This window comes from Dendrobates tinctorius, unplaced genomic scaffold (genome assembly GCF_039654945.1).
Source record: "Dendrobates tinctorius isolate UK_male_01 unplaced genomic scaffold, ASM3965494v1 ptg000265l, whole genome shotgun sequence".
Lineage (NCBI taxonomy): Eukaryota > Metazoa > Chordata > Amphibia > Anura > Dendrobatidae > Dendrobates > Dendrobates tinctorius.
Window position 1 is genome coordinate 12,265,001 of NW_027361932.1, and position 106,768 is coordinate 12,371,768.

The 106,768-nt window shown below is 45.7% G+C and overlaps 1 protein-coding gene across 9 annotated transcripts; it reads right to left on the minus strand.

Moving 5' to 3' along the window:
* Positions 1–31,513: 31,513 nt before the first annotated feature.
* Positions 31,514–105,864, minus strand: PPM1F (protein phosphatase, Mg2+/Mn2+ dependent 1F). 9 transcript variants are annotated; one of them, XM_073559114.1, is made up of 8 exons: positions 104,346–104,700; positions 87,775–87,870; positions 85,591–85,727; positions 83,874–84,073; positions 75,268–75,456; positions 53,482–53,625; positions 53,305–53,398; positions 31,514–33,342 (listed from the first exon to the last, which is right to left on the minus strand). In XM_073559114.1, exons 1-8 carry the CDS (start codon positions 104,573–104,575, stop codon positions 32,975–32,977), a joined length of 1,458 nt encoding a protein of 485 aa, XP_073415215.1. In that variant the 5' UTR covers positions 104,576–104,700; the 3' UTR covers positions 31,514–32,974. The 9 variants fall into 9 exon arrangements, with proteins under 9 accessions (XP_073415215.1, XP_073415217.1, XP_073415222.1 ...); XM_073559116.1 differs by lacking the exons at positions 87,775–87,870; positions 104,346–104,700 and adding an exon at positions 105,770–105,864; XM_073559121.1 differs by lacking the exons at positions 87,775–87,870; positions 104,346–104,700 and adding an exon at positions 105,781–105,850.
* Between the last annotated feature and the right edge of the window lie 904 nt (positions 105,865–106,768).

A 106,768-nucleotide genomic window follows, 5' to 3' on the forward strand; every position in this document is an offset into this window, starting at 1 on the left:
TTATTTACCGGTAATGTGTTTTTTTTGTAACCCATGACGGCATCACAAGAGAGGGGATCCGCCATTCAAGGACAGGAAACCTTCAAGATAAAAAGGGCGGCTCCTCTCTCTGCATAAGTTGGTGTACAGGGCATGACAGGAAACTTTCAGGTTACTGCACACACATAAATCGTATACCAATATCCTTATTGATCCTTAACCACAAACACCAAAAGGGGTGTATGAACAAAACCACGATCCACCGATCAAAAGAGTGATTAAACAGTGAGGGAATATAAGGGTGCCATCATGGGTTGTGAAAAAACACATTACCGCTAATATCCATGTTTTTCAGTCACACGTAATGGCACCACGAGAAAATTTCAGAGACTTAATATCTTAGGGACTGGCCACAGCTTATAGAACCCTTCTCCTGAATGTGAGGTCAGAGGAAGCAGAAAGATTCAGTCTACATTGTCTATAGACAACTGATGGAGAGGACCATGTGGCCACCTTACAAATATGGTCGATGGAGACATCCGAGATGCTGCCACGGCTCTTGTAGAATGGAGCTTCAGGAATGGCCCTGCCTGGACTGACATAAGCTAACTTGATAGCCTCCCTGACCCATCTTGCTAAGGTTCGTTTAGATACCTTAAGGCCTTTCCTACACCCCTGGAAGGATACAAGCAGGGCCCTCAGTAAGCACCTTCTAACTAGAGATGAGCGAATTTGTTCGGATTTTGGCCCCGAATACGATTTTGACATAGTCGGGCCATATCCGAACACTATCCGAGCCAAATGTATGTTTTATGTTCGGTTCTGAACATATTCGGTAATTTCTACTCCTATTGACTAATGACGTTCGGCTGTGGTCGACGAATATTGCAAAAACATTATTCGATTCCAATCATATTCGGAAGCAAATCCGAACAAATTCGCTCATCTCTACTTCTAACATCTAGGGTGTGCAATTTCTCCTCCTTTTGGTTGCTGGGGTTGGAACAAAAAGATGGTAATATTTCCTGTGCCCTGTGAAATTTTGTAACCACCTTAGGGAGATATGCCTGATCTAATCTTAAAGCCACCCTATCATCCAGGACCTGAGTGTAAGGGGGGGGGGTGTCTGCTGATTCAGCCTGTAGGTCGCTCATCCTGCGGGCTGATGCAAGTGACACGAGCAGGGAAGGTTTTAGTGAGATTATTTTTTCCGAGGCTGAATGGTAAGGTTCTAAGGGGCTCTCGGTCAACAATTTCATCAGCTGACATGTGACCCTAAACAGCTGTAGCTGTTAGCATGTTAAAGGCCATTGTCAATCTCTGACAGCAGCATTTAACATGATCGCACTAGAAGCGCGTCACAAACCACGCCCATCGGTGACTACGTCACATGACCGCGGGACACTGATGGGTTGGCATAACTCAGGGTCTGTTTGAGACCCCCTGTGGCTGTCTTCGCCAAACTGCTATGACTGCCACTCCATGGCCAGCGTCCATAGAAGATGATCATTTTAGCTGCAGCCCAGGCGACTGGATAATCGTAGCTTTTAGTCTCCCATGAAGACTATAAAAGTTAAAAAAAAAAAAAAAAAAAAAAAAAAAAAAAAGTTTAAAAATATTAAAATAAAAAGTTTAAATTTCCCCTCCCATTCAAAATAAAAAAAAAACTTAAATAAAATACACATTTGGTAGCGAAGCATTCATAATTGCGCAAAATATTAAAGAAAAATCTGATCAGTAAACTGCATAAGAGAAAAAATAAAAATCAAAGAGCCAGAATTACGTTTTTTTTTTTTGGTCGCCACAGCATTGCATTAAAATGCAATAACAGGTGAGCAAAAGATAATATCTACACCCAAATGCCATCAATAAAAACGTAAGCTTTCATGCAAAAAATACGCCCTCACCTAGCCCCAGATCCCAAAAAATGAAGATGCGAGGGGTCTCGGGAAAATGGCATTTTTTTTTTTTAACACAACTTTAAATAAATAACCTATACGTTTGGTATCTATGAACTTGTTTTTTTATTTCCAATTTCACCGCTTTGATTTTTTTCCCCATCCATTTGCAAGTACACTATAATGGTAAAACCAATGGTGTTGTTCAAAAGTAAAACTTGTCCCGAAAAAAATAAGTCCTCACATGGCCATATTGACGAAATTTTTTAAAAAAAAGTTATGGCTCTGCAAAGAAGGGGACCGAAACGCAAAAACCCAAAAGGTGGTAAAGGGGTTAAAAACAGGACTTGCGCACTTGACTCTGGACATATAGTATGTTTCCACCCTCGACCTCTCCACTATTAAAAAGGGACAAATCAGCACAGAATGACTGTGCAAACCAAATACAGACTCTCAGTGTAGCCTTGCAGTGGCCAATCATTTAATGAAGCACTTCCATCAAAGTTTTTATCCTCTTAATATATTGCATTTATATAGCACTGTGTACTTACAATTGCTCATTTTGCATTTTTATCCAGTTAATTCTTCTGTTCTCTCTGCTATGTAGATAAAGGAAGTCTCGTCTTCCTGCATTTATCATTCCCCTCTTCAACTCCTGACCCAGTTGCTCCCCCATTCTTCATCCAGACTTTTGCAGTGACTCATGACTGGTGCAGAGAAAATTGACCTCCTGTTTCTATTGAGTTTAGAAGGATTCAGTTTAGTTTTTATTCACATGATGTAATCGACCTAGTTGAAAGTTTTGGGGTCCATTTTCTGTTTCCAATGTGAAAACACAAAAGTTTAGGGCTAAAAAAAACAAACAACATTTCGTGGGAAAATGATTTTTTATTTTCACACCTCAAAGCTAGAGACTTCTGTGAAGCACTTAGGAGTTTCAAGGTGCTCAATACACATCTAGATAAAAAAGTTTCTTGAGCGGTCTAGTTTTCAAAATGGTGTCATTGTGGGAGGGGGGCTTCCACTGTTTAGGCACATCAGGGGCTCTGAAAATGGGACATGGCATCCTCTAATTATTCCAGCTAATTTTGCATTCAAAAAGTCAAATGGCGCACCTTCCCTTCCAAGCCCTGCCATGCACCCAAACAGTAGTTTTCCTCCACATATTGAATATCTGCTTACAGCGAGAAATTGCACAATAAATCGTTTGGTCCATTTTCTCCTTTTACACTTGTGAAAGAAAAAAAAAAAAAAATTGTGTCTAAAGGAAAAATTGGGAAAAAAAGTTGAGTTTATTTTTTCCTTCAACATTCCATTAATTTCTGTTAAGCACCTGAAGGGATAATACTTTTCTTGAATGTGGTTTTGAGCACCTTGAGGGGTGCAGTTTAGAATGGTTAACAGTCACACCCACAACATATGCAAGGAAGGCATGTACATGACTAAAGGCGATACATAATTTGCATGCTGTTCTTTACTATTCCAGAAAATGCAGTGAGTGGTGACATTAGTGAGGTGACCAGAATTCATCGGCTACAAACTACAGTCACCTTACTGACATCAGCGCTCGTCAGTACTGAAGCTGCGTTCTTCACGCACAGCTCAGTGTCTCCTGAATGCTGGGCTGATATGTGACCGCTCAGCAAAACATTCAGACGTAGCCGAGTTGGGTTTGTCGGGGGACAAATGGATTATAGGCGGATAGGTGGATTTTTTTTCTCTTTGAACATTAATAAGTGGGTGAAAGATGGTCAGGGAGTTTTAATTTCAAATAAGGACAAACAGAGTAAAGTCCTTTATTACATTTGACTATGGGGTTAGTAATGGGGGTGTCAGACGCCTCTCCATTACTAACCCCTGGGCTTGATCAAAGCTGACAACCACAATACTATTATCCTAATTGCCACCACACCAGGGCAAGTGGGAAGAGGGGAAACCAAGTACCAGAATTGGCGCATTTAATGGATGCAAAATATCTGGGGACGCTGAGGGATGATGTTCTAAGTCTGGGAGAGGGACAATATCTATGGCCCCCTCCTAGGCTATTAGTATCAGCCCGCAGCCATCTGCCTAGCCTTTGCTGGCTATTAAAAATAAGGGAACCCCCATGTAATTTTTTGGGGGGGCATGAAGGTCACCCATTTATAATAAACTACAGACGGGCGAACCCCTGGATGTTTGGGTCTGGCCGATCAGTTTAAAAAAAAGTTGGGGGTACCAGAACAGTAACCGGACAACATTCACTTGAATGACAGTGTGGCAAACACCGCTTCTGATCGACGGTAATATCATTACTGCTGGTCAGTGTGAGCCCGTAGCTGTGATCTGAGGTAAAAAGTTTACCTCCGGTCACTAGCGTCAAGCTGATGGGACTACTGCTCCCGTCAGCCGACATCCGCTGCTAATGACAGTGAGAGCAGGCAGTGGCTGATGGGAATATTCATCAGCTGGCGCTCTAAATATATTATATATATACACAACAAAAAAAAAAAAGAAAAAAAAAAAAAGAGCTAGAGTGGGTTCCCCTGTATTTTTGATAACAAGCCATGCAAAAAAGACAGCTGGGGACTACAATCCTCAGCTGTCAGCTTTAGCAAGGTTGGTTATTTTTGTCAACCAGCCTGCTAATGCAGACAGCTGAGGGCTGATATTCCCAGGCTGGTAGAGTGCCATGGATATTGTCCCGACCCCGAGCATAAAAATAGCCCGCAGCCACCCAGAAACGGCATATTTATTAGATGACAAACACCCGGTGTTCTAGGAGCCAAACCTGAACAGTAATACGGACTTCCTGGTGAAATCCGTGCCCGAACAGTAAGTGTTCGGTACGGCGCCAAACTTTACTGTTCGGGTTTGCCCATCTCTATTAATAACCAGTAAAAGCCAAATAGCTGTGAGCATACTATAAACAACAGCCCTCAGCTGTCTGCTTTCCCTCTGATGGCTAAGAACATTATGGGGTATTCCATGCCAGTTTCCTTTATTCTATCTATACATCTCTTCTATTGTATTCTGACGATTCATGCTGTGAATTTACTGTGCTCAGCTGATGAAATGTTGGGTTTCCTGAGATGGGTGCATAAAAAACCCCCCACAAAACCACACCCTCAAGACACACGCATGGTCTGTGTGCCGCTCTATTTTTTTTCTAGCACCCATTGACTTTCATTGGCGAATCTCGGCTGTTTCACGTGGCCATACGCAGCATGCTGCAAATTTTTTCTCACCCCAGTTCCAAATAAAAAATTTGCAGACGAGCACTGCCTCATTGACTAACATTGTAGCGAGTGCAATGCGAGTTTTTTTTTCACATTGCATTGCAGAGTCTAAACGCAGATGTGCGTGCACTCTTACATTGAGAAGTGTCTTCTGGTCCACACAAACTGTTCTGAGCAGACAGGTCACAATTGCTATCACATGATGCAGGAGCAGATTGGAGCAGTGTTGGAAACCGAAGATAGCACCATTAAGTACTTTAATGCACATGATGAAAATCCCTTACGGATAGGTTGAAAAAAGTGTAATTACACACGGTCATAATTGTAGGTACCCCTTGCTTAATGACAGAAAAACCCACAATGGTCACAGAAATAGCTTGAATCTAACAAAAGTAATAAAAAATCTATGAAAATGAATAAATGAAAGTCAGACATTACTTTTCAACCATGCTTTCACAGATTCAAAAAAAAAAAAAAAAAAAAAAAACAACAACTCATGAAATAGGCCTGGACAGAAATGTTTTTACCCTTAACTTAATATTTTGTTGCACAACCTTTTGAGGCAATCACTGAAATTAAACGATTCCTGTAACAGACTATGAGACTTCTGCACCTCTCGGTAATCTGGCCCACTCCTCAAGAGCAAACTGCTCCAGTTGTCTCGTGTTTGAAGGTTGCATTTTCCAGACGGCATGTTTCAGCTCTTTCCAAAGATGCTCAATAGGATTTAGGTCAGGACTCATAGAAGGCCACGTCAGAATAGGTCAATGTTTTACTCTTAGCCATTCTTGGGTGTTTTTAGCTGTGTTTTGGGTCAAAATCCTGTGGCAAGACCCATGACCTGCGACTGAGACCAAGCTTTGACACTGGGCAGCACATTTCTCTAGAATCCCTTGATAGACTTGAGATTTCATTGTACCCTGCACAGATTCTAGACACTCTGTGCTAGATGCAGAAAAGCAGCCCCAGAACATAACACAGCCTCCTCCATGTAGGGACAGTGTTCTTTTCTTGATATGCTTCATTTTTCCATCTGTGAACATAGAGCTGATGTGTCTTGACAAAACGTTCAATTTTTGCCTCATCTGTCCATAGGACCATTCTCCCAGAAGCTTTGTGGCTTGTCAACATGTAGTTTTGCAAATTCCAGTCTGTTTTTTTATGATTTTTTTTTCAACAATGGTGTCCTCCTTGGTTGTCTCCCATGAAGTCCACTTTGGCTCATACAACAACGGATGGTACGATCTGACACTAATGTTCCTTGAGCTTGAAGTTCACCTTTAATCTGTTTAGAAGTTTTTCTGGGCTCTTTTGTTACCATTTGTATTATCCGTCTCTGATTTGTCATCGATTTTCCTCCTGCGGCCACGTTCAGGGAGGTTGGCTACAGTCCTATGGAGCTTAAATTTCTGAATATGTGCAACTGTAGTTAAAGGAACATCAAGCTGCTTGGAGTTGGTCTTATAACTTTTACCTTTAATATGTTTGTCTATTACACTGGTCTACAAAAAAAAAAAAAAAAAAAAATAATTTTCTGGCATGGACTTTAAGAACAGTTTTATACTAATTTGAGGGTGCTGAATTCAAATCTGATCTTATAATTTCTATATCACATCACATTTTTGCGCTATAGGTATATAGCCCATTTTCATGAATTCCATGAAAAATATAAGTAGTGTATGAAAAGTGTCAGTTTATACGGTTCACTAAGGTAAATTTCGTTTTAATTTAGTCTCCAAATAAATGTGAGAATATCTTTGTTTTCTTTGAACATGCATAATTCCCATTTGTTATGATAAGTAAACAGTTTTCAACGTACACAACAGTCGTATGCAGGTACTGTTTTATTTATTGAAATTTTCATATTTATTGTTTTTATCCTGTTGTTTTTCTGTTTTGTTTGTGAATCAATACCTAAGGTGTGAGGTGGGGGGGGGGGGGGGGGGGGGAACAGAAATTCAATGAACAACTCAGGTAGCTAACAGCTTTTATCTTGTATTTCTCTGCAGGATGTTTTGCTGATCTAACAATGGCCTCTACATCTCGCAGAAGGCTGCTCAAATGATCCAAATATTTTTTGTTACATCTGTGGAAACTTTACTGTGAAGACTCAGACGTGCAACATTACTGACTTTGTTAAGAGGGTGCATTTTGTGTACTTCAAAGTAAAACTTGGAGACCAAGACAAGCATTGGGCTCCTCACAAAGTGTGCAAAACCTGTATTGAGAGCTTGAGATCATGGTCTCAATGAAAGAATGCTAAACTTCAGTTTGGAGTTCCTATGGTTTGGAGAGACCCAAGCAATCATTTAGAAGACTGCCATTTCTGCCTTGTCGATGTAAAAGGTTTCAATAAGAAAAACAAGCAATATTTGCAATACCTGAGTATCCCTTCAGCTACTCGACCAGTTGCCCATAGTGAAGACATACCTGTTCCAAAATTTACTGAGCATCCAGAAAACATTCGATAGGGGAAATTTTCATCAAAAATTGAAAATATCTCGAAATCCTGATGTGATAGCCAAAAACGGAGTTCATATTCGTAATTAGCAGCCAAAATTGACTTAAAATATGTTTTAAAACCTTTTGCCAGAAAAATTGCGTTGACCAGTGTTATCTTTCTAATCTGAGACAACTCTTTCCTTTGCTTCCTTTGGTCCAGGTTGAGTGTGATGCACACTATGTCACCAAACAGCACAGTGAGTATCTGTAGCCCTCTATATAGACCCACTCACCGATTCTAAGATTGTAGACACCTGTGATGCTAATTAGTGGACACACCTTGATTTAACATGTCCTTTTGTCATATTTTCAAGGGTACCATCATTTCTGTCCAGGCCTATTTCAGGAGTTATTTTTTTTTTAAATTCTGTGGAAGCATGGTTGAAATGCAATGTCTGAGTTTCATTTGTTCATTTTCATAGATTTTGATTATTACTTTTGTCAGATTCAAGTTATTTCTGTCACCATTGTGGGTTTTTCTGTCATTAAACGAGGGATACCAACAATTTTGACTGTGTGTGTGTACACACACAAAGCTCTGGCAAAAATGAAGAGACCACTTCAAAATGCTCAGTTTGTCCGATTTTTCTCTTTATAGGTATATTTTTGAGTAAAATGTAAATTGTTCTTTTAGTCTACAAACGTCTGACATGTCTCCGAATTTCCAAGCAATACATTTTGTATGTTTTTTCTGAAAAGGAGAAATGGTCAAAAAATCAAGACAACCCAGTGCTTTCAGACCTCAAATAATGGAAAGAAAACACATTCATAATCATTTAGAAACAACAATACTAATGTTTTAACTCAGTAAGAGTTCAGAAATCAATATTTTGTGGAATAACCATGATTTTTAATCACAGCTTTCATGCATCTTGGCATGCTCGCCACCAGTCTTTCACACTGCTTCTGGCGCAAAAATGTTAGCAGTTCTTCTCTGTTTGATGGCTTGTGACTATCCATCATCCTCTTTATTATGTTCCAGAGATTTTCAATGGGGTCCAGGTCTGGAGAATGGGCTGCCCATGACAGGGTTTTGATGTGGTAGTCTCTTAATTTTTGCCAGAGCTGTATATACACGCGCGCGCTGGAGTGGGACATTAAGTTTTTATTTTCTCCATTGAGGGCCTATCAACAGTTTTAGCATGTTAAACTGGCCAATATTGAATAGTGATTGGAGTTTATATATTATATACACATATACAGTGTGTTTGTGCGCGCATAATAGAATTAGTCTTACCGGTAATTCGGTTTCTAGGAACCTTCCACGACAGCCATACCGGAGGATGTCTCCCCGCCCTAATGGGGGACAGGAAATGCACAAGAGGTTAAATAACCCTCCCCTTCCTGCTATATCCAGTGTTTTTTCTGGACACACTAGCATGTATAGTTACCACCAAGGTGTAGGAATCATCCAATAAGAGTATCAGATAGTGAGGGAAATTAGTGCTGTTGTGGAAGGTTCCTAGAAACCGAAATACTGGTAAGACTAATTCTATTTTCTCTAGTCACCTTCCACGACAGCCATATCGGAGAAATACCAACAACTAAATTTCTTAGGGAGGGACAACAGCCTGCAGAACATATCTGCCAAACGTTAAATCCCTGTTGAAATTTAGTGTATAGTGTCTGGTGAATGTATGTACAGACGACCAGGTGGCGGCTCTGCATATCTGCTCAGAAGATGCGTTCTCTCTTCCTGCCCATGATGTTGATACTGACGAGTGGGCTTTCAGAGATGTAGGAGGAGGAACGTTCTGTGACGAGTAGGTGAGGCTGATAGCTTGCCTGAACCAATTCGTGATTGTAATTTTTGCCGCCTTTTTGCCTTTATTTCGACCGGAAATTTGAATAAATAATATCTGGTCAATCCTCCAACTCTCCGTCTGCTGGAGGTAGAAGAGAACTACTCTACAGATGTCGAGGGTGTGAAAGGCTTCTTCTTTCGTGTTGGAGGGGTCTGTACAGAAGGAAGGTAATACAATGTCCTGGAACCTATGAAAGTTTGAGACTACCTTAGGCATAAAGGAGGGATTTAACCTTAGGAAGATGCGATCTTCCGTGATGGTCAAGTATGGCTCCTGTATTAAAAGGGCCTGTAATTCTCCTATGCGCCTTGTGGTAGTAACTGCTACCAAAAACACAGTTTTTAGTGTTAAGTTTTCTAGAGCCTTGGAAGACAGTGGCTCAACGGTTCCCTGGTCAAGCCTTCGAGAACTAGGTTCAAGTCCCATAGAGAAACTGATTACGGAGTCTGGGACAGATTCTAGTTGCTGGGGTTATGAATCGCTTGATCCAGCGATGGCTTGCCAGATCTTGATTGTAAAATGAATTAAGAGCTGAAACCTGTACCTTTAGTGTACTAGGAGTGAGCCCTAGAACTAAGCAGTCTTGAAGAAATTCTAAGATCTGTGTGATATTAGGATGGAAGGGGTCCAGGGCACTTAGGGAACACCAAGTTGAGAACATCTTCCAAATCTTCCCATAAATGGCGTTAGCCATGCTCTGCCTAGAATGGCCGGTGGTCCTGTAGAGTTTGGATCACTTCCTCGGACAGGCTTTAAGCCATTAGAATTCCGGCTTCAGTAGTCAGGCCGCAAGGTTCATTCTGTGCGGGTCTGGGTGCAGTAGAGCAGGGGTCCCCAACCGCCGGTCCGCGGCCCAGCACCGGGCCGCTGCAGTGCCCTTGCCGGTCCGCGGACACAAGGTGAGCCAGGGGCGGTCAGTGGCATAGCGGGGGCTGGGGCGGCGCGCAGCAGCTCTTAGCGGCGGGCAGGGAGCGATCAAGCAGCTCCGCTGCCTGCAAGAGGGAATAGCAGGAGCGGAGCTGCAAGGACCCGTCCAGCTTCCTGCCCGCCGCCCGCGCTTCCTGTCTCTGACACAGAGAGGAGCGCGGCCGCTGCTGTGTCAGTGCGAGGAAGCGCGGGCGGCGGGCAGGTGAGAGGAGAGAGGTGGTGTCTGTGTGTATGTGTATGTCTGTCTGTGTGTGTGTGTATAATGTGTGTACATGTATGTCTGTGTGTGTTGGTCTGTGTTTGTGTAGCCTGGCCCTGGAGGAGATGGGGACATGAGAAGGCCATGAGGGGAGTGATGGGGTGAAGGCAATGATGGGGAGAAGGGAGTGATGGGGTGAAGGCAATGATGGGGAGAGGGGAGTGATGGGGTGAAGGCAATGATGGGGAGAGGGGAGTGATGGGGTGAAGGCAATGATGGAGAGATGGCAGTGATGGGGTGAAGGCAATGATGGGGAGAAGGGAGTGATGGGGTGAGGGGAGTGATGGGGAGAAGGGAATGATGGGGTGAAGGCAATGATGGGGAGAAGGGAGTGATGGGGTGAAGGCAATGATGGGGAGAGGGGAGTGATGGGGTGAAGGCAATGATGGAGAGATGGCAGTGATGGGGTGAAGGCAATGATGGGGAGAAGGGAGTGATGGGGTGAAAGCAATGATGGGGTGAAGGCAATGATGGAGAGACGGCAGTGATGGGGTGAAGGCAATGATGGGGAGAAGGGAGTGATGGGGTGAAAGCAATGATGGGGAGAAGGGAGTGATGGGGTGAAGGCAATGATGGGGAGAAGGGAGTGATGGGGTGAAGGCAATGATGGAGAGACGGCAGTGATGGGGTGAATGCAATGATGGGGAGATGGCAGTGATGGGGTGAAGGCAATGATGGGGAGACAGCAGTGATGGGGTGAAGGCAATGATGGGGAGACAGCAGTGATGGGGTGAAGGCAATGATGGAGAGACGGCAGTGATGGGGTGAAGGCAATGATGGAGAGATGGCAGTGATGGGGTGAAGGCAATGATGGGGTGAAGGCAATGATGGGGAGACAGCAGTGATGGGGAGAAGGCAATGATGGGGAGAAGGGAGTGATGGGGTGAAGGCAATGATGGGGAGAAGGGGGTGATGGAGCACTTATTCAAAACCTATGGTGAGTTGTGTCACATTATAAATGTTATTTAATTATAAGTATGCACTGCTACACTACAACCGTGTCCATAGCCCCGCCCCCTTATGACCAAAGCCCCGCCCCTGCCACACCTCCATCCCCGCCCTGCCGGGCCATGGAAGAATGGTCTTGCTTGAAACCGGTCCCCGGTGCAAAAAAGGTTGGGGACCACTGCAGTAGAGGGTCTTAGTAAAGGAGACTGGCCCTCTAGGGGCAGAAGTATTGGGCCTTCCTGAGCCATGTTCCGTAGAGCTCCATACCAGCTTTTCCCTGGCCACAAGGGAGCCAGTAGGACTGTTGCGACTTGTTCTGCCCGTATCTTCTGCAGTGTTCTCGCTACCAAGGGAATCGGAGGGAAGGTGTAACCCAGATTGAACTGCCACAGATGGGAGAAGGCATCTACTCCCCACGCTCCGTCGGTGGGACTGAGAGAAAAAACGTTTTCACCTTTGCGTTTTGACCGCTGGCAAAAAGGGGCCACATCGGGGATTTCCCCACCTTGACACCAGAGGCAAAAATACTGTTTGGTCTAGGCTCCATTCCCCGGAATGAACATCCTTCCTGCTGAGGAGGTTCACCTGCTGATATGGACAACAGACGTTTCTCTGCCCAAGAAAAATTTCTTGCAGCTACCAATTTTTTGGTTGAAGAATTTCGTGCCTCCTTGGTGTCCAATGTAGGACACTGTAGTCGCATTGTCTGGGCAGACACGTACATGATGATTTGGACAAGGGTTGATTCTGCTTTAAACGCTTCCTTCAGTTTTCAGTTCTCTCACATTTGAGGAGCTGGCTCTGACGTCTGGGGGCTATACCCCCTGGAAGTGTGATTTCTCCACTATAGCACCCCAGACTCTCTGACTGGCGTCTGTGGTGACAATTTCTAGGGAGAGTTGATCCCAGATGACGCCCCGCTGGAGGTTCTGGTAGTCCAGCCACCATAGGAGAGACGCCTTCACATGACCAAGAAGAGGGGTTCTCTTGGTCAGAGTATTCCGATACTTCTTCAAACACCGGAGTACATAGGACCGAAGGAACAGAGTATGGGCTTGAGAGTCTAGGAAAGTTTGGACGCACGCTGTAAGCGAACCTAGGAAGGACAAAGATTCTCAGGGTTGGTGCTCTCTGGTCTCCGAACCTGGAGGACCTCTGAACAAGGTCGAGTTGTTGTTCCCTGGGTAAGAAAGATGTTCACCTTCCTGAGTCCAGGAGTATCCCTAAGAACTACTTCCCTGACGAAGGAAGGTCTGATTTCACCAGGTTGGGGATCCAACCCAAGGACTGTAAAATCTCCAGGAACTTTCCTACATCCTGGTTCAGGCGAGACATGGATGGAGCCCTTATTTGAAGGTAGTCTAGGTATGGGACAATGCAAATCCCCTGCAGGCAAAATGAAGATCATTGCCTCTGCCATTATCTTGGTAAACACTCGCTGATGACACCTCAAACGGCAGGACATTGAACTGGTAGTGGTTGACCCCGGGGACCCTGGAAAACCGCAAACCTGAGGAATTCCCTGTGGTCTGGATGAATCGGGACACAATCGTAAGCATCCCTCAGGTCTATTGTGATCAACACCCAATTTGTCCTATGAGGGGGATTGCCGACTTAACCGACTCCATCCTGAATCATTTGTACTTTACCATTTGGTTCAAGGGTTTTAAGTTTATTATAACCCTGCTTTCCTGAGGGTTTTACAATTATGAAGAGGCGAGAGTAGTGGCCTCTGCCTATTTCCTGTCGATTTGCCCGCTGGTCTCCTACTCTGGTCCCGGACATGCTCCAAGTCGCCCAGCAATCGACACCCGATGGGAGCAGTCACGCACAGCGTGGAACTGGGGCGATTGCCTTACAGAAGTGTCTATGTCTGACAGCAAGGATATTTGGAGGTACACCTGCAAGGACGTCACTCTTAGGCATTGAGGGGGAGGACTTTCGAACCTCAATCTCAGTCCATCGTGAAAGGTGCAAAAAACCCAATGGTTTGAGGTTATGGATTGCAACAATCTATGAAATTCAAGGGTTTGGCCCCCGACCGGATTACCGTGAATTCTGGGAGGACTGGTTACAGGGAGGGAGACGAAAAAATAGTTTCCTAGGTTCCGGAAGAGACTTTTTATCAGTTGCTTTCTCTAGGATATCATCCAGAGCTGGGCCACATACTTTCCCTGAAAGGGAAACGTATAGACGTTTGACAGTCTCCTCCCCCAGCTTTCAGACACAGAGTTCCCTTGGCTGAGTTGGAGAGGTAAATGCATGACCCGTGACCTGCGATTGTAGGCTGGTCTCCCATTCGGGTCCCGGCCCAGGCTCAAGCTGCTTACCCGGACGGACTTAGCGGAAGCATCCGCTAGGAACCCTGTCGCTTTTGTAATAGGGAGTCAAGGGTTTCTTCCCTGGAGGTCCCGAGTGAGGTGATCCTCCGGCGTACGCCACCAGCAGACAGGGACCCGGCTACACATGTAGAGGCTATATTGGCCTTAAGCAGGATTGTGGAGGTGTCCAGGATTTCCTGAGCAAGCTTGTCATTGAGAGTTGCCCTTAAATGTAAGAGCAGCTCTCCTGCACGTCCACTTTAGGGACTTCCCATAAGGAGCCATCTCCGTCCAAGGGAAAACGGATTCCTCAATTCTGAGGTGACACCAAGTCTCTCTCGGGAGGGGCCCATTACCAGCCGTGAAGGCTTCAGCCCCTCCAAACATCTCATCTTATATAGAGAATTCCACTGCCTCCTCCCTTACTAACTAATCTGGTCTCTCATTCCCGTCCCGGCCCAGCCTCAAGCTGCTTAGCGGCTGTGACGAATACAGTCACGCTCAGCCTACAATGGCCAGAAGCACCTTCGGAAGAGAGATAGTATTCCCAGATCTGAGGGTGGAAGTGGAACCCTCATTTTCCCAAGCATCTTCTGAGTTAGAGGTATCAAATTCACCCGAGTCAATCAGATTACACAGGTGCCGATTTCCTCCTAGCAGGATGGGGCTGTGGCTGGGAAAACGTCGTCATAGAAGATTGGACTTCTTGTCCGATGAGTTTTTATACTGTCCAGTAGGGAGGGCTGCTCTGTATGTAATACATCGTCCGTGCAGGGATGACAAAGCTACCCCTATATGAAGAGGAAGGCCTGGAACCACACCTGGTTTATTCTTTTTAGGGTCAGGGGTCTTGTCTCCCTACAAGAGAGAGAGAAGGCATACTAAGCCACCTCCGAGACTAGTCTGGACAGAAAAGGGGGGACCCACCCCGCTACTTACAGTAGGAGGGTGACGCTGTGCCCACAGTAGCCGGCAGTAAGTTTTTGTCACCGTCCATGGTCAGTCTGCCAGTCACTGTACAGATAATGGCCTTACCTGGACGCACCCAGACCAGGATTAGAATAACCGAGGTCCATTCAGCGTGTTATGTGCTCCTCCTCCCCTCGGTCCACGGGTGAGGGTCATTTCAATCACCTCTCCCCACAGCTGAATTCCCCAGCTGCTCAGCAGCTGCCCCTGCACACTCGGCGGTGCTCCATCCTCTGACGAGAGCAGCCACGCTCAGCCCAGAAGGGCCGGTGGCTGGGGCCCCGGACCGTGCCCACAGTCCGGAAGCTGCAGGCCGCGCGTGCGTTCCCAGATCGCATACCGCATGGGGAGGACGACGCCGGGAGCTCTAGGAGGACCCCGGCCGCACAGCACCTTCCCGCTTTAATCTGTTGAGGGGGCGCAGGAGGGGCGAGCAAGGGTCCCGAGTACCACCAAAGTGGAGACAGGAGCAGCCTTCCTACGGAGGAGAGCAGAGCCCCCGACCGTTGACTGCCCGGCGTTACAGGTATCTGATGTTGTAGTGTCTCTGGTCGCCGGCCACGGCAGCACTATCAGGACCTCTTCATGCCCCATAGGGGACAGGAAAAACACTTGGTATAGCAGGAAGGGGAGGGTTTTAACCTCTTGTGCCGTTCCTCTCCCCCATTAGGGCGGGGAGACATCCTCCGATATGGCTGTCGTGGAAGGTGACTAGAGATAAATATATATATATATATAAAACAAAACACATTTCAAAGGTCAGAAGAACATGCCTTCCATTGTGAGACATGTAATAGACAGCCCTGAGCTCTGTACCTACTGCGTAGCATACAGCGGAGGCGAGTGTGACTAGAAACCTCTCCAGCCATCATTTCACTGTAGCAGAAGGGAAATACAGCCGAGCTGACAGCTCTGCGAGACGAGAGCTGCAGAGGCCTTTGTAATCACTCTCAGTTCTTATTCGCTCTGTATCCCCCCCCCCATAAGATGAAAGCTGGGGAGGTTTCCAAGTTACCCTCAGCTCTGCTGTCTCACAGGAAATCCATGTTCTTTCCCCCCCTACACCTTTCCCATGATATCCTCATTGGTCAACATCATGCAGCGGAAAAAGTACATGACACCAGAAACGAAAAACTATAGTAATGCCCCATTAGGCTCATAAATTATAACGTAATCTGTACAAACCGTGTTTTTAATTTCTCATCTGGATTGTGAAGATATTAAAGTTTTACTCAAACTGGTGTATATATATATATATATATATATTTATTTGTCTATGCAGAGCTAACATGCAAAACCTGGTGAAATATCCTCTTTAGGCTGAGTTCACATGTAGCGTTGTTTTCGCGGCAGTTTTAAACGTGTGATTTTGCAGCGAAAATGCGAAAAATAAGCATCCCATGCATTCCTATGGGATTCCGCAATGCTGTGCTAATGCTGCGGTTTTTTCTGCGGCGGAATCGCTTCGCGGTAAAAAATGCAGCATGCTCATTAATTTAGCGGAATCGCGGCGATCCCGCACCCATAGGAATGCATTGTTCTGCTTACTTTCCGCATGTGGCTGTGCACACCATGCGAAAAGTAAGCAGAAAATTTGCGGATGGTACCCACGGTCCGGAGGAGAGAAGACTGTCCTCTGGGCTCTGGGCACCATATCCCTGTAAAAAATAGAATTTAAAACAATATTGTTATTCTTACCTTCCGGCGTCCCGCGCGGCTTTTCCGCCTCTCTCCACGCTCCCGGTAATCCTTTGCGCGGGACGCCGGAAGGTAAGAATAACAATATTTTTTTTTTTTTTTTTATTATTTTTTACATCCTATCTTTTACTACTGAGGCTGCATAGGCAGCCTCAGTAGTAAAAAGTTGGTCACACTCGTCAAACACTATGTTTGACGAGTGTGACCAACCTGTCAATCAGTTCTCCAAGCGCTGCTCCAGATCGCTTGGAAAAGTCGTAGTTACTCACCGGTTAACGATATTTTTCGGAGTCCATGACAGCACCACCTGAAAGAGGGGATCCGCCCTCCAGGAACAGGAAATCCTACAGATACATAAGGGCGGCACCTCTCCCACGCATCAGTTGGTTTACAGAGCACAACAGGACCACAAAGGTTAATAGCATAATTTATATACAATACTCTTACACGACTATTAATTACCCGTGTACATATAAGAGGAAGAAGTGCACACTTAAATTAAACTAAAGGGAGGGAATATACGAGTGCTGTCATGGACTCCGAAAAATACCGTTAACCAGTGAGTAACTACGACTTTATTCGGTCGTCCATGACAGCACCACCTGAGAGAATTAGAGAGTAATAATTACTTTAGGGAGGGACTACAGTCTGCCACCAAAGGAGAGGTCTGAGGAAGCACCCAGGTCTAGTCTACAATGGTTGCAGAAGGTGCTCGGAGAGGACCAAATAGCTGCCTTACATATCTGGTCGATCGAGACCTCCGATCTCTCTGCCCAAGTGGTTGCCATGGCCCTGGTGGAATGCGCCCTCAGCTTGCCAGGGGCCGGTTTGCCTTTTGAGGTGTATGCCAATGAAATGGCCTCCCTAATCCATCTCGCTAGCGAGCTTTTTGAAGCCCTAAGGCCCTTTCTAGTGCCCTGATAGGAAATAAACAAGGCATTATCTTTTTTCCAGGGGTCGATAACTGCCAGGTACTCTAGGAGACATCTCCTAACGTCTAGCGTGTGCAATTTCCTTTCCTTATCGTTCGTGGGATTAGGGAGGAAGGATGGAAGAGCCATCTCCTGAGTTCTATGGAAACTGGAGGCTACTTTAGGCAGGTATGCTTGATCAGGTGTAAGAATTACCCTGTCGTCCCTGAATTGTATGTAAGGAGGAAGTCTAGACAGCGCCTGGATGTCACTAACTCTCCGGGCTGATGTCAACGCTACCAGGAAAGCCACTTTAAAGGGACAGGTTTTTTGTGGAAGCTGATTAAATAGGCTCAAACGGGGCCTCTGTCATGGCCGTAAGGACTAGGTTTAGATCCCATGGCATCAATTTCTCACTACCGGTCTGGACCTGCCTGTTGCTTTAATAAACATATTGATCCAATAGTTACTGGCGATGTTGCAGCTGAAAAGCGTCCCTAGAGCAGACACCTGTACCTTAAGGGTGCTGGTGGAAAGTCCCATGTCCAGACCTCTTTGTAAGAACTCTAAGATGTGTGCTATGGGAGTGGACTGCCCAGCTACTACCCCTGAACACTGAAGGAATCTTTTCTAGATCCTAACGTAGATTTTGGTTGTAATCTGTTTTCTGCTTTTGAGCAGGGTGCTAATTAGGGCCGGGGAGAAACCTTTCTCCTTTAGTAGTGCCCGTTCAAAATCCACGCCGTCAGATGTAGGCCAGCTACCTGAGGATGGTAAACTGGGCCCTGGGATAGGAGGTCTGGGATGTTTGGTAGGACCTAAGGGTCGGACACCCACATGGTCCTGAGGCATGAGAACCATGCCCTCCTGGGCCAAAACGGGGCGATCACTATAATCCTTGCTTTGTCCTTCCTGACCTTCCTCATCACCAGGGGTAGTAGAGCCAGGGGAGGGAAGGTGTATGCTAGCCCGAAGTCCCATTTGACCAGAAGAGCATCTACTGCCAGAGGATTCTCCCTGGGATTTAGAGAGCAGAACTGAGGCACCTTCCTGCTCTCTCTGGTGGCGAAGAGGTCCACTTCTGGCAGCCCCCATTTTTGTACGATTCAGTCGAAGATGGACGTTTTTAAGGACCATTCCCCCTGCTTTAGAAGGTTGCGGCTTAGGAAGTCTGCTGTGGTGTTTTCTTTTCCTTTTATGTGCAGAGCTGTTAAAGACAGGAGATGTTGCTCTGTCCATTGGAACAGCCGTTCTGCTGCCTCCATCAGGGGCCTGGAACGAGTCCCACCTTGGTGGTTGATGTAAGCCACGGTGACCTGATTGTCGGAGAATATTCGAACATGGTGACCCTGTAGATACGCAAAAAGGTTTTTGACTGCCTGCTCTACGGCTGTTAGCTCTTTCAGGTTGGAGGACATTCCCAACTGATGGCATTCCCACAGGTCCTGGATCAAGATTTCCCCCATGTGGGCCCCCCAACCCATTGGGCTTGCATCTGTGGTGACTACCCGGGTTACGTTATATTCCCAGGGCACCTCTTTGGCTAGATTGTTCTCGTATAGCCACCACTCAAGGGATCTCAAGGTATGTTGAGAGAGTCAACTGGCCTTCTAGATAACCGCCCAGGATCTTTTGATGGTGTAAAACCTCGTCCTGTAGTACCCTTGTATGGAACTGGGCCCATCGGACCGCGGGGATGCAGGATGAGAGAGAACCCAGGAGGGACATTGCTTTTCTGAGAGACATGGTAAGGCTATTGGAGGCGTTCAAGACCTGCTGACGTAGGCAAACTAATTTTTCGGGTGGAAGACTACACTCCTGATTCTGCGAGTCTAGGGTTAAGCCCAAGAACTGCTGGACTTTCATGGGCTGTAGGCGGGACTTCTTAATATTTAATAGCCACCCTAACCGCTCCAGAGCTGATTTTGCTTTTTGCAATTGATCCAGACAATGGACTGCTGTTTTGCCTACAATAAGGAAGTCATCCAGGTAAGGGATTACTAGGATGTTTGCTTCCCGCAGATGGGCTATAACCTCCGCTATAACTTTAGTGAACACCCGGGGGGCGACTGCTATACTAAAGGGAAGTGCGACATATTGAAAATGCTGTAACGACCCCTGTAAATGAACAGCCACTCTAAGGAAACGCTGATGAGACGCATAGATGGGTATATGGTAATAAGCGTCTTTTACATCCAACACCACCATAAAACAATTTTCAAACAATTTTATTGTGTAACTGATAGTTTCCATTTTGAAAGGTCGAATGACCAGGTATCTGTTGAGTGCCTTCAGATTGATTATGGTCCTGTAAGAATTATCTGGTTTACGGACCAAAAATAGGGTGGAGTAGAAGCCTTCACTCTTCTCCGCCTCTGGTACCTTTATCAGTACTCCTTTCTGACATAGGTCAACAACTTCAGTCTCTAGGGCAGTCTGTTCCGCCAGGGAAGACTTGAGCGGGGTGACCCTAAAACTGTTCTGGGGGACACAGGCAAAGTCTAGCTTTAGGCCTGAGGCTATCAACCCCAGGATCCAGTTACTGTTTGAGATCCGTGACCTGGCTTGGCAGAAGGCCGATAGTCTACCTCCCACTGGGGCCTCTAGTCATTGGGGAGGTTTCTTTGTCTCACGGGATGCTTCCTGGCGTCCCCCTCCAAACATAAACCCGGTACCTTTTTTCTTTTTATCTTTCCATCTGCCCCGGTCCCTGGATGACCTCCTCCGAAAAAAATATCTTCCTAGCAAAGGGACGACTATAGGAAGGGGTGTGAAAAATGAGGATGAATAAACTCATGGAGATCAACATCCAACACTGCGGAGACACCATCACGTTTCTCAACGCAGTGATTCTAGAGCAAAGCCCCCATCCCTTATGGGAAATATGTAAAAATATGAAAAACACAAGCCGCGGAGACACCATCACATGTTTCTCAACGCAAGCAATGACTAGCCAGGTCTTTCCCCGGGAAGGAACAACCACCGGAAGGGCAGTCTCCGATGAAGGAAACCACCTATGCCAAAACATGGTATCCATCCACAGACAGCTGTTTCAGGGTATTGCCCCTCATCAGTGTGGAGTAGGAAACTGGCCAGTAGGAGCAATGCCTAGTAGAAGACTGTGAAAAATGATGAATGAACTCATGGAGATCAACAGCCAACACTGCGGAGACACCATCACGTTTCTCAACGCAGTGATTCTAGAGCAAAGCCCCCATCCCTTATGGGAAATATGTAAATGTGATGCTGTCTCCGCGGCTTGTGTTTTGCATATTTTTACATATTTCCCATAAGGGATGGGGGCTTTGCTCTAGAATCACTGCGTTGAGAAACATGTGATGGTGTCTCCGCAGTGTTGGATGTTGATCTCTATGAGTTCATTCATCCTCATTTTTCACAGTCGTCTACTAGGCATTGCTCCTACTGGCCAGTTTCCTACTCCACACTGATGAGGGGCAATACCCCGAAACAGCTGTCTGGATGGATACCATGTTTTGGCATAGGTGGTTTCCTTCATTGGAGACTGCCCTTCCCGTGGTTGTTCCTTCCCGGGGAAAGACCTGGCTAGTCATTGCTTGCGTTGAGAAACATGTGATGGTGTCTCCGCGGCTTGTGTTTTGCATATAGGAAGGGGTGGGCAGGGAAGGGAATTTCTTTTTATCGTCGTCAGCCTTCTCCAGGAGTTCATCTAGGACTGGTCCGAATAGATATTCCCCCTCACACAGGTTGGAGCAAAGCCGGGATCTGGCCTGGATATCCCCGGGCCAGCATTTCAGCCATATAGCCGGTCAGGCTGCATTTGATAGCCCTGCAGCTTGGCCGCCATTCTTGCAGAATTTGCCGAAGCGTCAGCTAAAAAGGCTGCCGCATCCTGGATGGTAGGTAGGGTTTTCAAGATAGATTCCCTCGAGGCTCTGTCCTCTAACTGCGTTTCCAGCTGGTCCAACCAGACCATCATAGATCTGGCTGTGCAGGTAGCTGCTACTGCCTGTCTCAGGGCGCCAGATGACATTTCCCATGTGCCTTCCAAGTAGGAGTCCACCTTTTTATCCAGCGGATCCTTTAAAGAGACCATGTCATCAAATGGGATAGCGGATTTTTTGGACACCTTAGCCACTGCTGCATCCAATTTCGGGGCTGTGTCTCATTTATTTACCACGAGGTCCTCAAAGGGATACCGCCGTTTAAAAGCTGGTTGTAGGGAGCCTTTCCTTTCTGGTTTCGTCCATTCCCTATCAAATTTTGGACCTTGTCGTTTAACGGTAACGACTTATGCTTCCTGGGGTCTAAACGCTCGAACATTAGGTCCTGCGCTGACCGTTCTGGTTTTGTGTCCATTACCCCCCATGGTAGCCCTGACTGCCTTGACTAGTTTGTCCACTTGTTCCAGACCTATGCAGAAACGACTGGCGTCTTCTTCTGAAGAGGACGCGGAAGTGGAGGGCTCTGAGGAGTCTTCATTTCATCTAGGGTAAGCTGAAGAGCCTGACCCTGAGAAACTTGCTCTCTTTCTCTTCCTAGACGACTCCCCCTGGGGTACGGATTTTAGGGCTTTATCCTCCATCCTGATAATTTCCCTTAGACTTGTAGCAAAGTCAGGGGTTTCTTCCGCCACCTACAAGAGGGGGGACAGAGTAAGGAAGTATGCCTGGTAATTTTTTGGGACTACGCCCCCCTTTTTTTTTTTTTTTACCGTCTGCATGACTGGCACAGCCTTTTAGGGTCCTTTTAGGGTAGGCATCTGGCAAGGGGCATTTGCAAAGGGCACATTCCCTGTTTTTTGCATTGTCAGCGCATTTCTTCCCCTATAAGAGGAAAACATAAGGGGAACACTGCATCAGGGCACATTCACGAAGATCTCTTACCCTGAGCAGACGGCGTAGGTACCGGATCACGGGGGGGGGGGGGGGGGGCGAGGCGAGCTGGATCCTTCGACCTGGAGGAACTTCTATGGCTGGATTGTCCAGTTCGTTTTTTCTTTTGCTGGGAGTTGGTTTGGGACTCTCTGAGGTACGTTCCTGCTCTCGGTCCAGCTGGGCCACGGGAGCCTCCGGCTCGTCCATTCCTGAACCTGAGCTGAAGCCGCTCTGCAGTGCTTCTGTGCCCTTTTCTTCCCCCCGGCAATCCGGGTTCACAGGTGTCATGGCTAGGGGCTGATTCTCGCCCCCCCCCCTTTCCCTCTGACATCCATGGGTACTTCCCCCGTGCGCTGCTCCCCCTGCCCGTCGGCGCCCGAGCCGCTGCGCCCGGCGACGCACGGGGAGAAAAAAACGGCCGGCATCCAACTTCCTGTCCGGCGCTACCGGCCCCGCGTCACTTCCGGTCTGAGGGGACGCGCAGGCCACCAGCGCCACGGCGGCGCCCGACCCCGCACAGCACTCCCCGCACGCCACCGAGGCACAGCCGCACGCCCCCGACCCGGACGAAGGGAGACCGCACCAGCAGGACCAAAGACTGGGGTCCGGGGGGAGGATCCATCCTGGACGAAGGGAGACCGCACCAGCAGGACCAAGGACTGGGATCCGGGGGGAGGATCCATACTTACCCACCGGCGCTGGCCCAGGAGACGGGCATCCTCCGGACCCCGCTCCCACCTGCCCCGCACACTGACGTGGAACCCTACCCGGGCCACCGTGGCGCTTCCAGGGGACTCCGCACTGCCCGAGGTAGGAGAACCTCCCGCTACCCGAGTCGGACAGCCGGCCTGGGGATTCCTTCATCCATGATGGCATGATCTGTAGGGAATCCTGTCCTTCAGGAACAGGAAACCAACTGATGCGTGGGAGAGGTGCCGCCCTTATGTATCTGTAGAATTTCCTGTTCCTGGAGGGCGGATCCCCTCTCTCAGGTGGTGCTGTCATGGACGACCGAATAAACGCTAGCATTCTGCAAGCTAATTAAGTTTGCAAAACGCTAGTTTTTCCGCGGGAAAATCGCGGGAATTTAAAATGCGATTTTCACACGGAATGGAATCCGGAGTTCTCTCTGTAATTTCCGCGAGAGTTCCGCTACGTGTGAACCTAGCCTTTAAGTCAGTCACGACTTCACAAATGATGATAGCAAGTTTTTTTTCCTGAATAATGCTATATTTTAACTGCAGTATGATAGTGGGGAGAATATAAATTAAGGAATTTTATACAATTTTCTAAATTTATTTTATATTTAAAATGCCAGTTAGCAGGCATATAAAACAATAAATCGTCCTGGAACCCAGTTAACCAAAGTAAAGTACGCAGCACCAAAAGATTATGAAAGACCAAATATGACACATGTATGCACACATTTATTTCTACAATACTTATGAGTGTACAGAGGATATATAAACAGTTGCTTTTCTTTGGATTGTTTACCACAATACTGAACAGAATATTTAGCTTCATTGCCTGACCTTTGTAGTATACAAGAAATTAGTGAATCCCACAACAGAAAAATGTCAGAGGCCAACCACAGAAAGAAAATCTAACAAAACATAAAATTAGTCACTTGTATAAAACCATAACACTGTAAATGATAAAAAAAAAAAAAAAAAAAAACACTTTAAAAAAGGCACACAAACACCATTAGATGCACAATATTAAAATAGTGTATGTATAATAAGCAGTAGGCACTCGTATGTTTAATATAAAAAACACAATGGCATTCTAGAATGAAGAGCTTTGGCTCAAAATATGAGATATAGCTCAGAATACTGTAAAAAAGCATACCACATTTAGTCAAAATAAGTTAGTTTAGACCCTTCATTGAACAAACGTTCCCCAATGACAGCAAATATGGGCACTTAATGAGAAATCTTAAAGACTGCTTTTAAGCATGTAGAAACGACCATATCTATAATATGCCCCCAAAAAAGACACATAAGTAACCTTAGTTTGTCTGCTAAAATGAAGTTCCATCCCAGCAGATTAACAATGATACAGTACTAAATTTGCATTAACCTTACATGATTAACCCCTTCACCCCCAAGGGTGGTTTGCACGTTCATGAACGGGCCAATTTTTACAATTCTGACCACTGTCCCTTTATGAGGTAATAACTCAAACGTTTCCATGGATCCCGGTGATTCTGACACTGTTTTCTCGTGACATATTGTACTTCATGTTAGTGGTAAAATTTCATTCAAATAACTTGAGTTTATTTGTGAAAAAAATGGAAAGTTGGCGAAAATTTCGCAATTTTCCAACTTTGAAATTTTATGCCCTTAAATCACAGAGATACGGCACACAAAAAACTTAAGTAACATTCCACACGTTTACGTTACATCAGCACAATTTTGGAACTAAAATTTTTTTTGTTAGGAAGTTATAAGGGTTAAAATTTGACCAGCGATTTCTCATTTTTGCACCATTTTTACGGACCACATCACATTTGAAGCCACTTTGAGGGGTCTATATGATAGAAAATACCCAAAAGTGACACCATTCTAAAAACTGCACCCCTTAAGGTGCTCAAAACCACATTCAAGAAGTTTATTAACCCTTCAGGTGCTTCACAGGAATTTTTTGAATATTTAAAAAAAAAAAAATGAACATTTAACTTTTTTTCACAAAAAATACTTCAGGTTCAATTTTTTTTATTTTACCAAGGGTAACAGGAGAAATTGGACTGCAAAAGTTATTGTGCAATTTGTCCTGAGTACGCTGATACCTGATATGTGGGGGGGAACCACTGTTTCGGTGCATGGCAGAGCTCAGAAGGGAAGGAGCGCCGTTTGACTTTTTCAATGCAAAATTGGCTGGAATTCAGATCGGACGCCATGTCACGTTTGGAGAGCCCCTGATGTACCTAAACAGTGGAAACCCCCCACAAGTGACCCCATTTTGGAAACTAGACCCCACAAGGAACTTATCTAGTTATGTGGTGAGAACTTTGAACCCACAAGGTTTTCACAGAAGTTTATAACGTACAGCGATACAATTAAAAATCATTTTTTCCAAAAAAAGGTTTTTTTCACTCCCAATTTTTATTTTCCCAAGGGTAACAGGACCCTAAAAATTATTGTGCAATTTGTCCTGAGTACGCTGATACCCCATATGTGGGTGTAAACGACTATTTGGGCGCATGGCAGAGCTCAGAAGGGAAGCAGCGCCATTTGACTTTTTTGGCTGGAATTGAGATCGGACACCATGTCGCGTTTGGAAAACCCCTGATGTACTAAAACAGTGGAAACCCCCCACAAATGACACCATTTTGGAAACTAGACCCCCCCAAGGAACTTATCTAGATGTGTGGTGAGCACTTTGAACCCCCCAGTGCTTCACAGAAGTTTATAACGCCCGGGCGTGAAAATAAAAAACTCGTATTTTTTCCACAAACATGATCTTTTAGTCACCAATTTTTTTATTTTCCCAAAGGTACCAGGAGAAATTGGAACCCAAAAGTTGTTGTCCAATATGTCCTGAGTATGCTGATACCCCATATGTGGGAGAAAACTACTGTATGGGCACACGTCAGTGCTCGGAAGGGAAGTAGTGACGTTTTGGAATGCAGACTTTGATGGAATGGTCTGCGGGTGTCATGTTGCTTTTGGAGAGCCCCTGATGTACCTAAACAGTGACAACCCCCCACAAGTGACCCCATTTTGGAAACTAGACCCCCTAAGGAACTTATCTAGATGTGTGGTGAGCACTTTGAACCCCCAAGTGCTTCACAGAAGTTTATAACGCCTGGGCGTGAAAATAAAAAAATAACTTTTTTCCACAAAAATGATATTTTTGCCCCCAATTTTTTATTTTCCCCAAAAGTTGTTTTGCAATTTGTCCCGAGTAGGCCGATACCCTATATGTGGGGGTAAAACACTGTTTGGGCGCATGGCAGAGCTTGGAAGGGAAGGAGCACCATTTGACTTTTTCAACGCAGAATTGGCTGGAATTGAGATCAGACGCCATGTTGCATTTGGAGAGCACCTGATGTGCCCAAACAGTGGAAACCCCCCAATTCTAGCTCCAACCCTAACCTCAACACACCCCTAACCCTAATCTCAGCCTTAACTCTAGCCCTAATGGGAAAATGGAAATAAATACATTTTCTTTTAATTTTATTATTTTTCCCTAACTAAGGGGGTGATAACGGGGTGTTTGATTTACTATTTATGGCGGTTTTTATGTTTGGCAGCTGTCATACGCTAAAAGACGCTTTTTATTGTAAAAATAGTTTTTGCATCACCACATATTGAGAGCTATAATTTTTCCATATTTTGACCCACCGAGTCACGTGAGGTCTTATTTTTTGCGGGACGAGTTGGCGTTTTTATTGGTATCATTTTCGTGCATGTGACATCTTTTGATCGCTTTTTATTCCGATTTTCGGGGCGCAGAATGAACAAAAACCAGCGCTTCATGAATTTCTTTTGGGGGCTGCGTTTACACCGTTCCGCGTGCGGTGAAATTGATAAGACTGTTTTATTCTTTGGGTCGGTACGGTTACAGCAATACCTCATTTAGGTCTTTATGTTTTGGCGCTTATATGCAATGAAAACAATTTTATATAAAATAATTATTTTTGCATCGCTTTATTCTGCGAGCTATAACTCTTATTTTTTTCTCTGATGATGCTGTGTGGCGGCTCGTTTTTTGTGGGACAAGATGACTTTTTCAGCGGTACCATGGATATTTGTATGCGTCTTTTTGATCGCGCGTTATTGCACTTTTTGTTCGGCGGTATGATAATAAATTATTATTTTTTGCTTCGTTATTTTTATTTTTTAAGGGGTTCGCTAAAGGGGTTAACTAATGGGACAGTTTTATAGGGCGGGTCGTTACGGACGCGGCAATACCAAATGTGTGTACTTTTATAGTTTTTTTTTTTATTTCCAAAAAATGAAATTAGGGAATATTCTTTTTTTTTTAAATTTATTTAGCAATTTTTTTAAAATTACATTTACACTTTTTTTTTTCTTTTTTTTAACTTTATTACATTGCTACAGGGTGGACATAACTGTCATGTGACAGATCGCTGATCTGTCACATCACAGGTCACTAGGACAGATCAGCGATCTGTCACAGGTCACAGGCACTGCACTTGGCTTCCTCTTGCCTGCGCTTTGCAGGCACCGAGGAAGCCAGCTCCCTGCAGGCCCCCGTCGCCATCTTGGATTCGGGGACCTGCAGGGATGGAGCCCCCCGCAGCAGCGCTGCACATTGCGCTGCTGTGGGGGGCTCAGGGAAGCACGGAGGGAGCCCCCTCCCTGCCGATGCTTCCCTTTAACCCCCGGTACACCCGATCGTGTTTGATCGCAGTGTGCAAGGGGTTAACGTGTCGGGGGGCGGTCCGTGACTGCCCCTGACACATTGTGCCGGGTTTCAGCTGTGATAATCAGCTGACACCTGATCGCGCTAGACGTACTATCCCGTCCATGGGCATAGGGGCCCGGGTCCCATGGACGGGATAGTACGTCTGATGTCAGAAAGGGGTTAAACCACCACACCAGGGATTTTTGTTTCTATTTCCTGTTTTGTTAACATTCACGTGTGTATGTGGAATGAGTGCAGTGACACTCACCAGTGCCTGTTTTCTGCTGTTTTCAGTGTCTCTCTGGTCCACTACGGTGTCACGTCACGTGACCGATTGCGGTGTGTTACAGAGATGTTTCTCAATGTAAGTCTATGAAACCGAGAATGAGGCTAGAGAACCTCAGTCTTGGACTTGCATAGAGAAAATTCAAAAGGTGACCTCAGGTCCACCCAGACGACACTGACTCGGCGGTCACAAATTTGAGCTGCTCGGAATGCGCTTTACTGCACTCAGTACATGCACATGATTTTTAACAAGGAAAAAAAAAATTAATGAAGTGGTCCTTTGAAAGCAAGACACTGCTGCATGAAAATATTAAATGTCTCCTAATCAGCATATAAAGTCTTGATTATACCATAAGACTTACAGTACATGCATTGGACAATTATAATATTTTTATGTACCATTATCCTAATGAAATGAAGCACTGCTGGAAAAATAGGAGGAACACTCAATTTTTAGGTTATTTTCATCTTAACCCCTTCACGACCAATGACGCCACATAGGCGTCATGAAAACTGGTACCAATCTGACCAGTGACACCTATGTGGCGTTATGACTTTAAAGCCCCCCCTGCGGGTCGGGTGACCTAGGTCACTGAAGGATCACCCGACCCGCAGATACAGGGGGCTTTGTACTTCACCACGGGGGGCGTGGCTTCGCCCCCACGTGGCTATGATCGCTCTGATTGGCTGTTTCACTTTTAACAGCCAATCAGAGCGATAGTAATATTTCATCAAAGAAAATTGATGAAATATTACAATCCAGCCATGTCCGACGCTGCTGTAGCATTGGACATGGCTGGTGACACCGATCTGACCCCCCCCCCACCAGCGATTCCCCCCCCCCCCCCCATGTGCCGCCGCTGTCATCATCTGCCCCCCCGCCTTCCGATCACCCCCCGGCACTCACCGAGTGCCGCTATGGCTCCCGATGTCCCGTGGTCCCGGACCATGGGCGACGCCATATTGGAAAATGGCGGGCGCATGCAATTTCCTTTCATTCATTTTGATCACTGTGATAAACTCTCACAGTGATCAAAATAGAATGAAAAGTAAACAAACCCCCCGTTTATCACCCCCATAGGCAGGAACAAACAATAAAATAAATTATTTTTATTTATTTTCTTCTATTAGGGTTAGGGTTGGAATCAGGGTTAGGGGTGCGTTGGTGTTTGGGTTATAGTTAGGGTTGGGATTAGAGTTGAAGTTAGAATTGAGGGGTTTCCACTGTTTAGGCACATCAGGGGGTCTCCAAATGCGACATGGTGCAACCATTGATTCCAGCCAATTTTGCGTTCAAAAAGTCAAACTGTGCTCCCTCCATTCCAAGCCCCGACGTGTGCCCAAACAGTGGTTTACCCCAACATATGGGGCGTATCAGCGTACTCAGGAAAAACTGCACAACTTTGGGGGTCTAATTTCTCCTGGTACCCTTGGGAAAATAAAAAATTGGGGGCTAAAATATTTTTGTGGAAATTTTTTTTTATTTTCACGTCTCTGCGTTATAAACTTCTGTGAAGCACTTGGGGGTTCAAAGTGCTCACCAGACATCTAGATAAGTTCCTTGGGGGGGTCTAGTTTCCAAAATAGGGTCACTTGTGGGGGGCTCTATTGTTTAGGCACATCAGGGGCTCTGCAAACTAACGACGACCTCAGACCATTCCATCAAATTCTGCATTTCAAAACGTCACTACTTCCATTCCGAGCCCAAACAATGGTTTCCCCCATATATGGGGTACCAGCATACTCGGGATAAACTGGACAACAACTTTTAGGGTCCAATTTATCCTGCTACTCTTGTGAAAATGAAAAATTGCGCACTAAAAAATAATTTTTTGAGGAAAAAAATTTTTTTATTTTCACGGCTCTGCGTTATAAATTTTTGTGAAGCACTTGATGGTTCAAAGTGCTCACTATGCATCTAGATAAGTTCCTTAGGGGATCTAGTTTCCAAAATGGGGTCAATTGTGGGGGAGCTCCAAAGTTTAGGTACACAGGGGCTCTCCAAACACAACATGGTGTCCGCTAACGATTAGAAGTAATTTGCATTTCAAAAAGTCAAATGACGCTCCTTCCCTTCTGAGCCCTGCCGTGCGCCCAAACAGTGGTTCCCCCCCACATATGGGGTACCAGCGTACTCAGGACAAACTGGACAACAACTTTTGGGGTCCAATTTCTCCTGTTAGCCTTGTGAAAATTAAAAATAGCGTGCTAAAATATCATTTTTGAGGAAAAAAAATATTTTTTATTTTCACTGCTCTGTTATAAACTTTTAAACTTTTGTGAAGCACTTGGGGGTTCAAAGTGCTCACTACACATCTAGATAAGTTCCATAAGAGGTCTAGTTTCCAAAATGAGGTCACTTGTGGGGGAGCTCCAATTTTTAGGTGCACAGGGGTTCTCCAAACGCGACATGGTGTCAGTTAACGATTGGAGCTAATTTTCCATTCAAAAAGTCAAATGGTGCTCCTTCCCTTCCGGACCCTGCCATGCGCCCAAACAGTGGTTTATGACCACATATGTGGTATCGGTGTACTTAGGAGAAATTGCCCAACAAATTTTAGGATCCACTTTATCCTGTTGCCCATGTGAAAATGAAAAAACTGAGGCTAAAAGAAAATTTTTGTTGGAAAAATTAAAATGTCCATTTTTTCTTTCCATGTTGCTTTAGTTCTTGTGAAACACCTGACGGGTTAATAATCTTCTTGAATGTAGTTTTGAGTAGCTTGAGAGGTGCAGTTTTTAGAATGGTGTCACTTTTGGGTATTTTCTGCCATATAGACCCCTCAAAGTGACTTCAAATGTGAGGTGGTCTCTCAAAAAATGGTTTTGTAAATTTTGTTGTAAAAATGAGAAATCGCTGGTCAACTTTTAACCCTTATAACTTCCTAACAAAAAAATATTTTGTTTCCAAAATTGTGCTGATGTAAAGTAGACATGTGGGAATGTTATTTAGTAACTATTTTGTGTCACATAACTCTCTGGTTTAACAGAATAAAAATTCAAAATTTGAAAATTGCGAAATTTTCTAAGTTTTTGCCAAATTTCTGATTTTTTCACAAATAAGCGCAAAAATTATCGACCTAAATTTACCACTCCCACTCACATGAAGCCCAATATGTCACGAAAAAACAATTTCAGAATCGCTTGGATCCATTGAAGCGTTCCTGAGTTATTACCTCATAAAGGGACACTGGTCAGAATTGCAAAAAATGGCCTGGTCATTAATTTCAAAATAGGCTTGGTCATGAAGGGGTTAAAAGCAAAAACACAAGTATCTTCCATTCAAAAAAGAACCTGTCAGAATGATTTACTAGAGAAAACCAAAAGCAAAACACAAAACAAATATCCTGGAATAAAAAAGTAAAAAAATATATTGCAAAGAATGATTTACTAGTTAAATTGTGGTACTGCAAAAATTGTAGTAATCTAATGTGCCAGTGCTGGGAAATCAAGCTTTAAGGCCACACACATGTGTGGGTGTGTGTGTTTGTAGGGAATGGGGTGTCAAGAGACAATCCTCCAAAGCCCATACAGGCTTAGTTTCAAAGCTTTTTTTCCTGTCTGCCACAACGGACATAGGCCGGGGTCACACATATAACATTGCATAGCATTCGGCCCAGTGGTGTGTGTGTGCATATCGCATTGGATGCTATGCTAGTGTGATCCCGGCCTAATACAATCACTTTTTTTTTTGTTGTACTAGGACCTTCACAGCCATACCGCTAGAGGTAAAATCATCACGATAGGCTCCCTTAAGGCTATGTTCACTTGGCAATTCCCTCACATCAGTGGCCCTTTTGGTGTTTACGTCTGAGGTCTTGGAAAACTAAATTTGGGAGTATGGTATGTGATAATCATAGGTAGATGATTGACCCAGCTTAGGGGAAGGAATTTTTTTCCCTATGGAGAAGATTGGCTTCTACTCTGTTTTTTGCCTTCCCCAGGATCAACAATGCAGAACAGCTGCACTAAAAATAGGCTGAACTAGATGGACATAAGGTCTTCCTTCAGCCTTCAAAACTATGTTCAAAACCATGTTCAAACTGGGGTTGACTGTAATGATGCAGACTGTCACGTTGTCAGATATACATTTTGAACCTTAGCCACCTATTTGAGGCAGGCTGGAAGACTCAGTTGACCACATCTTGGACATAGTTTTCTGCCCATTTGAGGCAGGCTCCAACAGTCTACATTATTAAAGTCAATGACTCGTTCAAAATCCTGGATCCAGTGTTCCAGGGTTGAAGATGTAAGCCACGATGAAGCCACTGACACGAAGGTAAAACGCAATGTGAACCCAGCCTTTAAGGTGAATATAAAAGCTGTGCAATTGTGACCCTTTACAGTAAAAGTGTGGAATTCATTACAATTACGGCACAGTATAAGAGCTGCTGAGATATACAAAGCCTTTCATTGGCACTAAATATACATCTTATGAACAGTTATACTATGGCTGAATGTAGAAGCAGTTAATGAGAACAAAACTGAATATCTAAACGATCTTACCATACAACTCATTTTCATTATTAAAGCACTTGCTAATATAAATTCCTTTATAAACAGGTATAATAGCACAGCTGAGAATGTAGAGTAGGTGTCCCCCCCCTCCACTGAAAGCAGATTATTTTTACCTACAGCACTGACTACAATAGTGATGAAACACTTGCAGTGTGGGAGGAGAGAGACTGCACTTATATGTTGGCCATTGCAACAAAATACTGAGGCAAACTGTAGGAAATAAACAGCTCTTTCATGTCGCCATACTGAGTAGCTTGGGCATGCTGGGCTGCAACCTGCATCACTAAGATACAGAATAGTAAATACAGATTTTTTTGAATAACTGTCCCTTTAAAGTTCATCAATACCACAAGGAAAAATCACTTGTTGAGAACAGATCTCTGCAATTATTTATACATTTAGGCTACCTGAACATGAATTCCTGGCATATAAAGTGTAGATGGGCTCAACAGTCTAATACCCTTCCTTAGAAAAGTGTCCTGAGAGTGTTAGGTCAGTAAAAATATCTCAACCTGCATGGTCTGATGCAACCTCTACTCCTCCATCTCCAAAATCAAACATAGGCTCGCCTTCACCACTTCCATGTGCTAAATAATCTTCCAAAACTTTAGCAGGGTCCCGAAGAAAGATAACCAAAACAGTAATATTGTCATTTGAGCCTGCTTCTTTGGCTGCTGACACCAGCCTTGCAGCAACATGTTGTCCATCTCCACCATTCTCCTGAAGGTAACCTAAAACAAGGCCAGGAACCTCCGATGAAGACACTGCATCATAAAAACCATCACAGGCCAAAACAAGGAAGTCATCTGAGCCACTAAGGGTATGCGAGGACACATCACCTTCTCCAGACACATAGGGTTTTTGGTCAATATCACCTGGAAAGAGAAGAAAATATTACACAAATATAGTTAGTAATTTCAATAAACCAGACATAAATTGATAAAAATGATAAATTGATTTTTTTTTTTTTTGGTAAGCTAAAAAAAAAAAAATCAATGTGAGCGGAGGACCTCCTATTTCCACATGATTGGATCATCACATTGCTGAAAGCAATTTTCATCCATAGAAAAGTAGTGTGCTGCAAGATTTACATCACTGTTATGGTGAACATTTTAGCAAGTAGTTGAATAGCTTAGTTACTCACCGATAACAGTGTTTCTCAGAACCCATGACAGCACCACGGAGAGAGGGGATCCGCCCATCCTGGACAGGAACCTACAGATAAAAAGGGCGGTACCTCCCTTCCACCTTCAGTTGGTTACAGAGCATCAGAGGGTCTCCAGATTAGTTAAACAGAAGTATATACAACATTATAATATTGCTTATTATCAGGAAGCACCGTGCCTAAACGGAAACACTCCACGGACAGTAAAAACGTGCTCACCACACTCGTGAAGGGAGGGAATAAGCGGGTGCTGTCATGGGTTCTGAGAAACACCGTTATTGGTGAGTAACTAAGTTATTCTCTCTCACCCATGACAGCACCACGGAGAGAATTACAGAGATTGGTAGCTTAGGGGGGACCACCGCCTGAAGGACCCTTCTCCCGAAGGTCAGGTCAGACATGGAGGCTAGCTCTAAATGATAGTGTCTGAAAAGAGGTAGAAGGTGTCGGCCGGGTGGCCACCTTACAGATCTGTTCTATCGATACCTCGGATCTTTCAGTCCCCGAGGTCGCTACTGCTCCTGTGGGATGAGCTCTCAACCCCTCCGGAATGGTATTCCCACTGGATGTATATGCCAATCGCATCCCTTATCCATCTTGCCAGGGTACTGTTAGATGCTTCAGTACCCTCCGAGGTCCCTGGAAACACACAAAGAGAGAGAGCCTTCCTTCCTACATCCTTTGGTGGCCTCTAGATACTGAACTAGGCACCTCTTCACATCTAGGGTGTGAAATCTTTCTTCTCCCCTATTCCTGGGATTTGAGTAGAAGGAAGGAAGGACTATCTCTTGGGACCTATGAAAAATGTGATGGCACTATAGGTAGATATGCCTGGTCAGTTTTCGAGATGACTATCTTCTAGAATTTTGGTCAACGGTGGTGCTGTTGATAGAGCCTGAATATCGCTTACCCTGTGAGACGATGCTAGCGCCGCTAGAAGCACAGTTTTAATGATAAGATATTAAGGGGAGCTGACTGGATAGGTTCAAATGGGGGACCTGTTAGTGCGAGATTCGGGTCCCATGATGGTAATTTCAGGCTAACTATTGGCCTAGACCTGGTTGCGGCCCTGATAAACCGTGCTACCCAGGGAATTGCCTGCCACATCCTGGTTATAAAAGGCACCTAAGGCCGCTATCTGTACTTTCAGTGTGTTAACCACCAGTCCCTGCTCTAAGCCCCTCTGCAGAAATTCAAGAATTTTGTCAATCTGGATTCCATCCTGGACCCTGGAGGTGGACAGAAACTTCCTTCAAGTTCTCCCATAGGTTCTTGTTGTGACCGGTTCCTACTCTTGTAGTGTAGAAACTAGGCTTTCAGAGAAAACCCCTTTCCCTCAGCAGTGCCCTTTCAAATTCCATGTGTTAAATGGAGGTTCACTGCCCGAGAGTGTAACACTGGTCTCTGAGACAATAGGTCTGAGAGATCTGGTAGGACCCAAGGCTCGGTTATTGAGAGCATTCTCGGCCAGGAGAACCAAGTTCTTTTTGGCCAGAAGGGAGCCATTAGTATCATTCTCGCTCCATCCTCTCTGACTTTCCTTATGACTGCCGGAATGAGAATGATCGGGGGAAAGGCATACATCAGGCTCTGTGTCCACGGGAGCATAAGAGCGTCCAGAGCCCGAGGATCCCCCCTGGGGACTAGGGAACGAAAAAAGGTTTCACTTTTTGTTTTTGTAGTTGGCATACAGATCTATGTCTGGGGTTCCCCACATTTCTACAATCTGCAGAAAAAAGGACCGTTTTAGGTCCCATTCTCCCTGGCGTAATATGGTGCGACTCACAAGGTCTGCTCTCCAGTTCTCTGTTCCCCGTATGTGCAGTGCCGAGAGAGATACTCGGATAGGGTGAGGATTTTGTAAGACTTGTTCATTAGGGCTCGGGACCTGGTTCCTCCCTGATGATTTATATAAGCCACCATCACCTGATTGTCTAAAAATATGCGGACATGATGACCTCACAGCATGGGTAGGAAGTGTGTTAAGGCATAGCCTACTGCCCGAGTTCCTTTTGGCTCGAGGAGGCTTCTAATTCCTGGCCACCCCCTTCCCTCTGGGCCACCCTGCTGTTCATGTATGCTTCCCATCCTGTGGGACTGGCATCCGGGGTAATTATATGTGTGATTTTTATTTTTTACCCAAGGAATCCCTTTGGATAGGTTGTCTTTGTTTCCACGCCAGGCTAGGAAATGAATAGTTTTAGAATCTAGGGTAATACGGCCCCCTAAGTGACCTTGTAATGCTAACTGGCTGGCTAATACATCCCATTGGAGATGTCTCGTATGTAGCTGTGCCCATTGGACCGCCCGTTGGCAGGCAGAGACACCCTAGTAATGACATTGCTTTTCTTAGTGTCATGGAAGGGTTCTGAATCGCTCTTGCTACCATTTGAGCGACGCTCTCTTTTTTGCGGTCCGGGAGGTATTGCTCTTGGGTGTTTGAATCCAGTGTTAGTTCTAGGAACTCTCGAACGTGTTGGCTCCAACCTCAATTCTCTCGGTTCAGAAGCTAGCCGAGGTTCTGTAGAGTGTTCATCACTCTGTCCCTCTGTTCCTTGCATTTTAGGGGCGAGCCGCTATTTAAAGTCGTCCAATATGGGATTATTAATTTGTCCTGCTCCATTAGGCGGGCCATCATTTCTGCTACTAGTTTTGTGAATACTCGTGGGGCTATAGATATTCCAAACGGCAAGGTCCCGTATTGGACCCCTTTTATCTCGCCCTCTATAGCGACCGCCAGTCTGAGGTATTTTCTGGAGTCTTTGTGGATGGAGACGTGATAGTACGCGTCGCTGAGATCTAATACTGTCCTAAAGCAGTGTGGGAACAGGATTTTGGTGGTTAATTTGATTGACTCCATTTTGAATTTTTGTTTTTTGACAAACGCTTAGACTTTTCAAACTTATAATTATCCGGAAGGTGCCGTCCGGTTTGATCACCAGAAAAAGAGGGGAATAGAAGCCTCTGCCCCTCTCCTGCAGGGAAACCTCATGGAGGACTCCTTTCTTTACTAAGCTTAGGACCTCGTTTTCGAGAGCTTTTGTTCTCGTATAGAGGATCTTAGTGGAGTTACTACGTATTTTTGAGGTGGGAGAGAGTAAGTCTATCCTTAGGCCCGAGGCGATCAGAATTAATAACCAAGGGCTGTCCGAGATTTCCTTCCACAAACTGTCAGAAGGTTTCTTGTCTCGGGATAAATTACCGAAGAGGACCTCTATCTCCTCTTCTCTCATCCCATTCCTGTTCCCTCGGTGACCTCCTCTGAAAGAACTTTGTTATGAAAGGACCTTTTAAAAGCTATAGTCCCCAGGTTTGGGCATCCCTTCATTTTATCCCCTGCCTTTGGAGGATGTGATCCAACGTCTCCCTGAATAGTAACTTCGTTTCGCAGGGGATCGAGCATAGCTTCATTTAAGCTTGTAAATCCCCATGCTAACATTTGAGCCACAACTTCCTTCGGGCTGCGTTTCGACCGGGCTGCCGCTTTGGATGATAATCTTACTGAGTTGGCTGATAAGTCCGCCTGCTCCCCTTATTCTTGGAATAGATGCCCGAATCTTTTCCCCTGGGTGTACCTTCTCTCAACTATTCATCTAGTTGATCCACCCATACCACAAAGCTCTGGAGGTTCATGTTGCCGCTATAGCTGGCCTATTGCTTCCCAAGCACCCTTGAGGAAGGTATCTGCCTTTTTATCTAATGGGTGATTCAGAGTACCCATGTCGTCAAAGGGGAGTGCAAACTTTTTTTTTTTTTTGAGGCCTTGGTGACAGCTACTTCAGATTTCAAGGCCTTGTCCCAAGATGTGGATGCCCCTTTGTCAAAGTCCTCTTAAGGGAAGGGGCTGCCTATCCGGCTTTTCCCCTTTTTTTCTGTACATTCTCGTTTAGCAGGAACACCCTGCGTTTCTTTTGGCCCAGTCCCCCAACATTATGTCCTGGACGGGCCTATCAGGGCTAGGGTCTGCCACCCCCATGGTAGATCTTACTGCCTTTACCAGTGTGTCTACCTCCTCTAGGGGAAAACAATGACGGCCTCCCATTTGCTCGTCTGAGGATGATGAGCCGGTGTCCGAGGTATGTGAGGTAATCTCCTCTGACGTCGAGCCATGTGACTGGGAACCCGCTATGGCGTCCCCCCCTTTAACTCCCCCCCCCCCCCCCCCCCATGTCAGGAATGAAAAGGGGGGTCCTCTGAACAGATTACAGCTCTTAGGTCCACGGGGTTCACGGAGCCTCTTATCTCATGAGATTGGTAGGGCTCTGCTACCAGTGGGGCATACCCCGTTCATTGTTTTCCCCCTTCTTTTTTCCCTGATAAGGGAAAAGAAGTCTGTTACAATGGTGAACATTCTCGAAGGTCACTCACCAGGTATGCGCGGTTGCAGGTACCAGTTCGGGAGGTGGATTCAGGTCCCGTACGGGCTGATCCAAGGATGGTGACTGCTCCTTGCAGCCGATCTGCTGCGCTGCGTGGAGTGGCTACTAGACCGGTCACCACGCCTGTCCGCTCTTTTTTGCCGGAGATGGTGGTGTCGCTGCTGCCTGGCTCCTGCTGTTGCCCTGTCCCCCACACTTCCGGGACGCTTCCAGCCAGGAGCACTTTCAGCGCTTTCATTTTCGAATCTCCCGGCGTGTGACATCACCTCCTCCCCCAGGCTGCATCGCTCTCTGTCTGAGGAGTGCGCCGTGCGCGGGGACCCGGAAGTCGTTTGTTCATTTCCGGGGCAGCGCCATATTGGTACACCTCTGTACCATAGCGCGGCCTGCGCGTGCTCTGGGTCCCCACCAGCCCCAGCCTCCTTTCCGAAGCGGCGGCGGCTCGGCCCCCCCCCCCCCCGTCCACTGCAGCGGTGGCGGCTTCAGGAACCGACCCTGCTGTGACAGGGGCCTCCCCGCTGTCAACCCTCGGACGGGACAGCCCTGGATCTCCTCTTTGGTAAGCTGCTGTTTCTGCTGGTTCTGTAGGTCACCCATCAAGGACAAGAACCAAACTGAATGCGGAGGGGAGGTACCGCCATTTTTATCTGTAGGTTCCTGTCCAGGATGGGCGGATCCCCTCTCTCCGTGGTGCTGTCATGGGTGAGAGACATGATCTCTAAAAGGCCTAAAGTTAATCCCCTAAAGTCTGTTTTCACCTTCATGACCAGGCCAAATTTTACAATTCTGACCATTGTCATTATATGAGGTAATTAACGCTTTAATGGATCCCACTGATTCTGACTTATTGTAGTTACTGACTTATTGTCCTTCATGATAGTGGTAATATTTCTTCGCTAGGACTTGCATTTTGTGAAGAAAAAAAGAAAATTTGGCGAAAATTTCATAATTTTCAAACTTTCAATTTTTATGCTTTTAAATCAGAGAATCAGGTCATGCAAAATAATTTTTTCTTGTTAGGAAGTTAAGGGTTAAAAATTGACCAACGATTTCTCATTTTTACAAAACCTTTTTTTTTCTTAAGGACCACCTCACATTTGAAGTGACTTTGAGGATAGATATGACAGAAAATACCCAAAAGCGACATCATTCTAAAAACTGCACCCCTCAAGGTGTTGAATACCACATTCAACAAGTTTATTAACCTTTCACGTGCTTCATAGGAATTAATGGCAAAAAATGACCGCTTAACTTTTTCATCAATTTTACTTTAGACCCAATTTTTTTTTTTTTTTTTTTTTATTGTCACAAGGATAACAGGAGAAAATGGACACCAAAATATGTTGTGCAATTTCTCCTGAGTACGCCAATACCCCATATGTGGGGAAAAACACTGTTTGGGTGCACGGAAGGAGCGCCATTTCACTTTTTGAATGTAAAATTTGCTGGTATAATTAGCGGACGCAATATCACGTTTGGAGAGCCCCTGCTGTGCCTAAACAGTAGACCCCCCTCAAATGACACCACTTTGAAAACTAGACCCCTGAACGAATTTATCTACAAGTGTAGCGAGAACCTTGAATGCACAGGTGCTTCACAGAATTTTACAAAGTTGAGCTGAGTTAAAATGAAAAAGTTATATATATATATATATATATATATATATATATATATATATATATATATATATATATATATATATATATATATATATATATATATATATATACACACACACACACACACACACATTTTTCGTATTATAAAACGCACTTTTTACCCCCAAAATTTGAGGGAAAAATGGGGGTGCGCCTTATAATGCATATAAACCTTATCGCCGCGCCGCTGCAGGTGTCCGATGCTGCCCTGCGTCTGGCAGTGTTGCGGGGGGCTCTGCCGACATTTTGTGAAAGGCCAGAGCCCCCGGCAGCTCCATGGTTTCCTCCTGTGCGGTGGACTCTGGGAAAATGGCCGCAGGGTGGCGGTGCATGCGCAGATGGAGATCTCGGCACCAAGATTTCGGGAGATGAGATTTCAGCGCAGATCTAATATATAAAGCTCAAAGTGTGTGTGTGTGTGTGTGTGTCTCCGGGATAGGCATCCGCACCATCACAGCTACAGCCACAAAATTTGGCACAGTCACACGTCTGGACCCCGAGAGCGTCCTAAGCTATGTTGTGAGGCGAAATTTTAACCCCGCGCGTTCCAATTCACGAAACAATTTTGCCCCTATCAACATACTGGGGGAAAAAAAAGAGTGTGCGCATCAAGCCCCGCCCCTCATTATGATGTCATAATGTCCCTATTTGCATACTGGGGAAACAGTGTGCGCGTATCAAGCCCCGCCCCTCATTATGTCACAATGGTTGCCATGGCGACGCTGATGTCATCATAGGTTGCAAGCCCCGCCGCCGCTCATTATGATATCATAATGGTTGACTATGGGATGGAGGATGTGTGATGGGTATATGGGCACTGGACTATGGGATGGAGGATATGTATATGGGCACGGGACTATGGGATGGAGGATATGTATGACGGGTATATGGGCACGGGACTATGGGATGGCGGATATGTATGATTGGCTTAACTCCTTAGTGACAGAGCCAATTTGATACTTTGGCCCGGTCATTAAGTTCAATTTTTACAATTCTAACAACTGTCACTTTATGAGGTTATAGCTCTGTAACACTTCAAGGCATCACACCGATTCTGAGACTGTTTGTTCGTGACGTATTGTACTTCATGTTATTGGTAAAATTTCTTCTATATGACTTGAGTTTATGAAAAAATGGAAATGGAAAAAATAACAGAAAATACCCCAAAGTGAAACCATTCTAAAAGCTGCAACCCCAAGGTGCGCAAAACCACATTCAATAAGAAGTTTATCAACCCTTCAGGTGCTTCACGTGAACTAAAGCAATGTGGAAGGAAAAAAATAAACATTTAACTTTGTTCACAAAAAAAAAAAAATTACTTTGGAACCAAACTTATTTTCACAAGGGTATCAGGAGAAAATGGACCACAAGATTTGTTATGCAATTTCTCCCGAGTACGCCAATACCCCGTATGTGGGGGAAAGCCACTGTTTGGGCGCACGGCAGGGCTCAGAAAGCAGGGAGCACAGTTTGACTTTTTAAATGCAAAATTGGCTGGAATCAATGGTGGCGCCATGTCGCGTTTAGAGACACCCTAATATACCTAAACAGTGGAAACCCCCCAATTCTAACCCCATCCCTAATGGAAATACATTTTTTATTTTTACCTAACTAAGGGGGTGATAAAGGAGGATTTGATTTACTATTTTTTTATTTTGATCACTGTGATAGGGTCTATCACAGTGATCAAAATGAACCAATAGGAAAAATTTCCTATTGTTGCCGGCCGATCTCGGCAGGCGCACTGCACATGCGCGCACCATTTTCTTCCCGTAAGTCGCTGACGGCCAGGGGACATCACTGAGGGATGCAGGAGGGTCCAGGGACACTGGTGGTACCGGGGGGACCCCATTTCTCTGTCCTCTGATGTGCTAGATCACATCAGAGGAGAAATTAAATGGGAAATCAGACTTTTTTTCTTTTTTGCAGTCGTCATTCCGTGAATAACGGTGATCACAACACTGGGGTCGGTCCCCCCTGGTAGCCAAGATCCTGGAGAATTTCTGACACTGGGGGGCATTACACACTTATTTCTTAGTGCTGTTAAAAAGTGGCGCTGAGGAACAAGTACCCTTAACTGCCGCCATTAAAAGGTGTATCAGCGGTCGTTAAGGAGTTAAAACTCGACATAAGGGCCTTCCTGACCACAACACATTCTAATAAGTTGGAGGCTTTGAATATAAATCTTGCTTTGAAATTTGTTTCCTCATTACAGAATTCATTTAAATTTTGTTGGTCATCTCAGTCCCTGAAGTTTTTAGGCATTCCCCTCTCCCTTGACATTAATTTCATCTTCAAACTTTATTTTTTATCATTGCTCCAGAACATTAAAGTTGATTGGTCTAAACTTTATTTTAAATTGGTTTGAAAAATGTTAAATTCTTAAGAAGAACGTTCTCCCTCACATATATCTTTTTCAAACTTTCTGCATTAAACCAGCTAGACTCCAGCGATGCCTCCTATGTAGGCCAAAAAGTCAAGTTGGATTGGGCCTTCTGGATATAAAAATGTATTTTCTGTCTGCTTATATTGTCTAGAGCTATAGATTGGTACAGGCACGCTTTGGTGAAGCCATGGGTACAAATAGAACAAAGCTTTTCAGAGGCCACAATAGCTGCTCTCCCCTGGTTACCTTCCATGTCCCAAATTTCAATGACATCTCATCCTACAATTAGGGTACTGTCACACTTAGCGATATACCAGCGATCCCGACCAGCGATATGACGCGGTCAGGATCGCTGGTGCATCGCTGGTGCTTCGCTAAGTGGTCGCTAGTGAGCTGCCACACAGGCAGATCTCACTAGCGACATCGCTGGGGATAGGGGTCGCTACTTACCTGTCACACCAGGCGATCCTGCGTCCTCCCGCCCGGCTCCACGCGTCGCTCGTCGTCACAGCAGGAAGCGCTGCAGGAAGCTGACGACGACAGTCCTGGACGTTCTCGCGCGATCAGCGATAACCAGCGGGGGAGCCGGTCGTAGGTAAGTATCAGACACAGCGATATCGCTAGCAATATCGCTATAACGTCACAAGTTATAGCGATATTGCTAGCGATAACTTAGTGTGACAGGCCCTTTAGAACTATACTCTATTGCTTCTCCAGACCAGAGATATGCAAACTTCTCCTTCCCATTCCATCTCCTTTATCGCCTGTTATTGTCTCTCCGAAATTCTCCCATGGTCTGTCAGACGCTGTTCTCAGACTTTGGATCTCTCAGGGATTGGCGTAGATAATAGTTGACCTTCATTAGAGGCACGTCAAGCTTTTGTAAACAGGTTGGCCAGCTCACCTGCTCCCCCCAAAAAAAACAAAAAAAACAAAAAAAAAACAAAAAAACCCAAAACACAAAAACCCTCCCCCTCTCCATGGATAACTGATCCTGATAAAGGTTAAAGGTGAACCTGCTGTGGAAAAACGTCTGTTACATTGGTGAGATCAAATCAATTTTTATTAGGGAAATGGTATGCACGTGCACCTTGTACATCTGGTTCGTTTTACGTTTTTTGTCCTTAATTATCTGGCTAAAGGTTATGTTTTAATATTAAGGGAGATTCTCCAAGCTATACTCCATTGGCATTCCTGAGGTACTATAATAGTGCAATACCTTACACACTATAGCAGGTGGGAGTGGTTACCAACCAACATCAGCTGACCAGTCTAAAAGAAGCTGCCAGCAAGAGATTGACATTAGCTTTTGCTGGATCAAAAGAAAAATAACACTACATATAAATTTCGGCAGACCCAGAGCTGCCACGAATCCCTTCATGATTCGTGACATGAGCCTTTTAGAGGCAACTAGCTGAAGAGCCCGGCGCTGCCGGGGCATAGTAACTAACTGTGGTTATAGCAAATTATAATTATCCTCCATCCCATAGTCCCGTGCCCATATACCCATCATACATATCCACGATCCCATAGGCCCATGCCCATCATACATATCCTCCATCCCATAGTCGAGTGCCCATATACCCATCACACATCCTCCATCCCATAGTCCCATGCCCATATACCCATCATACATATTCGCCATCCCATAGTCGAGTGCCCATATACCCACACATCCTTCATCTCATAGTACCGTGCCCATATACCCACACATCCTTCATCTCATAGTACCATGCCCATATACCCATCATACATATCTTGCATCCCATAGTCCCGTGCCCATATACCCATCATACATATCCGCCATCCCATAGTCCTGTGCCCATATACCAGTCATACATATCCTCCATCCCCATAGTCCAGTGCCCATATACCCATCCTCCATCCCATAGTCCCGTGCCCATATACTCGTCATACATATCCTCCATCCCATAGTCCAGTGCCCATATACCCATCACACATCCTCCATCCCATAGTCAACCATTATGACATCATAATGAGCGGCGGCAGGGCTTGCAACCTATGACATCAGCGTCGCCATGGCAACCATTATGACATCATAATGAGGGGCGGGGCTTGACACACTTTTCCCCCCATTATGTAGATCGGGGCAAATTTTTTTGGTGAATTGGAACGCGCGGGGTTAAAATTTCGCCTCACAACATAGCTTAGGACGCTCTCGGGGTCCAGCTGTGTGACTGTGCCAAATTTTGTGGCTGTAGCTGCGACGGTGCGGATGTCAATCCCGGACACACACACTTGAGCTTTATATATTAGATTTCATCTTCAACTTGCTTAACTAGTCACAATAACAGTAATTTTCACTATGGGTGCCCAAACTTTTACATGCATGCCAGAAATAATCCAGAAATAATCTATAAGCATGTAATCAAATACAAACTTGGGGTTTACATTGTTATGTATATCCAAGTCCATGCAATGCAAGCCCGAGATGTTTTTTGTTTTAAGAGAACAACGTTGCCACATAAAATACACTGTGTTCCAAATTATTATGCAAAAAATATTTCCTATTTTCTCTAAATTACCTATATGAATTGCAGTCATTGTTATTTTCCAGTCATCTAATATTCTAGTATAATTGCAATGTTTTGAAACAAACTTCCTATGAAAACAGTATATTTTTAAAAATAAAACTCAAAATGCATGTTCCAAATTATTATGTACAGCAGAGTTTTCAACCTATTTTGAACAAAAAAATGGTCAGTTGTGAAATTATAAGCATTATCAGCTTATTACAAAAAGAAATCAAACAGTTTTCAAGTCAAAACTTTATTCTAGGTGATGTTACATTTGCACATAGGACCCCTTGTTCGAAAGAAGCTTCAGAACTCTCTCGTCCATTGAATTTGTCAGTTTTTGGATGGTTTGTGCTTCAATTGTTTTGCATGTGGACAGAATACCCTCCCAGAGCTGTTGCTTAGATGTGAACTGCCTTCCGCCATCATAGACACTCCTTTCGATGATGCTCCAGAGGTTCTCAATGGGGTTGAGGTCAGGGGAAGATGGTGGCCACACCATAAGTTTGTCCTCTTTTATGCCCATAGCAGCCAGAGATGCAGATGTGTTATTTGCAGCATGAGACGGTGCATTATCATGCATGAAAATGATCTTGCTGCGGAAAGCACAGTTCTTCCTCTTGAACCATGGCAGGAAGTGCTGTTTTAGAAACTCCACATAGATTATGGAGTTCATCTTTACCCCTTCAGGGATCCTAAAGGGGCCGACAATCTCTCTCCCCATGATTCCAGCCCAAAACATTACTCCACCTCCTCCTTGTTGGCGCCTTAGCCGTGTTTTCATGGGGTGTCCATCAACCAGCCATCCTCCACTCCATCCATCTGGACCATCGAGCGTTGCATGGCACTCATCGGTGAACAAAACAGTTTGGAAGTCAGTCTTCATGTATCGTTTGGCCCACTGGAGCCGTTTCTACTTGTGTGCAGTGGATAGAGGTGGTCGACAGGATGGCTTACGCACAGCTGCAAACCTCTGAAGGACCCTGCATCTTGTTGTTCGGGGGGACGGGAGGCACCAGCAGCTTCAAAAACTTATTAAACCAAAAAACTATTCCACATAGTCAGGTGGAGGAGCCTCTAGACCAATTAATTATACCAAGAAAAACCAAAACAATTCAGAAAAAATGTCAAAAAAGTATTAACTGAGCATGCTCACATGTTAGTCATATATATTAATATGGTTAAATGCTCAAAATGTAATCATAAACATCAAGAAAATAGAAGCTCAAAATGATTTCAAGAATAATACAAAATTTATTTAAGCATAAACAATGTGACAAAAAGAGTGTCTGGGTACGCACACATGGAGGTAGGAGAAGGGAAAAAAGGGGAGAGAGATTGTCCGGAGTCGAGTGATGAAGATAAGCATGTTCACAATAATCATTTATGCATTATGTGACCCAATAAATTGTAAACACACCCCAGACAAAAAAAGAGGGGGGGGCGAAAGCACTCCTCTGAATCTGCCAAACAGGGCACCGAGATTAAATCAATAATAAAAATACCAGTCTGATAGAAGTAAGGGCCTGTCAGGGTTAAATTAACCAAATCTGAATAGGATGTATAATGACTAAGTTCTAAACTACACTATTCAGAACAAGGTACTGACATAAATATCGCACTCATTACAAATAGAGTGCATTACCTTCAGACATGGTGCGGTGTGACCGTGGAGCAGGGAACAGGTGGCGCTTCCGAAGGCCTCGATGCGCGTTTCACCACCCTTGTGGTTTCATCAGGAGGCATGATTTTAGTATCGGCGTCAGGGGTTTAAATTACAGCAGCTGCAGCTGCCCATATTCTCGATGATGGGGTTGAAGGTAATATTTCTAAAAAGATGAAGGAGGGTTTGCTGCCAGACTTCCCTATAGTCCCCACTTTTTATCTGCTTCCCAAAGTTCACAAGGACCCCCTTTGCCCCCCAGGGAGACCCATAGTCTCAGGACTGGGGGGTCTTTGTGAACTGGCCTGTAGATTCATTGACTTCCATCTTAAGAAATGTGTAGAGACACTCCCTTCTTTTGTACGGGATACTACAGATGTCCTCAGAAGATTGGACGGCCTTCTTTTGGAGGGGGACATGTGGCTTGTTACTTGCGACGTGGAGTCCCTGTACACATCGATATATCACAGTCACGGGATACGGGCTAGTAAATTTTTTCTTCAAATGACTAATTTGGAGTCGAATCTAATACAATTTATATTGGATTTATTACTCTTTATTTTGACTCATAATTTTTTCGTGTTCAAGGACCACCCCTTCCTACAGCTCCAGGGAACCGCTATGGGGGCTGCTTGTGCACCCTCGTATGCGAATTTGTTCCTGGGGCTCTGGGAGAGAGATACGGTCCTTGACACGCCTGGCCATAACAATGTTGTCTCGTGGCTGAGATATTTCGATGATATTTTGTTTATTTGGCAGGGCTCCACGTCGCAATTGGAGACCTTTCTGGGCCTTCTTAATAATAACGACTACAATATTAGATTGACGTGGAAATACAGTCAACAAAATATTGACTTTTTGGATCTTTTGATCTTAAAAGGCCCTGATGGGACACTCCGTACGGACATCTTTCGAAAAAGCACTGCTACGAATGCTTTGTTGCATTACACATCTTCTCATCCCCCAAAATTAAAAAATTCCATCCCAATTGGCCAATTTTTGAGGGCACGCCGCATTTGCTCTGATGAAGCCACTTTTCGACATCAAGCAGGCGAATTATCACGCCGCTTTAAAGATAGGGGTTATAACATCAGAGATATTCATAAGGGCTTCTCTCGAGCATTATACGCTGAGAGAGATACGCTCCTACATAAACCTACCAAAAGAGTGAAAGACGGCAATGATCATACATCACGTTTTATTACTAAATTCAACTCAAATTGGAAGGATATCAATGATATCCTTAGGAGACTATATTATTGACCAATAGAGATTTACGACAACACTTGACTCCATATCCATCTGTCACATGGCGGAAGTCTCCTTCTCTGGGCGATATTCTCTGTCGCAGTCATTATATTCCACCTATAAAGAACCCCTTCCTGAGTTCCAGTAAGGGACCACCTTGGGGATGCTTTCCATGTGGCCAATGCTCAGCTTGTTCTAATATTCTACGAATCAAAAGATTTCTCGAACTCCTCAAAACTGAAAAAATTTAAGATTGTCCACCACATTACCTGTAACACAGAGGCGGTGGTATACTATGCCAGCTGCCCCTGTGAGCTTATATATATAGGCATGACGACGAGAGCATTAAAGAAACGCGTGCAGGAACATATCAGGGACATCAAAAACGCGTCAGATTGTCCCGAACCTCATCTTTTTAAAACAATCCCTAAACATTTTTTTGACAAACATAATTGTGATCCTAGGGGTTTTCTAGTTCGGGGCATAGATCATGTTTATATGGGAATTCGTGGTGGTAACTTGAAACAGAGACTACTTCAAAAAGAAACCAGATGGATGACAATCCTCGATACACTCACTCCTAGAGGTCTCAATGAGGCCATCAGCTTCAAGTCTTTTCTTTAGTTTTTTAATTCTGTTTTTGTTTTAATCTTCACTTAAATGTCAGGGTATTTTTATTGGGTTTTAATTTCTCTCACCTTTTTCCTACTGTACCCCTGCTTTTGCTGCTGACTGACAATTTGCCTTTGAATGGATTCTTCGTTGTAACCAGTTGGAACTATTCGTCATTATGGACATTTCATATCCCTGAGCACCTTGATGAAGGACATCTTGCGTCCGCTAATCAATACTTCATATAATCTTTGTATATTATGGTTTTTATGCTCTATAATGGCCATGATAATAGCCTGTTTCCATCTATATGTACTGCTCATATTCTAATATAGTAAGACGTTAATATATAACGTTAGACATTATAAGTAGGATTTTTCATGGTTTTGTATTTCTGATATGGATAGGTATCTGATTTAGTTAGAATCCATTTCTGTCTAGAATCCCTTCATTATTCTTAGCCCCGATATAGTCATATATACATTATGTCCCCTTTTTGGGTTGGTAGGCGCAGTGCTTGGTTAATGAGTGGGAGCGATTTCCCTGTTCCAGCTATGGGAGCGTGTCGGTCCCCTTCCCTCTATTCACGGGCATTTATAGCGCGCCTATTTACTTCCAATTTATTATTTTCATTTTTACTTTTGTTCTAATGGCACAGACGCACTCCACGCATGCGCTGTTTGCCCGCCGTGGTATCGGGGCGACGCGCACGACGCCTGGACGATAGGTGACGATGATCGGCAGATCCTCCTCCCTATCGCTGAGGGCGCGTATGTGTCTTCCCCGCCCATGGGCGGTGCACAACATGCTGTATGTGCGCCGATTTGTCAAGTCGCTGCAGCTGCTGTAATTTAAACCCCTGACGCCGATACTAAAATCACGCCTCCTGATGAAACCACAAGGGTGGTGAAACGCGAGTCGAGGCCTTCGGAAGCGCCACCTGTTCCCTGCTCCACGGTCACACCGCACCATGTCTGAAGGTAATGCACTCTATTTGTAATGGGTGCGATATTTATGTCAGTACCTTGTTCTGAATAGTGTAGTTTAGAACTTAGTCATTATACATCCTATTCAGATTTGGTTAATTTAACCCTGACAGGCCCTTACTTCTATCAGACTGGTATTTTTATTATTGATTTAATCTCGGTGCCCTGTTTGGCAGATTCAGAGGAGTGCTTTCGCCCCCCCCCTCTTTTTTTGTCTGGGGTGTGTTTACAATTTATTGGGTCACATAATGCATAAATGATTATTGTGAACATGCTTATCTTCATCACTCGACTCCGGACAATCTCTCTCCCCTTTTTTCCCTTCTCCTACCTCCATGTGTGCGTACCCAGACACTCTTTTTGTCACATTGTTTATGCTTAATTTTGTATTATCCTTGAAATCATTTTGAGCTTCTATTTTCTTGATGTTTATGATTACATTTTGAGCATTTAACCATATTAATATATATGACTAACATGTGAGCATGCTCAGCTAATACTTTTTTGACATTTTTTCTGAAAGCTTCAAAAACTTGTCTGCTGCTATGACAAGGCATTTTTGCAGCTGCTCTTTAAACCTGACGCAATTGCCTGTTGGAAAGAGTCCTCAATTTTTCCTTATCAGCACGCACACGTGTGTGCTGGGAATCAGCTACATACTTCTTGATTGTGCGATGATCACGATGAAGTGTCTTGGCAATGTTGATTGTAGTCATGCCTTGACCTAAATACTCCATAATTTGTTGCTTCTCAGCAGCCGACACATCCTTTTTCTTTCCCATTTTGGCAAAAAATGTAGGCTGCTTAATAATGTGGAACAGCCTTCCTAAGTAGTCTTGCCTTTATTTGGACACACCTGCCAAACTAATTTGCACAGGTATCTGCAATTGCTTTCAGTGATAAAAAGAGCCCTGACACACATCACCATCAATGAGTTTAAATGACAAACAAAAAAATTCTAACCTTATCACTCCTAAAACTCTTTTTGCATAATAATTTGGAACACAGTTTAGTCTGGGGGGAGGGTGGTAGGATTTCGCTTTGGGAATGTGTATATGGCTTTTTTATGCCGATGCACCAACTAGGTTATTTTAAAGACAGAGCAGCTCAAGAAAAAACGCAGGACGTTTTATTCCTGACGCAGGCACTCACACCTGTTCAAAGCAGTTAAAACTGGTTTGAATCACTGACTGGTAACCAACTTTCAAGTTTACTTAAAAAAATGCTTTGTCCCAATTAGTTTGCACAGCACTGTACTTCAACATGGTTTTCCATCTTTTTGCACTAGTAAAATCATAATGTCTAACGACATATTTGTATGTTCACAATAAAATTCCAGGCAGAATGTTCCATGCCAGGCCATTATATAACTCAGCTCAATGTTACCTTATCTTGTCTAGGCTGGTTTCTGTTCAACTGCTGCCAACCATTCATTTTAGGCCTTGTATGTTTGTTGTGTGCTGAGGTTTCCACACTGCCTATGATTAACCGTACCCTGTGGGAATGTCAGCAAGTACCTGAGACAGAGTTCTGCAAGGAATACGTGGATTTTGTCCGCGCTGCCCAAATTATTAACCTTCTGGAATTTCATCAAGTTTGAAAGTGGTTTATTCTACGTGTTTCAAGGTTTTTTGCAACCTCTTCTTCAGGAAATACCACATGAAGCATACATAGGTGGTGCATTAAGTACACACAGATTTAAAAAAAAATGAGCTCCAAACAGTCAGATGACAGATGTCAAAGTTTATAGTTAGCAGACAGTATAAAAATTCATAATAGTTAGAAGCTGTTCCTATATTGACATGTCTATTTTAATTTCACAGGTTGTTGAACAAAAGGAAAAAAAAAAAATATATAAGGAAAATTAAAAAACACATATATACTGAGCAAGAAAAGCAAATCTCGGACACGAACTTCTAGACATATGCCTCAGCTTCCTCCAGATCTGCTGCCTGACAATTAGACCACTCGGCTATGCTAACAGGTTCCTGCAAGTGTATCCAATGTGGAAGAGACGTATGTTGAAATTAACCATTAGTTAAAAATTAAATTGTAAGGATCTAAATTTTAATCAATTAAAAATAAATGTTTTATTAATAAAAAATATAGAATATTTTTTTTTTTAAAAAGTTATGTTTGGCTTATTATTCCTATTTAATGATGAATTAGAATAAAGGGAAAAGGAAAAAAAAAAAAAAAAAAAAAAAAAAAAAGGGGAATCAGTCATCTGCCAAAGCTCAGTGGCAGAGTTGGAAGGACAATGTGCTCCACACCTGCAACATTGCATACACCTTCAGGATCGTACCAAAGGAGGAGCACACAGCGCTTCTCCAAATACCACATGGCTGTTAAAAACTCCAGCACAGACTCAAATTATACAGCGACCAGTGCTAGTATAAGTCACATACCAAAGTTTAAAAAAAAAAAAAAAAAATCACTCCTTCAGCAGCGTTATTAACACCACCTGAGGATAGCAAATCATGTCAGAGGATGATTTCTTTAGGACAAAGGAATGATTGGTTATATACAATTATTTCTGAGGAATATTATTAACAAACTTAAAAAAAAAAAAATTAAAATAAATATACCAGTATTTATTTTAGTGGGGCCAAAGACAAGTCCAGAAAGAGGAGAGGAGTTAATGCTCTGTAGAACTACTATTTCTCTGAGTGGAGATAGAATAGAAAAAATTGAAAGAAAAAATAACAAAAAAAACCACAGGGTCTAGGTTACTCACCTAATTTTCTAACCGCAGCACTATATATATATATATATATATATATATATATATATATATATATATATATATATATATATATATATATATATATATATATATATTTTTTTTTTTTTCCTTTTCCCTTTATTCTAATTCATCATTAAATAGGAATAATAAGCCGAACCTAAGTTTTTAAAAAAATGTATTCTATATTTTTTTTATTAATAAAACATTTATTTTTAATTAAAATTTAGATCTTTACAATTTAATTTTTAACTAATGGTTTATTTCAACATATGTCTCTTCCACATTGGATACACTTGCAGGAACCTGTTAGCATAGCCGAGCGGTCTAATTGTCAGGCAGCAGATCTGGAGGCATATCTCTAGGAGTTCGTATCCAAGATTTGCTTTTCTTGCTCAGTATATATCTGATATATATATATATATATATATATATATATATATATATATATATATATATATATATATATATATATATATATATATATATATATATATATAAAAAATTTTCCCCCCTTTCCTTTTGTTCAACAACCTGTGAAATTAAAATAGACATGTCAATATAAGAACAGCTTCTAACTATTATTATGAATTTTTATACTGTCTGCTAACTATGAACTTTGACATGTGTCATCTGATTGTTTGGAGCTCATTTTTTTTAAATCTGTGTGTACTTAATGCACCACCTATGTATGCTTCATGTGGTATTTCCTGTAGAAGAGGTTGCAAAAAACCTTGAAACGTGTAGAATAAACCACTGTCAAACTTTATTAACCTTCTGGAATGTCATCATTTGGGCAGCGCAGACAAAATCCACGTATTCCTTTGCAGAGCTCTGTTTCAGATAGTCGGTGACCGACTTGTGGATCTGCAGCAGCCCTTAACTATACATGCTTTGAATACCTACTACCAGGTGAGCAGTTTTTTGTCAAACCGCTTACTTTATTTGTGGGATAAGACCCTATATTGCGCTTGTGTCTCCCTCTTTCCTCACAATACTAGCAAGTACCTGAACACATAGGTCACGTAGCTCCCCACTGTGAGTATGGCAGTAAGGGTTGTGCTTCAAGCTTAGCTCATGTTCAAGCAACGGGACCATCTAGTAAATCTGAATGCGTGCCCATTATAAAAATTGCTTATGTTAAGTATTTATAAAAAAAAAACATACAAACACAACCTTCTGAAAAAAATATATACTAACATAATGTCATCATAATAGATTTTAAAGTTGTTGGGAACAACTTAATTTACTTAAGTTATCACCTATAAATGATAGGTAAAAGCTTGCGATTGTCAGGTGTCCCACTGATCCAGAACACCAGGCCCTGAAATGCTCTGTTGGAATTATGCATTGGCCAAACCACCACCTTTCCACAAGATAACCAGTATGTGGAGACAGATATGTTCAAATGTTGGAGAAAAAAAAAAACAAAAAAAAAACAACTTTAAAAACATACTCACCAATTGCCCTGGACACAGCGAGAGTCCCATTAACTCGCCAACACCCAATAAAAGTGACACAGCCACCCAGGGATTCTATTCTCTCACGTTCATCCTGTAAAAGATGTGCCTGAAGTCAGTTTTTTTCTCAAGTCAACATGAAACACTAATCTGTTATGATTTACAGAGACAACTCACCTCTCTCTCTGGCTTGTGGGGATCCATAAGAGTCACTGGATTCCCTTGTCGTACAAGAAGAGCTTGAGAGTCACCCAACCATGCCACATGTAACCGTTCTCCTTCTAACAGTGCACACACTCCAGTGGTACCACTGCGCAGTCTCTATACAAACATTACAGATAAAACACCAAACCTGAGAAGTGGAATAATACTATTTAACATTACTAATGTGTACTAAAATCATAACTTATGTAGACAAAAGACAACCAAACTATCCAACTCCTCACCTCAAAGCAAAAAAAAAAAAAAAGAAAAACACCAACAAAAACATTATAAATATTCTGTCCCCGATTCATTTAAACTGCTGCATTTACAGGAATAATAAGGGCGCTTTCGCATTGCATGTAGGCACCTGTTCGGTGGGTCCCGTCGGTGCTAACATTTGAACACCCTGCAGGAACAGTATTCTAACGTATGCGCCGATGTGGTGCAGACAGTGCGAATGTGCCCTCTGCCATGAATCATTTTTGGGCGTACCCCTACTGGAGAACACATGTAGTAGACTCCATTTGGGTGTGCGCCTCCAGTAGCATATAAGACAAAATGCAATGGGAAAGCACCCCTAGTGATTGACTCACCAAAACATATCCTTGATAACTACTTATTCTCCTTGGGGGGGGGGGGGGGGGGGGGGGGGGGGGCGCAACAATTCATATAAGATTGGAAAAAAAGCTCATCAGAACTAGCACATTTTATGTATGGAAGTAATTGTATGGCTGTACAGGCTCTGGACTCCCAATAAAAGTTTCCGTATTTTTCAGACTATAAGATGCACCAGACCATAAGATGCACCTAAGTTTTAGGGGTGGAAATTAAGAAAAAAAAAAAAAAAAATTGAAGCAAAAAATGTCGTAAATTCTGTACTTAATATCCCCCTATCCTGCTATGCTTGGCCCCCCTCATCCCTATCCTGGAATGCTTGGCCCCCCTCACCCCTACCCTGGTATGTATGGCCCCCTCATCTCCATCCTGGTCGGAATGGTCCCCCTCATCCTTACCCTGGTATGCAGGGTCCCCATCAGAAAAGATTTAAAAAAAAAAAACAAAAAACAAAAAAAAACACAACAACAACAACACACTTAACATTTACCTTCCCAGCGCTCACTCGCAGCATCTTGTTCCAATGCAAGCAGCTGCTTAAAGGGAAGGTGCCACAATTTTTTTTTGTATTAAAAATGATTTATATAAACAATTATTTTTAATACAAAATTAAATTTTTGAACTTTAATTTTTTTTTTTTATTATTTTTGCAGCCACTGGGTGCTGCCATTTTACTCTGCAGGAGTGTAAGAGACACTTAAACTCGGCAAATATGGCTGCCCTGGGCATAGGAGACAGCAGTCGGCTGCCGACCCTATACCTAGCATTGAGATGCTCCCTGCTGTGATCTGGGCATGCCCCCTGGGTTGTCCAGATCACAGAGAAGGTAGGAGATCGGCGCCATTTATAGGAGAAGACCGAGTACAGGAGAGAAAAAAGAGCAGTGCAGTGAGGTAATTATCGTGAAGGGGTGAAGAGCCAGTAGCAGCTGACCTGTGAACGCTCCTCTCACTCACACACAAACAGCAGTGAGTTGTCTCAACTCCTGCAGCGCTGTGTGTGTGTGTGTGTGTGTGTGTGTGTGTGTGTGTGTGTGTGTGTGTGTGTGTGTGTGTGTGTGTGTGTGTGTGTGTGGGGGGGGGGTTCAGGAGTCTGCACAGCTCAGTTCTATTGTCTGGGATTGTCTGTGTATCTAATCCCATCCTCTGTGATACTGTCTGTTGAGCTGTGTATCTAATCCTCCCATGTGTGATACATGTGATACTGAATGATGAGCCATGTATGAAATCCTATTAAGAAAAAAAAAAAAAAAAAGGTTGTTCAAGCTCCTTTGAAAAAGATCTGTATAAGATCGAAACACGTCGTTTGTACCATTGCATGCACACTGCTTATGGAATTTTTACAGCACTGAAATACTTTTGGTAAAGCACTAATAAAATTTCAAGAATTTTTTAAAGGAGCTGGAACCACCTTTTTTTTTTTCCTTCTCTATTGGAAGCATGGCATCTAGTCAAGATGGAGTTCCGTGCACCTGCAGGTTGAGTTGGTGAGCTGGCTGAGGTCTTGTACCTTATTTTCTCTATGTATCTAATCCTATCCTGTGTGATACTGACTGCTGAGCCGTGTATCTAATCCTATTCTGTGTGATACTGACTGCTGAGTCAAGTATCTAATCCTATCCTGTGTGATACTGTATGCAAAGAAGTTTATCTAATCCTATCCAGCGATACTGTATGCTGAGCCGTGTATCTAATCCCATCCTGTGTGATACTGTGCGCAGAGCCGTGTAGGTATGGACCCTGTAAAAGCTGGCGAACGTGTGGATGGAAGACCAGATTATCGCCTTGCAGAGTTGCAGGGCGGATGCACTATGGTGTTCCGCCCAGGAGGCGCCCAATGCCTGGGTAGAGTGTGCCTTAATCCCAGGAGGAAGCGCTCTGTTAAACCGGTATGCCTCCAAATTGAAGAGCCGCAGAAAACTACTGTGCATGCCCAAGATTCCCAGCCCCGCAGTGTGAATAAATCATAAGCGACTGCGGGGCGGGATCTGTGGCCACGCAATATTAAGGCCAGGATCTGATCTGAGAGCACGGGCACGTCGGGCAGCGCTAACTGTGTATGCCCATGAAACTATAGTACAGCGCAGGCGCCAGCATATCAAAAGAACACTGAGGAGGCGGCGCCGCCAAATACGAAATGACTGATGGATGCGAGACGTCTGTCAGAGGGGGAAAGAAAGACCTGCCCCCCTGTCAAAATTCAGGTATTTTTGAACAATTTTATTATTATTTCTGCGGTGGAAGGGATGCTAAGTAAAAGAGCCACCTTGACAGAACGCAGCATTAGTGCTGCACAAGGTAGCTCTTTTACTTAAAAACGCCTGGGGGGGGGGGGGGGGGGGGGTGACAGGTTCCCTTTAATATGAAGATATAAAGTTGGAACAAGATTTGACTGACAGATTATTACACGATAATTTGGTTTGGCTTACAATAAGGAGACTTCAGATATGTAGCTCTTTAACTGAGACTTATATTAACGTATTGTTGTTATCTTCCTTTGTACTAATGTGACAATTTTGGGAGCGGCACTATATATGTAATCAGCCATAACATTTTACCATTAAAATATTGTTTGCATTGGGGTTGTAAACTGGGGTGAAGGGGAAAGCAGGGTTAGAGGTGTATGTACCTCTATTGCGGGTTATTGTTTTCCCTTTTTGCATTGAAAATTTCAATAAAAATTACTTTAAAAAAAACAAACAAAACTAGCGACCGAGAATTTTAGTGGCAGATCGGTCCTTGGGACAGAGGATCCGGTGTGTCTGGAAACCTCCAGGGGGTGTCCGTGAGAAGATTAAGGATCTCTGAGAACCAAGACCTCCTGGGCCAATCTGGTACAATCAGAATGACTGGCACCCATTCCTCCTTGATCTTCTTCAACAACCTTGGAAGAAGGGGGAGTGAATTAAACAGATAGGGAAGTGCAGACTGTGACCAGGGTATTGCCAGAGCGTCTACACCCACCGCAAGAGGATCGCGGGACCTGGAAACTAACCGAGGAACCTTCCTGTTCAGCCGGGACGTCATGAGGTCCACATTCGGAGTACCCCATCGAAGGCAAAGTTGATGGAAGACTTCCTGATGCAGACCACTCTACCACCGCGAGACTCTCGCGGCGGTTAAAGTCGGCTGCCCAATTGTCCACGCTGGGGATATGTACAGTGGCAATCGCTGGAACCATCGCCTCTGCCCAGAGGAGAATCTTGGATACCTCAACCAACGCCAAGGAACTCAGTTTCTCCTTGGTGATTGACATATGCCACCGCCGTGGCATTTTCCGTTTGAACTCGGATTGGCAGATCCCTGAATAGTCTCTCCCAGTGGCACAAGGACAGAAGAATGGCCCGTATCTCAAGGACGATGATCGGCAGAGAAGATTCCTCTGCCGACCAACAGCCCTGGACAGTCAGTTGGCTAAATATTGCACCGCAGCCGAGAGCGCTGGCATCTGTCGTCACCATCTGCCAGTGAAGGGGAAGAAAGGACCGACCCTGATAGATGAGAGGGAATGACAGCCACCAATTGAGAGATCGTTTGACTCGGGAAGGGAGCCGAACCGGACGATCCAGCGAGAGAACAGACTTGTTCAACTGAGATAGGATGGCCTGCTGAAGTGGTCTTGAATGGAATTGCGCAAAAGGAAATTGCTTCCGACGCTGCCACCATCCTTCCCAGGACCGCCATGGCCGTAAGGAAGGAAGGAAACAGAGGACCCTGCAGAGAGCAAACCCCCTGCTGGAGGATTGCTCTCCTCCTTGGGAAGAAAAACCCTTGTCTGGACAGTGTCGAACAGCATGCCTAGAAAAATGAGGTGCTGAGTCAGGACAAGGCAAGACTTTGCCCTGTTGATTAGCCATCCGAATCGGAACAGGGTATCTAGAACGATGGAAGGTTCGAATAAAACCCTGTGAAACGGTCCTTGGTTAGGACGGGAACAATGACACCTAAGCTCAGAAGGGAGGCAATGGACGCAAAGAACCCCGGAACCAGAGAAGCATCTCTTGGAGGACGAGATTCGAAGAAACTATCTCGGGGCCGCAAAACTAAATCTATTTTGTATCCTGAGGATACAACCTCCCCTGAAAAACCAGAGACGTCCGCCCAGCCTGGGAGATTCCCTGGAATCTGGAGATGAGCCATGCAGAGGAAGATCTGCCAGGTTTAGGCCTGGCGGATCTATCCTGCACGTCATAGGGATCACAGGAGGGGTTGGGTTTAAAGGAAGCCCTTTTCCTATCCTGGAGAGCCTGTGGCCTCTCTTGGCAGGAAAAATCCTCAGATGCAGAGAAACGACGAAAGGGCTGAAACCTACACCTTCAGAGGATGCCAGCGAGGTCTGGACTGAGCAAGGAGGGAACTCGTCCCTCTCGTGGCCTCCTTTATAATTTGGTCCGACTTAAAGCCAAAAAGACAGGAACCCTGGAAAGGCAAGCTGGTAAAGAGACTTTTTTGAAGATAAGTCTGCCTGCCATGCCTTAAGCCAAATAGTCCGTTCGATAGCAACAATATGCGGGACTCAGGCGTCCAGCAATGAAGCAGGGTCCAGACAGGCAGATACCATGTACTTCCCTGCATGAGAAATTTGGTCCGCGAGGTCAGCCAATTCTACTGGACGGGCTCCATTAAGAAAGCCCTGACAGAGTTGCTTAGCTTATGCTGCTATGGACTTTGACACCCAGGTGGTGGCAAAGGCAGGGCACAATGTAGAAGCGGCCGCTTCAAAGGCAGACTTAGCAAAAGACTCTATGATACTTTCATTGGAGTCCTTGAGGGATGCTCCATTCGCGAGTGAGAGTACAGTGTTGGTGGATAATCTGGAAACTGGAGGGTCCACATTTGGAGAAGCGGTCCAGTTCGCCGTGAGCTCTGGGATATAGTATGCCAAGGAGATTCCATCTTTAGAAGCGTCTCGTCGGCTTTTACCTCCGGAAAGTACCTCCTCAAATTCTCTGTGTGTGGCAAAGACCTTGAGAGCTGGTCTCGACCGTCTAAACAAAACCGCCTGTTCTGCGCGTTTCATAGCGGTATCCGTAATGTTAAAGGTCTGATTGACCGCCACAATGAGGCTATGGACCATATCTCTCATATTAGAAGCCTGGTCAGCATCCAGGACCAAATCATCCGATACAGCATTGCCTGACTCCGGAGAAGATAATCAGGACGAGGCAGACCCCCCGGGAGAGAGACATAGCGGGAAGAGGACCTAGAATGATGCTCCTGGCTGGATCTCTTACGGCCCATGTTGGTAGGCACAGCCGGAGGGTTCTGTAATCCGCTAGAAATGCCGGAGGCAGGAAGGGACCACCTATCAAGACCGGACACCAGGGTCTGCCAAACCTTGATGAGGTCCACCACAGATTGTGAAAGAGAGGTAGCCCACACTAGGATAAGGGCACCGCTCTCTACTGCAGTAAGGGACTCCTGGGTAGCAGAAGAGGAGGAAGCAGGAGGGCGAGAGTGCTCTCCTTTAGGATTAGGAATTATAAGAAGCAGACCCACTAATGCCAGAAGCTTAGGGGACAGAAAGATATATGCTCAGAGTGTCAGTCTGCAGATCAGAGCTACTCACAAGAAGATGCAGGTCCTGTCTGGTTCCAGGCTGTAGGAGGAGCTCCAGGACAGTTGCAAGCGTAAATGCAGAACTTCCTGCAGCAAAAAACCACCTTCCGGGTTCCAATGCCAGCAAATGGTGACCGCAGGGAGGAAGAGGAGGGCCTGCAGTCAAAAACGAGGGGAGATTCCGTGCCAATGGAAGAAAGGGGGATGCGTACAAAAGAGCTTACACAATGAGGCTGGAAAAAGGGGGCGTGTCTATAACGGGTGGGAAAAAAGCCCGCCCAATGATGCAGGGAAGAGAGAGCTAGCTGCCGAGGCTAGGCCGTGCTGAAGCAAGGGACTAAAGAGGAAAACACTCACTGATGAAGCAGGGAAGGGAGGCGCAGAGGCCTCAAAAGTTAACAGTATCGTAACCCTGCACCCCCCCCCATCCCTGCTGCGCTGCTCATCCCCAGTGCCTGCCCTAATAAAAACAAGGGAAAGCTAAATCTTCCCCATCTTCATTCTTTCCTTCATCTTTACCTGAACCTTCTCCTCAACACCTCTGGACAGGTACATGAAAGAGAGAGAAACAGAGATGTACCTCTCCATAGTAGACCATCGATAGACATCCGAGCCTCTTAGATTGAGGGACGTCCATGCCTCCTGAAACCAACAGGCTCTGGTGAGAGAGTGGGTAGGAGACAAGGGCCAGGATCAAAGTTAGGAGTCAACTAAACACTCTTCTGTGTTAGGGGTTGGGGTCCTGCCGACTAGACATGCGGATATGGGGTGGCAGTACACGCCTTACTCCTAGTCTCTATGTGGGAGTACAGTTGTGACTGTTGATACTGTATCCCTCCAGAGGTAGGAGAAGATCCATCTGAAAACCGTAGTTACCGTAAACGGTATTTCTCTGAGCCCATGACGGCACCATGGAGAGAGGGGATCCGCCCCACGGGGACAGAAAACCTACAGATAAAAAAGCGGTACCTCTCTCCCGCATCAGTTGTTTTACAGAGCATTAACGGAACTTCAGGCTAATACTAACACAACACTAAGAAAAAACAAATTTCTATAATTATTAAATTGCATAGAGGAGACACAACGTGACTTTTTGGCTAAACTGTATTTACAATAAGTGCGCACCCCACGCGTGTAGGGAGGGAATGTACGGGAGCTGTCATGGGCTCAGAGAAATACTGTTAACGGTAAGTAACTACGATTTTCTCTTTCCCCCATGACGGCACCACGGAGAGAATTGCAGAGACTAATCAATTAGGGGGGACCACTGCCTCCAGCACCCTTCTACCAAAGGTTAGATCTGAGGAGGTGGCTAGGTCCAGCCGATAGTGGTTAAAGAAAGTTGAAGGATAGGACCAAGTGGCGGCTCCACATATTTGTTCAATGGAGACGCCCGCTCTCTCTGCCCAGGAAGTTGACACCGCTCTTGTGGAATGGGCTGTTATTCTGCCTAGAATGTCCGCACCCCGTGACGAGTACGACAAGGTGATGGCGTCTCTTATCCACCTGGCCAGCATGCTCTTTGATGCCTTTCGCCCTTTCTTTGGCCCCTGGAAGCAGACAAAAAAAGACCTATCCTTCCTACACTCCCTGGTGGCCGCTAGGTATCCAATTAGGCATCCCCTGAATCTAATGTGTGTAGGGCCTCTTCTCCCTTGTTTTTGGGATTGGGGCAAAAGGAGGGAAGGGAGATTTCTTGCGTTCTGTGGAATTGGGACGCTACCTTTGGCAGATACGCTGGGTCTGTCCTAAGTACCACCCTGTCCTCCAGGATCTGTGTAAATGGAGGGAAGGCTGATAGGGCCTGTATATCACGGATTCTACGGGCCGATGTCAGGGCTACCAGGAGGGAGGTCTTGAGTGATGTTAGTTTTAGTGGGGCCTCTTGTAATGGTTCAAAGGGAGGTTTGGACAGGGCTAAGAGGACCAAGTTTAGATCCAAGGGAGGCGTGTTTAGGGAAGATATAGGTCTGGATCTACTGGCTGCCTTAATGAACCTGGCCACCCAACGGTTCCCTGCCAAGTCATAGTTGTATAGAGCCCCTAGGGCTGCCACCTGAACTTTCAATGTGTTGTTAGCTAAACCTTGCTCTAACCCCTTCTGCAGGAACTCTAGGATCTTTGATAGCGGTACCTCCCCGCTTGCACTGATATTTGATACTGAGAGGAACTTCCTCCAGATCCTCCCGTACAGTTTAGTGGTTACCGGTTTTCTACTCTGTAGCAGGGTGGACACTAAATTTTGGGAAAAGCCTCTGTTGCTTAATAGAGCCCTTTCAAATTCCTGGCCGTCATATGTAGGTTCTCCACCTGAGAGTGCAGTACTGGGCCCTGCGAGAGTAGGTTTGGGATATCCGGGAGGACCCAAGGGTCAGAGATGGACATTCTCCTCAACTAAGAGAACCATGTCCTTCTCGGCCAGAAGGGGGCTATTAATATTACCCTTGCTTTCTCCTCCCGGATCTTCCTCAGAACTGATGGAATTAAGGCTATCGGTGGAAACGTGTAAGCAAGGGGGAAGTGCCAGGGGATCATGAGGGCATCCAGGGCAATTGGGTTCCTGACAGGGTCTATAGAGAAGGTTTTCACCTTCCGATTCGTCCTGTTGGCAAATAGATCTATGCTGGGTTTCCCCCATAGTTTCGATATTTGAGTGAAAATTTCTTGGTTTAACTCCCACTCTCCCTGTCTTAACTGTGTGCGACTTAGGAAATCTGCCGTCACGTTGTCTACCCCTTTTATGTGTAGTGCAGTCAGTGAGCTTAGATTTCCCTCTGCCAACTTAAAAATTGATTTTGTCACTTCCCTTAGGGCACAGGACTTTGTACCCCCCTGATGGTTCAAGTAAGCGACTACCGTGCGGTTGTCTGAAAATACCCTCACGTGGTGGGACCTGAGGGAGCTCAGAAAATGCAGGAGAGCGAGCTTTACCTCTAAGAGCTACTTCATATTTGAGGAGGCTGCTTCTTCGTCCTTTGTCCAGACCCCTTGTGCTACCTGGTTCTCCAAGTGAGCCCCCCACCCCCTGGGGCTTGCGTCTGTGGTAAGGATTCGAGCTATTGGTAGAACCCAAGGGACCCCCTGGGATAGGTTGGAAGGCTCCATCCACCATTACAGTGAGTGAGGCGTTTCGGGTGAGATGTCTAATCACCTTTCTAAATTTCCGTGAAGAGAAATCTCTGCGGCTAGTATCTCCCACTGGAGATTCCTTGTATGGGCTTGAGCCCACTGCACAGCTGGTATACAGGCTGTCATTGAGCCGAGCAGGGACATGGCCTCTCAGTGTTGTTGCTGTGTGAGTTTTTGATTCTGTCGCTATCTGTCTCATGTGTATCGCTTTCCCTTCTGGGAGACGACACTCTTGTCTGGGCGTGTCTATGGTAATGCCCAGGTACTCTTGTACTTGGCTCGGGATCACCCGAGATTTTGGCCGATTTAACAGCCAACCTAGGCTGGTCAGTGTCTCCATAGTCTTGTTCAACTGATCTCTGCAGTCAGAAGGGGAGTTGCCGATCACTAGAAAGTCGTCCAAGTACGGGACTATAAATACGTCCTGCTCCCTTAAATGTGCCATGACTTCCGCTATAATTTTTGTAAAGACTCTCGGGGCGATGGCCAGCCCAAATGGGAGAGCCTTGAACTGGTAGTGCCTTATTTCTGCCCTTACGGTGACTGCTATCCTGAGATACTGGCGGTAGTCAGTGTGTATGGGGACGTGATGGTACGCGTCTTAAGTCGAGTACCGTAATGTAACAGGCTGGAAACAGCATTTTTACTGCCGATTTTATTGTCTCCATTTTGAATGGATGGATTATCAGGCATTTGTTTAATCTTTTCAGGTTTATTATTGTCCTGAATGTCCCGTCTGGCTACCTTCATAGAAGATAGGGGAATAGAAGCCTTCTCCTTTTACTCGGTGAGGGACCTCTTGTAGTACGGATTTCTCCACCAGGGTCTGAATCTCCTGTTGAACCGCCTTTGGCTCTTCCCCCGACTGTCTCTGCGGGGTCACTACAAAAGAGGGTTTGTGTGAGGTGTGGAAGCTTAATTTTAGGCCCGTTTTTATGACGTTCAAGATCCAGGAACTGTTTGATATGTTTTCCCAGGTTGGGAAGAAGTGGCCCAATCTTCCTCCTACCTGGGAGACCCCAATGGTTGTTTTTTGTCTGCCGGTTTCCCGAACATGAACAGGTTTTCCTTTTCCTCTCCTGTCCTCCCAGTTATCCTGGGAATTTTTAGGCGGCTTTCTCTGGATTAATTTCCTGCTCCGAAACCGCTTGAAGGGAAAATTGGACTGGTTGGGGAAAGACTTCTTTTTTATCCTCTGCTTTGTCAAGGATATTGACCAGTGTGGGCCCGAAAAGGAATTCGCCTTCACAGGGAATGGAGCAAAGCTTGGATTTCTTATGCAGGTCCCCCGTCCAGCATTTGAGCCAGAGTGCTCTCCTTGCCGCATTCGAAAATGAAGTTGCTCTAGCCGTCAGTCTGATTGAATCAGCTGAAGCGTCCGCCAGAAAGGCCGCCGCTCCTCATCAATGGGACGGAATCTAGAATCGCGTCTCTTGGTGTTTTATTCTTCAGTTGGTCCTCCAACTGATCTAACCACACCATCAGGCTCTAGCTGTGCATGTGACGGCTATGGTGGGTTTCAGTCCTCCTCCTGCTGCCTCCCAGGAACCTTTTAGGATGGTTTCCGCTTTTTTGTCCATGGGATCCTTTAATATTCCCATATCTTCAAACGGCAGAGCGAATTTTTTCTAAGCTTTTGCTATAGCTACATCCACCTTTGGCGCTTTCTCCCAATATGAACAACTTGGGTCTTCAAAGGGATATTTCCCTTTTGGAGCTAGGAGGCCCTTTTTCTCCGGCCTTTTCCATTCCCTGTATTGGCGCTTGAATTTTTTCATTCATGTGGAATGATCTTCTCTTTTTTTTGTTCTAACCCGCTGAACATGGCGTCTGGATAGTTCTTTTGGGTCTGGTGTCTACCAGCCCCATAGTAGTTCTAATTGCTTTTACTAAATTATCCATGTTTCAAAGACTAACTGTCTTCTTCCTCAGGGATCCCTGAGGAAGACAGTCTTTGAAACAATTTTGGAAAGTCCATTGGTCCCCGTCGCAACCACCAGCAAGTGAAACTGACGTGGTCATGTGTTGACTCACATCACGAAGGTCCTGTATACCTGGAGCAGCTCACAGACGCCGGGAGCACGAGAGGCCGCTCACGTCTGCTCCACAGCTGGAGGTACACTGACAGGAGGCTGCCACCGGCGGGGGCAGCCCCTGTAACTCTTCTATACCCCAGGGTTCGTCTATACCCCAGTGTACAAACCCCCCCCCCTCCTTTTCCAAGCGCTGGAGCAAAAAGCGCTATTTTAACTTGCACCGCTTACTGGAGTGAGGACTTCGTATCGCATTATCTTTACAGGTACCGCTCTCTGACTTGTGCATTTACTATTGCGGCTACTCTGCACAGCCGTTCACAGGCTGCAATTTGACTTTTTTTTTTTTTTTTTTTTTTAAGCTACTATCAGGGAAAATTACCCTGCAGTATATAACCTGTTCAGTGATTTCAGGTTTTTACCCTCACTCATGCCTTTTTAGTTTGTGATTGTTCAGGTTGGAACTAAGATTGCCACCAGCATCTATATATATTCTTTTTCCCTTAAGCACTTCTTCTGAGGTCTTAACAATTGACTATTACTAATTGCTATTTTCTCGCTATTATCCAGCTACATAAAGAGCACTTATAAGAGGTTTTTTTTTTTGTTTTGTTTTTTATTTTTTCTATAACCACCCAATTTAGATTTCCCTCTTCTTTGAGTGTTCCAAGCGCACACTAATATTATTAGTTATTTTACCTTATTTCTTTGACACCCTTGTGACAGGTGTCTTAGTGTTTGCTGCTGGAATTACACTCATACACAAGCGCCACTGAATCTCCATTTGTATTAAATCTTGTGGTTGGCCTTCTGCGTACACTTCTTCCCCTAAAAGAGGAGGACAGGCCCTAGTTACAGCTTGTACATTCACGTACAGTTGTGGCCAAAAGTATTGACACCCCTGCAATTCTGTCAGATAATACTCAGTTTATTCCTGAAAATGATTGCAAACAAATTCTTTGGTATTATCTTCATTTAATTTGTCTTAAATGAAAAAACACAAAAGAGAATGAGGCAAAAAATTGATCATTTCACACAAAACTCCAAAAATGGGTCAGACATAAGTATTGGCACCCCTGCAATTCTGTCAGATAATACTCAGTTTATTCCTGAAAATGATTGCAAACAAATTCTTTGGTATTATCTTCATTTAATTTGTCTTAAATGAAAAAACACAAAAGAGAATGAGGCAAAAAATTGATCATTTCACACAAAACTCCAAAAATGGGTCAGACAAAAGTATTGGCACCCTCAGCCTAATACTTGGCTGCACAACCTTTAGCCAAAATAACTGCGACCAACCGTTTCCGGTAACCATCAATGAGTTTCTTACAATGCTCTGCTGGATTTTTAGACCATGATTCTTTGGCAAACTGCTCCAGGTCCCTGATATTTGAAGGGTGCCTTCTCCAAACTGCCATTTTTAGATCTCTCCACAGGTGTTCTATGGGATTCAGGTCTGGACTCATTGCTGGCCACCTTAGAAGTCTCCAGTGCTTTCTCTCAAACCATTTTCTAGTGCTTTTTGAAGTGTGGTGTAATTGTCCTGCTGGGAGACCCAAGATCTCTGAGGGAGACCCAGCTTTCTCACACTGTGCCCTACATTAATGCTGCAAAATTTGTTGGTAGTCTTCTGACTTCATAATGCCATGCACACGGTCAAGCAGTCCAGTGCCAGAGGCAGCAAAGCAACCCCAAAACATCAGGGAACCTCCGCAATGTTTGACTGTAGGGACCGTGTTCTTTTCTTTGAATGCCTCTTTTTTTCTCCTGTAAACTCTATGTTAATGCCTTTGCCCAAAAAGCTCTACTTTTGTCTCATCTGACCAGAGAACATTCTTCCAAAACGTTTTAGGCTTTTTCAGGTGAGTTGTGGCAAACTCCAGCCTGGCTTTTTTATGTCTCGGGGTAAGATGTGTGGTCTTCCTGGTTGTCCTACCATACAGTCCCTTTTCATTCAGACGCCGACGGATAGTACGGGTTGACACTGTTGTACCCTCGGACTGAAGGGCAGCTTGAACTTGTTTGGATGTTTGTGCGGATGTTGGATAAAGAACCTCGACTAACATGAGTCCAGACCTGAATCCCATAGAACACCTGTGGAGAGATCTAAAAATGGCAGTTTGGAGAAGGCACCCTTCAAATATCAGGGACCTGGAGCAGTTTGCCAAAGAAGAATCATGGTCTAGAAATCCAGCAGAGCATTGTAAGAAACTCATTGATGGTTACCGGAAACGGTTGGTCGCAGTTATTTTGGCTAAAGGTTGTGCAGCCAAGTATTAGGCTGAGGGTGCCAATACGTTTGTCTGGCCCATTTTTGGAGTTTTGTGTGAAATGATCAATGTTTTGCTTCATTCTCTTTTGTGTTTTTTCATTTAAGACAAATTAAATGAAGATAATAATACCAAAGAATTTGTGTTTGCAATCATTTTCAGGAAGAAACTGAGTATTATCTGACAGAATTGTAGGGGTGTCAATACTTTTGGTCACAACTGTAGTCCACTTACCCACAGGCCGAAGAAGGATACCGGATCTGTAGGGACTACCGGGTCTGCGGGAGCCTTGTTTTTTGTGGCCACTGCCCCACTGGGCTCCTTGCTGCGCCGGGATCTAGGGCGGCTGCTGCTGTGGCTGGTCCTTGGGATCCTTATTACGGTGTTGCCGCTGGTGCACTGTGTCGGAGGACATGTCCAGCTGCGGTTGCTCCTCTGGAGGCTCAGACATGCTCCCAGGAAATGCAGCCATCTTTTGCCTTTTTTTTTTTTTTAAAATATCACCGCTCCCCTTCTGGCCACGGCTGCTTGGGGGAGCGCACTTTTTTTCTCTCTGGGTGCGCGCCGCCCCTGCCCCGCTTACCCGGCACTCCGGGCTCCCAGGGATGCATTGCGCCGCACCCGGTTCCGCCCCCCTGCCCACACGTGCGCTCTGAGACCGGTCCCAGAGACGCATTGCGGTGGAGGCGGCGTCACTGGGCCTGTGCGTGCTGCCGCTCCCAGGGATGCCGTGCGGCGGCCAATGCTACTTCCTGCACCAGCCTCGCGCTGTCCCTGAAGCGTGTTTCTGCAGGCCTCTGCCTGGTTTTCCTCACGCGCCCGGCCCCATACACCTGGGAGAAGCGGTCTTCTGCCGCCTCTCCCCCTCGCACACCCTGGAGGCCCGCTGACCCCCGGCGGTGGCGCCTCGGGTCACCAGCCCAGCCAGGACAGGGAACCCCCACTGTCATCCCCCGGACTGGTCGGCCCCAGCATCCAACGACGACTGGTGAGTCCGTAGTTTCCCTATGGGGACAGGAAACCAACTGATGCGGGAGAGAGGTACCGCCTTTTTATCTGTAGGTTTCCTGTCCCCGTGGGGCGGATCCCCTCTCTCCGTGATGCCGTCATGGGGGAAAGAGAAAAAGGAGAAGTTACTGGAAAACGCTGAAAACAGAGGTAGATATGGGTCTAGTGAAAGACCCATGTCCACCTCCTACTGACACCAAGCTAAAACTGATTAACCTAGTGCCAGTCGGCGGGGTGTATAAAGCGGAGAAGAAGCTAACTTTTTTGTGCATAGTGTCAACCTTCTGGTGGCAGCAGCATACACCCATGGTTTCCTGTGTCCCCCCCAATGAAGCGAGAGAAATGAATATTCACCGCATTCCACGCCCATGGACGTGGAGAAAAGTGAATATTCATTCCTTTTAGTAGTGTCACATGTGACCGCCGGCAGAAGCAGGAAGGCTCGGACTGACACCGTGCACGCTATTGAAGAGCAATGAATGCTCACAGCTCTGCACGCAAACAGTCCTGGCGTACAGAGCAGCGAGTATTCCAGCAGCTGTCCTTCGGCTTGCAAGCAGCACATGACATCCCTGCCATGCGCTGCTTACAAGCATTAAGCAGCTGCTGACAACGGAGCAGGACCCTGCGAGGGAGCGCCGGGAAGGTAAGTGTAATGTTTTTTGTTTTTAAATGTTTTCTGACGGGCCATGCATACCAGGATGCTAAAGAAAAATGAATATTTACTGCCTTCCATATCAATGGGCATGGAATGCAGTGAAAGTCAGCTACTCACCGGTTAACGGTATTTTTCGGAGTCCATGACAGCACCACCTGAGGGGATCCGCCCTTCAGGAAGAGGAAACCTACAGATACAAAAGGGCGGCACCTCTCCCACGCATCAGTTGGATTACAGAGCATAAGAGGACCTCCAAGGTTAATGGCATGATTTATGTACAATACTATCAATACCTAATTATTTATCACCAGTGGACAAAGAGGAAGACGTGCACACCCAATTTAACTAAGGGAAGGGAATATACGGGTGCTGTCATGGACTCCGAAAAATACCGTTGACCGGTGAGTAACTAAGACTTTATTCGGTCGTCCATGACAGCACCACCTGAGAGAATTACAGAGAGTAACAACTACTTTAGGGAGGGACTACAGCCTGCAGCACCCTTACACCAAAGGAGAGGTCTGCGGAAGCACCCAGGTCTAGCCTATAATGACTATAAAAGGTGCTCGGAGAGGACCAAGTAGCCGCCTTACATATCTGGTCAATAGAGACTTCCGATCTTTCGGCCCACGAGGTCGCCATGGCTCTGGTGGAATGCGCCCTCAGCTTCCCAGGTGCCGACCTGCCTTTTGAGGCGTATGCTAATGAAATCGCCTCTCTAATCCACCTGGGTAGTGTATTTTTTGACGCTCTAAAACCTTTCCTAGGGCCTTGATGGGAGACAAACAGGGCATTATCTTTCTTCCTGGGATCGGTAACTGCCAGATATTCTATGAGGCATCTTCTACCATCCAGGGTGTGTAGTTTCTTTTCCTTCTCATTAACTGGATTTGGGAGGAAGGATGGAAGGACTATTTCCTGTGTCCTATGAAAGCTAGAAACTACCTTAGGTAAGTACGCTGGATCAGGCCTAAGTATTACCCTATCGTCTTTAAACTGTAAATAAGGAGGACGCCTAGATAATGCCTGGATGTCGCTTACTCTACGAACTGACGTCAGAGCTACCAGGAAGGCTACTTTGAGGGACAGGTTTATGGAAGCTGATGAGATAGGTTCGAATGGAGCTTCCGTCATAGCTGTGAGCACTAGATTCAGGTCCCATGGCATGAACCTATCCTTCACTACTGGTCTGGATCTACCTGCGGCCTTAATGAATCTACTGACCCAGTAATTACCCGCGATGTTGCAGCTAAAGAGGGCCCCCAAGGCTGATACTTGTACTTTAAAGGGTACTGGTGGAAAGCCCCATGTCCAGACCTTTCTGTAGAAAGTCTAAGATTTGAATTATAGACGCTGAATCTCCAGCGACTACTCCCGAGTTCTGAAGGAATTTCTTCCAAATTCTGACGTAAATTTTGGTAGTAATGATTTTTCTACTTTTAAGTAGGGTGCTAATCAGGTCTGGGGAGAACCCTCTATCTTTTAGCAGTGACCGTTCAAACTCCACGCCGTCAGGTGTAGGCCAGCCACCTGAGGATGGAAAACTGGGCCCTGGGATAGGAGATCCGGGATGTCTGGAAGAACCCAAGGATCGGATACTGACATGGTCCTGAGGCATGAGAACCATGCCCTCCTGGGCCAAAATGGAGCGATAACTATAACTCTTGCTCCGTCTTTCCTGATTTTCCTCATCACCAGGGGTAGTAGAGATAGGGGAGGGAAGGCATAGGCTAGCCTGAAGTCCCACTTTATGAGAAAGGCATCTACCGCCAGAGGATTCTCTCGGATTTAGGGAGCAGAATTGTCTTAATTTCCTGTTTTCCTTGGTGGCGAAGAGATCTACCTATGGTTGTCCCCACTTTTGTACAATCAGGTTGAAGATGGAGGTTTTTAGGGACCATTCTCCTTGCTTTAGCAGATTGCGGCTTGAGAAATCTGCCATGATGTTTTCTTTCCCTTTTATATGTAGAGCTGTTAGAGATAGAAAAAGGCTGCTCTGCTAGTTCGAACAACCGCTCTGCTACATTCATCAGGGGTTTGGAACGAGTCCCGCCTTGGTGGTTGATATAAGCCACGGTGACCTGATTGTCGGAGAACACTCATACGTGATGGCCCTGTAGATACACAATGAGCTTTATAGCTGACTGCTCCACAGCTGTCAATTCTTTCAGGTTAGACGACATTTCTGTCTGATGATGCTCCCATAGGCCCTGGACCAGAATGTCACCCATATGAGCCCCCCAACCGGAAGGGCTAGCATCTGTGGTGACTATGCGGGTTGTTATACTGCCAGGGTACCCCTCTGGATAAATTATCCTTCTCTAGCCACCACTCTAGGGACTCACTTGTGTTTCGGGACAAGGTTAGCTGGCCCTCCAAGTAACCCCCAAGGACTCTGATGTAATAAAACCTCGCCCTGTAGTTTCCTTGTATGAAACTGTGCCCACTGGACTGCCGGGATATAGGACGAGAGGGAACCCAGAAGGGACATGGCTTTCCTGAGGGACATGGTGGGGTTATTGGAAGCGTTCAGAACCTGATAGTGTAGGCGAACAAGCTTCTCTGGTGGCAGACGGCATTCCTGTTTCCCAGAATCTAGGATTAGGCCTAAGAATTGCTGGACTCTCATCGTCTGTAACTGAGATTTTTTGATGTTAAGCAACCATCCTAACCACTCTAGGGCAGACATCACCCTTTGAAGCTGTTCCAAACAATGTTCCGCCGTTTTGCCTACAATAAGGAAGTCATCCAGGTAGGGGACTACTAGAATGTCTGATTCACGTACATGGGCCATAACTTCCGCTACCACTTTAGTAAACACCCGGGGAGCGACCGCCACTCTGAGGAAGCGCTGATGAGCTGCATGAATGGGTATATGGTAGTAGGAGTCTTTTAAATCTAACACCACCATAAAGCAATTTTGAAACAGCATTTTTATTGTGGAATTGATTGTTTCCATTTTGAACGGACGTATGACCAGAAACTCGTTGAGGGCCTCAAGATTTATTATAGTCCTGAAGGAGCTGTCTGGCTTACGGACCAGGAACAGAGGGGAGTAGAAACCTTTCCCCCTTTCTCACTCTGGAACCTCTGTTAGGACCTTCTTGCGGCATAGATAACGAACCTCGGCCTCCAGGGCAGTTTGTTCTGATGTGGAAGACCTGAATGGGGTGACCTTAAATCGATCTTGGGGAACCCAGGAGAATTCTAGTCGTAGTCCCGCAGCTATCACCCCCAGTATCCAGTTGCTACTAGAGATCAGCTACCAGGCTGGGTAGAAGGCAGCTAGTCTCCCCCCTACCGTAGCAACTAGTCATTGGGGAGCTTTTTAGTGTCACGTGCTGGACCTTCCTGGCGCCCCCTCCTCCAAACATAAATCCTGTACCTTTCCTTCTTTTCTCATCCCATCTGCCTTGATCTCTGGATGGCCTTCTACGGAAATTTCCCTTCCTGGTAAAGGGACGTCTATAAGAAGGGTTCGGCAGACTGGGGAATTTCTTTCCCCTCACACGGAATGGAACAGAGTCGGGACCTGGCCTAGATATTTCCCGGCCAGCATTTTAATCAGAGCACCCTTCGAGCAGCATTAGACAATCCCGCGGTTCTAGCCGCCATTCTTGCAGAGTCCGCCGAAGCATCAGCTAAAAAAGCAGCGGCATTTTGGATGATCGGCAGAGTTTTACGAATGGATGCTCTCGAGGCTCCGTCTTTCAGCTGAGAATCCAGTTGATCTAGCCGGACCATCATGGATCTGGCTGTACATGTGGCAGCTATCGCTGGTCTTAGGGCGCCCGCTGACATCTCCCATGTTCCCTTTAGAAAAGAATCCGCTTTTTTATCCAGCGGATCTTTTAAGGAGGCCATGTCATCAAAAGGTATGGAGGATTTTTTGGAGGCTTTGGCTACTGCTGCATCCAGCTTAGGGGCCTTATCCCATCTGCTTACCACTGAGTCATCAAAAGGGTACCTCCGCTTGAAGGCTGGTAGCAAGGTGCCCCTTTTTTCAGGCCTCTTCCATTCTCTATCAGACTCTGGACTTTATCATTTAATGGAAAGGCCCTGCGCTTCCTGGGATCTAGACCCCCGAACATCATGTCCTGTGCTGAGAGTTCCGGCTTTGTGTCTGCTACCCCCATGGTGGACCTTTATTGCTTTGACTAGCCTATCTATTTGGCCTAAGGGGAAGCAGAACCGGCTAGAGTCTTCATCCGAGGAAGATGAAAAGGAGGCCGGGGAATCTGAGGAGTCATCGTCTTTCCTAGGGGCGACCGAGGACTCCGAGCCTGAAAAACTAGCCTCTCTTCTCCTAGAAGATTCCCCTTGGGATAGGGCTTTCATCTCTGTCCTGATTATCTCCCTTAGGCTTGTAGTGAAGTCAGGCGTCTATACCGTTACCTGTACAAATGGGGGAGAGTGTTAGGGCCTGTCAATCCACCCGTGGGCTATTGTTCCCTTTAAACCCCTACCGTCTGTCGCACGCATGGCTGACATAACTTTTTAGGGTGGCAATCTGGCAAGGGGCAACTACAGAGGGCACATTCCCTGTGCGTCTGTTTTCCCGTAGCTTTCCTCCCCTGCGAAAAAGCATAAGGGAACACTGCATCAGGGTACATTCACGGAGATCTTTTACCCATGCAGTTGAAGCAGGTACCGGATCACGGAGGGAGGCAGGGGGATCCTTTAATCTGGAGGGACTTCTGTCCGCTCGTTCGCCCCTGCTTCTTTTGCTGGCCACTCGTATGAGGCTTCACTGTGGCCTGTTTCTGCGGGCGCTCCTGCACCTCGTCCAGCTTGTCTATGGAGGCTTCCGTCGTATCCATTGCTGGGCCTTCAGAAGCACCCCAGCAGCGTCCCCGCCTGCCTTAAAAAGCCTCCTGATGTCTGGGTCAGCAGGGTTCTGGCTGAGGCACCTCCCCCCCGCGACCTCCCCGCCCCGTGATCCGCGACCCCCCCCGCCCCGTGATCCGCCCCGCCATCCGCGACCCCCCCGCCCCGTGTTCCGGGACCCCCACCCCTCCGGCCGCCGCACGCATGCGACCCAGGACAGCCGCGCTTCCACGGCGCACATCGGAAAGCCGGCCGGCACCCAACTTCCGGATTCGGCGTTCCCGGCCCTGCCCCTTCTGCCGCTCACCCGAGACCGCGGGAGCGCACGGAAAGGAGCCGGCACGGCGCCCCCGGCTCAGAAATGCCTCCAGCCCCACGTGCGTCGCTCTGCGCCCGCTGACTGGGCGCCAATGTCGGCCCGGAAGGGGAGAAGACCGGACCAAGGGGGGAAAGCACCAGGAGGGGCCCGGGGCAAACATATCTCCTGGTGCTGGCACTTTGGAGATGGCTGTCCACCGGACCCCTTGCTCCACCTGCTCCGTCCACTGCCGTGGAGACCTACACGGCCCCACCGTGGCACTTCCAGAGACCCCCACGCTAACCGAGGTAGGAGACCCCCCGCTACCTGGGTCGGTCAGCCGGCCTGGGAATCCTCGACGATCCATGACGGATGATCTGTAGGGAGTCCTGTCCTCAAGGAACAGGAAACCAACTGATGCGTGGGAGAGGTGCCGCCCTTTTGTATCCGTAGGTTTCCCGTTCCTGAAAGGCGGATCCTCTCTCTCAGGTGGTGCTGTCATGGATGACCGAATAATATTCTTTTCTCTTTAGCAGTGGGCACATGAGTTAGCTGCAGCAGCCAGCTGACTCTGTGACCCGCTGCTTCGCCGATGCCCTTCCCCCACCTGAAACAGAGTCAGTACATCTGGACTATAAGAAGCACCACCCATTTTCCTCCACGTTTTTGGAGGAAAAAAGTTTTATAGTCTGAAAAATATGGTATACTTTTTTGTAGAAATCGGATGTGTCGGTAATGAAACATCTATTGCAAAATTGACAGTCCCAACTGCATTGACACACCCTGGTGTACATTTCTCATTTTTATTGGGTGACAAGTGTCTACAAAACCATAACACTTATTCTATATGTAAAATCATGCTGACAAGATTCCTTTAATTGTAACAATAGGCTCTGTTCACAAAACGCTAAGCAGTCTGCTTGATGTCTCCCAATGTATACTTTTAAAAGAATGCTGTGATGTATCCACTTTATAGGTGCATGTCGCTATACAGCCCCCTCCATCTCTCTCTGTGACCCCTAGATATTAGTTGTCTGGCTGCTGTTTTGGTGATTGAGGTATTTGGGCCAGAAGAAAGAAGAGGGGGAAGAAGGGTAGCCTACTATCCTCCTCCATACAATTTTGTTACCTTTATTCTTCAACACACAGCCAAGCATAGGCCAAAATGATTCCATGTGGCAATAAAAGCTTATGGACAAGAAGAAGATAATGATTGTGTGTACATCAAGAGCCTTCTTGGTATACTTGCTAAATGCCCAATAAAAACATGTTGTGAACAGGGTCTTATTCAAAATTATATACACACAAAACTCTGTGAATTTAATTCAGCACTTTTGGAAGATCCTCTTTCTTTACTTGCCTCTCTTTTTGCTCTTCTAAGGAACATTGCATCTGTACGCTGAAAGGCTTCCTTTAAGGCCCGGGCAGGATCTGACATCAGCGACTCATGACGGGCCACGATGACATGGACATGGGTCGCAGCATAATTAGCAGCATCTATTCCACCGTGGCCATCAAAAACAGCAAAATATGATCTTTCAACTCCATCCTGAAAGCAAGAAATATTTAAATATCAGATTCAGTATGACACAACCCAGCATTTTTTATTCAGTAATCTGCTAAAGTTCACTTGATTTGTCCATAACAGGAAGAAATCGTCTGAAGGGTACCTTAAAAAAGGAGATTTTTGTGTACTCACCGTAAAATCTCTTAGCCTCTAATTGGGGGACACAGAACCATGGGTGTTATGCTGCTGTCCACTAGGAGGCGACACTATGCATAATCTGAAAAAGATTAACTTTGGCTCCTCCTCTGCAGTATACACCCCTGGAAGGCGTCAGCCTTCTCCAGTTTTGTGCAAAAGCATTAGGAGGAACGTAACAGAAACATAACCATGCCTATAAGAAGGCTGCTATGTACGAGCTCAAAGAACAATATGAGAACTCAACCTAAACAACGGCCCGTAAGGGCAACAGGGTGGGAGCTGTGTCCCCCAATTAGAGGCTAAGAAAAAGATTTTACGGTGAGTACACAAAAATCTCCTTTACTCTGTCGCCTCATTGGGGGACACAGAACCATGGGACGTCCCAAAGCAGTCCCTGGGTGGGAAGCAATGGATGAATATTGTGCTAGCAGGTCCATAAACTTGGGGCACTGCCGCCTGAAGAACCCGTCTACCCAGGCTCGCATCCGCTGAGGACTGGGTATGAACACTGTAGTGTTTCGTAAACGTGTGTAGGCTAGTCCAAGTGGCCGCCTTACACACTTGTTGTGCCGAAGCCTGGTGCCGAATTGCCCAGGAGGCCCCTACTGCCTGCGTAGTGTGTGCCGTGATACCGGCCGGAAGAGGAGAATTGTTAAGGCGGTAAGCCTCTTGTATGGTGGACTTGATCCACCTGGCAAGGGTAGCTTTGGAAGCCGGCAGACCCTTGCGAACGCCCTCTGGAAGAAGGAAAAGAGAATCAGACTTCCGGAAGGGTGCAGTCCTAGACACGTATATACGCAATGCCCTCTCCACTCTATGAACCGGGCAAAGAGATGGCAGTGAAATTTCTTCATTGAGGTGGAAGGTGGACACAACCTTCGGAAGGAAGGAAGGATGGTACTGTATGGAGAACCACCTTGTCCTGGTGAAAAGCTAGGAAAGGCCGTCTAAAAGGAGAGTGCTGACAATTCAGACACCCTGCGCAGCGAGGTGATTGCCACCAGAAAAAACACTTTCTGTGACAGGATGCAGAGTGGGACTTCCTTAAGTGGTTTGAAAGGTGGTGCCTGTAATGCTGTCAGGACCAGGTTGAGATCCCACGTTTCCAGTGGGCATCTGTAGGGGGGGGGGGGGGGGGAAACACCAATCGGGAAACTCCCTGGAGAAAAGTCCTTACTTGCGGCTTGTTAGCAATACGCCTTTGGAAAAGCACTGAAAGATCTGACACCTGGCTCTTGAGCGAGCCTAGGGATAGCCCAGCATCCAGGCCCGATTGAAGAAAACCCAGTACCTTTGGGAGGGAATAAGGGAGTGGGACCTGTCCACGGGATTCGCACCAGGTAAAGAAAGCTCTCCAGGTACGATAAATCTTGGCGGAGGCTGGCTTTCTTGCTCTGATCATGGTTGTGATGACATCTGGTGAGAGCACTGCTTGGGTTAGAACCCAGGTTTCAAGGGCCACGCCGTCAAAATGAGAGCCCCTGAGTTCAGATGGTAGAACGGACCTTGCGACAGAAGGTCGTGACGGTTGGGGAGACGCCAGGGGGCGTCTGCTGTAAGCTGCACGACGTCAGCGTACCATGTACGTCTGGGCCAGTCCGACGCGATCAGGATGGTTGGAACTCCCTCTTGTTTGATCTTCCTCATGACTCTGGAGATCAGGGGGATGGGTGGAAAAGTGTACAGAAGCTGGAACTGGGTCTAGTCCTGCACACAGGGCATCCGCTCCGAGCGATCGCGTGTCGCGTGTCCTGGCCATGAAATTGGAGACCTTGGCATTGAAATGGGATGCCATTAGGTCCACGTCTGGGGTCCCCCAGCGATGGCAGATCTGGTGAAAAATTTTGGGATGAGAGACCACTCCCCCGCGTCCATTCCTTGTCTGCTGAGGAAGTCGGCTTCCCAGTTGTCCACACCTGGAATGTGGACCGCTGAGAGTAACGACCTCATCTCTTCCGCCCAGTGGAGGATATGTTCCACCTCTCATCGCCTGGGCACTGCGGGTCCAGCCTTGGTGGTTCACATATGCCACCGCCGTGGCATTGTCCGACTGTATCCTTATATGAGAGGCTGCCAGCAAGCGATGAAAGGCTCTCAGTGCCAGGAAGATGGCCCGAATTTCCAGAATATTGATGGGCAAAGTCATTTCCGCTGGTGACCACTTGCCTTGCGCCGTGTGATGTAGGTGCACCGCACCCCAACCTGTCAGGCTTGCATCGGTGGTCAGGACCTTCCAGTGACCTGAGAGAAAGGATTTTCCTCTTGCAAGCGAAGTTGGCTTGAGCCACCAGTGTAGGGACCTCCTGGTTGATGATATCAACCGGAATTCCCTGTCGAGGGAGAGGGGATTCCGGTCCCAAAACTTGATGGCAAGTTGAAGAGGCCTGAGGTGAAACTGGGCAAATGGTACCGCCTCCATTGCCGCTGCCATCCTGCCGAGGACTCTCATGGCAAACCGGAGGGATCGAGGAGGATTGCTGAGGAGTATGCAAACTCCCAGATGAAGAGCCAGTGTCTTGTCCCTGGGTAGGAGCACCAGACCCCTGGAAGTGTTGAATAGCATCCCCAGGAAGGTCAGGGCTTGACTCGGGGTAGTCGATGACTTCTGTAGGTTGACTAACCAGCCCAGGCGACTCAGTGTCAATTGTGATTGAGACACTGTCCTCACAATCCTTGAAGGTGGAAGCCTTGATGAGAAGGTCGTCCAGGTATGGAACGACTACAATGCCTCTGGAGTGTAGAACGTCCATGGTAGCTGCCATGACCTTGGTAAACGTTCTTGGAGCCGTGGCAAGCCTGAACAGGAGAGCCACGAACTGGTAGTGATCCTGGTTGATCGCGAACCTGAGAAACCGTCGATGGGCAGAAGCAATTTGTATGTGCAGGTATGCGTCTTGAATATCTATGGAGGCAAAATATTCTCCCTGCTCCATGGACGCAATGATGGACCGAAGGGACTCCATGCGAAAATGACGGACCCGTACATATTTGTTGAGCTGTTTTAGGTCTAGTATGGGCCGGACGCTGCCTCCTTTCTTGGGGACTACGAATAGATTGGAGTAGAACCCTCTGAAGCGTTAGTTCACGGGAACCGGTACTACGACTCCTGCTTGAAGGAGAGAGGAGACCGCTTGGTGGAAGGCACGAGCCTTGTCTGGCGGTATTGGTGGAACAGAGAGGAAGAACCGGTTCGGTGGACTGGAAGTGAACTCTATCTTGTATCCGAAAGACACTATTTCCCTGACCCACCTGTCTTCTGTAATAGGCAGCCAGACTTGCTGAAAGAGTAGAAGTCGCCCGCCTACTGGTGATGTCTCTTCCGGAGTTCGTGACTCATGATGAAGCGAAGTTCTGAGGTTTTCCTCCCTTGGGTTTCGCTTGGCCTGCTTTCGACTGCCAGGTCCTGTCCGGCCTCTGCACCGCCCGTGGGTTGTCCCTGCGCGGAGAGCGGTTACGATTTTGTGCTGGTCGCGAGACGGACCAGCCCGAAGAATTCCGAAAGGATCGGAATCGTGTTTGGTTACGCTGTTTGAACGTGTGTCTAGGTTTCAGCTGAGGGAGAGATGTACTCTTACCCCCAGTGGCGTTGGATATCATTGTGTTCAACTTTTCACCAAAAAGTCGTCCACTAAGGTACGGGAGATGCGTGAGGGATTTTTTGAGGCCGCATCCGCTTTCCATTCCCACAGCCAGAGGATATGCCCTATCGTGATGGCGTTTGCTGCTGTCCCCGCTACACCTCTTGCAGAGTCCAAGGCTGCATGAAGCATGTAATCTGCTACAACTGCTATTTGAACCGCTTGGTCCGAAAACCCGGGATTTGAAGCTTGAAGACCCTCTTGCAATGCTTTGGCCCAAGCCAGAATGGCCTTGGCCGCCCAAACTGAAGCGAGCGCGGGGGCCAGGGAGGCTCCTGCCGCTTCGAAAACTGAACGGGCCATGCGTTCTACCTGCCGGTCTGCTGCGTCCCTGAGGGTTGAGCTATCTGGCAGTGCGAGTAGGGTCTGTGCTGCTAGTCTAGAGACTGGGGGTCCACTTCGGGTGGGTCTGTCCACTCCTTGTGTCCTTCTCTGGGAAGGGGTACCTTGCTTCCAAATATTTGGGAATGGCAAATTTCTTCTCAGGCTGCGAGAACTGCTTAGTAAGTATCGTCTGAAACTCCGGGTGATTAGGGAAGACCTTAGGTGGTTTCAGGACACTTTCAAAGCAAATTTTGTGTTTTCGGGCTTCCGGGGTTGGATCAGAAACTTCCAGCACCCGGTGGATAGAAGAGACTATGTCCTCAACTAGCACTGTAGTGCTAGGGGGACAAGGTACCGCAGACCTCTCCGTTTCGTTGTCCGAGTCGGAGTCACAGATGCCTTCCAAATCCTGCGTGTCACTAAGGCGTTCCCTGGTGGACAAAGTGGAGTGGAGGTCTGCTGTGGTCGGAGATCGCTGTGGGGTTCTGCGTTGTCTGTCTCTGGTAGGGGACGGTCTAGGTGACCTGGAATCACGGTGTCTCTCCCTGGAGGGAGATGACCGTGTGCTATGGGATGACGCAGATGACCACGACCTGTGGGTTCGCTTAAGTCTGTGAGTGTCGGAAACGGCATGTTCCCGAGACAAGCTATCCTTTTCCTGGGTAACTTTCATAGCCGAGACATGCCCCTGCAGAGCCTGCAGCAGTGTGGAGGTTAGATTATCTATGGACTGTGTCATAGACTGCGACATCTGAGCAGCCCATTCCGGCGTGGTAACCGACGCTGAAGCATTGGTAGGGGCTTCCTGGGGTTCTGACCCAGTGTTTTGGATGCAGTCCCAGCAGTGCGGGTACGTGCTACCACTGGGGAGAGTGGTTTTGCAGGCTGTGCAGAATGCATAAAAACAGTCCTGCCTAGTTCTCTTTCTCGAGCCCGGCATAGTGCACAGAGGCCGGCTATCAGGGACCCTACAGGGGTGGCAGTGCAGAGGAGCCTATAGGAGAGCCTTATAGGTGATATGGATTCACAGCTGAGTAAAGAGAACCCAGCTAGGCCGAAGTCGCGGTCTAAATTAGAAGCCTGATGCCCAGGAGGGCTCCAGGCCGGCGCGGATGTCTGGGAGGGGGGGGTCGGATCTGAACCAGACCCCCCGGATTGAGAGACAGAGTAGCGGTGGGGCCAGCAGCGATAGCGGTGTCCGTATAGGGGGTGCCCCTGAGGCGCTATGGAGCCTGTGCTGTCGCAGAGACAGGGGTGCCGGGAGCCCTGTCTCTGTATGTGCCATGTCTGTCTGCACTATTCCCCGGCCCCAACAGGAGCCCGCAGCGAGGCTGGGGTCCCCGGCTGATTAAGCTGCAGAATGCTGCCTTATATCGACCGTACCTGTGGTGTCAACTTAATGCCCCCAGAGGGGGATTAAGGAGGGTGCGTCTGTCACCATCAGGGGTCTTCATCCTCGCCCTCAACCCAGACCCCAAAGAGGTTGGGGAAGGAGGGGGATCTCGACTTCGAACCAGTACCCGAGGGACTGGGGAATAGCTACCTCAACTTCAACCGGGCACCCTATAATAGGGGCCAAGGAAGAAGCCATGCCGGGGGGGGGGGGTCTCGCAGGAGACCCACTTTTCTTCATCTGTAATCCATCAGGAAAAAAAAAAAAAAAAATATCTTTACGTTTGCCTCCTATGCGACACTAAGCAAAAACTGGAGAAGGCTGACGCCGTCCAGGGGTGTATACTGCAGAGGTGGAGCCAAAGTTAATCTTTTTCAGATTATTCATAGCGTCCCCTCCTAGTGGACAGCAGCATAACACCCATGTTTCTGTGTCCCCCAATGAGGCGACAGAGTAATATAGTTTTGTTTTTTTTTTTTTTTTTTATTGCACTTAAAGGGGTATTTTGATGTAATACATTTATGGCATTTCCACAAGATGTTAAATCCATGGTAGATGTAGGCAGGGAATTTTTTTTTACATGTGCCTAGCACTCTTCATTTACTTGTATGGGAATTCAGACTACTTCTCATCTGACAGCATGAGACGTGGCCCTCCCGTTCTGGAGATTGTTGGGACCAATATGGTTTGCAACCCTTAACTATGTTCCTCGGAACGCCTCCAAGCCAGATGACTAAAAGTTCACCTACGATGCAAGAGCAGTAACCGACGCAATAGTTTTTATTTCATACATCAATAGTACACATGAAAATAAGCAACTTTGTGATAAATCTTTATGAGAGAAATCTTCTTCTTTCACCACCTAGATTGACCTTTCACACTCAATTTATGGGTAAAATCTGTATTCAATGAAGGCAGATTTTCCCATTACGTGAGATCAGATGACAGTTGGTGCGTCTAAAATTCTATGGACTAGGGGTTTTGATAGCCAGAGACAGACATTCAGCTGCAAGTTCTCCTGACATGACAGTTAAATTGTGACATAGAACTTTATGAGCAATATCAGCTATCTCAGTGACGGAAAAATCTGTATTCCCTGAAGACAGATTATACCCGTGAACAGAGAATTTTGAGAATGAATAATCGGCCCTGGGCGAGAAAGAACCCAATTTCTCCAATAAGATACATTATAAAGTTTCTTATTTTTGCATGTACTGTACTACTCATTTATGAAAAAAAAAAATGTAAAAAAAATAAATAAATAAATGAAATGACTTCCTTTTTAACCCCTTCAAAACACATGATGTATATGCACACACATGCGTCACTGGCTGCATTCCTGCCTTTGATGTGGGCTCCGGCGCTAAAGTCAAGGTGTCATGGTGCTGTTCAAAAGTATAACTCCTCCCGCAAAAAAAAAAAAAAAAGCACTCATATGGCCATGCTGGCAGAAGAAAGGGACTAAAAAAAAAATGAAAAATCGCCCGTGGGTTAAGGTGTTAAGCAGCTCTCCAATGCGATAAACCAGCATACAGCAGCCAAAGTCTACTTTGCAGTGTAAAGACATTTGATGGAATATCCAGTTAACACAATTTTTAGACCTAACTTAAGGTGAACTTCAGTCAAACCCAAATTACAGTAAAAATGCTGAAAAACCAGCAGAAAAATAATTTTACTAATAATGCTCACTATTTAACTTTCTAAAATCTGCAAATCAAATGCAGACTTTTCTATACAAGACTGTAAATTTACTGTTATAGCCAGATTTATTTAAAAGGTAATCTGTCATTAAGAACAACCCCTCCAAATCACACAAACATCTTCTATCTGTTGCTGCATTCCAGAGCAATTAGCATTTTAATTGACTTGCATGAGTAATTAAGTGCTCTGAGCTTAATAGAGCACTTCTGGAGCCTTGATTGGTAGCTTAGTCTGTGTGACAAAGTGGCAGGCAAGGAAATTACACAATGAGCTATTAAGCTATAAAGGCTGGTGCTGAGCAGAGAAACAAACCTAGGGAGGAATAGGCTTGTTATGTGGACAGTCACACACAGAGCACTTTAACACCTCATTTCCATATAAATTTAAATGACAATTAAGTGAGACTCCAGCAACAGATAGAAGATATAAAGGTGTTGATGGATTAACATTTCAAAGTCCTGCATGCTCATATATACAATTGGGAAGGGTTGATCTTACTAACAGATTCCCTTTAACAAAAGTTATCATTTTGTTAACCCCTTACCCATTGAGTGTTTTTCCACCCCTTCTTTTAAGGACAACAACTCTACTTAACTACCCACAGACAGCGCAACTAGTGATGAGCGAGTATACTTGTTGCTCGGGTGATCTCCGAGTATTTTGGCGTGCTCAGAGATTTAGTTTTCGTCGTCTCAGCTGCATGATTTGCAACTTGTAGACAGGCTGAATACATGTGGGAATTCCCTAACAGGCATTCCACACATGTATTCAAGCTATCTAGTAGCGGCAAATCAAGCAGCTGAGATGATGAAAACGAACTCTCTGAGCACGCCAAAATAATCGAAGGACACCCGAGCATGCTCGGCGGGACCTGAACGAGTATACTCGCTCATCACTAATCGCAAACCATCTGCACCCTATAATCACACCTCCCAGGACATGCAGAGCAAATGCCACGGTCACAGAATGGCAGGGCCATTTAAAAGGTTAACAGTTGTGGACGTTGCGCCGCTCCCCTCATTGTTGTTGTTACAGGCAGATGATGGCTGAATCTGCTAGCAAAGATGGGTGCTCAGTTCATGAGCCTGAATAAAACAAGGCATTAAAACTTGCTGCGCCAGTGTGTTCAACGTAAGTTAATGGTTAATAGGATGAGAAAGCAGGCAAGGATTATTTATCTTCACTTTTTTTTTTTTTTTTTTTACCATGAAGCCAAAAAGCTGGTTGAATTCCATGAGAGACACATGACGATCTTCCATTTTCCTTCGTGTGTTGCGTATTGCGTGAATAGAGACTAACAGGTTGCGTTTAACGGTTGGTGCTGAGGGCATCTGTAGCTGCCACTGACAACCGATCTCTTGGAGAGAGGTAAGGCAATGTTGAAGTAAGGCTTCAGAGCGCAAGACTGCAGAGGAGAAAAAAAAAAAGAAAAGAGAAAAAAAAAAAGTTACATTTGGAATTTTAAATACATTTTTTTCGAAGTACAAAGAGAAAGGGTCCTCCTCGACTACTGTACAAGTTACTGGGGCCATGATGGTTTTAAGAGAAACAAAACTATACTCATCTCTGGGACTGGAACCTGACATTCAGTGGGGAATGGGGGTGTGAACATGTGACCACGGACTTGCTGCAGCCTTCACCTTGTCAAGTGCCAGCCCCCGCCAAATGCTGAGGAACATAGTATAGCGTGCAGAAAAGTGGTGCCAGTTCAGAAAAAAAAAATTCCGTATCTTACACAGCTATGGGCCTATTAATATAAAGTTGTACTGTTATTAAGAGCCCCTATAAAGAAGGCCATAAAAGAAAAAATTGGTCCATCTCCTATGAGCAAGCTGGACTTGAGCTGCTTTTTCACAGTGGATGGCAAGGTCAGAAGGCAAGGAGGAGGGGAAGTAGTGGGGAAGGTGGCCGATTTCTCTGATAAAAGATGCATTACAAAAGTTTCTTATAATTGCCTTTACTATTAATTGACCTTAACTTATCATGGATTAATAAAATGATAGAATGTCGTTCCGTGATATGGTTTTATAAAGAGACTATGAGAAAAACAATTTGAAAGAATTTCTCACCAACAGAGGGAGCCAATACACAACTCAATACAAAGTAACAGGTCATTATGGTTCCATGGACACAGATTACAGGGAACCAGACAGCAGATTCATGCTGCCCAAAGAAAGGGAATGAATCAGAGGCTGGCTCCTGCATTCTAAACAGCTATATTTTATTTTTAAACACTGCCGCATTTCAGAGAAAGGCATATATGAAAGCACACTCGGGGATGAAATGACTAGTCCAAGAGGCAGATTCCAGTCTTCTCCCTGCATGGACCCTGTTCTGCTCCAGGCGACTGACTGGTCTATCCATATGTACATACTTGGGATGGACCTGTTAATCATCTGGAGTTGGGTGAGGAGAAGCCATATGGGGACCATGCCAGACTAGTCGAGTCTCTCCCTATATTCCCTAAAGCACTGCTGCATTTCAGAGTAAATATACCTGGATGCATCAGGCAGCTATGCTCCGATTCATGCCACCTATGGTTCGGTAAGCATGGATAAGCTGATAATAGATTAAAAAGGAACCTCCCTTTTTTTTTTTAAATGAAAATATATGACATCTGTAACTTTTTTTTGACACTTTGTATGACACCATGCTTTTGGCATTTGAGAATCAATGACAAGTGAACACAACTTGAACGTTTAAGTAAAGTTCCATACAAAAGTTAGCCTGAAATAAAAGCATTTTATTGTGGAACTAAAGCATGAATACCATGTTATTGTATGGTTTTCCTACACTCACAGGACATTTTTTTAACTTTAGACTCTACATTCAATGTAATGAGAATCTAGTTCCTAAATAGTTATAAATGCAAATAGTAGCAATCACATATTGGACTGGTCTGCAACTATGAGCCACACTTACGATCTTCTGCCTGTACATCGTTTTCTGGTCCTTCCACCCCATTATGCTTCCTCTCAAGAAATGTGTCCAAGTCAGACTGCAGAGTCTGGTGGACAGCGGCTCCAACTAAACCTGCAGCTAGCCAAGAAGGCCCATCCCTGCAAAAATCAAAAAAATAATCAGCCTAATAGAGAAGGAAAAAAAAACAAAAAAAAAAACAAAAAAAAAAAACACGAACGTCAGAAAACTAGTTTTTGCCATCCCCTTTTCATTTACGACAGTTAATATGTACTACTAGTATAAGAGCAAGTGGAGCATACACAGTACTGTTGATCAAAAGGGATGCTCTCAACTATAACCATTGTCATCAGGAGAAAAGTAACATTAGCCAATCATTTTGGCTGCCACGTGACATTAAAAGGTAACTTCTTCAGTAGGATCAACCCTCCTAAGCCGTCTACATGGGCATGCAGGTCATAGGAAATGAATCAACATAATACCTGGATATGTGATCTGATGTCTTATTTCAGAGAAATCCACTTTTTTCTTCAATACATGAAAGGAGCCTTTATAGTTTATGGAGCACCATGTGGGGCCATTTATACGAGTATGGGGATTACAGCAGGAGAATCATACTATGATCGGGGTCACCATACTGTGTGTGGAGGGTACTATGGGGCTTTCTTACTATGTTTGGGACACCATTATTCAAGGCTTTTTTAGTCTCTTATTACATATTTAAATTAGGTCATATTTTTACTGCTCTTACAACATATTACAAGATCTATTAAAATTTACTTTGTTCACGGGACAACCCCTTTATATTTCTATATGAAAAAAGTTCATTGTTAGATTTGATAAGGTAAAAACTTGTAGACTTTTTTTTTCCATATCAAGCTTGGACTGCGACTGTCCAAGCTTTTAATTTTGGCCCTCTGTGTATTTTTTGAGTTTGACATCCCTGACACAAAATGTACAAGAAAGAAACTTCATGTTGGGCTTAGTCTGTATACTTAACAATAAGTAAACATTTACTGCGGTTTATGAAAAATAATGTAATTGTGGAAACTGTTCCCAACTCGTACATAACCTTGGCCCCAATTCAGCCCATATCCCGTCAGCTTGGAAACAAAAATATAATTGTTCCTTCATTTCTTGTTACCAGAATGTTTTACTGTAAAGTCCATTACAGAAAATGCTGCTAGAAAACGGAAACCAAGCAGGAAATTGTGTCACACACGGAAGTCTGCTGAGACAGTTAACTGTGATCCATTGGAAACATGCCCACACCCAGACAAGGAGGATAAACACCACAGTATAGAAAGAACAGGAAATCACAAAGCCTATTGATGGGACAGGAACACACAAAATAGTTTACAGACCAGGCAGCCACTTGCAGATTGACTGTAATGACGATTTATAGTATGCAGGAAACAATGTACAAGCCATTACGGTTTCTACAACAATGTCCTTCAGGTGCTCTGGTTGCTATACATTTGAAGAGTGACTGAACACCCCGAACAACGTCTGCAAATTGAGATTCTGGTTTGGCTTCTTATGCCAAGATCCTTTAAGTCTATGTGCGCACATTGCGTATTTGCTTGCAGAAATTTCAAGGTTTCTGCATCTCTTGGCAGAAAAACCAGTGGAAAATCCAGGCTTCTTTTATGCGTTTTTGTAAATCCATAGAGATAAAGATTTTTTTCTTTAATAAAGAATTGTGATGTCATTTCCTTGTTCAACCTCTTGTTTTTCATTCTCCATTAAAGACCATAACATCATTAAATACCATGTTCAAATATAATGTTTATACACACACAAAACAAATAAGTGAAAGATAATATATACGGTACCATGTAAAAGGTTACCGTTTAAGGTCACTTAGAAATGTCCTTATTTTTGAAAGAATAGCACAGTTTTTTTTTTTTTTTTTTACAATGAAGCTAACATTAAGATGATTCATAAATACACTATACATTGTTAATGTGGTAAATGACTATTCTAGCTGCAAACGTCTGGTTTGTAATGCAATATCTTCATAGGTGTATAGAGGCCCATTTCCAACAACCATCACTCCAGTGTTCTTATGGTACTTTGTGTTTGCTAACTGTGTAAGAAGGCTAATGGATGGTTAGAATACCCTTGTGCAAATATGTTAGCACAGCAGAAAACAGTTTGGCTGATTAGAGAAGCTATAAACCTGACCTTCCTTTCTTTGAGCTAGTTGAGAATCTGGAGCCAGGGCTGTGGAGTCGGAGCTCATTTTGGTGGAGTCTGCGTTGGTATAAAATGGACCGACTCCTAAAATATATAATCAATTGGGTACAGTAGTTCAATGCAGAATGTGCTGAATATTTTTTCATAGGATTTCATAGTTATGAAATGTCCAATAAATGACTGTTCTATTCCTGATCTAAGGCTACATTCACACACAGCGTTTTTCCTGCGTTTTTTGAGTATACGTTTTTCAGTTGCAAAAGCAGATCAGTTTTTTAAAAATGGCATCACCTGAAAGGTTTTTGAGCTCATAGATAATGTTTTCAATAGCAAAAGCAGATTAGAAATCTGCTCTATCCATTTATCCATATCTGTCTATCCATATCATATCTGTACCAAAAAGAATGAAAGCCGGATAGCACACAGACTAACACTCCTTTTTTTTTTTTTTTTAGCACCAGTCAGGTACACCTCATAGCTGCCCAAAAGGACGCCCAGGACAGGCATTGCTCGTCTTCAGTAACACATCAACATCAATTGATAGTTGGAATAAATAGACTGCATTCATCACATCTTCTTAAGGTGCAAGCTTTATTTTCAAGTGTAGGGGTGTGCAGTATGAGGTTCTGCAGCAGCAGCCAAGGTGTGCAGTATGAGGTTCTGCCCCCGCTCCCCCTAGGTTTGATCCTGGCTACGCCCATAGTGTGAATGTAGCCTGAGGATCTAGGCTTTATCTTAGCCGAGATAAGTCAGTGTGTGTGTGTGTGTGCGCATGTATGTATATATACACACACACACACACACACACACACACACAGTACAGACCTAAAGTTTGGACACACCTTGTCAATCAAAGCGTTTTCTTTATTTTCATGACTAGGAAGATTGTAGATTCACTCTGAAGGCATCAAAACTATGAATTAACACATGCAAAATTATATAATTAACTAAAAAGTGTGAAACAACTGAAAATACTGTATGTCTTATATTCTAGGTTCTTCAAAGTAGCCACCTTTTGCTTTGATTTCTGCTTTGCACACTCTTGGCATTCTCTTGATGAGCTTCAAGAGGTAGTCACCGGAAATGGTTTTCACTTCACAGGTGTGCCCTGTCAGGTTTAATAAGTGGGATTTCTTGCCTTATAAAAGAGGTTGGGACCATCAGTTGTGTTGTGCAGAAGTCTGGTGGATACACAGCTGATAGTCCTTACTGAATAGACTGATAGAATTTGTATTATGGCAAGAATAAAGCAGCTGAGTAAAGAAAAAAAAAACGAGTGGCCATCATTACTTTAAGAAATGAAGGTCAGTCAGTCCGAAAAAATTGGGAAAACTTTGAAAAAGTGTCCCCAAGTGCAGTGGCAAAAAACATCAAGCGCTACAAAGAAACTGGCTCACATGAGGACCGCCCCTGGAAAGGAACACCAAGAGCCAGGGCTGTGGAGTCGGTAAGCCACAGTTGCGACTCCGACTCCTGGATTTTATCAGGCTCCGACTCCGGCTCCTTCATAAATGGCCAATTCATAACAACAAATTTACTGTTGTAAAATATTAAACATCGTGCTTATTCAGTTTCTCACCATCATATAAGTAATCAGACCACTTAGAGCAAAAACTACATTTATTAGAATACAATTAGAATATAGCAAATAACTTTTATAAACTTTTCTAAACTGTAAGTAAATATGCAATAAACACTTTTATGCAGTTAATAAGAAGAAATCTATAAATTTGTCCTCAGAAAAAGTATTGCCTCTGTCAGATCCTCCTTCATGGATGCCCTCAAATCTGATCTAATTATTTTGAGAGCAGAGAACAACCTCTCTACACTAACTTGTGTTGGTGGCAAAGCAGTAACCACTCGGGCAACATCTCTGACAATGTCAGGATACAGAGGAATCGCTTGTTGCACTGTTATTTTTGATGAACGGTCAAATTTCTCAATTTCTTTTAGTGCACATGAAAAATTCTGCTGAAATGTACTGGCTGTGTTCCTTGATGGGGATGACTCTTCTATGCGGGAACGCTTTGCACGGTCCTTGTGATCCAAATATTTTTCAAAATTAAATTCTTCATCAGTTGATGATGAGGGTGAAGATGTGGCAGGACGACCAAATTCTTCTTGTTCCTCCTGACTGTTCTGCAACCCTTTCATCCTTACTGCTATTTCAAACAGAGCTTCTTTTCCTTTACTTAGCTGTTGATCATCTAGAAGAATCCGATGCATTGGGTCTACATAAACAGCTGCCAAAAGAATGTTATTTTGTAATAGTAGCTCCTCTCTCCGTTTCATTGATGTAGCAATGCCACTTGCAATTAACCCTCCTCTTTGGGACAGGCGAAACATCAGGTTCTTCCACTCCTTTAAGAAAATACCTGGAGTTAAGTCCTCTGCTTATAATTTTTAGTCACTGTAAATGGGTGCTCTAGCAATTTTTCCAGCTCAGTCACCTGATTCCACTGACTTTCATTTAGCGTCAGTTGAGGGTTAGCCATGTCTACAAGAAAGGTTTTCAGTTCAACCAAGCGCTGAATCATTAAGTAAGTACAGGCCCATCGTGAGGCTTGATCAATAATTGCCCCTTTTCCAGCACGTCTCTTCAAAATTGAGTCAACTTTAGGGGTTCTGGCAACAGTAGCCAATTTTCTCACCTTGCCAATCAGTGCAGCAGCATGTCCTTCTTGCAGACTGTCTCTTATAGCCAGCTGTAGCGTATGCACAACACAGCGCATGTGATGAATGAAAGAACATATTGACACAGTTTCAACAAGATCATCTAAACTATCATGTTGCTGTTCATCTGAAGCAACTTCAGTTTGCTCCTCAGTTACAATACTGTGTTCCTCTATTTCAAACATTTCTGTGTCTGTGGACCCAGAATGTTCTTCTAGCTGCTGGTCACCATCATTACTCTCATTCATTAGCTTAATAGTACTTATATTTGAAGCATTGTCAGTTACGACAGAAAGAACTTGCTCTTTTTTAAGTTCATAGTCTTGCAGAACCTTTTCCACCAAGACCTGGAGAAACTCACTGGTGTGATGAGCTTTGGTGTCTTTTACTGCCAATGTCTTGGTAACTATTTCATTTTTGTCACAAACAAATCGGACATTGATGGCAAAATAGTTCACTGTGTGACGTGTGCAGGCATCCATTTTAAGAAACAGAAAGCGTCCCGAGAGTTTTTTTAAGTTCTTCCTTTTGTTTAAAAGCTTCTTCGATTACTAATTTTCTAATACTCTCTCTCTCCAGAGAAACACCAAGCTTGCTGGCCATTTCCCCATTCAGACACAAAAGCTGGTCGTGAAAATAATGAAATAGGCACACTATCCTTTACAACAAGCTCTATGATCTGTTTTTTAAGTGTATCTACTGTCATTGTCACAGTAACTTTGTCACTGACAAAATATCTTGCAACTGATGGCTGCAAAGTTCTCTGCTCCTTTGTTTGGCTGGAAGAGCTGGGCACTGGTTCATTGGTTTGGATGCAGTCTCTCTCATCCACTGCTTTCAGTACTTCTGGATGAAAGCGCTGTAAATGTCTCTTTAGATTAGAAGCTCTGGTAGGAGCATTTTTATCTTTGCCTGAATATGCACTCATCTTGGCTTCACAGCATTTGTTTTCATCTGGATCATTTGTCATACACTGACAGACATAATGTTTTCTATCTTGAGTGATGGTGAAATGTTCAAATACAGCTGATTTAATGTGATGCTTCTTTGACATTCTCAGGTTTTTAATTCTGCATTCACAATCCAAATGACAATTGTTTTTCCTAAAAACAATTGTACAAAATTATTGCCAGGTCGTACAACTGATATAGTGGTCAGTAATACTGTTATTATTCCTCATGTACTCACAGTTAACTGATGCAAAGTTTGTTGAAAGGATAATACTTCTTACAGTCTTCCTCTTCTGAGTAGCAGGCAGCTGTGAGATGCTTGGAAGACACACACCTAGTATGATCTAGTCTAGAGGAGGAGCTTTACTACTAAGAATTTGCAACACATTTTCACTTTCAGTTTCATACATTGTAAGTAGGGGGGTTGGGGCAGCATGAGGTTAACCAAGTATAAGATTAGATAAGGGCAGTGGAGCACAGTGACACACAAGAAGTAAGAAACACGGGTATTACATACCTGGTAATGTGTTTTTTCATGAGACATGACGGCACCACGAGAGAGGGGATCCGCCCAGCGAGGACAGGAAACCTTCAAGATAAAAGGGGCGGCTCCTCTCTCCGCATCAGTTGTTTTACAGAGCACGAGAGGAACTCCGCAGGTTAGTGTACACATAAATAATACAACTTTAATACTGTTAAATTTCCGACACCAAGGGAGTGTATAATACTAATAATGCACCCAACTAATGACGTGATCAATAGGGCGGGAATATAAGGGTGCCGTCATGTCTCATGAAAAAACACATTACCAGGTATGTAATACCCGTGTTTTTCCATTCTACATGACGGCACCACGAGAGAGTTACAGAGATTTGTATTCTCTTTAGGGGGGGATCACTGCTTGTAACACTCTTCTCCCGAATGTGAGATCAGAGGTAGCAGATAGGTCTAATCTGTAATGCTTGAAAAAGGTAGACGGAGAGGACCAAGCGGCCGCCTTACAGATTTGGTCGATGGAGGCGTCCGCTCTCTCCGCCCAGGACGTTGCCATGGCCCTCGTGGAATGGGCTTTTAGGCCCTCTGGAACAGCCCTGCCTGCACTACCATATGCTAGTATGATGGCCTCTCTCACCCATCTAGCTATAGTTTGCTTAGAGGCTTTAAGGCCCTCCCTTGCCCCCTGGTATGAAACAAACAGGGCCCTCTGTTTCCTCCAGGGTTTTGTCATCTCTAAATATTGTAGGATACATCTCCTAACATCTAAGCAATGTAGCCTCTCCTCCTTCTTGTTACCGGGGTTAGGACAAAAGGATGGCAAGACTACTTCCTGAGCTCTGTGGAATTTCGACACTACCTTAGGGAGGTATGCTGGGTCTAATCTTAAGACAACTCTATCGTTCATAACCTGAGTGTATGGCGGGTCTGCTGACAGTGCGTGTAAGTCCCCCACCCTACGTGCCGATGTAAGTGCCACTAATAAGGCTGTTTTTAAAGTTAACACTTTATCTGATGTCACGTCTAGTGGTTCAAATGGACTTTCTGTTAGAGATGATAGGACTAAGTTTAGATCCCAGGGAGGAGGTTTAGGAGATGGGACAGAGTTAGCCCTAGTACAGGCCCGGATAAACCTGGCCACCCATCTATCATTTGCTAGGTCATAGTTGAATAATGCTGCCAGGGCTGAAACGTGTACTTTGAGGGTGCTGACAGCTAAGCCCAAGTCTAAACCCCTTTGCAGAAACTCTAGCACTGCCCTCACCGGTACTTCTCCCTCCCGTATTGGGCCTGAGGTGGACAAAAATTTTCTCCATATTCTCCCGTATATTTTTGTAGTCACTGGCTTTCTGCTACTGATTAGGGTGGAAATTAACCTTTGTGAAAACCCTTTTTTCTCTAACAGTGACCTTTCAAATTCCAGGCTGTCAAATGCAACCTGGAGTTCGGAGGGTGATTGAAGGGACCCTGTGTTAGGAGGTCGTGGTCCTCTGGGAGTACCCATGGGTCCGTCACTGACATCACTCTTAGCCAGTAGAACCACGGCCTTTTTGGCCAAAAGGGAGCTATCATAATTACTCTGGCTCGGTCCTCCCTGATCTTCTTCAGGACTAACGGAATGAGGCATATCGGGGGGAAGGCGTACAGGAGACCTGATGTCCATTTTATCCTGAAGGCGTCTACCGCCAGTGGCATGTCTGCTGGACTTAGAGAGCAGAACTTTTGAACCTTTCTGTTGGTTTTTGAGGCGAAGAGATCTATTATGGGTTTCCCCCACATAAGCATAATCCATTGAAAAATGGACTCTTTTAGGCACCATTCGCCTTGCTTCAACCGGTTCCTGCTCAGAAAGTCTGCCTTCAGGTTGTCCACACCTCGGATATGCAGGGCCGATAATGAGAGAAACTGACGTTCCGCTAGAGTCAGTATTCTTCCCGCTATTTTCATTAATGACCGAGAACGGGTGCCCCCCTGATGGTTCACATATGCTACTGCTGTACGATTGTCTGATAGGACTTTCACGTGATGTCCTGTCAGGTGTGTCAGTAAACCTTCCAGCGCCCTTTCGATGGCTAGCAGCTCCCACTCGTTTGAGGATAGATCTTTTTCGTCCTGAGCCCAAGGATCTTGAAGCCATAGGGTGTCTAGATGGGCTCCCCAGCCCCAGGGGCTGGCATCTGTCGTGACTACTCTGGAGGCTGTATATGTCCAGGGTACTCCCCTTGGAGAGGACTCTATCTGTAACCACCACCTGAGTGACTGGAGTACAGGGTCCGGGATGGTGAGCTTTTGCTCTAACTGCCCCTGAAGCCTCAGATCGTTTTGTAACACACACCACTGAAGTTCCCTTGTGTGAAACTGAGCCCATTTTATTGCTGGTATGCAGGAAGTTAGGGATCCCAACACTGACATGGCTTTCCTCAGAGTCATTACTGGCTTTCTTAATGTTGTCCTGATTAGGTTTTTGATTTTTTCTTTTTTCCTCTGGGAGGCGACATTCCTGCACCACCGAGTCTATTGTTAGGCCCAAAAAATTCTGGATCATTGTTGGTTCCAGTTTGGATTTTTTGAGGTTCAGTTGCCAACCCAGAGTCTGAAGTGTCTCCATCACTATCTTGACTTGTTCCTGACAGTGAGAGAAATCTCTCCCCACTATCAGGAAGTCGTCCAGATATGGTATTACCAGGGCATCTTTTTCCCTGAGATGTGCCGAGACCTCCGCAATTAATTTCGTGAAGACCCGGGGGGCTATTGCTACCCCAAAGGGCAGAGCCCTGTATTGAAAGTGATGCCACTGAGATTTTATCTGGACTGCCACCCTGAGATATTTGCGGTCTTGCTGCCGGATCGGGACATGATAGTAAGCATCCTTGAGATCCAGGACCGCCATGTAACACCGAGGAAAGAGGAGTTTCACTGCAGATCTTATGGTTTCCATCTTGAATGATGGGACTATCAAATATCTGTTGAGGCCTTTCAGATTTATAATTGTCCTCCAGGAATTGTCTGGTTTCTTTATTAGAAATAGGGGGGAGTAAAAGCCTTCCTTTTTTTCTTTTTCCGGAACTTCTTCCAGTACAAGTTTCTGTATGAGTGACAATACCTCCTCTTCCAGACTCTCTTGTCTTTCTTGAGAAGATTGCACTGGAGTCTGAATGAATTTTTGTGGTGGCCAATGGTGGAATTTTAATTCCAGACCTGACCCTACTATCTGTCGGATCCAGGTGCTGGATGAGATTCTCTCCCAGGCTGGGAGGAAGTGAGAGAGCCTTCCCCACACCTGAGAAGGACCGTCACTGGGAGGGTTTTTTGGCTTCCCTGGAGGGCTTGCCGAAATAGAAGCCTCTCCCTCCTCTGTATCGCCTGTCAGAATTGTTTTTGTCTCGATCTCTGAATTGTTGCTTTCTGAATTTTCGGCCCCTCTGAAAGGAGCGCCGAAACGCTTGAAATGGTTGTTTTGGAAAATTTTTCTTTGTATCACCCGCTTTTTCCAATACGTCATCCAATGCAGGTCCGAACAAGAAATTTCCCTCACATGGCAGAGAGCACAGTTTCATCTTTGCCTGAGTGTCCCCCGGCCAGCATTTTAGCCATACTGCGCGCCGTCCTACATTGGTTAAGGCTGCTGACTTTGCTGCTAGTCTGGCCGAGTCTGCAGAAGCCTCTGCGAGAAAGTCTGCCGCCGCTCTAATAGCCGGTAATGCTTCCAGAATTGACTCTCTGGGAACTCCACGTTCTAGTTGATCCTCCAAGTTGTCTACCCATATCTTTAGAGACCTAGCCACACACGTAGCTGAGATAGCCGGTCTTAGCGCCCCAGCCGAGGTTTCCCAGGCTGTCTTAAGGCAATTGTCTGTCTTCCGGTCCAGCGGTTCTTTCAGAAACCCCAGATCCTCAAAGGGTAGGGAGGTTTTCCTGGCGACTTTTGATATCGCTACATCGATTTTGGGAGCCCTATCCCAGGATGAGGATGCCTCTTCCTCAAAGGGATACCTCCTCTTCAGAGAATTAGATATCTGGGACTTTTTCTCTGGTTTTTCCCATTCGCGTTTTATGAGCTCTTCTATTTGCTCATTAATAGGGAAGGTCTTACGCTTTTTCTTTTGTAGTCCACTGAACATGAGTTCTTGGGCTGTCTTTTTTGCTCGCTCCTCTACCAGCCCCATGGTAGATCTGATTGCTTTAATAAGTTCATCCGTAGATTCTACTGGGAACGTATCTTCCCCATCTGAGCTACTATCTGAATAGTGCGTTTTATCTGAGTCCTCCTCTGATCCTGTATAGTCTTCTTGAGAGACCCCTGAGGGGCTGGATCTATCCCTAGTTTTCCTATCTGCATCCGCAGATTGTAATGCACTTACTGACTTACAAACCTCTGTCTGAATTAGGGACCTCAGACTATCCGAGAATGAGGGAGTCTCCTCCGCTATTGTTTTGTTAATACACTCCTGGCATAACTTTTTATTCCAGGCTGTTCCTACGGGACTTTTGCATAAAGCACATTCTTTATTCTTAGATTTTCCCCTACTTTTCTTAGGGACTTTCTATACTCCACCCCGCCAATGTATGTAAGAGAGGGAGGAGAGGGAAGAGAGGAGACAAGAGAAAGAGAACAGACATTAGAGTACTGGACTTTCTCGTAGTTCACTCACCACTCGGACGCTTTCACAAAACGGGTACCGGATCTGGAGGCTGACTGGTCTTCTCACTGTCTCCTAAGGAGACTAGGGACCCCTCCTTCTTGCGTTGACGATCCGCCCGTGCGCTGCCCGAGCGGCTTCCACTGCTGCTGCGGCGTGTCTGGCTCTTTTCGTGTGAGCGTGACCGCCTTTCCTTCGCTTCCTGGCGTGGTTGTATATGCTCTGGTGAGGGGCTCTCCATCCTGCCGTATATGTCTGCTGCTATCCTGTGCTGAGAGCAGTCACACCTGACCATGTAATGGTGTAGTGACGCCAGCCACTACCGGTTTAAATAGCAGCCCCCAGCTTCCAGCTGCTTAGCAGGAGCCAAATGAGAGCAGTCTCCCTTTTTTTTTTTTTTTTTTTTTTTTAAATTGGACCGCCTGGGCCCCGTATCTCGCTTGCGCCCTCTGCGCGCGCGCGCCACTACCTGTGTCCGCGCGCCCCCTAGAGACTGCGCACACCCCTGTGTCTCTGCTGCGCGCGCCACCTCTACTTCCGGGTCGCCGCTTACCACTTCCGGTTTAGCGTCGGCTTCCTCCCAGCAAGGCCCCGCCATGCGCGCTCCAATGCGCGTGTCCTTGCCGCCCTGGTGTGCTCAGCGGCGCGAACCCCGGTTTTCCGGTGAGCGCCTGGGCCCCATACCGGTCACCTGCGCTCTCCCTCTTACCTGAGGAGAAAGGATGGACGATCCACTATACCACCAACGTATACACCAGGTAAACCTTCCAGAGCCGGATTCTACGGGGACTGGCGTCTGGTCTCAACAGGGCGGGTACACAAATGTGGCACCCCCGAGGAGCAATATCTTCGCCCAGGCACCGATGTGTCTCATGGGCTGCATGGCCACCATACGTCAACAGGGAGGGAACACGGAACGTGGCCTCCGTGGACGTTTTACGGGGTACATTTACATCTTGGAGGGTACACCGCCTGTGGTCTCCAAGGTATCCAGCTTCACCCGGGCATCTGCCCCATGGGCTGTGGCCACACACTCGCTCAGGGGGGACATAGGAATATATGACCCCCGAGGCGACTACCGGTACCTGGTATCAGGTGTAGCAGACCGGTGCCTGCTATTTGATCACCCGACCCAGGCCCAGGCATCCTCTTCTTTCTTCAAGAGGTTTTCATCTTGAGGGCTTCCCATCGAGGACAGGAAACCAACTGATGCGGAGAGAGGAGCCGCCCCTTTTATCTTGAAGGTTTCCTGTCCTCGCTGGGCGGATCCCCTCTCTCGTGGTGCCGTCATGTAGAATGGAAAAATGTCTCTATCTCCTGCAGAACTGCTTATCACTGTTGTTCATAGTTTGATAGAACATATATATTTGAGTAACATTTATAAAATTCATATGAAAGTTCAATTATGAAATATTAATACATTTTTTTTTAAAGCTGGAGTCGGTACATTTCTACCGACTCCAACTCCACGACTCCGACTCCACAGTCCTGGCTACATTGTAAATAAAGACACAGCCAGAATAAAGTTCTTTATTTGAAATAATCACACAGACTCCTAAAAGCAAACCTAAAAGCCCTATTGTAAAGCCATCCACAACCTGTCTCCTCCATATATCTGTGACATGGTCTCCCGGTACTTAACCAACAGGCAACCGTCGATCCTCCTCTCAAGATCTCCTTCTCTACTCCCCTCTTACCTCTTCTTCCCACAACCGCATACAAGACTTCTCCCATGCTTCCCCCATACTCTGGAACTCTCCACCCCAACACATCAGACTTCCTCCTACCATGGTAACCTTCAAAAGAAACCTGAAGACCTCTCTTCCAACAAGCCTACAACCTGCAGTGATCCTCAGTCTACTGAACCGCCGCACGACCAGCTCCACCCTCTCCTTGTGTATCTTCACCCATCCCCTGTAGACTGTGAGCCCTCGCGGGCAAGGTCCTCTCTCCTTCTGTACTTGTGTGTGCCTTGTATTGCTCATGTTTATTGTACTTTATGTATGCCCCTTTTTCACATGTAAATGCCACGGAATAAATGGTGCTATAAAAATTTATAATAATATCTGAGCCTCATACCGTGTGTACAGCACTAGCACATCCATGAAAAGATGGCATCTGATCAGACAGTACAAGCAGTGAGGATACAGAATAACTTATTACTTAGAATGGTTAGAGCTCATGCAGACGTTCGTAGATCTCGGTCCGATCATGGATCGCAATGCACAGACTGTTCACGAGTCTCCCGACCATAGCATGACAGCCTCATATATTTCTAGGAGGCTATCATGGCCAGGTAGGGAAAGCCGAGGCCATTCCATGCTCTGACTGATTTGCATAGACGTCTGAATAAATAACATGCCACCACAACAGTTTTTTTTTTTTTTTTTTTTACAATAGTTGCCTTTACACAATTTATGAACAGAAAGTTTATAACTGAGTAACTTTCACAAGCAAAGGTGAAGAGAATGGAGAATGCTAGGGAAGCAGAAATACTGTATGAATGGTATGTCAGGTATGAGGGCTGGGCTCGCTGAGACATCCCTGCAGTTCTCAGTGAGAGAAGCCGGGATAATATGACCCAATCTAAAAAGGAGAGCCAGAATCATGTTTACATGCAGAAACGACTTCCCGATTGCAATAGTCTCATGCTGCCGATTTCAACAGAACTTAATAGGTAAGAAAGTAACAGCCACAATGCCTATAGACCCCCCTGTACACAAGAAAGTGATGGAAACCTGCCAATATCACTTGGACTGGCTAACCATCTAATGTGCAACTCCTCCCCCGACACATGATGTTTGAGGAGCGAATAAGTCCACCAAGCTGAATTACAGTAGCTGATCATTTTGCCCCTCCCTGGAGAAAATCTGCCACAAGAGTTATCCTGGGACACCCTTATGCTTCCTCTCCCACTGTGAACTTTGACCATTATTTTTTTTTTCATCTGATTTTAATATTTTGGTCCATGTGTCATCAATATGGCATCTGATCTCATATGCCAAAAAAACAAAAAAAAGCTGCATCAGGATGCAACACTGATCGTATCAGTGTGCCATCCATTTATTTTGTGGACCCACTTGTGACTCAGCTCAAAATTGGACTTTTTTCTTTTTTTAATGAATTTAAAGACACTGCGAACATCTCACTCGCGTGAATTACCCCCAAAGAAAATAACTGGGTGCATATTGCGTCTTTTAAAAACCCAAATAAAAACACGTGAATGAAAGACATCTATACAAGGCCTATGAATTGCTGTGCTTGTCATAAAACTGTTATATTAGAAGACGTACTAAAAGCAGTCAGACTAAAGTCAAACAGAATTTTCTATCGTCTGACAAAAATCGGTCCAATTATGTGAATCACACTGATCAGAGTCTGAGCACAGTGGTCCGATTATCTTAGATGTGGAGAAGATGGAAAAAAATATTCTCTATCTTCTTCATTCTCTGAAAATCAGGCTACACTCTGCTGTCATCTGAGTGCAGACAGATATTTTGACAGACCCATTGACTTAAATGGCCAACAAGAATCCGAATCACAACTGCAAATTGTGCACGTGACAATTTTTTCCTTGGACAAACTCAGTCCGATAAAAACAAACATGTGAACGACCATATAGAATAACGTTGGTCTGAGTGTGATCTGGTGTTTTTACTGTCCATCTCAGGGATGGACAGTATATCTAAGGAAATCTTCAAGCTTATCGAGGAGTTTCACTTTTTACCTCTCTAATGGCCTGGCAGTTTCTTCCTATATCAAATTGGTGAGAACCAATCGACAGGACTCGGTCTATCAGCCACGCCAGTAACCTGTGGATGAGAACAGCCTGTTACCTGACGGCGCCCACGGCTCATGATTAGCTGGCCTGGAGCTATGTCATGGGTGCGTTATGCCACATCGATGACATTGTGTCAGACCGGCTTTTCAAAAAAAAAAAAAAAAAAAGCTGTGGAAGGAAGGCTGCTCTCAGGGCTCACATCCAGGGGCCAGAGTACTGATGTGGCCGATTTACTGTGTCCTGCGAATAAACCTGCATCAACTCTGCCCCTACGCTTTTCATAGACCATTTAAGGGGACACTTCAAAACAGTTCACAACAACAATATGGATACCCTCCAGCAAGTCACAGTCAGATTCTGCAACCAAGGAACGTGTACAATTAGTAGCCACATAGCTGTTGCCCAAGTTGAAAAATGGACGTCTCACTCGTAAATAGGATGTGAGCACTAACAGGACAGAGTAAGGGTATGTGCACACTAGGGTGACCGCAAAAAATCGATGTTGGAATTTTGTCCGTCTGGACCCCACAAAATGATTCCCCTTTCCAGATATTGAGATAGCTAAAATTTGAGCTCGATCAAACGACGTTAACCCGTGCCGCTCGTCGCTCAAAGTTTGAAAAAATCCAAATTGAGGTATTTTAAGATTTAGGTATTTTGCATAGTCTGTTAGACTATAAAGAATGTGACAACAACATTGCAGAAATAGCCCTGACCAAATTTTCGAACCATTTGTGGTATTTGAATGCAGAGTTGGTGGGATTATCGTTTTTTGATCCCACCATTACAGACAATGAAAAGTTGTTAATGGCTAATAAATTGCTCAGTAGCACAGATGAACCATCAGAGCACACTAGGGTTGTAAATACAAAAGTTAGGAAAGAAAAATTAAAAGAGGTAGGAAGTAACCGACTTTAACGACCTTCTGACAAAAGATGAAGAACAAAAGCAATATGTCCTGCAAGTTGTAAGCAAATGCCGAGCATTATATTCTGACGTTTCAAAAACTACTTTAACAAAAGCTCTAGAATAGATTAGACAACTATGTAAAATTATCAACTCATGTAGGTTAGCGTGCTCTGATGGTTCATCTGTGCTACTGAGCAATTTATTAGCCATTAACAACTTTTCATTGTCTGTAATGGTGGGATCAAAAAACGATAATCCCACCAACTCTGCATTCAAATACCACAAATGGTTCGAAAATGTGGTCAGGGCTATTTCTGCAATGTTGTTGTCACATTCTTTATAGTCTAACAGACTATGCAAAATACCTAAAAATTAAAATACCTCAATTTGGATTTTTTCAAACTTTGAGCGACGAGCGGCACGGGTTAACGTCGTTTGATCGAGCTCAAATTTTGGCTCTCTCAATATCTGGAAAGGGGAATCGTTTTGTGGGGTCCAGACGAACAAGATTCTGACATTTTTTCCCCCCCCATATGAGATCCGGTCACCCTAGTGCACACGCTGCGGTTTTGGCCCTGCAGAACTGCAGCAGTTCCGCAGACATGGTACTTTACCATGTTAGCCTATGGGTTTTCAAAACCGCAGTGCTCATGCTGTGGTTTTTTACCTGCGGAAAAGCTGCATTTTTTTTCCCGCAGCATGTCAATTGTTTCTGCGGATTCTGCTGGGGTTTGCTACCTATTCCATTGTCCAGGTGTCAAACCGCAGGGCAAAACCGCAGGTCACTTTACCTACGGTTTTTCCTGCGGTTCCGCAGGAAAAAACCCGCAGGAAAAAACCCGCAGGTGAATCTGCAGTGTGTGCACATACCCTAAGGCTAAGTGCACACGCTGCGGATTGGTCTGCGGATTTTTTATCTGCAGAACCGCAGGTAAAATGACCTGCGGATTGGCCTGCGGTTTATCATCTCTACAATGGAGGAAACGGTAAAACACAGCAGAATCCGAAGAAAAGAAGTGACATGTCATTTCTTTCTGCGGATTCAAAGCCGCAGCTTTTCTGCAGTTAAAAATCCGCAGCATGTGCACAGCAGATTGTAAATCCCATAGGATAACATGCTACTGTACACTGCAGAACTGCTGCGGCCAAAACCGCAGCAGAACGGCAGCAAAAACCGCACATATGTGCACATAGCCTAAGGCCTTATTCACACAACCATATAATTTGTCTTATGGCCACAATTCCTGCAACTCCTAACCAGAGCAGAGACTAAGGCTGTGTGCACACGCTGCGGATTCCGCTGCGTTTCCGCAGCGGTTTTGGCCGCTGCGGACACGCAGCAGTTTTAGCTGCGGTGTACAGTACCATTCATTTGCATGTCAATTCTTTCTGCGGAAACCGCTGCGGGTTCCTATCTCCACCATTGTGGAGATAGTGAATCCGCAGGACCAAACCACAGGCAAAACCGCAGATAATCCGCAGGTCTTTGGACCTGCGGATTATCTGCGGTTTTTGCAAAATCCGTGCGGATTAATCCGCAGCGCGTGCACACAGCCTTATAAGTCTATATTACACAGACTGTGAAATAGGGACGCAGTATGAATGAAGCCCTGGATCAGGGGTGGGGAACCTCAGGCCTGTAGGCCGTTTACAGTCCCCGGGGACCGTACTGCTTGGGCCGCCAGCCGTATTTTGCCGGCCCCAATAATTTCGTCTTGCACTGTGCACACGCAGCATTCACTACTAAGCACTGAGGCGCATGCAACGAAAGAGGACGGTCCTCACACCAGTGCCAGCGTCAGGACGTACTTTGTGGGCAGAGGTAGAGCACAATTTGTATGGCCCCTGAAGGATGGTAAAAATATGCAAATGACCCTTGGCAGAAAAAAAAAAAGTTCCCCACCCGAGCTAGACTAACTACACACAGACTGACGAATGGTAACTTGTTAATCACATTTCCATGTGGAGTTACAGAGGAACACAACAAACATAGATCCTCCAGAACTGGCATTTCTTGGGGGTAGTTACGGAGAGATCCTCCAGAACTGGCATTTCTTGGGGGTAGTTACGGAGAGATCCTCCAGAATTGGCATTTCTTGGGGTAGTTATGGAGAGATCCTCCAGAATTGGCATTTCTTGGGGTAGTTACAACAGACAAGTTCCGCAGCGAATGCCAGAACCCTGGCAGAAGTTGGATAGACCCCAGGATGTGATGTGACCACACCCAGCAGAGCCGCCCTTAGTCTGTCAGAGAAGCCCAAACATTGCCCTGCTCTCCATAGACACTGACCACTCATGAGTAGAGATGAACGACTTTGCCTTTTTTAGGGTTGAGTCAAGTTTCATGAAACCCCACTTTCTCAAAAGTCGAGTCGAACGAAATCGACCGACTATCGGGAAAAGTAGGTGGTCCGACAAACACGAAACCCAATGCAAGTCAATGGGGAAGCAAAGTCGGCAGACTTTAACCCTAGAGGTGGCGAAATCTCTCTCCGGACGCTGCACATGTCATCTTGATGTCCACAGTGTACTTCCTTACTCATTGGCAGAAAAAAAGTCACGTGCAAGCATTCTGGGAAATCCGACTTTGGCGCTCGTTTTGCCGACTGCATAGCCGACTTCACGCTGTGGACGGGTTTCGGTCGGCGAAACCCGACTTTGCCATAAGTCGGCGACTTAAGAATCTGGCCGACCTGTTTCGCTCAGCTCTACTCATGAGTGATGCGACGAGGAAATCAATATTTCTATAGCGCCAACGTATTCTGCGGCGCAGCGTAGAGAGGATGTATACAGACATTACAGAATAGCAATAATCACATAAATCAGCAGATCCCAGAGGGGCGCAGACCCTGCTCACAAGACACTGGGGGCTTCTGTGAATATTATTATAATTGTGACTGATGGTCTGTATCGTGATATGTGAGGAGTCATTCACAATGCGCTCTCCATATCACAGCAGGCTGCTGCCAGTATGTGAAAGGTGTCACCTGCTGGGACTTGTAGTCCCACACAAGGAGACCACGTGCCTTCTCACACAGAACCCCCGCTACCTCATACGGCTCCATGATGCTGCGCACAACCCCCCATACAAGCAGACAGCTGCGCCCTCACCTGCCCCCCACCAGCCGCTGCACAGACTCGGACAGCTCCCCCTCGGCCTCGTCACGGCTTACGCTCCGGTTCTGTGGCCGCAGCTGCCTCTCGGCTCCCGCCAGGTCGTGCAGAACCGCAGCCAGCCAGTTGTGAGCCGCCGCCTCATCCTCTGCTGCCGCCGCCATACCGCTGGGTAGCGGCCACTTCACTGAACTAGGGACCGCCTGACGTCGGGCGTCACGTGACATGCCGGATCACGTGCTGCACGCTGGAGTAGTGGGGTAGTTCCTGGTTGTGCAGCTGCTGTGGGCGGCGGGAGCGCTGTGCCGTGTTACTGGCCCTGGGCCCTTATTGGAGAGAGGAGGCAGCGCTGTCACCGTGATCTATTGCTGAAGGTTCAGCTTTGCAACCGATGTCAATAAAAAAAAAATACTATGCAAATACCATTAAAGGGGTTAACTCCTTGAAATACTATTAGCACGTAGGCTCCTCAGTGTGAAATGAGCACTAGAGTGGTTCCAGAAGTGAAGACAAACTACAACAAAGGACCAGCCCAGAAGTCAGAACCAGCCTTATTGGCAGTGGCGTAACTACAAAGTTATGGGCCCCGATGCAAACTTTCAAATGGGCCTCCCCCCCCTAGCCTAAATACACAAACATGGCTCTGCTTTGTACACCTTGTACACACACGGCTCCGCTCCGTCCACCTTGTACATACACTGCTCCGCTCCGTCCACCTTGTACACACACTGCTCCGCTCCGTCCACCTCGTACACACACTGCTCCGCTCTGTACACCTCGTCCACACACGGCTCCGCTCCGTCCACCTCGTACACACACGGCTCCGCTCCGTCCACCTCGTACACACACGGCTCCATACACCTTGTACACATATGGCTCCGCTCTGTACACACACGGCTCCGCTCCGTCCACCTCGTCCACACACGGCTCCGCTCCGTCCACCTCGTCCACACACGGCTCCGCTCCGTCCACCTCGTCCACACACGGCTCCGCTCCGTACACCTTGTACACATTGGCTCCGCTGTGTACACACACGGCTCTGCTCCGTCCACCTTGTACACACACGGCTCCGCTCCGTCCACACACGGCTCCGCTCCGTCCACCTCGTCCACACACGGCTCCGCTCCGTCCACACACGGCTCCGCTCCGTACACCTCGTACACACACGGCTCCGCTCCGTACACCTCGTACACACACGGCTCTGCTCCGTCCACCTCGTACACACACGGCTCGGCTCCGTCCACCTCGTACACACACGGCTCGGCTCCGTCCACCTCGTACACATATGGCTCCGCTGTGTACACACACGGCTCCGCTCCGTCCACCTTGTACACACACGGCTCCGCTCCACACGGCTCCGCTCCGTCCACCTCGTACACACACGGCTCCGCTCCGTCCACACACGGCTCCGCTCCGTCCACCTTGTACACACACGGCTCCGCTCCGTCCACCGCGTGCACATGCGTCTCTGCTCCGTACAATGCATACGAGGCTCCTGATCATGTGACCCCTGACTCCTCCCCTCCTGTGACCTCATCACAGGTCTTGTGTGCAGGCCAATTGCAGCCTGGCAGCCACTCACAGCAAGGAGCTGCACAGCCAATGAGCGGCTGCAAGCTCCACGATTGGGACCCTAAACACTCCGAGCCCTGTCGCAGCTGCGACCCCGGTAGTCCCGCCCCTGCTTATTGGTCAGCTCTACCTGACTGTGCAGAACATTGCACACACAGGCAGAGATAGGGCACCAGCTGCAGAAGTCGTGCATTAAAGGGGATGTCCAGTACTTTATTTTACTCATTTATATAGCGCTATTACTTTACATTGATACCTCTAGGTTAGGTCATGAATATCAGATCTTTGTGACACCGGGCACGTCCACTGCTCAGTAGTTCTAGCTGGATGTGCCCAGTTGCAGAGTGGACCAACACAGTTGTGCTAACTTTCTAGTGTCCGCAGCAGGGCTCTACAGATGTGGATCTGCTGTACTGCGCTGCGGCAACTGTATAGCTGACAGGGCGGTTTAGTTCCACTCTGCAACTGAGCACATCCAGCCTCAGTCAGCCCCAAGAATTGCTGATCGGCGGAGGTGCTGGTCTCACACCCTTACCGATGATATTGATGACATCCTAAGGATAAGCCATCAATGTAAAGTGCTGGACAACCCCTTTAACACATCATTACTGGGGACTAGTAAACAGAGACTGGTGGAGGAACCAAGCAGACTTTATCACATCTAGAATTAATATATTGTGCTTGGTATATCATACCTGTATACATCAACCTAACAGGAAGAGTGAGTCAGGTACATTCAAACACATGGTCGCAGAGATCTGCACATATCAGGTTGATGAGTCAATGTGCCAATCAATGGTCCACATGGACTATATCGCATGGACTAGTCTGGTCTGGTTTTCGGACAA

Bases quoted from the DNA above. Each gene is read 5' to 3' on its own strand.
- PPM1F (XM_073559114.1), bottom strand. From the start codon at position 104,575: ATGTCACGTGACGCCCGACGTCAGGCGGTCCCTAGTTCAGTGAAGTGG. The intron at 84,074-85,590 runs GTAAGTGTGGCT...TCTCCTCTGCAG, and splicing joins CGATGTACAGGCAGAAGATC to TCTTGCGCTCTGAAGCCTTA. The intron at 33,343-53,304 runs GTGAGTATGTTT...TTCTCTTTCCAG, and splicing joins CGCTGTGTCCAGGGCAATTG to GTGATATTGACCAAAAACCC.